The sequence below is a fragment of the Pocillopora damicornis genome, chromosome 8, assembly GCF_964200805.1.
Source record: "Pocillopora damicornis chromosome 8, jaPocDami1.2, whole genome shotgun sequence".
NCBI classification, from domain to species: domain Eukaryota; kingdom Metazoa; phylum Cnidaria; class Anthozoa; order Scleractinia; family Pocilloporidae; genus Pocillopora; species Pocillopora damicornis.
This window is the reverse complement of record NC_142677.1, coordinates 4,405,526-4,513,189: the sequence shown is the minus strand read 5'-3', so window position 1 is coordinate 4,513,189 and position 107,664 is coordinate 4,405,526. Positions and strand designations below refer to the sequence as shown.

General features: G+C 38.7%; 6 protein-coding genes, 6 long non-coding RNA genes and 3 pseudogenes across 30 annotated transcripts in view; 9 read left to right on the top strand and 6 right to left on the bottom strand.

Moving 5' to 3' along the window:
- Window positions 1-3,231: 3,231 nt before the first annotated feature.
- On the bottom strand, window positions 3,232-5,122 carry LOC149041060 (uncharacterized). The gene is made up of 3 exons (XM_089214328.1): window positions 4,908-5,122; window positions 4,485-4,666; window positions 3,232-3,681 (listed from the first exon to the last, which is right to left on the bottom strand). The coding sequence occupies exons 1-3, from the start codon at window positions 4,979-4,981 to the stop codon at window positions 3,545-3,547; spliced, it is 393 nt and encodes a 130-aa protein (XP_089070454.1). The 5' UTR covers window positions 4,982-5,122; the 3' UTR covers window positions 3,232-3,544.
- A 267-nt stretch (window positions 5,123-5,389) lies between these two features.
- Window positions 5,390-9,430, top strand: LOC149041059 (uncharacterized). Of its 2 annotated transcripts, XR_016189085.1 has the most exons (5): window positions 5,408-5,517; window positions 7,317-7,505; window positions 8,262-8,331; window positions 8,922-8,991; window positions 9,173-9,430. It is a non-coding gene; the product is annotated as an uncharacterized LOC149041059 (long non-coding RNA). The 2 variants fall into 2 exon arrangements; XR_016189084.1 differs by lacking the exon at window positions 7,317-7,505 and having other exon boundaries at window positions 5,390-5,517.
- Window positions 9,431-9,467: 37 nt separating this feature from the next.
- Window positions 9,468-33,825, top strand: LOC149041056 (arf-GAP with coiled-coil, ANK repeat and PH domain-containing protein 2-like; annotated as a pseudogene). Its single transcript, XR_016189061.1, has 8 exons — window positions 9,468-9,825; window positions 10,166-10,239; window positions 10,392-10,459; window positions 10,564-10,644; window positions 11,439-11,499; window positions 11,692-11,741; window positions 32,571-32,626; window positions 33,064-33,825. The product of XR_016189061.1 is annotated as an arf-GAP with coiled-coil, ANK repeat and PH domain-containing protein 2-like (transcript).
- LOC149041058 (uncharacterized) lies at window positions 12,169-22,174 on the bottom strand. The gene is made up of 2 exons (XR_016189099.1): window positions 22,053-22,174; window positions 12,169-12,260 (listed from the first exon to the last, which is right to left on the bottom strand). It is a non-coding gene; the product is annotated as an uncharacterized LOC149041058 (long non-coding RNA).
- LOC149041057 (uncharacterized) lies at window positions 26,403-26,849 on the top strand. The gene is made up of 2 exons (XR_016189098.1): window positions 26,403-26,527; window positions 26,660-26,849. It is a non-coding gene; the product is annotated as an uncharacterized LOC149041057 (long non-coding RNA).
- An 8,165-nt stretch (window positions 33,826-41,990) lies between the features above and the next one.
- Window positions 41,991-46,018, top strand: LOC149041055 (uncharacterized). Its single transcript, XM_089214242.1, has one exon. It carries the CDS (start codon window positions 42,091-42,093, stop codon window positions 45,889-45,891), a length of 3,801 nt encoding a protein of 1,266 aa, XP_089070368.1. The 5' UTR covers window positions 41,991-42,090; the 3' UTR covers window positions 45,892-46,018.
- A 1,382-nt stretch (window positions 46,019-47,400) lies between these two features.
- On the bottom strand, window positions 47,401-51,203 carry LOC149041054 (uncharacterized). Of its 2 annotated transcripts, XR_016189077.1 has the most exons (5): window positions 50,991-51,119; window positions 50,813-50,868; window positions 48,465-48,622; window positions 47,970-48,071; window positions 47,505-47,867 (listed from the first exon to the last, which is right to left on the bottom strand). It is a non-coding gene; the product is annotated as an uncharacterized LOC149041054 (long non-coding RNA). The 2 variants fall into 2 exon arrangements; XR_016189076.1 differs by having other exon boundaries at window positions 47,401-47,867; window positions 50,813-51,203.
- Window positions 51,204-51,238: 35 nt separating this feature from the next.
- Window positions 51,239-55,340, top strand: LOC149041053 (uncharacterized; annotated as a pseudogene). Its single transcript, XR_016189057.1, has 8 exons — window positions 51,239-51,536; window positions 51,629-51,700; window positions 52,002-52,080; window positions 52,364-52,480; window positions 52,720-53,254; window positions 53,769-53,843; window positions 54,074-54,262; window positions 55,205-55,340. The product of XR_016189057.1 is annotated as an uncharacterized LOC149041053 (transcript).
- Window positions 55,334-58,436, top strand: LOC113678686 (uncharacterized). 3 transcript variants are annotated; one of them, XR_016189067.1, is made up of 5 exons: window positions 55,334-55,642; window positions 55,905-55,962; window positions 56,051-56,178; window positions 56,532-56,679; window positions 57,098-58,436. XR_016189067.1 is itself a non-coding variant. In XM_089214332.1 (4 exons), the coding sequence occupies exons 1-3, from the start codon at window positions 55,452-55,454 to the stop codon at window positions 56,628-56,630; spliced, it is 348 nt and encodes a 115-aa protein (XP_089070458.1). In that variant the 5' UTR covers window positions 55,334-55,451; the 3' UTR covers window positions 56,631-56,679; window positions 57,098-57,684. The 3 variants fall into 3 exon arrangements, 1 of the variants encoding a protein (XP_089070458.1); XR_016189068.1 differs by lacking the exon at window positions 56,532-56,679; XM_089214332.1 differs by lacking the exon at window positions 56,051-56,178 and having other exon boundaries at window positions 57,098-57,684.
- Window positions 58,437-62,479: 4,043 nt separating this feature from the next.
- Window positions 62,480-71,422, bottom strand: LOC149041052 (delta-1-pyrroline-5-carboxylate dehydrogenase, mitochondrial-like; annotated as a pseudogene). The gene is made up of 16 exons (XR_016189054.1): window positions 71,372-71,422; window positions 71,109-71,180; window positions 70,373-70,538; window positions 69,308-69,404; window positions 68,671-68,721; window positions 67,871-67,893; window positions 67,719-67,766; window positions 67,184-67,284; window positions 66,368-66,415; window positions 65,905-65,949; window positions 65,725-65,810; window positions 64,741-64,807; window positions 64,556-64,624; window positions 63,841-63,893; window positions 63,631-63,749; window positions 62,480-63,077 (listed from the first exon to the last, which is right to left on the bottom strand). The product of XR_016189054.1 is annotated as a delta-1-pyrroline-5-carboxylate dehydrogenase, mitochondrial-like (transcript).
- Window positions 71,423-71,905: 483 nt separating this feature from the next.
- Window positions 71,906-75,799, top strand: LOC149041051 (uncharacterized). Its single transcript, XR_016189089.1, has 3 exons — window positions 71,906-72,054; window positions 74,040-74,164; window positions 75,691-75,799. It is a non-coding gene; the product is annotated as an uncharacterized LOC149041051 (long non-coding RNA).
- A 14,069-nt stretch (window positions 75,800-89,868) lies between these two features.
- LOC149041050 (uncharacterized) lies at window positions 89,869-91,856 on the bottom strand. The gene is made up of 3 exons (XM_089214302.1): window positions 91,715-91,856; window positions 91,293-91,474; window positions 89,869-90,633 (listed from the first exon to the last, which is right to left on the bottom strand). The coding sequence occupies exons 1-3, from the start codon at window positions 91,786-91,788 to the stop codon at window positions 90,263-90,265; spliced, it is 627 nt and encodes a 208-aa protein (XP_089070428.1). The 5' UTR covers window positions 91,789-91,856; the 3' UTR covers window positions 89,869-90,262.
- Window positions 91,857-92,366: 510 nt separating this feature from the next.
- On the top strand, window positions 92,367-98,570 carry LOC149041049 (arf-GAP with coiled-coil, ANK repeat and PH domain-containing protein 2-like). 9 transcript variants are annotated; one of them, XR_016189059.1, is made up of 11 exons: window positions 92,367-92,537; window positions 93,762-93,831; window positions 94,066-94,147; window positions 94,238-94,860; window positions 95,244-95,304; window positions 95,457-95,524; window positions 95,630-95,739; window positions 96,408-96,468; window positions 96,670-96,719; window positions 97,037-97,385; window positions 97,565-98,570. XR_016189059.1 is itself a non-coding variant. In XM_089214293.1 (11 exons), exons 4-11 carry the CDS (start codon window positions 94,447-94,449, stop codon window positions 97,901-97,903), a joined length of 765 nt encoding a protein of 254 aa, XP_089070419.1. In that variant the 5' UTR covers window positions 92,367-92,537; window positions 93,762-93,831; window positions 94,066-94,147; window positions 94,238-94,446; the 3' UTR covers window positions 97,904-98,570. The 9 variants fall into 9 exon arrangements, 8 of the variants coding, with proteins under 8 accessions (XP_089070419.1, XP_089070413.1, XP_089070414.1 ...); XM_089214293.1 differs by having other exon boundaries at window positions 94,238-94,701; window positions 97,037-97,092; window positions 97,800-98,570; XM_089214287.1 differs by having other exon boundaries at window positions 97,037-97,092; window positions 97,800-98,570.
- A 3,289-nt stretch (window positions 98,571-101,859) lies between these two features.
- LOC149041048 (uncharacterized) lies at window positions 101,860-105,645 on the top strand. Of its 2 annotated transcripts, XM_089214245.1 has the most exons (2): window positions 101,860-105,252; window positions 105,341-105,557. In XM_089214245.1, exons 1-2 carry the CDS (start codon window positions 101,971-101,973, stop codon window positions 105,416-105,418), a joined length of 3,360 nt encoding a protein of 1,119 aa, XP_089070371.1. In that variant the 5' UTR covers window positions 101,860-101,970; the 3' UTR covers window positions 105,419-105,557. The 2 variants fall into 2 exon arrangements, with proteins under 2 accessions (XP_089070371.1, XP_089070370.1); XM_089214244.1 differs by having other exon boundaries at window positions 101,860-105,645.
- Window positions 105,646-107,017: 1,372 nt separating this feature from the next.
- The window catches only part of LOC149041047 (uncharacterized), a 3,347-nt gene continuing 2,700 nt past the window's right edge, over window positions 107,018-107,664 (bottom strand). The window contains exons 3-4 of one of the 3 annotated variants that reach the window (XR_016189079.1): window positions 107,578-107,608; window positions 107,237-107,475 (exon numbers count right to left, since the gene is read on the bottom strand). This is a non-coding gene — a long non-coding RNA (uncharacterized LOC149041047). Of the gene's footprint in view, window positions 107,476-107,577 lie in introns of all 3 variants that reach the window. The other 2 variants (XR_016189078.1, XR_016189080.1) reach the window with 2 other exon arrangements.

The following is a 107,664-nucleotide window of genomic DNA, read 5'->3' as shown; positions in this document are numbered from 1 at the left end:
GGTTACTCTCTTCGACCTCCGCCTGACACGTCTACCGTCATATTCTCTGATGCAAGCGATGTCGCCTTTGGCGGGTTTTCAGCATCGTTAGACGGTATAACGGCCATCGGTATGTTCATGTTTGATGACCTCGGTCAAAGCTCTACTTTCCATGGGCTGAAAGCTATCTACTATGTGTTATTGTCCTTCGCGGGCCAGCTTACGCACCAGAGGGTAAAAGTTTTCACTGATAATCAGAGAGCTTCCAGAATAGTGTCCATAGGAAGTTCTAAAGCTCGCCTCTAGTTGGTTGCATTATCTTTATTCCAGTTTTGTTCTGCACGGGATATATCCCTCGAGTCGCAGTGGATTCCCAGATCGCTGAATGAGAAAGCTGATCAGCTCAGTAGGTTTTGCGACAAAGATGAATCCATCTGTTTTCCGGCTTGTGGATGCCAAGTGGGGTTCCCACACAATCGACCGTTTTGCAGCCTATGACAATGCTCAGCTTCCAAGATTTAACTCGAAGTTCGCTTCTCCTGGTTCTTGTGGGATGGACGCCTTGGTGTAAGACCGGAGTGGCGAGAACAATTATATTGGATTTGTCCCCCAGTCAGCCTCGTAGTCGATACCGTCCGTCATCTGACATCATGTGTTAGTCGTACAACCCTGATCATTGCAGAATGGCCCTCGTCGTATTTTTGGCCTTTTTTACGCCAGGGATGTCAGTTTAAGCCTTTCGTGGTAGAAGTTTTTGCCCTCCCGGCGATGAGCAACCTTTTCCTAGAAGGGCCAGGATAGAAGCAAAGTTATAAATCACATGCGTCAGTCTTTCGCGGCTGCCCAAAATTCAGAATGTTATAGCTTTACGCTTAGATTTTCAGTGAGTTTCTTTTCTATATCCGCGTAGCATGAGAGTGAGCCTTAATCGGCGTACATAATTTATTTTTTGACACATGTGTTTGGGCCTCTTTGGTCCGTGTTTTGGCCGAAGTTTGCCCATGCTTTTGGCCTGATTTGGCCTGTGGTTTTGGCCTGATTTGGCCTGTGTTTTTGGCCTGATTTGGCCTGTGTTTTTGGCCTGATTTGGCCGTATTCGTGGCTAGATTTGGCCCGTGATTATGGCCTGATTTTTCCCGTGATTTTGGCCCGATTTGGCCCGTATTTGTGGCCTGTTTGGCCCGTGATTTATGAAGAAATTGATCTTCTCAGCCCACGAAAAGCACCAGGCGAACAGGCTCTTTAGCATTCTGGAGGTGGTCGGGCTGTTCAGCGACACTCTTTGAATTATTGTGTGGCAATGAAAATTATATCAGAAGCGAAGTTGCCAATGAACCAAAAATCCTGAATAGCCCAAAGAGTAACAAGGCATCTAAGACTGCTGCGTCAGTTGAAATGCTTAACGGCCTCGAAAACCCCCACGGTGTTAGATTACCCAAGAAACTTTGCAAATGCAGCAAAAGATGGCTTAAAGGGGACAACCCGTTGGGCGGTGTACTATTTTACAAATCCAAATTCTTGGTATCCTTTACTGGAACGTGCCATGATCCTATCGGCCATACCAGCAATTCAACTGTTACCACCTCTACAGGTGGCAGTACAGAGCATATAGAAGATGAGGGACTTAAACATTTGTTGCAGCAGTGCGTCAGCGCTCTGTCAGACTGGAAACAACGGTGGCAATAGCTGGAACTTCCCCCTTTGTACCTCTATCAGAGAGAAATTTAGCCAGGCGAACCGGTCAGCCTCGAACGCTCTGACTTCGAGGAGCAGCAAGGAAACAGCAGAAAACAAGACGAATAGGAAGATGGAATATTATCGTACGATTCCCCGTGTGATGTTGGTGACATGGTGACATTCCATCTTTGGAACGAGAGGCTGATTTTTCCTGGGAGATGATAATCAGCTTCGAAAGAAGTATTTGCTTCAACTGCAGTGTAACGGCTGCCACGCCTTTGCCATCGGACATTGATTCGCTATAACTTTGATTCGTGTTAAACCGCAACAATGATGTTACTGTTTGTCCGTTAGGGACGTGATCTTTTAAGTTCCACCCGGAACCGCATTTTAGTTGGTTGTCTTGCTTTGGGCTAATGATAAGACGTGTTTACCGGAAGAGCGCCTTTTTGCCCACCTTATCTTGAGGTTCGTTTTGGTTAAACTCTTACAAGCGGGACTGTTATGCAAGTGCCTTTGTTCCTTTTCTTTGTGCTTGTCTAAATATCTAGTATTTTGGTAGTTTCGCCTAGTTTTTGCACAATTTTCCTTATCGCTCGTTTTCGCAACCATGTAACACGTGGCTTACGTTGTTCACGCTTCGTTAGAACGCTACACGTTTTTCCCACTTGGCTATTAGTTTTTGTTAGAGTTCGTTTTCAAGCAGTGTTCCTTTATCCTTTTTTTTAATTTAGCTCACCTTCTTCCTTACTGCGTTAAATAAAACGATTCAAGGCTTGTGCGCAAAATATATCCTCGCTTCATAGCGTGTCTTCATTTGCGAAACTCATAGTTGTCGTCGAAAAGTTGCTTCGCTTGTGTCGGCCGCTACAAGCAGAATTGTGTTCAATTAAGTCTTCTTTATCTTCCTTGTTATGAAACTATGGGATTGCCGTCATCTTTTGAGTTTTATGCACTTGTTGACATTGTTATTCGTTTCTTTGATACCGACCTGTCTGTGTTAATACGTTTGTCTGTGATCAAAGTTTAACGGAAGGAAGTCGTTACCGTGACTAGCGTACGTTATTCGGGAAAAACTATCAAAACTTCTAAAATAAATGATATCATCATCCTTGTTCGATATCATTAGCTTTGTTCGTCGTATGTTTGAGGCTAAGTCTCGCGAATATTTCTACTCTAGCAAATAGGTTTCCGTAACTACGCTAAGACATGATTTTAAAAAGCACATAGAACCTTTCGTGGACGACGTTTCCAAGTTCGGTATGCATAGTATTAAGTCTGGTGCCGCGTTCAACCGCGCTTACGGGCGTATTCCAGGCGACCTATTGGATATACACGCGGGGGGAAGTGTCCTTCTTCAAAGAGTTGATGTATTAAGCACACAGAACACATATCCAGCTTATTACAAAATGTAAATTTCTAGAATTTTCTAGAAAATTCTTTCATGCTCCTTAAAGTAGGGGTGATATAGATAATGTATCAATTTCCAGCTTTTTCTAGTATATTCCAGATTTTCAAGATTTTTTCAGCATTTATTCCAGGTTTTTCAGGTGTTTACTTCATGATGATTCACTCTGACTAATGACTATAATAACTTTTACTTGCCATTCAACCATTTCAACTAATTTATTAGATGTATAAAACAAGGCTAAGCCCGTAATTTACCATGAATATTACCAGGCTTTATGTTTGTAGAATTCACATGCCCAACAAAAACAAGAATCGTGTTTTTTTTTGCCAGCAATACCCTGAACAAATTTCTTTGAAATTCTATGAATTATCCAAAATATGTTACATATTAAAGTCTTTTCTTTGTTGCTATGACTGTCCTGAACTAAAATAACATTGTCTTTTTTGATAAAAAAAAACAAGGACAATAAAATGTTTCTCATAGCTCTCTCTGTTCTTGTCCTCTGCATTTGGCCTTGTTTTCTTTATTTGCTCTGGCCTTCTTTAGATCCAGGCCAAGGTCCTTTCTCACAGATGACCTTGTAGCTGCAGTGAATCCTTTCCTTAGCACAATACCTGTAAAAAGGAAAAAGCAAATGAAAGCAGTTTAAGTAAAAAGCATGTTACATTTGAAACTGTATAGTGAAAAACATATATTATATAAAGGAACTCTTGCTGAAAGAACTTAAATTATTTTTAATCACATGTTAATTACTCAATTTGTAATTGCTGAATTTAAACCAGTAAATAGATGCAGTCAGCTTACATGTGTGCATCCTTGTTGCCACCCAATTCAGATTATGTGGTGATTCATTGGGGAGGCTGCAATTGTTCTGTTTGTAGATACTCCCTTGCACTCTGTTCCATGTGACAAATGGCACAATCTATGAACTGCACCCTCCCAAATGAATCTTCAGGTGATTTTAATTGAGTGGCAAAAAGGCTGTAAACGCATACATGTAAGCTGGTTTGCCTATGTTATTTGAAGTGCAAATGTAATTGGAAATGTTGACCATTTCACAGCATGTAATATGACAGTATGTATGTGCAGTATTTTGACATGTGGCCATAACGGTGAGAACTTTTCTTTCAGCTTCTGTCAATGTCTGGTGCATATATTTTTTAAACAAAAGTCAAGGAAATGCTGCCAAGATCTGTGACACAAAACCACAAATTCTAATTAACCAAATTAAATGTTTTGAATTTAGCAAAGATATTTGGGTAACTATTAGCCAATTTCTAACAAAAGATGTTACTTTTATCAGGGAGACCGAGTTACATGCTTGAGAGACCAGGAGATCTATTCTGTATTTATGACAGTTAGCACATACAGGTGTATAGAAATTATTAGAGAAATACACCTTTAAAAATTAACTCACTTTCTAAAATGCTCCACCTTGATGGACTCAGGCCTGGTCTTGCTTCATAATCTTTGTTGCACTGAAAGCCAGTGACTGATGAATTCTGCAGTTCCTCACTTGAGAACAGCTGCCTTGCTAGTGCCTCCACAGCTGACTTTGCATCGTTAGCATCCTCTATTAACTTGACCAATGTCTCCTGACTATAGTTTTGACATGAAAAAGACATTAACAAGAGAGCATAGACATAAAGCTAAGAATGAAAAGAACGTTCAAAATCGAAAAACTTGTTTGAAGTCAAAATTCATAAGATTTATGTTTTAACGAGCATTGATGTGAAGACCAAACTAAGGAATTCGAAAGAAAACGAGTTTACCAAGCATTTGTTGCACTTCATAACGAAAATCAATGCAATTGAGAAAAATACTGGGTGTATAAACTCACCAAATACTGCAAGAATATGTCCCTGAAACAACATGGGTCTCTTTGTCACTGGATCCGTTCCTTGCAGTGAACATTCATCTCCTTCTCTCACATTGAAGGGATCACAAGCGATGATCTTCGAGGAACTCTGCGCTTCCACTCCCCACGATTCCCAGTCAACAACAACGTACTTGTACTTGAGCATTTTCGGAAATCAAAACTAAACAGAACTCAGCTGAACAGGTTGAGATTTCAAGTTAAAACGCACGCCAAGGACGATCACGGTAAAACACGGGGAGATTATGAATGTCACAGCGTGAACAGACGCTTCCGAATTCAAATCTGGCGGGACTTTTGCTTTGATCGTATCGAAAAGCTGCGGTCACTCCAAAGTCGGCGATAAATATCACAATCTGGGATGGGTCGAAAATAACCATGTTTGTATAGTGAATGCCGACGAATTTCACCGCTGGCCAGGTGATTGCTGAAACGACAGCTTTTCCGCGTTCGCTGTGGACTGTATCCTAAAGAAAATTACGTTCCTTTCTGACAACCTCAACAGTAGGTGTGTTGCAAGGGCTCCGAAATGCTGCGGTCATTGTCGATAAAGTTGTTTGTAATTAACAAAAAGGTGAGTCATTTACTTATTTATCATTGTACTTGTAGTGTTAAGTATCTTTCTGCAAAGTTTGCTCTTCATAACGTGAGGCCTGACAAAAGCAACCATTCTCAAGGTGTCAATGGTAGTCACAATGTGACTCACAATTGTTCATTCTTAAGAAAAATTTGGACTAAAACACAAACAGGAAGACAACAGAAACAATCTATTCTAGTTGTATCTTGTATTTTCATTGGTGTAAATGCCCTTATGCGATTTTCTTATTCAAAACTCAGCAGTGAACAGAATAGACTTTTTCACAATTCCCAGCGCCATATTGGACATGCAACCGCGCACACGTGAAAACCAGGCTGGGGTTGACTCGTATTAAATCTCTGTTAGCGCTTTGAGTGAAATTCGTACGTGGGCAGTAAAATTGTTCGATTTTTAAGGAAAATGGATTGTCCCTGCCGAAATCTCGATAAAGCTAATTTTTCTCCCAAAGAGAAGAGAAAGCAGCGTACCGCTTTTGGTTTTTCAAATACATTTTATGGTCTCAATGGTTTGCCTACGAGCTTTCACTTCTTCAAGTTTATGCACAGAGGCATGTATTTTTGCTAAGTATTTATCGTTCTATACTTATCTTATTCTCTGTGAATTATGGATGAGGGTAACTATCGTTTCAAATTTAGTAAAAAATTTTTTATTCCGGCAGTGAGTCAATAAGTTCAGTACTGCTCACCTGTTTACTACATGGTTTGCCTAAAACACTCCTAGCAGAGAAACTCTTGGAAAGTAATTGCTTTTAATAAAATAACCAAGACACCGCATCTTTCAAATTTTCACTTATTATGGCAGACCCAGAAAACTAGCACAAATTTGGTAGCAATTGTGACAAAAGCAGTTTTCAGTAGTTGTTTTTTTTGTTTTAAATGATAGCATAGTAATCCACTATGGATGCCACATGAAACTCTCAAGAAATATTTTGTGTGCTTTACGTATCAATCAATTTGATGCTTCAAATTGAAAAAAAAAAAGTGAGTTTCACCAACTAAAAGAGTTCTCAACACAAAGATGATCTATGACACTAAATTTTATTATTCACAAAACTGTCCTCATAATAAAAAGTTTGATAGAAATCTCGCAAAATTAGTTTCTCATACAATTCGATGGTCTGAAAGATTCTCTTTCAATCAAATCTTATGGTAACTGTGACTTACAGTATCAACTAAATATCTTGATTTGGATACATTTCTCAATCTTTTCAGTATCTTCTTTACATCTCAAAATTACATTATCATAACATTGGTTAACACAATGCAATAAGAACTAGTATAGCAAACTTTTGTGTCAGAAGGCCTCTGAGCGTTAAGGATGGGAATATCAATTCACTGAATGTTTATGGCTGACAACTTAAATGTGTGTAAAGGACTAGCATTGTTGAGATCAGTAGCAGAGAGGAAGCATTTCTGTTCTCTTCCTTTAACCCTTAAATACCCAAGATCTGATTGTTAATTCTCCCTTATAGTTGCTACACATTTACTTGTAAATAAGTTATGAGAATTTGATAAGTTTCAGTATTATCATTATCTGTTTGCTGGATAGTGTTTGGATATTTTAGGGAGAAGTTACATGAATCAGTCACTTTTGGGAGTTTTTAAATTCTCTAATATTTTGGTCTGATTCTTTCAATGCTGTCTTGCCACCTAATAAATTACTATGAGTCACGAACTGAAATGGTTTTCTATTTATCACGAACATAAGTTGTCCTGGGCCAGATGGGTATCAAAATATGACATCTGTCAGTTACAGTTTCCCTCTTGGGTTGATAGAAAGAAGGGTTATAATCAAGTGGTTCTGCAGGCTCTGTTGTATAGTTTCCCATAAGATACAATGTACAAATGGCAAACTAAAATACATCTTGGTAAAGAAAATGGGAACAACATCAATTGAAGAATTTGGTGCCACAACAAGTACCACATCAACAACAACAGCAATAACAAATCTCCTCTACCTAAAGGGCAACAGCCTTTTCCTTTCTTTTTAAGCTATACTGAACAGCTAGTGTGGTACTTCCCGTAATTCGTTCCTCTCAAAACAATGTGGCAATATTCTCTTGAAACAATGGGGTAATCATAAAGCTGAATGAAATTCACCTCGGGTAAGTTACTGAGATCGCTTGACCATCCGAGGGCTGAAATCCTTACCATAGTTGCTTTGTATTTGAAGTTGCTCTGGTTTTGTTCTAGGTCCTGGACATCTGTAAGAAGTTCTCAGTTTTTCCACTTCTTGATGGAAGGACGTGTCACATCAGCAAAGCATAAACTTTTGACACTAAGTTGGCTCTAATTCTGGCTGTTTATTTTGAATTAGATTTTAAGATCTCCCTGAGATCTTTTGCTTTGAGTTCCTGGATGTCATCTAATGATGAAATTTCCATTTTGTTGTATTAAAGAACCATTTTAAAGGGAAGAATTGCATTGAAAAGTGCATTAGAACGTGAAATGTCAGCAGATCAGCTGTTTGAAAGAACTACCGGGTCAACCCAGGCTCATTATCGTGTGTGAGCGGTTACTAATCCAATATAGCGCCAGGAACTGTAGAAAGTTCTATTTGTTAGAGTTCTTAATTGACTATGAGAAATTTATTTAAAACCAACAATGTTAATCATTGTCTAGATGACTGTATAATCAGAAAAATCTGCCAATAAATATTGAATGGTGGCTTTGCATAATGAAATAAAATCAGCATGTTGAGAATCCATTTTTCAATGACAGGTGACTTATAACTGTACATCAAGTGTACCTGCCCAAAACTGATTGATCTATTCAAGCCAATGATAGTTGTGTAAGTTTTACCACTTTTTAATCTATTATGTATGGCAAGCTGTAAGGTAAAGTACTTCTTTTCATTTTCATATTCAAGACTTAAAAATAAAATGAAACTGACTAAGCTGACAATTTCTCTTAGTTTTGCTAAATTTAAATTACTTGTTAACTATTTCTAGCTTATTCCAGTTTCCTGCAAGAAGTAAAGAGAGGAAAAGGTTGTCAATTTTTGGCAGCAGCTAAAGCCATTTCCAGCTTTTGAAAGAACTTAAAACTTGGAAAAACTGAGAAAATGTTTTCTTGAGAGAAGCTAGAATAGGATTTTGGAATAAAGCTGTCATATTCTTGAAATTTCTACAAACTTCCAGAAATTATCAGAAAGCTGGACATCATTATTAAAGCTACTTAGTTGTAGTCTGCTCATACAGTGTATGTTAAACTTAGTATAGTCTAATGGTGGGAGAGGTGAGTCGTGCCTGACCTGTCTCAGATTTCCTGCTCTTTTTTCTTTTAAAGCTTTTTGAGGACAGGTTTTTCTGGCCACTCTAGCATGCTCGCAAATTATTATGTCAATTCTTTATTTCAATTTGGTAATGCTTGTTTTTACAGGCGTTTGGGTGTCCATGTCTTTAAGGTTTGCTCATTGACTCCTGATTCATGGGAACCAAAGCAAGTCAAGGTAACATAAGATGCATACCTTTATTATTTGTAAGCACTGTTTTGGGTTTACAACTGTTGTACTGGACAATGCTCTGGCATAATTTTAAATGGGCTTGCATCTTAAAGTGATCAAGGCATAGTCTCTGACTTGGTGATGGAATATTTTTTGAAAAATAATTATCACATGATTTTTGTTAAAGGGGTTAAAGAGAGACTTGGATGAAGTTGAAATATATACAACACAAGTTTGTTTTCCTGGAAAACTTTCTAAAAAAACTGTCAAACTTTGGAAAAAGGGATCATTAGAAATCTTGTAAGATTGAAAGTTCACCATGAGGAAAGGGGTACACATTTGGCTGTTGAGAGAACAGACTCCAAAAAAAAGTAAACTTTTCTATAGGAAACTTGCCATGAAGTCAAAGTCAAAGATGGACAACTGAAAGAGTGCCCCTGTTGAAATACTCTCTGTGGATGTAACAAGTGAAGACTCTGAAAAGTAAGAACATGTTGCTTCAAATTTTCTCAGTGATGAGATTGCTAGCAGTGACTCACTTGATGAGGACAGACCGGGAACTAGTGCACCATCAACATCATGTCTAGACATTGAGAGGTGACGGGCAGCCTCCATTGGAGCAGCTATGTCTTCTGACAAGGGTAGAGATAGGGTTGGTTTATTTGATTCAACTATAAGAGAAGATGGTCTGACTCAGGAGGCAACCATTTGTGAAAGAGTGCAGAATAATGGCGATGGTGACCTGGAGAAAAGACTGAAGGAGGACAAAGAGAAAGCAATTGCCGTGTTGAAAAGAGTTCATCCCATAAGGGCATGCATCTTTAATTACCAAATAAAGAGGTCTGCACTATCTATTTATTTATTTGTTATTTCATTTTATGTTGTTTTTAATGTCCTGAGAGTTATTAAGTTGATACTTAGTGGTGATTATTCACCCTTTACACTCAAACATCAGCATGCATATTCTCCATACTGTTCTCTATACATTTAGTGACATGATGACAAGGAGAATTTGTTTAACATTTCAGTGCCTCTTTAGTTGGTGATCATGTCCTTTATTCTTGTGATCTTAATGTGTGATTCATGGGTGATACTGTAAGAAAAAAGTAGATGCTGGTCACTCTCAGGGGTCAACAGTTTAATGGTACATGACATTGCTTGTGGCTTGTTTTAATTGCAGGTTTTTGTTGCAGTTACTTTTCAAAGCAGCAGAATGGAAGAGTCTTCCTCTTATGGCTGCATCACTTGCAGAAGGTAGACAAGAACATGCTGCACTTATTGTTTATTTAATGGCTGCACAGACATTTCTGGAAAGTGATACTTACAGTAATCATACAAACTGTGTGTAACTTTCCACTTTCCTCAAAAATGTACAAGTCATGAAAGTATTTATGGAAAATTTTCAGGTGCCAAAGTGAATTGAGTAAATGAGGAAGATGAACAAAAAACAGCACTTCACCAGTCTGTCTTAGGGGTAGGTTTGACTCTTTCTGTTGACTGTGTTCTACTATGCTGAGTACTTGCAATTCCTTCAGGGAAGGGTCATCATGTAATGAAATTATTTTTTTCTTCCTCAAGGGATGGTTACCGGCTTAAATAAACCAGAAAGACGAGGGGAAGAGGTGCTCTTCATCATGCAGCACTTCTTGGGCAGACAGGGTGAGTTGATCAAAAAGAACATTCTATTAAAACCATTTTCTCTCTTACCTTCAATGTTCTCTGCAGTCATTGTGAGTGTATAAGAGAACTTTGCTTGTGTCTGTAAAGCAAAGCATTCTACTTCTTTTTCTTTCTCGCTTCAAGTTGTTATTATCAGTATATGAATATTGGTAAGGTTAAGACTTACAACCACATGTTTCAGTAAAAATTCCATAATTGTGTGTTCTTAAACTTTAACTTTAAAGTAAACTTATTTCTATTACCTTTCATGAGGGCTTTTATAAACCATGCAAAGTGACTTTCCCATTATTCATATTGTTAGGGTTTTTCTGGTTTTCAAAATGGTAGCCAACTTACAGATCAAAAGTCGTTTTATGTGACTTCTCTCACCTAGGAGATTGGAAAACACAATCATTTGTGGCCTGTGGCTATTTTTTTAGAACCATGTTTGTTATGACCTTCACTATTTCCTGCAGTCTTTGTGAGTCTATTAAGAACCTTGCTTGTTTCTGTAAGGCAAAGCATTTTATTTCTTTTTCTTTCTTGCTTCAAGTTGTTATTATCAATATATGAATATTGGTAAGTTTAAGACTTACAACCACATGTTCCAGTAAAAGTTCCATAACTGTGAGTACTTAAACCTAGTTCCTGTAGCTCTTAGCAACCAGTTCTTTCCTTAGCATAGTGTCTATCTCTAGAACACAATACAGTGGTGTGGCCAGGGCTTAAAACAGTTCACCCAGCTGTGGCATCATCTGTCATCACTTATATTAATACTGCTCCTTTATTTTCAGTCCTATCCTCTTGTTCCTGAAGCGAGGAGGTAACCAGCATGATGTTGATGAGAATGGAGAGGTGAGTGTGAACATAATGTGGTGATGCATGAAAAAAGCCCTTGGAGACAACCTCCCCTGAACTGCTAGACTTTCCTTCCAAATTTCCCTTGGAAAACAGAGGATGCAGTAGATGTTGCATGAAAGGTCACAAGTGGCTTTAAAAACAGTGCTCATGAAAGTTTCTTTGATCAATTTCTTTGATCAATTTCAGGACACTCTTACAATTGCACTAAAACAAACAAATGCAGATATTGTTACTCTGTAAGTATACAAATGCAATTTATAACAGTAGATGTTGTCTGATTATGATGCTGTTCCTAGGAACTGGTTTTTTATTTATCCTTCAAGAGGTGAATGAAAGAATCCCAAAAAATTGGAATTGGAATTCACACAGCAGTCTTTAGTCATTGTCTTCTTTTGGTAAAGAATCATTGTTAGGAATTGTAAATTTTATATCTTTTTTGGATGTCAGGTTATTACTGGGCTACCTGTGGTAGCCCAGTCATAAAATGCCTTTGTTTTTTTGTCGTCTTTTTTTTTTTACTGGGATACCTGTGGTAGCCCAGTCATAAAATGCCTTTGTTATTTTGTCTTTTTACTGGGATACCTGTGGTAGCCCAGTCATAAAATGCCTTTGTTTTTTTGTATTTTTACTGGGATACCTGTGGTAGCCCAGTCATAAAATGCCTTTGTTTTTTTTGTCTTTTTTTTTTTTACTGGGATACCTGTGGTAGCCCAGTCATAAAATGCCTTTGTTTTTTTGTCTTTTTACTGGGATACCTGTGGTAGCCCAGTCATAAAATGCCTTTGTTTTTTTGTCTTTTTTTTTTTTTTCCTCCGCCACAAAATGGAAAAATTGCGCAATAGTACCCAGAGTTCATTGGGCCCTCAACACCATGACAACTAACTGTGATCCAATGAGGGTGAAGATGTTCACATGCTGATCACGTGTTATCTTGATGATGATTGACGTTGTCATGCATGGACAGGTCCGGGTCACATGACGAGCACGAGATTTTCTTTTGTCGGTCGTTTCGTATTTCAACGTGTTTGGATTACGATCACCTGAAGCGTTATAGCGCAAACGCTCGAAATACTTACAGACGCATACACAAGTCGTATTGTTCGCGGCCACTCCACACTAAAAGATGTTATTGAGCGGTAATTTTGGACCGGATTGAGTCGCGAACTGTGTATCCGTTGTAGTTTCTGGTGATTTCTGCCGTTTTAAGCTTGCTTTACCATCACTGTTATTCACATCATCTACTTTTATTACGTTGGTAAAATCTGTACAGACATCACACAAACCAACTCGCGCACAAAATAAGAAGAGTATATTGAAGGCTTGAAATTATATTACGATCGATTTTCATCAAGAAATGGGCCAGGAATTTTCCACAATAGTGCAAATAATCGTGAAGGCTGATCGAGGAAAAGCGATTGCGTGACGCTCGGTAAGCTGTAAGATGACATATTATTATTTACCAGACGTAAAAACTCTTCAGATTCTCAGTCTGCATTTTGTACCCACTCTGCAGTCTCCAGTCTATATTTTGTATCCGGTCTGCTGTCTGCATTTTGTACTAACAAGTATCTGTGGCACCAATACAGTTTACTTTTGGTTACATTTATTCGCACAACACACATAATCTACCACTAAATACCTGTGTGTGAGGTAATTCGACATTTTCGTTCTTTTCCACGTTAATACTCTTCTTTCCTTTTGTAAGAATGTAGACCACAAGTAATCCACCCACCCTACAGAAAATAACTCTTGCATGCATATCATGCCTATGTTTTAAAATAGGTGTGTGCCCTTAGCCAGACTTGAGCTCACTATTTCAGTATACTAATCCGACACCCGTAGTATCACTACACTTGATTCCAAGGATCCAGTACCATCCAGGTATCCCAGTTACCCTGCTCACAGGGTCTAGTTTTTTTTTTTTTTCCTCCGCCACAAAATGGAAAAATTGCGCAATAGTACCCAGAGGTCATTGGGCCCTCAATACCATGACAACTAACTGTGATCCAATGAGGTGTTCACATACTGATCACGCGTGTTATCCCTCAACTCCATGACAACTAACTGTGATCCAATGAGGTGTTCACATGCTGATCACGCGTGTTATCTTGATGATGATTGACGTTGTCATGCACAGACAGGGCCGGGTCACATGACAAACACGAGATTTTGCTTATAAAACTCTTAGGTCAGTTGTTTTGTATTTCAACGTATTTGGATTGCGATCTTCTGGAGCATTATAGCACAAACGCGCAAAATACTTACAGACGCATATACAAGTCGTATTAATCGCGGCTAATCCACACTGAAAGATGTTATTGAGCGGTAATTTTGGAACGGATTGAGTCGCGAACGCTTGAAAGCCATGAAAGCCTTGAATGCCTTGTATGCTAAGTATGCCAATGTCTTAGCTGAAAAATGTTCACTTGTTGTAAAAAGCAAAATCTGAAATCTGAAACCAAACTGCATATACTCTATGCAATCTATTTATATATAACAACTTTATTTAAATAATAACATATAACATATTATTATTAAAAAAGGGTTATAGAACAACACTACTACCGTGAGACTGAAGAACATAGCTATAAGGGATGCAAACTGCTTGTGAAGAAAGACGACATGTTGGATTCACTTGATGGCAAGGAACGTAGCTACGATAACAGTACGAATGGTATTAATTTCACGATCAGAAAGGTGAATCTTACGTTTGTTTTCATTGTAGTTGTATGGATATTCTTTTTTAATAAATACGTGATCCAAAACCCTGTGTTTTTTTGTGTATAATGTTGTTATGTTAAATATTGTTTACGCAATTGTCTTGTCACAAGCGGCCCAAGCTCACGTCTCGAGAAAAAGCCAACGATTAATTCATGAACGCGTCACGCGTTGTGTGACTCGGTGTTAAGTTACGAGAGGAACTGCACGTTATAAGGAATAGTACAGGGAACGAAGTATGGTCGATTTACAACGATACATATTTCGAAATATGAACATTTTTCTCGTAAAGTCAATAAAAATTACTCATACCCTGTGTATCCGTTCTATTTTCTGGCGATTTCTGCCGTTTTAATCTTGCTTTACCATCACTGTTGTTCACATCATCTACTTTTATTACGTTGATAAAATCTGTACAGACATCACACCAACCAACTCGCGCGCAAAGTAATAAGACTATATTGAAGGCTTGAAATAATATTGCGATCGATTTTCATCAAGAAATGGGCCAGGAATATTCATCAATACTGCAAATAATCGTGAAGGCGGATCGCAGAAAAGCGATTGCGTGACGCTCGGTAAGCTGTAAGATGACATGTTATTATATACCTGACGTAAAAACTCTTCAGATTCTTAGTCTGCATTTTGTACCCACTCTGCAGTCTGCAGTCTATATTTTGTATCCGGTCTGCAGTCTGCTGTCTGCATTTTGTACTAACAGGTATCTGTGACACCAATACAGTTTATTTTTGGTTACATTTATTCGCAGAACACACGTAATCTACCACAAAATACCTGTGAGTGAGGTAATTTGACATTTTCGTTCTTTCCCACATTAATATTCTTCTCTCCTTTCGTAAGAATGTAGACATCACTCACAATGTTTCAAGTAATCCACCCACCCTACAAAAAAGTAACTCTTGCATGCATAGCATGCCTATGTTTTGAAATAGGTGTATGCCCTTGGCCAGACTTGAGTGCACTATTTCAGTATACTAGTCCGACACCCGTAGTATCACTACACTTGATTCCAAGGATCCAGTACCATCCAGGTATCCCAGTTACCCTGCTCACAGGGTCTAGTTACTGGGATACCTGTGGTAGCCCAGTCTTAAAATGCCTTTGTTTTTTTGTCGTTTTTTTTTTTTTTTCCTCCGCCACAAAATGGAAAAATTGCGCAATAGTACCCAGAGGTCATTGGGCCCTCAACACCATGACAACTAACTGTGATCCAATGAGGTGTTCACATGCTGATCACGCGTGCTATCTTGATGATGATTGACGTTGTAATGCACGGACAGGGCCGGGTCACATGACGAACACGAGATTTTTGCCCATAAAACTATTTTGTCAGTCGTTTTGTATTTCAATGTAATTTGATTACGATCATCTGGAGCATTATGGAGCAAACGCTCAAAATACTTATAGATGCATACACAAGTCGTATTGTTCGCGGCCAATCCACACAAAAAGATGTTATTGAGCGGTAACCGTGAGACTGAAGAACAAAATTCAAATGGATGCAAACTGCTTGTGAAGAAAGACGTCATGTTGGATTCACTTGATGCCAGGGAACGTAGCTACGATAACAGTGCGAATGGTATTAATTTCACGATCAGAAAGGTGAATCTTATGTTTGTTTTCATTGTAGTTGTATGGATATTCTTTTTTAATAAATACATGATTCAAAATCCCGTGTTTTTTGTGTATAATGTTATTATGTCAAGTATTGTTTACGCAATTGTCTTGTCACAGGCGACCCAAGGTCACCTTTCGAGAAAGAGCCAACGATTAATTCACGAACGCGTCACGCGTTGTGTGACTCAGAGTAAGTTATTCTAGGAACCGTTGAAAATTTGAACACGTTATCAGGAATAGTATAGGGAACGAAATATGGTCGATTTACAACGATAAGTATTTCGTAATATGAAGATTTTTCTCGTAAAATGAATAAAACTTACTCATACTCTGTGTATCCGTTGTAGTTTCTGGCGATTGTTGCCGTTTTAAGCTTGCTTTACCATCACTATTATTCACGTCATCTACTTTTATTACACTGGTAAAATCTGTACAGACATCACACCAACCAACTCGCGCGCAAAGTAAGAAGACTATGTTGAAGGCTTGAAATAATATTACGATCGATTTTCATCAAGAAATGGGCCAGGAATTTTCCACAATTGTGCAAATTATCGTGAAGGCTGATCGCGGAAAAGCGATTGCGTGACGCTCGGTAAGCTGTAAGATGACATGTTATTATATACCAGACGTAAAAACTCTTCAGATTCTCAGTCTGCATATTTTACCCACTCTGCAGTCTATATTTTGTATCCGGTCTGCAGTCTGCTGTCTACATTTTGTATTAACAGGTATCCGTGGCACAAATACAGTTTATTTTTGGTTACATTTATTCGTACAACACACATAATCTACCACAAAATACCTGTGTGTGAGGTAATTCGACATTTTCATTCTTTCCCGCGTTAATAATCTTCTTTCCTTTTGTAAGAACGTAGACCACTTACAATGTTTCAAGTAATCCAGCCACCCTAGAAAAAATAACTCTTGCATGCATAGCATGCCTATGTTTTGAGACAGGTGTATGCCCTTGGCCAGACTTAAGCTCACTATTTCAGTATACTAGTCCGACACGCGTAGTATCACTACACTTGATTCCACGGATCCAGTACCATCCAGGTATCCCAGTTACCCTGCTCACAGGGTCTAGTTTTTTTTTTTGTCCTCCGCCACAAAATGGAAAAATTGCGCAATAGTACCCAGTGGTCATTGCGCCCTCAACACCATGACAACTAACTGTGATCCAATGAGGGTGAAGGTGTTCACATGCTGATCACGTGTTATCTTGATGATGATTGACGTTGTCATGCACGGACAGGTCCGGGTCACATGACGAACACGAGATTTTTGCTTAGAAAACTCTTTTGTCGGTCGTTTTGTATTTCAACGTGTTCTGATTACGATCACCTGAAGCATTATAGCGCAAACGCTCGAAATACTTACAGACGCATACACAAGTCGTATTGTTCGCCGCCAATCCACACTAAAAGATGTTATTGAGCGGTAATTTTGGACCGGATTGAGTCGCGAACTGTGTATCCGTTGTAGTTTCTGGTGATTTCTGCTGTTTTAAGCTTGCTTTACCATCACTTATTCACATCATCTACTTTTGTTACGTTGATAAAATCTGTAGAGACATCACACAAACCAACTCGCGCACAAAGTAAGAAGAGTATATTGAAGGCTTGAAATTATATTACGATCGATTTTTATCAAGAAATGGGCCAGGAATTTTCCACAATAGTGCAAATAATCGTGAAGGCTGATCGAGGAAAAGCGATTGCCTGACGCTCGGTAAGCTGTAAGATGACATGTTATTATTTACCAGACGTAAAAACTCTTCAGATTCTCAGTCTGCATTTTGTACCCACTCTGCAGTCTCCAGTTTATATTTTGTATCCGGTCTGCTGACTGCATTTTGTACTAACAGGTATCTGTGGCACTAATACAGTTTATTTTTGGTTACATTTATTCGCAGAACACACATAATCTACCACAAAATACCTGTGTGTGAGGTAATTCGACATTTTCGTTCTTTTCCACGTTAATACTCTTCTGTCCTTTTGTAAGAATGTTGACCACCAGTAATCCACCCACCCTACAAAAAATAACTCTTGCATGCATAGCATGCCCATGTTTTGAAATAGGTGTATGCCCTTAGCCAGACTTGAGCTCACTATTTCAGTATACTAATCCGACACCCGTAGTATCACTACACTTGATTCCAAGGATCCAGTACCATCCAGGTATCCCAGTTACCCTGCTCACAGGGTCTAGTTACTGGGATACCTGTGGTAGCCCAGTCATAAAATGCCTTTGTTTTTTTGTCGTCTCTTTTTTTTTTTTTTTTTTTTTTTTTTTTCCCTCCGCCACAAAATGGAAAAATTGCGCAATAGTACCCAGAGGTCATTGGGTCCTCAAGACCATGACAACTAACTGCGATCCAATGAGGTGTTCACATACTGATCACGCGTGTTATCCCTCAACACCATGACAACTAACTGTGATCCAATGAGGTGTTCACATGCTGATCACGCGTGTTATCTTGATGATGATTGACGTTGTCATGCACAGACAGGGCCCGGGGTCACATGACAAACACGAGTTTTGCTTATAAAACTCTTAGGTCAGTTTTGTATTTCAACGTATTTGGATTGCGATTTCCTGGAGCATTATAGCGCAAACGCGCAAAATACTTACAGACGCATATACAAGTCGTATTAATCGCGGCTAATCCACACTGAAAGATGTTATTGAGCGGTAATTTCGGAACGGATTGAGTCGCGAACGCTTGAAAGCCATTAAAGCCTTGAATGCCTTGTATGCTAAGTATGCCAATGTCTTAGTTGAAAAACGTTCACTTGTTGTAAAAAGCAAAATCTGAAATCTGAAACCAAACTGCATATACTCTATGCAATCTATTGAACAACGCCACTACCGTGAGACTGAAGAACATATCTATATGGGATGCAAACTGCTTGTGAAGAAAGACGACATGTTGGATTCACTTGATGGCTAGGAACGTAGCTACGATAACAGTACGAATGGTATTAATTTCACGATCAGAAAGGTGAATCTTATGTTCGTTTTCATTGTAGTTGTATGGATATTCTTTTTTAATAAATACGTGATCCAAAACCCTGTGTTTTTTTGTGTATAATGTTGTTATGTTAAATATTGTTTACGCAATTGTCTTGTCACAAGCGGCCCAAGCTCACGTTTCGAGAAAAAGCCAACGATTAATTCATGAACGCGTCACGCGTTGTGTGACTCGGTGTTAAGTTACGAGAGGAACTGCACGTTATAAGGAATAGTACAGGGAACGAAGTACGGTCGATTTACAACGATACATATTTCGAAATATGAACATTTTTCTCGTAAAATCAATAAAACTTACTCATACCCTGTGTATCCGTTGTCTTTTCTGGCGATTTCTGCCGTTTTAAGCTTGCTTTACCATCACTGTTGTTCACATCATCTACTTTTATTACGTTGATAAAATCTGTACAGACATCACACCAACCAACTCGCGCGCAAAGTAAGAAGACTGTATTAAAGGCTTGAAATAATATTGCGATCGATTTTCATCAAGAAATGGGCCAGGAATATTCCACAATAGTGCAAATAATCGTGAAGGCGGATTGCAGAAAAGCGATTGCGTGACGCTCGGTAAGCTGTAAGATGGCATGTTATTATATACCAGACGTTAAAACTCTTCAGATTCTTAGTCTGCATTTTGTACCCACTCTGCAGTCTGCAGTCTATATTTTGTATCCGGTCTGCTGTCTGCATTTTGTACTAACAGGTATCCGTGGCACCAATACAGTTTATTTTTGGTTACATTTATTGCAAAACACACATAATCTACCACAAAATACCTGTGAGTGAGGTAATTCGACATTTTCGTTCTTTCTCACATAAATATTCTTCTCTCCTTTTGTAAGAATGTAGACATCACTCACAATGTTTCAAGTAATCCACCCACCCTTCAAAAAAGGAACTCTTGCACGCATAGCTTGCCTATGTTTTGAAATAGGTGTATACCCTTGGCCAGACTTGAGCGCACTATTTCAGTATACTAATCCGACACCCGTAGTATCACTACGCTTGATTCCAAGGATCCAGTACCATCCAGGTATCCCAGTTACCCTGCTCACAGGGTCTAGTTACTGGGATACCTGTGGTAGCCCAGTCATAAAATGCCTTTGTTTTTTTGTCTTTTTTTTTTTTTTCCTCCGCCACAAAATGGAAAAATTGCGCAATAGTACCCAGAGGTCATTGGGCCCTCAATACCATGACAACTAACTGTGATCCAATGAGGTGTTAACATACTGATCACGCGTGTTATCCCTCAACTCCATGACAACTAACTGTGATCCAATGAGGTGTTCACATGCTGATCACGCGTGTTAACTTGATGATGATTGACGTTGTCATGCACAGACAGGGCCGGGTCACATGACAAACACGAGATTTTGCTTATAAAACTCTTAGGTCAGTTGTTTTGTATTTCAACGTATTTGGATTGCGATCTTCTGGAGCATTATAGCACAAACGCGCAAAATACTTACAGACGCATATACAAGTCGTATTAATCGCGGCTAATCCACACTGAAAGATGTTATTGAGCGGTAATTTTGGAACGGATTGAGTCGCGAACGCTTGAAAGCCATGAAAGCCTTGAATGCCTTGTATGCTAAGTATGCCAATGTCTTAGTTGAAAAATGTTCACTTGTTGTAAAAAGCAAAATCTGAAATCTGAAACCAAACTGCATATACTCTATGCAATCTATTGCTGGTTTTCACGTGACGTCATTAAATTTCAGACTTCAGAACTATTGATCCTCCTGAGATTTTACTTTCATGATGTATTAGAGCAGCTAAAAACTAATATTGAGACAAATTTTCACTCCAAATGGGTTCTTGGTTTAGTGATAGACTACTCTTGAATTTCTAAGCTTTTGCGTGACGTGGCCTTTACATGACGAGCGAGAGAGCTGTTATGTTGGTTTAAAAGGTGACTTATTTAGGGAAATTCAGCTATCTGAACAGTTCTTGTATTAGAATAAAGTATTATTGTTACGTTTATGAGTTCTTAGAGAGATAAATTCACGCTTTTGTAGCAAAACTCAGTGACAGATGTTTCTGCTGGTTTCCGGCCGCCATGTTGGTGCCCATCTAGGTGGGCACCAGCATGGCGGCTCCATACAAATCTCTATAAATTTGCAGTCTGTCTGCAGTCTGCTGTCTGCATTTTGTACTAACAGGTATCTGTGACACCAATACAGTTTATTTTTGGTTACATTTATTCGCAGAACACACGTGTTGGCAACCGTCTGTCTCGGAAGACAATGGAAATCTGCACCTAAGAAGTAGAATCACTTCAAGCTGCACCGCCGGCTGTGGCTGTGAAGCCCAATACGGGAGCCGCAGACCCGCTGGCATTTTGTGCAGGTAAAGTCATTTGTGGGGGTTGGTTGAATGGGGGCAGACTGGAGCCTCTGTCGCCTGTGAGTCCTCTTCACCTCCCACTGGCTCTCCCTCTTCAACTCGGCTTGTTTGACGCCGACCTTGACAGTCGATCGCCAGAGTGTACGGTCGGCTGTTGCTGACTCAAGGTTTCCAGGGCTGATGCTGCAGGTCTTCAAGTCACGCTTGCAGACATCCTTGTAGCGCAGAGTTGGTCGTCCTGTTGGCCGCGTCCCTGTGGCGAGCTCACCGTACATGATGTCCTTTGGGATGCGTCCATCATCCATTCTGCATACATGGCCGAGCCAGCGCAGTCGCCTCTGGGTCAGCATGGCATACATGCTGGGTAGACCTGCCCGTGATAGGACCTCTGCATTTGTGATGCGGTCTTGCCAGGTGATGCCAAGGAGTCGTCTAAGGCAGCGCATGTGAAAGGCATTCAACCTGCGTTCTTGGAACACACGTAATCTACCACAAAATACCTGTGAGTGAGGTAATTTGAAATTTTCGTTCTTTCCCACATTAATATTCTTCTCTCCTTTTGTAAGAATGTAGACATCACTCACAATGTTTCAAGTAATCCACCCACCCTACAAAAAAGTAACTCTTGCATGCATACCATGCCTATGTTTTGAAATAAGTCTATGCCCTTGGCCAGACTTGAGCGCACTATTTCAGTATACTAGTCCGACACCCGTAGTATCACTACACTTGATTCCAAGGATCCAGTACCATCCAGGTATCCCAGTTACCCTGCTCACAGGGTCTAGTTACTGGGATACCTGTGGTAGCCCAGTCATAAAATGCCTTTGTTTTTTTGTCTTTTTTTTTACTGGGATACCTGTGGTAGCCCAGTCATAAAATGCCTTTGTTTTTTTGTCGTTTTTTTTTTTTTTCCTCCGCCACAAAATGGAAAAATTGCGCAATAGTACCCAGAGGTCATTGGGCCCTCAACACCATGACAACTAACTGTGATCCAATGAGGTGTTCACATACTGATCACGCGTGTTATCCCTCGACACCATGACAACTAACTGTGATCCAATGAGGTGTTCACATGCTGATCACGCGTGTTATCTTGATGATGATTGACGTTGTCATGCACAGACAGGGCCGGGTCACATGACGAACACGAGATTTTGCTCATGAAACTCTTTAGTCAGTTGTTTTGCATTTCAACGTATTTGGATTGCGATCTCCTGGAGCATTATAGCGCAAACGCGCAAAATACTTACAGACGCATATACAAGTCGTATTAATCGCGGCTAATCCACACTGAAAGATGTTATTGAGCGGTAATTTTGGAACGGATTGAGTCGCGAACGCTTGAAAGCCATGATGGCCTTGAATGCCTTGTATGCTAAGTATGCCAATGTCTTAGTTGAAAAACGTTCACTTGTTGTAAAAAGCAAAATCTGAAATCTGAAACCAAACTGCATATACTCTATGCAATCTATTGAACAACGCTACTACCGCGAGACTGAAGAACATAACTATATGGGATGCAAACTGCTTGTGAAGAAAGACGACATGTTGGATTCACTTGATGGCAAGGAACGTAGCTACGATAACAGTACGAATGGTATTAATTTCACGATCAGAAAGGTGAATCTTACGTTTGTTTTCATTGTAGTTGTATGGATATTCTTTTTTAATAAATACGTGATCCAAAACCCTGTGTTTTTTTGTGTATAATGTTGTTATGTTAAATATTGTTTACGCAATTGTCTTGTCACAAGCGGCCCAAGCTCACGTCTCGAGAAAAAGCCAACGATTAATTCATGAACGCGTCACGCGTTGTGTGACTCGGTGTTAAGTTACGAGAGGAACTGCACGTTATAAGGAATAGTACAGGGAACGAAGTATGGTCGATTTACAACGATACATATTTCGAAATATGAACATTTTTCTCGTAAAATCAATAAAACTTACTCATACCCTCTGTATCCGTTGTAATTTCTGGAGATTTATGCCGTTTTAAGCTTGCTTTACCATCACTGTTATTCACATCATCTACTTTTATTACGTTGATAAAATCTGTACAAACATCACACCAACCAACTCGCGCGCAAAGTAATAAGACTATATTGAAGGCTTGAAATAATATTGCGATCGATTTTCATCAGGAAATGGGCAAGGAATATTCCACAATAGTGCAAATAATCGTGAAGGCGGATTGCAGAAAAGCGATTGCGCGACGCTCGGTAAGCTGTAAGATGACATGTTATTATATACCAGACGTAAAAACTCTTCAGATTCTTAGTCTGCATTTTGTAGCCACTCTGCAGTTTGCAGTCTATATTTTGTATCCGGTCTGCAGTCTGCTGTCTGTATTTTGTACTAATAGGTATCCGTGGCACCAATACAGTTTATTTTTGGTTACATTTATTCGCAAAACACACATAATCTACCACAAAATACCTGTAAGTGAGGTAATTCGACATTTTTGTTCTTTCCCACATTAATATTCTTCTCTCCTTTTGTAAGAATGTAGACATCACTCAAAATGTTTCAAGTAATCAACCCACCCTACAAAAAAGTAACTCTTGCATGCATAGCATGCCTATGTTTTGAAATAGGTGTATGCTCTTGGCCAGACTTGAGCGCACTATTGCAGTATACTAGTCCGACACCCGTAGTATCACTACACTTGATTCCAAGAATCCAGTACCATCCAGGTATCCCAGTTACCCTGCTCACAGGGTCTAGTTTTTTTTTTTTTCCTCCGCCACAAAATGGAAAAATTGCGCAATAGTACCCAGAGGTCATTGGGCCCTCAACACCATGACAACTAACTGTGATCCAATGAGGTGTTCACATGCTCATCACGCATGTTATCTTGATGATGATTGACGTTGTCATGCACAGACAGGGCCGGGTCACATGACGAACACGAGATTTTGCTTATAAAACTCTTTGGTCAGTTGTCTTGTATTGCAACGTATTTATATTGCGGTCTCCTGGAGCATTATAGCGCAAACGCGCAAAATACTTACAGACGCATATACAAGTCGTAGTAATCGCGGCTAATCCACACTGAAAGATGTTATTGAGCGGTAATTTTGGAACGGATTGAGTCGCTAACGCTTGAAAGCTATGAAAGCCTTGAATGCCTTGTATGCTAAGTATGCCAATGTCTTCGTTGAAAAACGTTCACTTGTTGTAAAAAGCAAAATCTGAAATCTGAAACCAAACTGCATATACTCTATGCAATCTATTGAACAACGCTACTACCGTGACACTGAAGAACATAACTATATGGGATGCAAATTGCTTGTGAAGAAAGACGACATGTTGGATTCACTTGATGGCAAGGAACGTAGCTACCATAACAGTACGAATTTCACGATCAGAAAGGTGAATCTTATGTTTGTTTTCATTGTAGTTGTATGGATATTCTTTTTAATAAATACGTGATCCAAAACCCTGTGTTTTTTTGTGTATAATGTTGTTATGTTAAATATTGTTTACGCAATTGTCTTGTCACAAGCGGCCCAAGCTCACGTCTCGAGAAAAAGCCAACGCGTTAACGATTAATTCATGAACGCGTCACGCGTTGTGTGACTTGGTGTTAAGTTACGAGAAGAACTGTACGTTATAAGGAATAGTACAGGGAACGAAGTATGGCCGATTTACAACGATACATATTTCAAAATATGAACATTTCTCTCGTAAAATCAATATAACTTACTCATACCCTGTGTATCCGTTGTATTTTCTAGCAATTTCTGCCGTTTTAAGCTTGCTTTACCATAACTGTTGTTCACATCATCTACTTTTATTACGTTGATAAAATCTGTACAGACATCACATCAACCAACTCGCGCGCAAAGTAAGACGACTATATTGAAGGCTTGAAATAATATTGCGATCGATTTTCATCAAGAAATGGGCCAGGAATATTCCACAATAGTGCAAATAATCGTTAAGGCGGATTGCAGAAAAGCGATTGCGTGACGCTCGGTAAGCTGTAAGATGGCATGTTATTATATACCAGACGTAAAAACTCTTCAGATTCTTAGTCTGCATTTTGTACCCACTCTACAGTCTGCAGTCTATATTTTGTATCCGGTCTGCAGTCTGCTGTCTGCATTTTGTACTAATAGGTATTCGTGGCACCAATACAGTTTATTTTTAGTTACATTTATTCGCAAAACACACATAATCTACCACAAAATACCTGTAAGTGAGGTAATTCGACATTTTTGTTCTTTTCCACATTAATATTCTTCTCTCCTTTTGTAAGAATGTAGACATCACTCACAATGTTTCAAGTAATCCACCCACCCTACAAAAAAGGAACTCTTGCACGCATAGCATGCCTATGTTTTGAAATAGGTGTATGCCCTTGGCCAGACTTGAGCTCACTATTTCAGTGTACTAGTCCGACACCCGTAGTATCACTACACTTGATTCCAAGGATCCAGTATCATCCAGGTATCCCAGTTACCCTGCTCACAGGGTCTAGTTTTTTTTTTTTCCTCCGCCACAAAATGGAAAAATTGCGCAATAGTACCCAGTGGTCATTGGGCCCTCAACACCATGAGAACTAACTGTGATCCAATGAGGTGTTCACATGCTGATCACGCGTGTTATCCCTCAACACCATGACAACTAACTGTGATCCAATGAAGGTGTTCACATGCTGATCACGCGTGTTATCTCTCAACACCATGACAACTAACTGTGATCCAATGAAGGTGTTCACATGCTGATCACGCGTGTTATCTTGATAATGATTGACGTTGTCATGCAAGGACAGGGCCGGGTCACATGACGAGTCACGAGATTTTGCTTATAAAAATCTTTGGTCAGTTCTTTTGTAATTCAGCGTATTTGGATTGCGATCTCCTGAAGCATTATGGCGCAAACGCGCAAAATACTTACAGACGCATATACAAGTCGTATTAATCGCGGCTAATCCACACTGAAAGATGTTATTGAGCGGTAATTTTGGAACGGATTGAGTCGCGAACGCTTGAAAGCCATGAAAGCCTTGAATGCCTTGTAGGCTAAGTATGCCAATGTCTTAGTTGAAAAACGTCCACTTGTTGTAAAAAGCAAAATATGAAATCTGAAACCAAACTGCATATACTCTATGCAATCTATTGAACAGCACTACTACCGTGAGACTGAAGAACATAACTATAATGGGTGCAAACTGCTTGTGAAGAAAGACGACATGTTGGATTCACTTGATGGCAAGGAACGTAGCTACGATAACAGTACGAATGGTATTAATTTCACGATCAGAAAGGTGAATCTTATGTTTGTTTTCATTGTAGTTGCATGGATATTCTTTTCTAATAAATACGTGATCCAAAACCCTGTGTTTTTTGTGTATAATGTTATTATGTTAAATACTGTTTACGCAATTGTCTCGTCACAGGCAGCGCAAGCTCACGTCTCGAGAAAAAGATGAACGCGTCACGCGTTGTGTGACTCGGTGTTAAGTTACGAGAGGAACTGCACGTTATAAGGAATAGTATAGGGAACGAAGTATGGTCGATTTACAACGATACATATTTCGAAATATGAACATTTTTCTCGTAAAATCAATAAAACTTACTCATACCCTGTGGATCCGTTGTATTTTCTGACGATTTCTGCCGTTTTAAGCTTGCTTTACCATCACTGTTATTTACGTCATCTACTTTAATTACGTTGGTAAAATCTGTACAGACATCACACCAACCAACTCGCGCACAAAGTAAGAAGACTATATTGAAGGCTTGAAATAATATTGCGATCGATTTTCATCAAGAAATGGGCCAGGAATATTCCACAATAGTGCAAATAATCGTGAAGGCGGATCGCAGAAAAGCGATTGCGTGACGCTCGGTAAGCTGTAAGATGACATGTTATTATATACCAGACGTAAAAACTCTTCAGGTTCTTAGTCTGCATTTTGTATCCACTCTGCAGTCTGCAGTCTATATTTTGTATCCGGTCTGCAGTCTGCTGTCTGCATTTTGTAGTAACAGGTATCCGTGGCACCAATACAGTTTATTTTTGGTTATAATTTATTCGCAAAACACACATAATCTACCACAAAATACCTGTGAGTGAGGTAATTCGACATTTTCGTTCTTTCCCACATTAATATTCTTCTCTCCTTTGGTAAGAATGTAGACATCACTCACAATGTTTTAAGTAATCCACCCACCCTACTAAAAAGTAACTCTTGCATGCATAGCATGCCTATGTTTTGAAATAGGTGTATGCCCTTGGCCAGACTTGAGCGCGCTACTTCAGTATACTAGTCCGATACCCGTAGTATCGCTACACTTGATTCCAAGGATCCAGTACCATCCAGGTATCCCAGTTATCCTGCTTACAGGGTCTAGTTTTTTTTTTTTTTCCTCCGCCACAAAATGGAAAAATTGCGCAATAGTACCCAGAGGTCATTGGGCCCTCAATACCATGACAACTAACTGTGATCCAATGAGGTGTTCACATACTGATCACGCGTGTTATCCTTCAACTCCATGACAACTAACTGTGATCCAATGAGGTGTTCACATGCTGATCACGCGTGTTATCTTGATGATGATTGACGTTGTCATGCACAGACAGGGCCGGGTCACATGACAAACACGAGATTTTGCTTATAAAACTCTTAGGTCAGTTGTTTTGTATTTCAACGTATTTGGATTGCGATCTCCTGGAGCATTATAGCGCAAACGCGTAAAATACTTACAGACGCATATACAAGTCGTATTAATCGCGGCTAATCTACACTGAAAGATGTTATTGAGCGGTAATTTTGGAACGGATTGAGTCGCGAACGCTTGAAAGCCATGAAAGCCTTGAATGCCTTGTATGCTAAGTATGCCAATGTCTTAGCTGAAAAATGTTCACTTGTTGTAAAAAGCAAAATCTGAAATCTGAAACCAAACTGCGTATACTCTATGCAATCTATTGAACAACGCTACTACCGTGAGACTGAAGAACATAGCTATAAGGGATGCAAACTGCTTGTGAAGAAAGACGACATGTTGGATTCACTTGATGGCAAGGAACGTAGCTACGATAACAGTACGAATGGTATTAATTTCACGATCAGAAAGGTGAATCTTACGTTTGTTTTCATTGTAGTTGTATGGATATTCTTTTTTAATAAATACGTGATCCAAAACCCTGTGTTTTTTTGTGTATAATGTTGTTATGTTAAATATTGTTTACGCAATTGTCTTGTCACAAGCGGCCCAAGCTCACGTCTCGAGAAAAAGCCAACGATTAATTTATGAACACGTCACGCGTTGTGTGACTCGGTGTTAAGTTACGAGAGGAACTGCACGTTATAAGGAATAGTACAGGGAACGAAGTATGGTCGATTTACAACGATAGATATTTCGAAATATGAACATTTTTCTCGTAAAGTCAATAAAAATTACTCATACCCTGTGTATCCGTTGTATTTTCTGGCTATTTCTGCCGTTTTAATCTTGCTTTACCATCACTGTTGTTCACATCATCTACTTTTATTACGTTGATAAAATCTGTACAGACATCACACCAACCAACTCGCGAGCAAAGTAATAAGACTATATTGAAGGCTTGAAATAATATTGCGATCGATTTTCATCAAGAAATGGGCCAGGAATATTCATCAATACTGCAAATAATCGTGAAGGCGGATCGCAGAAAAGCGATTGCGTGACGCTCGGTAAGCTGTAAGATGACATGTTATTATATACCTGACGTAAAAACTCTTCAGATTCTTAGTCTGCATTTTGTGCCCACTCTGCAGTCTGCAGTCTATATTTTGTATCCGGTCTGCAGTCTGCTGTCTGCATTTTGTACTAACAAGTATCTGTGACACCAATACAGTTTATTTTTGGTTACATTTATTCGCAAAACACACGTAATCTACCACAAAATACCTGTGAGTGAGGTAATTTGACATTTTCGTTCTTTCCCACATTAATATTCTTCTCTCCTTTCGTAAGAATGTAGACATCACTCACAATGTTTCAAGTAATCCACCCACCCTACAAAAAAGTAACTCTTGCATGCATACCATGCCTATGTTTTGAAATAGGTGTATGCCCTTGGCCAGACTTGAGCGCACTATTTCAGTATACTAGTCCGACACCCGTAGTATCACTACACTTGATTCCAAGGATCCAGTACCATCCAGGTATCCCAGTTACCCTGCTCACAGGGTCTAGTTTTTTTTTACTGGGATACCTGTGGTAGCCCAGTCATAAAATGCCTTTGTTTTTTTGTCGTCTTTTTTTTTTTTTTTTTTTTTTTTTTCCTCCGCCACAAAATGGAAAAATTGCGCAATAGTACCCAGAGGTCATTGGGCCCTCAACACCATGACAACTAACTGCGATCCAATGAGGCGTTCACATACTGATCACGCGTGTTATCCCTCAACACCATGACAACTAACTGTGATCCAATGAGGTGTTCACATGCTGATCACGCGTGTTATCTTGATGATGATTGACGTTGTCATGCACAGACAGGGCCCGGGGTCACATGACGAACACGAGTTTTGGTTATAAAACTCTTTGGTCAGTTGTTTTGTATTTCAACGTATTTGGATTGCGATTTCCTGGAGCATTATAGCGCAAACGCGCAAAATACTTACAGACGCATATACAAGTCGTATTAATCGCGGCTAATCCACACTGAAAGATGTTATTGAGCGGTAATTTTGGAACGGATTGAGTCGCGAACGCTTGAAAGCCATTAAAGCCTTGAATGCCTTGTATGCTAAGTATGCCAATGTCTTAGTTGAAAAACGTTCACTTGTTGTAAAAAGCAAAATCTGAAATCTGAAACCAAACTGCATATACTCTATGCAATCTATTGAACAACGCTACTACCGTGAGACTGAAGAACATAACTATATGGGATGCAAACTGCTTGTGAAGAAAGACGACATGTTGGATTCACTTGATGGCAAGGAACGCAGCTACGATAACAGTACGAATGGTATTAATTTCACGATCAGAAAGGTGAATCTTATGTTCGTTTTCATTGTAGTTGTATGGATATTCTTTTTTAATAAATACGTGATCCAAAACCCTGTGTTTTTTTGTGTATAATGTTGTTATGTTAAATATTGTTTACGCAATTGTCTTGTCACAAGCGGCCCAAGCTCACGTTTCGAGAAAAAGCCAACGATTAATTCATGAACGCGTCACGCGTTGTGTGACTCGGTGTTAAGTTACGAGAGGAACTGCACGTTATAAGGAATAGTACAGGGAACGAAGTATGGTCGATTTACAACGATACATATTTCGAAATATGAACATTTTTCTCGTAAAATCAATAAAACTTACTCATACCCTGTGTATCCGTTGTATTTTCTGGCGATTTCTGCCGTTTTAAGCTTGCTTTACCATCACTGTTGTTCACATCATCTACTTTTATTACGTTGATAAAATCTGTACAGACATCACACCAACCAACTCGCGCGCAAAGTAAGAAGACTGTATTAAAGGCTTGAAATAATATTGCGATCGATTTTCATCGAGAAATGGGCCAGGAATATTCCACAATAGTGCAAATAATCGTGAAGGCGGATTGCAGAAAAGCGATTGCGTGACGCTCGGTAAGCTGTAAGATGGCATGTTATTATATACCAGACGTAAAAACTCTTCAGATTCTTAGTCTGCATTTTGTACTCACTCTGCAGTCTGCAGTCTATATTTTGTATCCGGTCTGCTGTCTGCATTTTGTACTAACAGGTATCCGTGGCACCAATACAGTTTATTTTTGGTTACATTTATTGCAAAACGCACATAATCTACCACAAAATACCTGTGAGTGAGGTAATTCGACATTTTCGTTCTTTCCCACATAAATATTCTTCTCTCCTTTTGTAAGAATGTAGACATCACTCACAATGTTTCAAGTAATCCACCCACCCTTCAAAAAAGGAATTCTTGCACGCATAGCATGCCTATGTTTTGAAATAGGTGTATACCCTTGGCCAGACTTGAGCGCACTATTTCAGTATACTAATCCGACACCCGTAGTATCACTACGCTTGATTCCAAGGATCCAGTACCATCCAGGTATCCCAGTTACCCTGCTCACAGGGTCTAGTTTTTTTTTTTCCTCCGCCACAAAATGGAAAAATTGCGCAATAGTACCCAGTAGTCATTGCGCCCTCAACACCATGACAACTAACTGTGATCCAATGAGGGTGAAGGTGTTCACATGCTGATCACGTGTTATCTTGATAATGATTGACGTTGTCATGCACAGACAGGTCCGGGTCACATGACGAACACGAGATTTTTGCTTAGAAAACTCTTTTGTCGATCGTTTTGTATTTCAACGTGTTCTGATTACGATCACCTGAAGCATTATAGCGCAAACGCTCGAAATACTTACAGACGCATACACAAGTCGTATTGTTCGCCGCCAATCCACACTAAAAGATGTTATTGAGTGGTAATTTTGGACCGGATTGAATCGCGAACTGTGTATCCGTTGAAGTTTCTGGTGATTTCTGCCGTTTTAAGCTTGCTTTACCATCACTGTTATTCACGTCATCTACTTTTATTACATTGGTAAAATCTGTACAGACATCACACAAACCAACTCGCGCGCAAAGTAAGAAGAGTATATTGAAGGCTTGAAATTATATTACGATCGATTTTCATCAAGAAATGGGCCAGGAATTTTTCACAATAGTGCAAATAATCGTGAAGGCTGATCGCGGAAAAGCGATTGCGTGACGCTCGGTAAGCTGTAAGATGACATCTTATTATATACCAGACGTAAAAACTCTTCAGATTCTTAGTCTGCATTTTGTACCCACTCTGCAGTCTATATTTTGTATCCGGTCTGCAGTCTGCTGTCTACATGTTGTACTAACAGGTATCCGTGGCACAAATACAGTTTATTTTTGGTTACATTTATTCGCACAACACACAATCTACCACAAAATACCTGTGTGTGAGGTAATTCGACATTTTCATTCTTTCCCGCGTTAATAATCTTCTTTCCTTTTGTAAGAATGTAGACTACTTACAATATTTCAAGTAATCCACCCACCCTAGAAAAAATAACTCTTGCATGCATAGCATGCCTATGTTTTGAGACAGGTGTATGCCCTTGGCCAGACTTGAGCTCACTTTTTCAGTATACTAGTCCGACACGCGTAGTATCACTACACTTGATTCCACGGATCCAGTACCATCCAGGTATCCCAGTTACCCTGCTCACAGGGTCTGGTTTTGGTATCTATTATGGTAAACATATAGCTACTTTTGGTCCATTTCTAACTTGTCAACATTTACTAGACAGTGAAAAATTAAATTGTGTTATAGGTTGAGACTGGCAAGACTAAATGAAGAAATGAGAGAAGATAATGAGATTGCCCAGGGTAAGATCTTTTAAAGAGTACTCCATCTATTTCTTTCTGATTTGTTTTCTTTGTCGTTGTTTTTGTTTTAATTATCAGTGAATTTAAGGAGTGGCAAGCAATGCAATCCAACCACGGCATTGTTCATCATGTTTGTCTACAACAAAAGTCCACTATCCCTGGATATTTCTGGGCAAGCAGTATGATAAAAAATATTACTCTACTTATCCATGATTATAATTAGTTGCAGAGGGAAATTACTCATCAATCACTCAAAGGGGTGTAAAGGGTCTAACAAGGAGAATTTGTAAAACCATGAAGAGCTTTGTTAGTTGCTGATCATTTCCTTGATTCTCGTGACTTGAACATTTGATTTAAGGGATAAATTGTAAAGAGAAATTAGAACCTTGTCACTGTCATGGATTAAAGGACTAACTGCTGTCATTTTTTTGTTTCAGGTGATGTTACATTCAATGATGTATTCAGAGATTTTTCTAATATGGCATCCAGAGATCCTGACAGGCTTAAACGCAATTTTGATGCAAGTGGACCAAGTAGACAGACACAACTGTGATAGCAAAATCAATTTGTTCCACCTTCAATTGAAAACAAATATTTGAGGTCACTTCACATCAAAATGTTTCATTGCTCAAAAATAAGCAAACAAATTCTCATTTCACTGAAGAAACCAATTTGAATATTCATTCTAGATTTAATCATACCACAAACACAAAAGGAGTACAATTATATATCCAATTCTTGTTTAGTTTTGTAGTAATTTGCACTAATCAGGAATTAATGTTGCACACTGACAATATTATTACCTGTCATGTAATGAAAGAAAACTGAACAGTACAAATTAGCATATTTTTTATTCATTAGGAATGTAAAATTTTCCCCATGATAATAACAGCATTGTTGAGAGGAGAGAATGGAATCTTGCACTGAAAAATTTGAGGAAAGAAAACATACTAGTAAATCATTCATTTAAAAAAAAGGAATGAAATTTGTAAATAAAATTTCCCCTATGACAACTGAATGGAAGGAAGGACATCAATGTTTAATGAAGAGTTGACTGTATGAATACTATGGTCAATGCTCAGTTATGAAAAATTGTACAGACTAACTAGTATTGAATTATTATTTAGTTGATTTTGACCAGATTTAGTGGTTTCCTCCATTAGATTGATGTTGATTTAAAAAATAAAAAACAAACTCATCTCTGCCTTTTTGTTTGAAGTCCCATCAGCTAATTTTTGTTTACCTTTTTACACCCTAACATCAGTATACATATTCTCCAAACTTTTTGTTATACATTTTCTGAGGGGCTGGCAAGGAGAATTTGTTTAACAAACAAGAGCTGCTTTATTTGGTGATAATTCTCTGTATTCTTGTGACCTCAATGTTTGATTCAGGGGTGATATTGTAAGGAGAAATTAGATCCCAGTCACTTTCAGGTTGGGGTATTGGGGTTTTCGGTTTTGGCTATTTTTAAGATTGGTTTTTCGGTCTTTGTGCCAGAAAACTTCGGTTTTTACTATTTGGGTCCCGTTTCTCTTCGATCTGAGCGGAAAACATGCGTCTCCACTGATCTCGAATAGCCGCAAAAAGCTCTGTATGCTCCACTTGTCACCACTGCATCGGATCGATCAGCGTTTTGATCACTAGGATGTGGACATTTAAGGCTGTTTTGCATGCGATTTTCGGTTTTGATCTAATTTTTTTTCGGTTGTGTGTTTTTAGTGATTGCGGTTGCTAATAGACCCCGATGCCCCCCTTCCTCAGCGGTTTAACAGGTTTAAGGGTGTGAATGAATTACGATTCTTGTCAACTTTTAACAATGCCACCCAAATATTTTAATTTCGATCCATTGTCAACTTGTCTCCAAGTCTGACAAGCAAATCAAAAGGTCCGCTTCAGGTTTCATTTATTCTCTTTTTTCGAAGAAGCCAAAATCAAACTCAAAGTAAGCGAAGATAGGAACTTTTGAAGTTGTAGTTGACGAAAACAAAGTATTTTAGAGACTTCGTAGAAAAAAAAGGTGCCAAGTGGAAAAAAAATCACTTCCAAAACTGTTTTGTTTTGTTTTCCATTTCAAACTGTGGTAATGTGGTTTGTTTATGACACCAAATGCTTAGCTCTATTAATTATGAATGCAGACAAAACTTGGTTTCTAATACTTTTATTTCAATTGTTTTAATTTGAAAACAAATTTCCCTGAAAACATACTCCACTTATCACATTCTTGTCAGAAACAAACCTAAATAAAACTTCAAGGATTGTCAACTGTCCATATCATTTTATAATTTATCATCTTTCAGGCTCTAGCGCAGCTCCCCAAGCTCCGACCATTTTGGTCGCCATTGCGAGACAACATTTGGCGACTGAAATTTCGACAAAAGTCGCCAATTGGCAACAAACAGATATAAAATAAAGAGGAGGACATGTTGAAAATTTACCCAACGAAAAAGAAAAAGGAATCTTTCGATTTCTTTACATTGATTTAAGTCAGTCAAATGTAAACTTAGCAGCATCATAACGTTGAAACGGTTAGATTTAAGTCGTTAAACTTCCCAATAGTGGCGCGTTATCGCGAAAAAGAAAATCTTGAAGTTGCGAGGGTACCGTCGAGGAATTTCCGATACAGTCCCTAAAAATTGTATAATAACATTAGCATAATAATAGCGATTGCCAAGTCACGCACACTATTTCCATCCTTTAGTCAACAAGTGTGAAATTGGTTCAACCTCAGCGAGGAGACCGAAGAGGAAGTGTTGGTTTTTGAGCGCTTTTAATACAGTCAGCAGGTGTTTCGGAAAACTGTTTCCAGCTACCTTAAACTAAAAAGACTTTAAGGAAAATGCTGTTTTTATTAAAAGAATTAATCGATGCGCGTTAATATTCCTATTTGTAAGAACGAGGTGTATAGCGATAGTGTGAACTTCATTATATGAGATCTATGATATTTTGGCTTGTGGGTGATACACTTTATTGGTGCTTGAATTCGCCTTTTTCGCAACTATAGAAAAAATGTGAAATTATTGTCCAGCAGATAAAAATCTTCGCGAAATTTAATTCCTTAAAGAACATTTAAATTACAGAAAAAATGATCTGAATTGTAAAAAAACAGCATTTACAAGATATGTATCGGCAAACACACAAATTTTATTAACTAGTCTTACTGGTAATTCAGTTTATTTTTTACCTTCTGTTGCGAAGTGTTGTCGTTAATTTGCAAAGATTCTCGCTATCATCTTCATCTGAATCGGCTAGATTGGTCAAACTCCTTCGAATATCTTTCGTCCAGTCGTCAAAAGTTACGACATTTTGGAAACTAAAATGAATTTGAAACGCTTAAATCGCGAATTTTAATTCCCTTCTTTTGTATTTGCCGGCCTTGTTTTGAGATCGCAAAAGTATAACCCCGCAAAATACCGTATCACCAAAATCATGTAATTAAGTTCTCGCCACATAAAGTACCACTGAGTAAGGGAGATGAACCGATCTTCTCAGATAAGTTGCAGTTGAAGTGATTGCCAAAAAGAAGCCTGAAATCCTGAGAAGGTTCAAACTCGGAGCGGGTCCCAATCCCGTCGAAGCCTAAATTTTTTTTTTCCTGCATCGTTTCTTCACTCTAAGTGCTTATTCTTATCCCTTAACTTTCGCAAAATATTGAAACTAAAAAACCCAACCAAACAAACAAATAAATGACGGGGTACTCTGCATCAATGTAAATCTCTAAAAAGCAGTACAATAGAGAACCTTTGACGCTGGAAACTAGACCCTGTGAGCAGGGTAACTGGGATACCTGGATGGTACTGGATCCGTGGAATCAAGTGTAGTGATACTACGCGTGTCGGACTAGTCTAGCGTGTCAACTTACAGCTTACCGAGCGTCACGCAATCGCTTTTCCGCGATCACCCTTCACGATTATTTGCACTATTGTGGAAAATTCCTGGCCCATTTCTTGATGAAAATCGATCGTAATATTATTTCAAGCCTTCAACATAGTTGGTTGGTGTGATGTCTGTACAGATTTTACCAATGTAATAAAAGTAGATGACGCGAATAATAGTGATGGTAAAGCAAGCTTAAAACGGCAACAATCGCCAGAAACTACAACGGATACACAGGGTTTGAATAAGTTTTATTGATTTTACGAGAAAAATCTTCATATTTCGAAATATTTATCGTTGTAAATCGACCATATTTCGTTCCCTATTCCTTATAACGTGTTCAAATTTTCAACGGTTCCTAGCATAACTTACTCTGAGTCACACAACGAGTGACGCGTTCGTGAATTAATCGTTGGCTCTTTCTCGAGACGTGACCTTGGGTCGCCTGTGACAAGACAATTGCGTAAACAATACTTAACATAAAAACATTATACACAAAAAACTCGGGATTTTGGATCATGTATTTATTAAAAAAGAATATCCATACAACTACAATGAGAAAAAACATAAGATTCACCTTTCTGATCGTGAAATTAATACCACTCGCACTGTTATCGTAGCTACGTTCCCTGGCATCAAGTGAATCCAACATGGCGTCTTTCTTCACAAGCAGTTTGCATCCATTTGAATTTTGTTCTTCAGTCTCACTGTAGTAGTGTTCTTCAATAGATTGCATAGAGTATATGCAGTTTGGTTTCAGATTTCAGATTTTGCTTTTTACAACGAGTTAACGTTTTCAACTAAGACATTGGCATACTTAGCATACAAGACATCCAATGCTTTCATGGCTTTCAAGCGTTCGCGATTCAGTCCGTTCCAAAATTACCGCTCAATAACACCTTTTTGTGTGGATTGGCCGCGAACAATACGACTTGTGTATGCGTCTATAAGTATTTTGAGCGTTTGCGCCATAATGTTCCAGATGATCGTAATCCAAACACATTGAAATACAAAACGACTGACAAAAGAGTTTTATGGGCAAAAATCTCGTGTTCGTCATGTGACCCGGCCCTGTTCGTGCATGACAACGTCAATCATCATCAAGATAGCACGCGTGATCAGCATGTGAACACCTCATTGGATCACAGTTAATTGTCATGGTGTTGAGGGCCCAATGACCTCTTGGTACTATTGCGCAATTTTTCCATTTTGTGGCGGAGGAAAAAAAAAAAAAAAAACTAGACCCTGTGAGCAGGGTAACTGGGATACCTGGATGGTACTGGATCCGTGGAATCAAGTGTAGTGATACTACGCGTGTCGGACTAGTATACTGAAATAGTGAGCTCAAGTCTGGCCAAGGGCATACACCTGTCTCAAAACATAGGCATGCTATGCATGCAAGAGTTATTTTTTCTAGGGTGGCTGGATTACTTGAAACATTGTAAGTGGTCTACGTTCTTACAAAAGGAAAGAAGATTATTAACGCGGGAAAGAATGAAAATGTCGAATTACCTCACACACAGGTATTTTGTGGTAGATTATGTGTGTTGTACGAATAAATGTAACCAAAAATAAACTGTATTTGTGCCACGGATACCTGTTAGTACAAAATGTAGACAGCAGACTGCAGACCGGATACAAAATATAGACTGCAGAGTGGGTAAAATATGCAGACTGAGAATCTGAAGAGTTTTTACGTCTGGTATATAATAACATGTCATCTTACAGCTTACCGAGCGTCACGCAATCGCTTTTCCGCGATCAGCCTTCACGATAATTTGCACAATTGTGGAAAATTCCTGGCCCATTTCTTGATGAAAATCGATCGTAATATTATTTCAAGCCTTCAACATAGTCTTCTTACTTTGCGCGCGAGTTGGTTGGTGTGATGTCTGTACAGATTTTACCAGTGTAATAAAAGTAGATGACGTGAATAATAGTGATGGTAAAGCAAGCTTAAAACGGCAACAATCGCCAGAAACTACAACGGATACACAGGGTATGAGTAATTTTTATTGATTTTACGAGAAAAATCTTCATATTTCGAAATACTTATCGTTGTAAATCGACCATATTTCGTTCCCTATACTATTCCTGATAACGTGTTCAAATTTTCAACGGTTCCTAGAATAACTTACTCTGAGTCACACAACGCGTGACGCGTTCGTGAATTAATCGTTGGCTCTTTCTCGAAACGTGACCTTGGGTCGCCTGTAACAAGACAATTGCGTAAACAATACTTGACATAATAACATTATACACAAAAAACACGGGATTTTGGATCATGTATTTATTAAAAAAGAATATCCATACAACTACAATGAAAACAAACATAAGATTCACCTTTCTGACCGTGAAATTAATACCATTCGCACTGTTATCGTAGCTACGTTCCCTGGCATCAAGTGAATCCAACATGGCGTCTTTCTTCACAAGCAGTTTGCATCCATTTGAATTTTGTTCTTCAGTCTCACGGTTACCGCTCAATAACATCTTTTTGTGTGGATTGGCCGCGAACAATACGACTTGTGTATGCATCTATAAGTATTTTGAGCGTTTGCCCCATAATGCTCCAGATGATCGTAATCCAATTACATTGAAATACAAAACGACTGACAAAATAGTTTTATGGGCAAAAATCTCGTGTTCGTCATGTGACCCGGCCCTGTTCGTGCATGACAACGTCAATCATCATCAAGATAGCACGCGTGATCAGCATGTGAACACCTCATTGGATCACAGTTAGTTGTCATGGTGTTGAGGGCCCAATGACCTCTGGATACTATTGCGCAATTTTTCCATTTTGTGGCGGAGGAAAAAAAAAAAACTAGACCCTGTGAGCAGGGTAACTGGGATACCTGGATGGTACTGGATCTTTGGAATCAAGTGTAATGATACTATGGGTGTCGGACTAGTATACTGAAATAGTGCGCTCAAGTCTGGCCAAGGGCATACACCTATTTCAAAACATAGGCATGCTATGCGTGCAAGAGTTCCTTTTTTGTAGGGTGGGTGGATTACTTGAAACATTGTGAGTGATGTCTACATTCTTACAAAAGGAGAGAAGAATATTAATGTGGGAAAGAACGAAAATGTCGAATTACCTCACTCACAGGTATTTTGTGCGAGATTAAGTGTGTTTTGCGAATAAATGTAAACAAAAATAAACTGTATTAGTGCCACGGATACCTGTTAGTACAAAATGCAGACAGCAGACTGCAGACCGGATACAAAATATAGACTGGAGACTGCAGAGTGGGTACAAAATGCAGACTAAGAATCTGAAGAGTTTTTACGTCTGGTATATAATAACATGTCATCTTACAGCTTACCGAGCGTCACGCAATCGCTTTTCTGCAATCCGCCTTCACGATTATTTGCACTATTGTGGAATATTCCTAGCCCATTTCTTGATGAAAATCGATCGCAATATAATTTCAAGCCTTCAACATAGTCTTCTTACTTTGCGCGCGAGTTGGTTGGTGTGATGTCTGTACAGATTTTATCAACGTAATAAAAGTAGATGATGTGAACAACAGTGATGGTAAAGCAAGCTTAAAACGGTAGAAATCGCTAGAAAATACAACGGATACACAGGGTATGAGTAAGTTTTATTGATTTTACGAGAAAAATGTTCATATTTCGAAATATGTATCGTTGTAAATCGACCATACTTCGTTCCCTGTACTATTCCTTATAACGTGCAGTTCCTCTCGTAACTTAACACCGAGTCACACAACGCGTGTCGAATTAATCGTTGGCTTTTTCTCGAGACGTGAGCTTGGGCCGCTTGTGACAAGACAATTGCGTAAACAATATTTAACATAACAACATTAAACACAAAAAAACATAGGGTTTTGGATCACGTATTTATTAAAAAAGAATATCCATACAACTACTATGAAAACAAACATAAGATTCACCTTTCTGATCGTGAAATTAATATCATTCGTACTGTTATCGTAGCTACGTTCCTTGCCATCAAGTGAATCCAACATGTCGTCTTTCTTCACAAGCAGTTTGCATCCATTATAGTTATGTTCTTCAGTCTCACGGTAGTAGCGTTGTTCAATAGATTGCATAGAGTATATGCAGTTTGGTTTCAGATTTCAGATTTTGCTTTTTACAACAAGTGAACGTTTTTCAACTAAGACATTGGCATACTTAGCATACAAGACATTCAAGGCATTCAAGGCTTTCATGGCTTTCAAGCGTTCGCGACTCAATCCGTTCCAAAATTACCGCTCAATAACATCTTTCAGTGTGGATTAGCCGCGATTAATACCACTTGTATATGCGTCTGTAAGTATTTTGCGCGTTTGCGCTACAATGCTCCAGGAGATCGCAATCCAAATACGTTGAAATGCAATACAACTGACCAAAGAGTTTCATGAGCAAAATCTCGTGTTCGTCATGTGACCCGGCCCTGTCTGTGCATGACAACGTCAATCATCATCAGGATAACACGCGTGATCAGCATGTGAACACCTCATTGGATCACAGTTAGTTGTCATGGTGTCGAGGGATAACACGCGTGATCAGTATGTGAACACCTCATTGGATCACAGTTAGTTGTCATGGTGTTGAGGGCCCAATGACCTCTGGGTACTATTGCGCAATTTTTCCATTTTGTGGCGGAGGAAAAAAAAAAAAAAAAAAAAAAGACGACAAAAAAACAAAGGCATTTTATGACTGGGCTACCACAGGTATCCCAGTAAAAAACGACAAAAAAACAAAGGCATTTTAAGACTGGGCTACCACAGGTATCCCAGTAAAAAAAAAAAAAGACGACAAAAAAACAAAGGCATTTTATGACTGGGCTACCACAGGTATCCCAGTAATGATCCGTAGTTTCATTTTCATACGGGAATGTCTCCTATGTCTTCACTTTTGTATCACAGTTGGCAGTCGCACAAGTCAATCGGGAAAAACGATCTTGAAAACTGGTGAGAAAAAAGAAAGTTGAACAACCAAGGCGTATTTAGAGGCGCTCGTAATTAGTTAGAAAATTACTTTGGCTTAGGTAGAGGGGGAAGGTGAAGGAGATTGTGCAGCGACGAGTCACATCTCTTCTGGTTACACTACTAAGCGTGCAATTTGCGTCAGAACGCAAAAGCCTTCGCCATACTTATGATTGTCTTTTTAAAGCCTCTATCAAAATAATTTCGGATTAATGACACTTTTAGCACGTGTCCATTTCAGTTTCCGAAAAAAGTCTAGAAATGCGTGCAGTAACAAAAACGGCGAAAGTTCGTCAAAATCGCTCTGACGAATTTGACTACAATTCGTCAAAATCGCCAAATCCATGAACAACCTCTCGGTTTGACAAAGTTTCGTCGAATCTGCCATTTCGGTCACCGCGTGCATTTCTGCACTTAAGTAGAGATATGTTGGCAGGTGAAAACAAACCATTGGCTAATTGACAGCTGTAACTTTGCCAAGAATTAAAATTGTAGCTCTTCCCATAGAGAGAAACTGTGATATCTGTAGCAATGACTGACCGGAAGTCACCATACTTTCATTATTTCAACTTACGACATAATGCGATTTTCATCTGATCGAAAACAGTGAGAATACAAACGCTAACAATGGATAATCTCAAGGAATTACTTAAACCAAAAACATTTAACACAGTTAGCCATGCCGCAGTTGTTATTTGGATCCTGATCGGTGTAATCTTCCTTGGCATTTTTGCAGACGCAGAAAACAGCGAATCCAGGTATGATTTCCGCTGTGGCGGGGCGAAGGGTGAAAACGTCGACCTTGTCCGTGGAAGATGTTTCGAGTTATACGAGAAGCAGTATAACAAACACGATGTTCCTATCTATGCCTTCGTGATCATGAATTTCTTCCTCATCGGAACTGTCTGTGCTATTTACTCCCAAATAGCGAGCCTCACAATCAATCAACTGTCGCCAAGCGCTCGTAACGGTGATCTCGAGGGGCAGTTGCGCGACCAAGGAAACGCACTTTCTAGTAAAAAGCTGTTTATCGCTTACTGCTGTCAACTTTTCGCAAGGATTGTTTTAGGAGTTCTCTTCATGGTTCTGCAAAAACAGTTTCTTTATCCTCGGGACTTCCCCCCTAACTTCCCTTGTTATCTAACCTCTGGAGGGAGTCAGCCAAGGAATTCTACAGGCGTCTGGCATGATTGTCATAATCAACGAGCAACTAAGAAAAACTCCTGGATGCGCGCTGTTCTTGTCGTGAACGGAATTTTTCTCTTTGGCATTCTGTTAGAAACCGTCTATATTTTGCTACGAGCCTGGAAAGAGGATAGTTTCATGAAAAATTTCAAGTTTCTAGAGGCTCACCTGAATCTGCCAAGCAAGTCTCAACAATTCCGAAAACCACCGCTTCAGGAATTCATCGAGAATACAAAGAAAATTATTAAAGAAGAGACAAATCAACCTCCCCAACTCCGGTCGCCTTTTTCAAGTACTCCCGGCGAAGGACGCCCAGCTAAACATTTGACTCTGGATCAGATTTACACAAACCTTGTCGTTGTTCCAGACATGGCTAATTATGACTTTACTGGAGACAGAAGGAAGAAACTCGAAGTCTACACCAAATCGGGTGGGGAAAACACAACACCAAAAGGGCCAGAGGACATTCTTAACCACGAAAACAAAAACGTTTTGATTGTTGGTCGTCCCGGAATCGGAAAGACACTTTGCTGTACCAAACTCCTCAGAGACTGGGCATTTAACAAAGTATTCCATGAATCATCTGATGTTAAAATCCATTTTGATGCTACTTTCTTCATCAAATTCAGAGCATTCAACGCGGCACCCGACCTTAGCCTCCGGGAACTGCTCACATCGTCAGAACATTCCCCCCCTGATCACATAGATGATGAAGTCTGGAATTACATCCTTGAGAACCCCCAAAGAGTTCTCCTGATTTTCGACGGAATCGATGAATTTAAACATAAGTCAAAGATCGGCGAGGAAAACTTCGAGCCTCAATTTAAAAACCGCGCAGACGAGAAGATGTTCTTGTATGCTCTATACGAGAAACTCGCGACTGGGAAACTTCTCAACGGAGCTGCCGTTTTGACAACCACAAGACCTACGGCTTTGTCATGCATCGAGCGTGTTAATTTCGACAAAGTCTTCGAGATCCTCGGCTTCTCATCCGAACAAGTCGAAGAGTACGTAACCAAATTTGCTGAGGAGGACAAGCATGCGGGCAAAACAATATGGCGACACATCGGCGGCAACAGGAACATTCTCTCTCTATGCTACATTCCTGCGAGTTGCTTCATCATTTGCTCAACTCTCTTTCAAATGGCGAAGTTCTACGGCTCTAAAAGTCTAAGTCTACCAACGAAATTAACAGATATTTACAAGAAAGCAGTGAAAATATTTTACTTAAGACACAACGAAGAATTCCGCGGCAAGAATTTCACTCGCGAAGATTTTGAATCAGATAATTTGCCCCCTAACGTGGAAAAGAAATTCGAGAAACTTGAAAAAATGGCATTTGAAGGAATTAAAGAAGGAAGGCTGGTCTTCGGGGGAAACGAAGTACGCGGATTGGAAGGCAGCGCTCTTTTTCACCGCTTACCCGACCGTGAAACTACCCCGCTAAAACGTGAACAACAATTCTGTTTCATTCATTTAACAATGCAAGAGTTTTTCGCTGCGAGGCACCTAGCAAACATGGATGAAACAGAACTGAGGAACTTTGTTTCTACGAACATCGCGGACGGCAAATGGCAGCTGGTTTTTCAGTTTCTAGCAGGACTAATGAACGAGAAAGAAAACCTACCGAGCGAAATCATCACAGACCTTCTTCCTGTGGAAACTGAAGAGAAAGAAAGCAAGTTGTACAACGAAGAGTGGACAGAGGATATGGAGCCAAGGAAAGTAACTTGTTGGCCGACTGAAGACAAAAGACATTTAGCAGTGACATTATTTAAATGCATTAACGAAAGTAGTGAGATGGAGGAAATAGTTCAGAGAAAACTACAACAAATTAACTTTAATTTTGCAAATTTTAATTTTTGTCAACTCACACCTGTTGATTGTGCTTCAGTAGTTACTGTAATTAAGAATGTTCAACAAATTTCACATTTAGGTTTGGCCTACAATAACTTTGGTCCATTAGGTTGTTTTGAAATTTGTAAGTTGTTAAAATGTAGTAAATCTCAACTGAGCTGGTTAGACCTCAAAGAAAATCAATTGACAGACGAAGGAGCAAAGTATTTAGCTGAAGCCATCAACAACAACAACTGTCAGCTACGCACGTTAATCCTCTACCGAAATAACATCTCAGACATTGGAGCACAGCACTTGGCTGAAGCCATCAACAACAACAACTGTCAGCTACGCACTTTAGAACTCTCAGCAAATAACATCTCAGACATTGGAGCACAGCACTTGGCTGAAGCCATCAACAACAACAACTGTCAGCTACGCACTTTAGAACTCTCACTAAATAACATCTCACACATTGGAGCACAGCACTTGGCTGAAGCTATCAACAACAACAACTGTCAGCTACGCATGTTAGACCTCCTACAAAATAACATCTCAGACATTGGAGCACAGCACTTGGCTGAAGCCATCAACAACAACAACTGTCAGCTACGCACGTTAGAACTCTCAGCAAATAACATCTCAGAAATTGGAGCACAGCACTTGGCTGAAGCCATCAACAACAACAACTGTCAGCTACGCACGTTAAAACTCTCACACAATAAGATCTCACACATTGGAGCACAGCACTTGGCTGAAGCCATCAACAACAACAACTGTCAGCTACGCACGTTAATCCTCAGAGGAAATAAAATCTCAGACATTGGAGCACAGCACTTGGCTGAAGCCATCAACAACAACAACTGTCAGCTACGCACGTTAGAACTCTCAGCAAATAACATCTCAGACATTGGAGCACAGCACTTGGCTGAAGCCATCAACAACAACAACTGTCAGCTACGCACGTTAAAACTCTCACACAATAACATCTCACACATTGGAGCACAGCACTTGGCTGAAGCTATCAACAACAACAACTGTCAGCTACGCACGTTAGAACTCTCAGCAAATAACATCTCAGACATTGGAGCACAGCACTTGGCTGAAGCCATCAACAACAACAACTGTCAGCTACGCACGTTAGAACTCTCAGCAAATAACATCTCAGACATTGGAGCACAGCACTTGGCTGAAGCCATCAACAACAACAACTGTCAGCTACGCACGTTAAAACTCTCACACAATAAGATCTCACACATTGGAGCACAGCACTTGGCTGAAGCCATCAACAACAACTGTCAGCTACGCACGTTACACCTCAGAGCAAATAACATCACAGAAGCAGGTAAACAACACGCAAAGAATTTACTTAGCAATAGTCAGTCTGACTGTCACCTTATTATCTAACATCACCAGTTCACAAATAATTGCTTAATCTGGAAAAAAAGTTAAATAATCACTTACAATTCAAAATGTGAGGTAACCAGCTCATTGACAATTACAACACAACCACTAAAATCGTGAATGAACGAAAGAAAATAAAGTTTGTGAAGCGCTCAGAGCACAGAGATTATTTGAACCGGATCGAAATGAAGAAGAATGAACCAATGAACATGTTTATTGAGAACAAAGGATGTCAAAGTGTCTTTTTTTGTAAACGAACCAATTAAGTGAAGTTAAAACACAAAACTTACTGCATAGAAAACAAACAAACCTCGGACCTCTCAGGAAACTTTATCATTTTATGATTGGTTTATTTCGATCTTAAATTTACTGCTTGCTTCTGTATGATTTGACCACTTTTGTCTGTCATAAGAAATAGTTTTCTGTTTAGTTTATTGAAGTTCTTTTAGAGATTATAGGCGGATCAGATGAGTAAATACGATACAGATCGCTTCCTAGGGTTGTTTTTTTTTTCTGTTTGTTTTTCTTTTCGATCAAAGCGATCCGGTTCGAGTAGTTTCATACTGTCTGCTGATGAAATTGTAAACAAATTGTAAATAAGGAAACCCACTACTTTTCAAAGACAAAAGACTTTATTGTAGGTTAGTGGTGTGAAACATTTATTACGTTACACAATTTTTTTAAGGTGTATGCAGTAGCTTTAAATATTGGAGTGTTTTTGCACATATTTTTTGCCTGTTACTATTATCATGATAAAATTAAAAACTCTGACAGTTGAGATTTCACTGACTAGTATTTGTAGATAAAAGTAAAACTCCTAAGTTTATCAGATGATTGTTGAATAAATCATGTAAACAGATTTATTATTTGTGTTGCTGTCAATTCGGCCCCTATGGTTAGACATATCAGACAGAGTAAAGAGCTTTACAATAAGTTTCAAAACAAAAAAATAATTGGACAAAGGAAGGCAATGAGGGTGGGGTGGGGGAAGGGGGGGTTGGTAAAGCCTTCTCAATATCACACGAAACTATAAATAATTTATCTGAGAAACATGATCAGCTAAAATAGAGGCTTTTTCCAGTAGTGCCTTCTCTTCAGCAGAGAGAGCACCCTTCTTAAAATCAACTATTGCCCTACCTTAGGTTGAAATACAAAATTATTCCAACCCTATTTTAAACCTAGACCAAAATTCCACACCCTGTCTTAAACCAGCAATAAAACATCTTTAAAAAATTAAATGAAAATAGCTTATTACCTCAAATAAATGCCCAACCAGATATTGAAAATTCTGGTCCAAATTTTCATCATACACAATCATGTTTAGTTTTTCATAATATGCATGTTTAGTTTGGAGAATTTGGTATTGGATCAACTAATAATCCCCTCCCCTAGCTGATATTTTCTTGAATCCCATCACTTGTCTGCTTGATATTGTATTGATATTGTAAGGAGAAATTCTGTCTTGGTCACTCATGGGAGTGAAGGCTTAAAGGGTTAACACACAATGAAAAATTGCTTGACCCTATATTTAATCAAGTTTCTTTCACAAGTTAACAAATATTCAATACCCTATTTACATGAACATGTAAATCTGTCAGCTACTGACAATTTTAATCTTTAGTATTCAAAACATTTATAACCATAATGCTTTCTGTTCTCTGAAGCTTATAACCCATTAACTTCCAAGGACTGATTGCTACTTCTCCCCTTCAGCTGCTATACATTTCATTGTAAATTAATTACAAGAATTTGAGGTTAGATCAAGATAAAAACTTGAAGGTATTCTCATTACCTTATGGATACAAAAAGGAGAAGCTACATGTTAATCACTTCAGGGAAGCAAAGGGTTAAGATGTGCACATCTGCAATTATTGTTAGGAGTTCTGTGTATCAATATAAACAAATTGCGCTTTAACTTGGGGTAGAAGAGCACAGAACATGTCATCACAATGGAATGTGCTGCACATCAAATTCATCACCTTAGAGAAAAATGTGTAAAAATATGTAATATGTCAATTAGCTTACTCACAAGCATATTGACTTGGTACATCTAGAAATATACAAATTAGTCTTTAACTTACATTTATCTCAGTAGTCTGGAAATGTGGAGTTCTGGAAATACACCAATAATTCTTTAGCTTAGTTGGATGTATCTTAAGTTGATAGTCTAGAAATGTGAAAATCTGGAAATAGTATAAGGATATGGTTTGAACTTTGGTTCTGAAAAAATTCAATTTTCTTTGTAGCCCACTGTCTTGCTTCCTCTACTTCATTCAGTAAAGAAAATCCTTAATCTATCAAACACCTTTGTTTTGCCCAATTTCCCAACAGAAACATACAAACAGACAAAAGTTCAAAGAGAGGGGGGGGGGAATAGAGGACCAAGGGGGGAGGGGTATGGCAAAGGTTCCAAAGGTGACAATGAAAACAAAAATGTTGACCCTGGTAAAATGAAGATCAACTGAACCAATACAACTCAATAGAAAAGGGCTTAGAAATAACAATTACCTCAGCATATATGGTTTGCCCTTTTTCTTGATATCACTTAAATGGCACAATTCACAAGTTTTCTTTACCTCTTGTTTGAACCATGTCAACAGATATGATGCATGCATGTGTTTTACTGAGCCTGAACCATAGCACTGAGTTTTAGGGGCTTGTTCCCCTGAAGAGTGATAAATACAGCAGATGCTCTGACTCAGACAGATCAGAATTTCCTGAAAATTCACATTTCCTGAAAAAGAGTAAAGATTCATTTTTTAATGATTTTTGAGTTATTAGCAAAAAATATTAAATATATGACCCTATGTTGGCATATCAAATGGTATTTATCTTGGATGGGTGCATTAGAGTATGTATCTTGCATAACCTGACTTCTGCATTAGGGTATGACTACTATCTCACACTAATCAGATCACAGCAATGAGGTATGCTTGCACCAATCAAAGTGTCACAGTATTGTCCCTCATGCCAATCGCATCATAAAATTAGGGTACTGTCATATGTTGCAATGGAATCAAACTAACATTGATAAACACCAAGAATAGCATTAACAAAGAATTATGAGCTCATCTACCCAGTGTAATAGTTAATTTCTTCTAAGAACTTCATTGCTATGACCTGTAGGAGGTTAGAAAGGTGATCAGGGAATTTTTTTCTACCATTTAGAAGTTAAAACATGTTTTGTGTAAAACTCCTTCACTTACAATGCACATGCCATTGGCTCAAGGCCTTTCATGAAATTATCACTAGAACTTTTGTTTTGGAAGGGCTTGTGTTTTGCTGACTGGGGTAAAAATTGTGCAAAGCATTTGCATAAAGCAGATTTGATCAATAATCTAGTTTTTGCCTTTTGATTGCTCTTTTTGCAAAAGCTGAAAAAATCACAAAGTTATATTTACTTTCTGTGTCAACTGTGATGTGGACTATCTGTTTTTTTGCTTTTAAAAGTTCTCCATGCTTCTGTCAGTCATCTTGTGTTTAAAAGGTATTTTCCTGATACAATTTCATGTTAACTTGTTGCTGTGAACTAGACTTTCTCAGATAATATGCCATTTTCCAGTAAACAACCTAAATTTTTACAACATAATCCCACTCCACTGAAAAAATTTCACATGGAACTAAATGCTACTGTTAGTCAATTTTCCATGCAGTTCTCATGTGCTAAGATATGATTTACCAATCAAATTCACTTTTAGCTGCCTAGGACTTCATCCCATCACATGTCAATTCCTTCTAGACAGCCTGCATCTTATCATGTATTCCACACAAATGGGGCAAAGTACAGATAGGCAATTACCAAATAAAGAGCCCATGTTGTTATGCTTTGAAATATGATACTTTTCTCACCACTTTTCTGCACTAATGTTGTTCATTTTTGCTAACTTTGCTCTCCATTTAACAATATGTTCATCAGAATCTTTCATAGGTAAATACTCTTTTTCTTTTACAAAAATACAAAAATCAGTTGCTTAGTTTCCCATTTTGACCCACCCATCAAAAAAAAAAAATACTCTTGCATGCATAGTATGCCTATGTTTTAAGTATGTCCTTGTCAGTAACTAATATCAACAGTGAAAGAGTATTTTTGGACAAAAATAAGGGGTGTTTCAGCTCAGGGACAGTACTTGAAGTGTTACCAAGTGAATAATTTTGCCTTTCACTATCCCTACCATTCAATGGGAGGCCCGTCTGACAAATTAAGAATTAAAACACAACTATCATACCTCATGGCTAACAAAGATAAATGCTATAAAGTGGCAACTATGGTATTCTGTATTTCCTTTCTTCGCATTTTCAATTTGTTTTTTTCTCTTTTTTCATTCTTCTTTGGTATTTTTCTTTAAGGAAACAAAAAATCTGACACTATTGGGCACTATGGTAAGACTAAACTCTTAAAGATTCCCTGCCTTTCTGTAGACATACCACCAAGCACATCTACTTCCCAGAGAAAACTGGAAAACTGAAATACTCCTAAACTCCACCAACTTGGGCAGGAGGTTGGTTAGGAAAAGGAACAGGGGGCTGGTTTCACTTTGGTATTCACAGGTGACTCATAATTCTCAAAAACTGTCTCACAATGTCATTTGGAAATCATGAAAAGAATAATTTACAGGCCTGTTAACAGCTTCATCATCTGGAAAATTAGCCTAATGCTCTTTGAAAAGTCTAAAGCTACTAACTACAGGGGAAGCAGAACTGGGAGCAGCAGAAGCTGAGGGAAACGTGCGGGGGGGGGGGGGTGGGTCAACAACTACACATTTCAACAAAACTATCATTCAAATGGAGTAAAATTATCACGTTCAACACGAACATACTGATCTACTGCGAAAAATAGAGTTAACTTTGATAATTCTTTCGGATATGCATTCAAAAATCAAGGTTGCTATGTTGAATTTGTACCAGATGAAAACATTTCACTCACTAAAAGCTGCAGACTCTTCCTCCGGCAGCTCCTCGTCGTCAACACCTTCTCCTTCCCTGAAATATGAACATGACGATGTTTGCGTTCCGCTTGTTCCTTGGAGTTAACTAATACAAAATAAAAGCCAGTCTATGACTTCACGTGCATCTGTTGTATAGTTAAGGGGAGCAAAACGCACAACTGTGAGAACGTTTGATGAGGCAGCTTTCACGTTCAAATCGATAACAATGTCAACATGCACAGGTGACACCCTGAAAAACATGATTCCGAAGAGCGATGGCCAGTGTCAGGGCTGAACCAAGACGAGTCACAAGAGATATGATTTAACGAGTGTCCCACGATAATTCGCCATTTTGAAACCGTGAGGGGCTTTGAGACGAAAATAACCACCAGCTACTGGTACACTTCATGATACATACACCAATCATTACAGTGGCCCCATCATTATGGCGGAAAGAATGCGTTTTAATTTTATCACATTTTGCAAAGGAGCAAGTATATTTTTCGGCGCTGACATTCATTCTTCCGTAGCTATTTTCTTTTGTTACAACGAGCATATCAGACTTTCCCGGAGAATCGTGATCGTGTGGTATTTTTGTATTTAATTTTTTTAATTCACACCGATCCATTTTCGATATTCCTTATTTTTTTAAGGAAGCCCAAAGTCACGAGGAGGATCCCCCAGCTACTGCTGGTCGTGCAAGAAAAAGAGAGTTCTTTTTTTGTAAGTTTTATATTTCACGTGTGGGAGCATGATTTTATTGTTCAGGTTGCAAGCTGTTGTATATGAGATTTTCATTTTCTATTTTCTTTCAGGTGGCGTTTGAGACAGACTCAAACAAGCGTAACCAGATGTTTAGACGGTACATGAAGTCTATGCAAACAAAAGTATTTCAGTGTTTCCTTTTTTTAATTTTATGCATATATATTTTTTTATATTTATTTATTTATTTGAATTTCCGAATATAATTTAACAAGACTTTAAATAAAAACTATTTTTTAAGCTCATGATATCGGGGTTGAAATTGTTTGTATCTACATCCCTAACAATGCAGTACCTCAGGATTTTTTTTTATTCTAAACTAGCCCTACCTTCCTTCCTTCCTTCCTTCCTTTCTGTCTGTCTGTCTGTCTGTCTGCTTGGCTTTCTTCCTCTATTTTTGCTTTATTTCTCTCTTTTTGCTTTTAGATGCAAGAATGGTTTGCTAGGACTAAGCTGTCAGCACTCTGCTTTGCATTTTGGAAAGGCCAGTTCTGGATTGCAACAGGTTTAATGCTTTGACAGTTTAAGGCACTGATTGATGTTATTTACAGCCCACAGAATATTTTAAGGTATGGAAGATATGGAACATTTTTCTGATTTCTCATTCACTTCTCTATACAAGAAATAATTATTTTAACTAGTTTAATTCATTAAATTCTGAGTGCATTTTAACATCATTTTGTTTTGCATCTGTTATAAGTACTTTATTTTGTTAGTCTAGTACTCACCTTTCTGCTTCCAGATTTTAATTTACAGTACAATACAGTTTGAATGTTTATTTCCTATAGTGCAACAAGTTCAAGCTCAAGAAATGGCAGCTGATGATGACATACCACCAGAAGACCCTGTGCAATTTAGAGTGGTAGACCTGAGGAAAATGGTTGTTAGGGAAGTCAAAAAAGATGGTAAAGAAATTTAAAAAAGCAAACTGGATAGATGGTTTGTTTTTCACAAATGGAAACAATTTTGGGGGTGATGTACTTAAAAGGCTATGCAATTTGTCTATTCTAATCATACAACTCACTAGTTTGTTTCTCTAAAGTGCTAATTGAATAGTAATGCAGTTGTTAAATGTAAAACTTTAAGCACCCACTGTCAATTTTCCCATAAATTTGCAGAATATATATGGTGTATTTTCATGTAGGGAGATCTGAGCCTGGATGGGGGAAAGAAGCATGCTGACCAGTTTGGTGGCCTGAAGAAGTTGAGTTCACAGAAGTAAATAAAAGCAGCAAGCGACCACATCTGGACAATTTAATTTCAGTAATGCATTCATACAGAAATTGGAATCAATGACAGCACCCTCAAGAGGTTGACATCACAGTAAATAGTTCTGCTCACAGTCCTGTGATTCCCATTCCTGTATCATCAGCACCAGCTTCTACTTTTATTTCAGATCCTCCCTCATCTGCCCCTGAAGTTTTTGCAAGCCCCATTTGCCCTCCTGCTCCTTCATCAACACCTGCTGTCACCACTTCCATTTGTGATTGTACCTTGGCTACTCCTGAAGGTCACATTTAACCTTCTCTTGTATTTGAGGACATTGTAAATAAGAAATTTGGGAGTGAATCAGTTTACTGCGGTAATATGTGGCAAATTCTCTACTGCAAACCTGCAGTAAACTGAATCAGATCCAAACATCAAAGATGCTGAGTATTCTAGGAAAACTGAATGAAGACGTAAGCTTCCTGTTATTAATTGAACTCCTTTTTGTTCATTACTTTTTTTGTGCATGTATGTGTGGCAAACAAATAAACAAACATACCATTTCATTTATTTATTTCACAATTTAATCTGGTCTAGGATGCAAGTATTTTGTTTTGAATTTACCATTCCTGAACATTTCTTTATGTCATTTCATCAGCTGTCAGCTTAAGTTTTAATAACAGTTGTTCAGGTAGAAGCTTGGTAAGGGGGCTATGTCCAAGCAGTTTGGTCCTACTAACTCCAAAAGGTGGATATTGTTTATTTAAGGGTCCACTAATGCCAGGCCAATTCCAGCTCTTTAGTGTGATGTTCAAAAAGTTTTTTTTTCAACTTGATGATTAGGGTTGGGACATTTAATGAGGAATCCATCATGAGGGCAAACATTCATGAGAGTTAATTAACAGCCTTTGACTATTAATATTAATGTTATTTTGTTTATCAATTTGTGATCTACCTATTAATGCAAAGTGTTTTTTCCTTTCCTAGACTGAAATCCATACAATCATAAAGCCCCAAATTGCAAGGGACATTTTAGGATGCATGGTCAGATTGCCTTGGGAGGTGAATTTAAGTTTATCTCCTCACCACCTGGAACATCTCCTGAAGATCTCTCTATGTCAGCTTATCAGCCGTAAGAATCAGCGCAGACTTCCTGAGCAGTAAAAAGTTCAGTAAAAGTTATTAACTTGGAACCATTATCATCATCATTATTATTGTTACTATTATCATTATTTTCATTTATAAATTTTATTGTATTGGTTGTTATTAACTTTATATTCTATTGCTTTTAGAGGTTTTCCAGCTATGTTGACCAGTCCATTTGTGAGCTTGGTCTGGAGCCATTCTCCTCAAGTGGGGATGGAAACTGCTTTTATAATTCACTATCCATACTCATGTCTGCACATGAAAGTGACGTTGAATTTTTTAGACCAGGTGTAGCAATGTATGGTCTTGCTCACTATGACCACATTGTTGATGAAGTAAGAACAATCAGTTATTTTTTGTTATGTTTGCTAAGCTTATTAGTGTACAATTTTAACATCCTTGTTTTATGTTTTAAGTGAACTTTAACAGAGGTTTACCTCTGGATCTCCTTTTCAAAGCTGAGACTGAGGCATGATAAATCAATCTTAAATTAATTTTTGGAAAATTTATTTATTAGTTCTTTCTTTAGGTGCTTGTTTATGTGGTTGCTTGTTATACAGAAATATTTTAATCCAGCTGTTAGAGAAATTTGCTACTTTGATATTCTCAGATTACTTAGCAAGCAATATAAGGTTGTGGTTTTTTTCGTTATCCTCTAAACACTAACTGCCATTCATGTCAATTCATTTCTTTTCATCAACTTCATTTGTGACATTAACTGCTTGCAAAACTCAAAATCCTTTGATCACTTTTGATAATTACACAATTATTTTTTGTGCACATGGTTTTCAATCATATTTGACAACTGTCCAATAAACTAATATTTGTAGTAGCTGGAGAGATAGCTTTATTAAAAATCCCATGGCAGCCTAATAAGGCTGAATTGCATGATTATTTACAATACAATACTGGCTAAAATTGTAGGAATAGTAGCCATCTCAGTGTCGTGTTAACCGTTCCTGTTGTTACTTATGACCCTCTCCTTAGAAGTAACTAAACTGCATTTTGAAAAATTATATTCCGTTCGCAATATAACTTTAAAAGGAGTTACTTTGTGCTTCTATCATATCTCTTTTTACAGAATGCGTGGCATTTTAGTGATAGAGGCGATGCTTTGTAGTGGGCAGCCAGTGTGAGCCTTTCACCAAACGAGGTTCAGGAAATTAAAGGCAAATCCATTCAGGAAATTGTCACAAAAAGTGTCCAAAGCCAAGTCTTCAGTGCCTTAAAAAATTTTGCTGATATTGGTAACTAACTTGTTACTTGTTCGTTTTAAGGACTGGCTCGTTTCTCCAGGCAAGTTGGCATTACAATACTGACATCCGCATTTTTTTAAAGAACTCTTACGGGCAACCTTTGCTGCCGGCTTTTTGAAGAAACCAATACAACAGCACTGCGAACTGTCTGGGGCTGTATGGTACCACACAAAACAAAGTCCTCCTTGTTGCTTCTAGCCAGTTACAGGACAAGGAAACACCTTCAACCACATATGCCTCCTTCTGCCGTGGAAGTGTGGTGCATTAGATGCTTTCTTGTGCGTTTTTCAGGCGAGGATTTAACACCCAACATTCAAGTCGCAATGAGATGGTGCAATGCCTTACCTGCTTTGAGTGCTACCACTGCGTTTGTTTGGGCATTTCTTTCGAAGAGGCCAAGGATTCCACCATAGTGGATTGTGGCTGCACGTTGCCCCACCCGTATCGGAGTTACGACATGTGAGTGTACAGTGGAATCCCTACTGTTCGAACCTCCTGATAACTCGAACCCTTGAGATGCTGTTTCCCTTCCCTCAGTCAAATATTGTAACTTTACCCCGATTCCTAAAGCTACCTTATTATTTGAACAAAGTTTTGTTTATCTTGAATGTCGGAAAAAATCTTGATTCCACTGTACTTTCTCTGCTGCTTTTTTGTTTTGGCTCGTTTGTAATGTTTTTAAACGTAGCGTTCTGTTCATTTTATCTATTATATTTTGTAGATCGGTGTACTCAAACCAAGGTAGCATTCTACGGTTTCTTGCGAAGGCATATTTGAAGGTTTGTACGTTAACGATACACTTATTATAAAGATTTTATCAAATCTAAATTACGGGTTAAAGTTTGTATTGCTTTCTTTCATTTTCAGACATTAACAACAGAACTCCTAATTAACAAAAGTATACATTAAGGTTGGCACTGAACACCAAACATCGTCTTTTGTCGCACAGAGACTTGATGAGGTTGGTAGCAACTGGACCCCTCGGAGGACACGCGGTAATTCCATCTGAAGGTTTAAAAATGTCTGAACAAAAAGAATTGCCATACTTAGAATCGCTTGTAGGACATCGACAATTACTGATTGTGTACAGGGACAAGTTGCTTTGCGACGTAATTTCGTTTTTTCAGTGTTCTTTAAAATATGATTGTTTAAATGCCATTATTCCGCATAACGCAAAAATAATATGCTCGCACGGCCTTAGTTTAGTTTAGTTTCGCGATTTTCGGCTATCATGGTACACAACATGCAGGCTGTTTAAAACTAACAAAAAAGTAAAGGGCCTTTGCGTTTTTTCGTTTTTTATCTAGTGCTTATTGACATTATGATCCTTTCGTTTTCAAACAAACAGGCCGAGCGCATGACAGCAGTTGCACTGCCTATCATGGCTTCACTTACGAAAGACCTTTCCCTACAGACCCGGCTCTTTATGTCTTCATGGTGTTGTTAGAAATTAACCAACATCACTTTAGTCATAAAGTTTCTTAAGTTTACAAAAGGTTGGTGGGTATGAAATGAGTGAATACCCAACAGATAGTGCAATGCTTGAGTCATTATTCAAACATATTTCAATTCTGACCATGTGATCGATTTTTGCGTACAAATCAGTCTTCATGGCGTTGTTAGAAACTAACACCGCTTGAGTGGTAAAGTTTCTCAAGTTTATGAAGCGTCTGTGAGTACGAAATGAGTACACAACAAACAAACAACTGATCAATTTGTTTTTAGAAACGAATAACGCTTCTAAAGTTGTCTCTTAAACATATCCCTATTGTGATGATCATCTTTACGATGTTCTCGCAAACAAACAGCACTTAAGTGCATGATAAAGATTTCTTACCTATATAGCCTATTTACACTGTGTAAGTCTGATCTTTTAAGTATTTGTTTCTTTAGACGACTTGTCTTTTTATTTAGGGCGACATGAATAAAATTTTGGGCGACACAACTCAGGTTCCAGGCTACAGACTTCAGAAGAGATGACTTCCGAGCGACTTGACCGGTTACTACTAGACGCTGCAGACTTTTCCCTCTTCAATATCTTCTCCTTCGTTAAAAATATAAAAACGACAATTTTTTCGTTCCGTTTGTTAATTGAAGTTAACAAAGACAAAAAGCATATTCAAAATCGCCGTTGCATCGCACATAATCAAAAAATACACTCCTCTATTACAACTAATCAGCTGATCGGATTACGCGTCACGTTCGCTTTTGCATCAAATTCATCGTTTAAAGGGTGCCCTTAGCGAAAATTATGGAATATTCTGGTCTCAGATACGAGTTTTTGAATACAACTTAAATAATACACGCGATGTCAAACGCAAAAAAGGCTACTGGAGGTAAATAACTTTGCTTTTCAAAACCACGTGTTCGCTGTCGGTCGTTTGCGAGGGCTTTAGCTAAGTTCTCACCTCGATTTCTTGCCGCCGATCTCGACTGTTTCCTTCACCACTGTCTATTCCTTCGACAGAGTATTTGGTAATAAATATAACCACTAGAACATCCTTAGCGGGAATAAGATGGACCCTAAATATCCCCAACGCCGATGTAATCAATCACAGCAGAGGCCTCCCAAGCTTATGTCTCGAGAAAAAAAGCGAATGATTTTAAACTTCATGAAAGCGTCACGCTTTCCCTAAGTTTTTCACTGGAAGTCAACAATATTATCCCATGTACAAATATCGCATTTATTTTGATCAATTTCATTCTTTTTATTTTTACGAGACAATTTTAAAGGTCACCCAAAACTGCTCAATTTGTCTCCTGTGGCCCCTATAATTAAGCTATAAATATCGAGCGCTGCCAAATCCTTATTTCCCAATCTAGAAAGCTGATTATTTTACATATTTAAGAATGACTTTATTTCAATACTTCAAAGGTGAAACGATTGCATTCTGTAAAATTTTGACCGAGTTATGAAACTTTAAACTAAAAGGCTCAAAGGTGCTGGAACAATTATGTGATGGAGTATCAAGATCGATGTTAATCATCATTTTGGCCTTTTTTTAACGAAATGAAAATACTTTTTAATTCCTATATGCAGATTAATTGCAATTATATTTTTATGACCATTTTCATTTTCTATGAGGCGCTAAAAAAGAGCCGTGTGTTTCTGTTTCACCTAATTAAATTACAGATTAATTTTGATAAAGAAATTCGACGGTAGTTACATTTCCTTTTAATACATGTACATCTCTTCAAAAACACACGAAATGTTTTTTGCTTAAAGCTTATTAAAGTGAAGACTTTTAACTTTTCTGTGTGGCATTTCTATTTTTTGCGAAAGAATATTTGGAAAACTTGTTTATTTCTTCCTAGTTCAATTAAAATCTGTCGGGAATAAAACGATCTGTCGGCAACATTTTCAGACAAATCCGAGGCAGTGTTTCTTGGGACGTTTACTTTGTTAGCACTAAAAATGCCTGCTGTCTCCCCAAATTGTTCTCTTTACGAAATACTGCAAAGTCGGTTCTAGTGGGGAGGAAGTAGAGCATGCTTTGTTCTCCGAGTGTAACGCAGATATATCCGCCCATTTGGCGAACTGCTACTTGTCAAAATACAGCGAAGTTACAGAAGCCAAGTTAATCATAGCGAGAGCGGGAATTCAGCATTTGCCGAGAAGTGAGCTCGAGGGAATGACCATCTGCCCGAGGCACAGACACTTACTAGGAAGATTCTAACGACTGCTTAAAGAAATCTTGCGCTTTTTTGGAATACCATTTAAATCAAGAGACAGGAAAAAAGACCTGATTGAGCAACTGATGTCCTTTGTATAGGTAATCACATGAGGCCAAGTACTATTAAGGATTAATTGCACGAGAGTTTTCAAAATTTTCCAAAATTGCCCGAGTCGCGAAGCGACGAGGGCAATTTGGAAAATTTTGAAAACTCAAGTGCAATTAATCCTTAATAGTACGGGGTCTCATGGGATTACTTGTTTATCAATAAAGGGCAAAATTTATACGAAGGAAAATCACGCGCGCAGTCTATTTTTATCTGGGAAGCAACGGATTAGCAATGCAACGGATTAGCCAATCGTTAACAGGTAATCATGCCCTCTCTTGATTACTAAAAATGCCCTCGATTAAGAAAAAATGCCCTCTCTCTCAACCAATCAGCGCTCAGTAATTTTGCCCTTTATTGATAAATATAAGAATGTCAGTGCTTTAATGAAGTGTGACACACGGGCCGTGGTTGAGATGACTGTCAGCATGGAGCCCTGGCAAACCAGTGATAGGGCATTTAGAGTGAGTTTGTTGAAGAGCAATGCGCACCGCCTCTAAGTAACCTGATGTACAGTTCTATATCGATGAATGAAAGTGCTTAAAGCATTGACATGTAATTAAACCCGAAAAATTATTTTAAAATTGGCGCCTGTTATTTTGTAGTCATGCCTTTAATGTCAAAACAAAAAATCATAAGCCTACCGTGACCGTGAATCATGTTGACCCTCACTCTATAGCATTTACGAGCATTTACAAAAGAGATTTTCTCTATTGGCTCCTCTAAATTTTCTCAATGATTTATGCCTTTAACTTAAATTACTAAATTCGCTCACCTACTTTTGGAAACGTTTATTAAATTAAATATACCAATTTCTATCGGTTACATAATTTCTCAATTTCTTCTGGGAGATTTTCATACTCTCGATGAGACATCATCATATCATGATTTAAATGCCGAACTAAATGTTTCTTTAATTTGAGTTCACCAGCCGTGAGACAATCTTTTAATGCTGGTATTGCGTGACTAGGCTAGTTCACGGCAGTCCACAGTCACGCTTGAAAATCTCCACGGCGTTAATCATGAGAACCAACTAGCTCACAATCTAAAAAACTTTCACAAATAGTAAGACGAAATTTTTCCCCAAGTACGGGTGAGTTATTTTCCCAAAGAAAAACGGCAAAAGAGGCCTGAAAAGATTATGCACAAGATAAAAACACTTGCGCGAAATGAACAACTTGGTTGTCAAAAAAAACTGGATTCCCCTAGCGCATTGTGTTCAAAGGAAATGGCTCTTGAAATTTTACGTAAAGCTGTCAAGAAAGGATACAACAGATGAGTTTCACATTTATAGGAACACTTCTTTGAACGGCTAAATGTTGTTACGGAAACTATTTTTGACACGTATTATAACACGAACGCATGAAGCTAATTTGCATGTGAAAAAATGGCCGAAACGATGACTTATATCGATCTTGATACTCCATCAGATAATCTTTGCGGCACCTTCAAGTACTTTAGGGCTGTTACGCTTTAGAAACCTGTCTGCAGGTCGGACCGCCTTATCGTTGGTTTCAATCAAGATGGCGAATATTTATGAAATTCGCCAAGCTCTCTACGGTGCAGGATGAGGAGTGCCCAAAAGTTTTATTATATGTTTAACTTTCTGTTTCTAAGTAATTTTGAGCTGCAATAGACTTGACTCTGGATCAGGTCCCACGTAAGAGGAAATAGCTTTCAACCGCATGTATCTCACTCCTCACGAATTTCAATGCTCACGATAAGGTATTTTGAAAGTTTCATAACTCGGTAAAAATTTTATAGAATGCAATCATTTTACCTTTAAAGTATTGAAATAAATTCATTCTTAAATATGTAAAATAATCAGCTTTCTAGATTGGGAAATAAGGATTTGGTAGCGCTCGATATTTATAGCTTAGTAATAGGGGTCACAGAAGGCAAATTGGGCAGTTTTGGGGTGACCTTTAAAATTGTCTCATAAAAAATAAAAATAATGAAAATGATCAAAATAAATGTGATATTTGTACATGGGATAGAATTTTCGACTTTCACTGAAAAACTTAGGGAAATCGGCGATCGGCCGAAATTTGCCTTATCCGTTCTTACGCGGACAGCCTCTTAAGTTGCGGGAGGAACCGTCGAACACGTTGTCAGGAATAGTGTGGGGGTGGAATATGATCGATTTACCACTTGAGATATTTTGAAATATGAACTTTTTACACGTAAAATTAATAAAACTTACTCCCATCTTGTCTTTTCGCGGTTATTTTAGGCGATTTTTGCCGTTTTAAGCTTGATTTGTTGTAACAAGAATATCTTACTCAGCAAATAATATTGAGATAACAGGTGTGCATTTAGAGCGTCGGTAACAGAATGGCTACGAACTCAGTCAAACTCACGACGTGGCTCCTGCTATTGTTACAGCTCACGCTTCTTTTCATTGACTTCTCTAAAGACAAACTACCTAGAGAAAAAGTTTGTTGTCTGAGCGGAGAAAACCGCTTTACCTGCAGAGGTGGGACGAGGAAATTTTGTGTGAATTTCACTGTATCGTCACTTACGAAAAAGGAACAAGATCTGCTCGTGTCCGCTACCTTGGGCAATTGTTAGATCAATTGGGTAGTTTAAGAAGGAAATCAACCGCGCACTTGAAACATTCGATTCCCACTCGGCAATCTTGTAAATCAGTTTTTATAGTTATTTTAATTTTTTACAAATGATTGTAATTAAAATACTATTAGTATAACTGAAGATTCTTAACCGAGTTTAAATAAAGATCTACTACTACTACTACTACTACTTCTACCTTCACATTCTTCCACTCCTCTGAGTAATAAACCTATTCCCACGTGACTGTACGAACTATTTGATGAGGCTGGTTAAAGCATTTGCTCTGACGAAGGGCCAACCCTCAAAACGTCAGCTTTGAAACTCTTTACGGTGGGAAATTTACGTTATCAACTCAGTTGATAATACCAAATTACCTTGTAATTCTATCCCACCGACGTGGCGACACAGTTTCTTTAGAAACCTACCCCTTTGTTTGACTGGTAAAAGTATGGTATGTTACCGTCGGAGAAACGCCTGCCTCAGGCCCCTTTCTGTACTACCGTTTCGTTTGAAAACGCATACTTCTTGATGGGTTTTTGCCGGTTATCCACACTAAACTACTCGGATCGTGTAGCGCTGGGAGAACCATATGTGATCGGTTGGCACTTTTAGAGCGCCTTTCGATTGAGTTGAAAACAGGTGAAGCGCGGGAAAACGCGAGTAATCAGGTCACGATTGGTTTTAGTTTTATATCTGATTGGTTGGGAGGATTGCACGAGTTTTCTGGACCAATCACAGAGCAGAGTTGAATAAAATTACCGGATTTTTTGTAAAAACTGAAATTGCCCTAGTCATTTTGATTGACAGGTTCTCCCCGGTTTTCACCTTAGAGCTTCGTTTTACAAATGAACACCTAAAACAGGTTACTTTGATGACAGTCCAACTTACTAATTATTTTTTTTCCTAATTAAAAAAGGTCTGGTTCCCAGAACACACTGACAACAATTGAAAACGATCATGTTTATTTTTGCACAAGGCCAGAAAAATAAATTAAATACCCCGTTATTTGGACTTCTATCTTAATTGAACGCTGGGAAATCTTCAAGGTGACATATTCAGTGGTTAAAATTAGATAATTGATTTATTTATTCGTTTTCCTCAAGACATTTGTTCTTGATAAGAAACCATGCACATTTTCACTACGTATGGCTTGATATCGATGCATCTTCTGTACAAAATTTTCCCAAAATTATTCAAATTAAATTTCAAGTAAATAGAGCAATCTCATTCCCAACGTTTTTGAAACGCTTGTTAAAAAATCGTTCATTTAAAACTGCAAATCATTTTCGATGATTTCTGGACAGTTTCCGAATTCTTCCTTACTTCCTTTACTGCATTCACTTCCGCCCTTAGCGAGAGCAGAAATTTGCTTTGAAACCATCGAATACATTCTGTTCTTCTCAGAAAATTACAGCACTGACTGAAGTAATTCATGATTGATGCGGATATTTGTAGTCATCGATTGGTACCACGGTTTCTTTAACACTTTGTGGTGAGACCCATCTCAAGATGTAATGAGAGCTGCCTGCCTTGTCATTTGTTCCTGGAATAAAGCCACTGGTTACCATGGGGACAAATCAAACACTTTACTACTATGAATAAAGGGGAAAGTTTCTAAAGAAACTGTGGTGCTGCCTCGGTGGGAGAGTATAGCAGGTAATTTAGTGTTAACAACTGAGTTGAAAACGTAAATTCGCCACCGTAAAGGGTAAAAAAGCTGACGAAGGGCTAACGCTCGAAACGTCAGCTTTTTTACCCTTTACGGTAGCGAATTTACGTTTTCAACTCAGTTGTTAACACTAAATTACCTATTTTACTACTATGAACGGCAAGCCACAAAGTGACCGCAGCGGTCAAAAGTCTACGCATGTGCAAACGCTAAAGCGACTACGAGGCGGTCCAAAATCTAGCTGTCAGGCAATCTCGAGCCCAGGATCATTTTAGCTCCTTGTCACCGATATGGTAGCCAGAAAGCAAGCTGTCTCGCAGGAATAATAAATCAAAACTATAAACAACCACACGAGCCAAGGAGTTATATCATTTTAAAAGTGTATAGGAATATCGAAAGGGATGAGATAGTGACGTGGAAAACTAACCTGAAAGACGCGCACCTCCAAAAGGTTGCTGACCCACAACAGATCCAGTTGATTTGTCGTTGATATAAAAGTTACCAGCTGCATCTTTCAGAATATCAGCTGCTTCTTGGATAAAATATCTGCAAGGTTTTTCATCCCAAAATACAAGAGTAAACGCACTTTCGGTTCACTAACATATCTAATTTCGACTCAAAGCAGATAAATACTAACCTGTCTTTTGCAAAAATGGACCCGGTCAGAGTAAATGGAGAAGTCTTGTCTACCTACGAGGCAGCAATAGTGAAATATCAAATCTAAAGCACAGGAACACTTCTGTATTTATTTCCTCCACAAGATGGTCACAGATTCAGACTCATTCAAGATGGTCGCAGATTCAGCGGATTTCGTTTGCGCGTCGTAAACCAAAACCAAATTAAAAACAGTGCCCATCAAAACAAACGAAAATAAAGCGATTTTCATTTGAGTGTCAAAAGTAATCGAAAATTTTCAATGACGTTGCTTTACTTCGAATTGTGATTGGTCCAGAAAACTCGCGCCACTCTCAACCAATCAGATACAAAACTAAAACCAATCACGACTTGGTCGCCTGCGTTTTTCCCACCCTTTAGACTATATGGTTGTTTTCACTTGCAGTCCTCATGAGCTCATAAAGGTATTTTCTCTTCTTCTGATAGGTCGTTGTTTTGAGTTAACGAAACTCAGTCGAAAACTGCTCCATCAGAACCCAGAGTATAAAAAAGTAAAACTGACAAAGGTGCCGGAAAACAATTAACCGGGTTTAAAATCGGTTTTAAATTTATCAGCTGATTGGTTGAGAGTCTGCCAATCACAAAGTGAAGTAAATTAAAAAAACCAATACAATGCTAAATAATTTTCAACAAACCGTTGACAACTACACTCCTATATTAGCTAACAGTGCTCTTACTAATTGAAGCGTCTCCTTGCATTTTTGGTCTGGGTATACGTATACGGTAAGAACAGGGCCGAAAATTTCCTGAAGAAGAAATTAGACAGAATCAAACAAAATTAAAAGAAATGAATGAGGCAGCAATCAGAACCGTACAATTTATAAATAGTAAAGAAGAAAACTTTTGACAGAAATGCGTTTACCTCGTTCATGAGTTTGTCATCGGGTTTCTTAGTCTCGATGATAGTTGGTTCAACAAAATAACCCACACTAAGGAAGAAGAAGAGAAGGATTTCAAATTACTTAAGAACACACTTTTCTAAAGGTATACGAAGTACAAGTTATACCTCGCAAATTTCATTATTGTTACTTCCACTTTTGTCGTGTATCGACTTCTAGAAGTGTCTGAAATCAGCGGATATCGTTACGAAAACGGACCCAGTTTTTGAAATCGGACCAAAACGTCTGAAAACCGATGTCCGAAACCAGTCAATACCGTCCAAGAACGGACGCAAGTGTCCGAAAGCGGACGAAAGTCTGCTATCTTTTTTGGCTGAAGTGTCCGAAGCCGAACGGTACTGTTCAAGAACAGACGCGATCTTCCGCAAACGGAAGCAAGTGTCCGAAACCAGATGGTATCGTCCAAAAACATACAATTTTCCGAAACCAGAAGCACAAAATATCTACTTCAGGAAGATATCGTCAGTTTGCGTTTACTTGCATCAGTTTCTGCATGTTTCCATGTGATCTGGGACTCCTGCGTCCTTTTTTCTAGCCCGCAGAACAAGCGTAATTTTGTGTGGCAGGCGGAGGCAAGTGCGTGGCGAGCGCGAAGTGCGAGTCGCGCGAGGGAAGAGCAATTCGCGCTCACCTCGCGCATGCCTCCGTTCGCCTACAAAACGGATGAAAATAAGCCCGTTCTGCAGGCTATAAAACGGGCGCAAGTGTCCGAAATCAGATGGAAACGGACGCAAGTTTGCGGAAACGGACGATGTCGTCCTGAAGTAGAACGGTACCCTCCGAAAATCAAATTGTAAATAATCGGTGTCATGCAGAGGAGGGTATGAACAAGAAATCACTGAGAAACTTAACATTTACTTAATTATCATAATGTACTATTATCCTAATAATAACACTATGAGCAGCGCACAGGAAACATCCTTCTGGTAAACTCAAGTCAATCTCACCTGTCATCGCACTTTCCTCCGGCAATAATACTGAGATCTGGGCTTTCTTTGGCATAATCGATGTACTCTTTTATTTTCTTGTACGACTGAAAAAAAAAAAGACAAAAAATCACTGGAATGTTAATCACAAACCTAGCTATGTACTTCCTCAGGATCACAAATTAGGTAAAAGGGTTTTACCTTGCCATCAATAACCGCTGATACAAAGGTATCATAATCCTCTGGCTGCAATGAGAGATAACATTTTAACAACTGGTTACAGCGCTTTTCGTTCAAGTGTCGTTAAAGCAAAACCAAAGTCATCACAACAATCAATTAGAACTAGGAAAAATAACACAAGAAGTCAATGAAAAGGCAAAGTAAATACGAGTAAATCGCTTATCAAAAGCGCAGACAAACGAGGGCAAAAAAGACGAGATCGGTGTTAGTTTCGAATCTGATCGTTTGAGAGAGTGGCACGAATTATGTGGACCACTCACAAAGCAAATTGAAGCAAAACCAATGCAATCCCAGATTACTTTCGACAAACATTTGAAAATTACTGTATGAAGCGTGACAATCAAGGCTTGTTAAAATTAAAGATTGTATCAGTGTACCCTAGATAAGATGTCGAGAAAACCTGTTATGTAGCAAGCTTACTTACCGAACCCATTTTCAGTTCTTTGTGTTTTTGAATAAGAAGTTCCTTAACCTAAAGTATGAAGAAAAAGGACTACTAGTAAAAACCAAAAAATCACAGATATATTAATTGTATTAGTAAGTAAGTAAAGACTTTATACGGGCCCAGGTGGCCCATGGGGCCGGTGTTTAACTCCGGTTTTCTTAGCATGAAGCGGCTAGGAGTATTGATACTCCCCCCTGGGTGGGATGCTAGTCCATCGCAGGGTTACCCCCAGCATATTTGCTGTTACCCATTTGTATACCTGGGTGAAGAGAAGCACTGTGAAAGTTTCTTGCCTAGGAACACAACACAATGACCCCGGCCAGGGCTCGAACCCTCACCACCCGATCCATAAGCCACCGCGCCTCCACACTATTAATTGCATTAATTGAAGTTAATTATTTAATTAAACTCATTTTCTAGGTCTGTACAGTAACCTACGGAGCCTCCTTTTTCCTCTCTAATCATAAATTGGGATGCAAAATAATCGGGGCCTTAATTTACAGTATGAGCGTTAACCTCAAGCTTGGGAGCATGAGGTATGTACCATTTGATGGAAATTTCTAACTAGGAATTCCATTCAAATGGCTAGCGCCCCATTATTTGAAAATCCTTCCTTCGCCTTATACAGACAGCACCTTATTACATAAACTTTTAAAACAATTTTATTTAGCGATTACAACATTCGTGGCGTTTATTGTTCAAGTTACCTTATTATGGCATTTTTTTAAAATAATGAGATTTGCGAGTTTATCCTGCCATGCAAATTTCAAACAATGAGGTAAATGGAAAGCTTACCTCTGCCCACTTGGATTCTGGAACATAAATTCTTGAACACGCGGAACATTTCTGACCACTATACCCATAAGATGCTCTAATGGTACAGTTAACCACCGTGTCTGAAATATTCAACGAGTTGAAAATTGAATTAGTATTTTTAAAAAACTTTTTCAGAGTACAGAGTTGATCATTTAAAAGTTCCACGTAAAATGTCCTCCTTGATTTAACGAAAGGAAAACGGGTGTGCGCGAGGCTTGCATGAATAAGGAGGATTTACCCTCCTAATGGTATTCTGAAGACTTTCAGAAAACTATTAATATCTTTAAGGAGTTAAACTCTTCGATAGAACATACTCAAGACTGTAAGGCTGATTTATACTGACGCCGCTGTGGTTATGCCGCTTGTTCGACGTATGTGCGGCAAGTTACGAACTGAGTTTCCTCTTTTCGGATTTATGGCCCCTAGGCGAAGCCCTCGAGCCATACGGAGTGCTGCTATTTCATTAGTTAGTTACTATTAGCAATTATGAAACTCAAACTCAAACAAACTTTACCTATGTCAGCAGACTCGTGTAAAAAGTGGAAATTCTATCCTCCACATTCTGCAACCACATACACAAGATAAAAAAAAAGGTTAAAGAGTTTTAATCTTCATATTAAGAACCTTTTCAAAAACACCCTGCTTCAAAACTGAGATTTCACAAACCTCCAATTAATCTTGGGAAGGTTCTGCAAACAAAATAACAAGTAAATTAACAGTTTTTAGTAACTTCCAAGGCTGGGTTCTAGATCTAATTATATATGCCTACCAACCTCACTGGTTGGTAGGCAAAATGGTTCCTCCAAAATCATGGCTTTCCCAAACTTTTTATACAATCTTGAATTCTCAAGATACTGTATGTGATCAATGCTGTTTGAAAATAGCAGGATGATTGTACCTCAGAAAATCACTAAAAAGCAAACACCTTTTTGATTTTTCCTTTATTATCTGAACAAGATTAAGGCTAGTGGTTTTCAACCTGCTTGAAACAATGTTTCCAAGTTTTCTGAGCCATTTAACACTCTCTCTCAAACAGTGCCAAAACATTTTCAACCAAAAGGGAGAAGTTATGTAAAGAAAGGAAACTATCAATACTAAAGGGACATAGTTTCATTTAACCCTTTAACCTCTAAGAGTGACCAGCATCTAATTTCTCCTTAAAGCACACCTCTGAATCAAATGTAACGGTGACAAGAATAAAGGAAATGATCAACAACTGAAGAAGCTCATGATTGTTAAACAAATTCTCCTTGTCAGCTCCTTAGGAAATGTATAGGGGAATATCACGGAGAATATGTATACTGATGCGACAGTGTAAAGAGTTAAAACATCAAATTCTTTGAGTCAAAATTACACAAAAAGAATGGCAGACTGAGCGGAGTGTTGATTGAGTGTGGATAAAGTATTTTTAGACCTTAGAACTGAAATGGTTAACAATAATGTATGAGCTGGCATGGTTGGCTTACCTGTATATATCAATGTTCTCTGCAACATTTTTCCAAATGTGTCTAAATGTTCTGAAGAAATAAACCAAAGTGATCACAATAGTTTACACAGTGAAGAGATGGAAAATTAGCCTGCAGTGCAGGTGTCTTATTAGGGTGAATTAACGTTAAGAAGCATGCAATCGTTTGTTCAACTGGCCATGTTTGATTTGGATTTAGAGTCAACCATGGGGAGAGGGGATGAGGAGAGGCAAAAATATTCACTCCCCCACCCCACCCCTCTCCTCATTTTTTTACTGCTGCTCACCCCCAAGGTACAAATTTCTTTCTCTCCCCAGCCTTCTGTTGCCATTAAAATTAAAGATGACAGTCATAATTTTGCTAAGAAAATTCTGAGCACTTGCTTCCCAAATTACACCTGCCCTGCAGGCTCATGGAAAATTAGCAGCATTTCTTTATGCATACATTTTAAATCAATTGTAAATAGACTATGTATAATTTACTTGAGGAAAAGTTGAAAAATTATTCAATCAATATAAAAATTGCTCATACTTGGTAGCCAGCTGCTGATTGCAAGGTGAGCCCACAATTCTCTTTTTCTCAGAGAGGAAAAAGGGGGGCAAATGACACAGGAAGGAGATAGGGTTCTGTGACTTACTCAACGCTGCCAGTAAAGTTAATTCCTGCTAAATGAGGTGATGCTGTTATCACATCTCCAAATGTCTTGCCAGATGATGGAATAAAGTTCACAACACCTGCCAAGAAAATAGTAAATAATCATTGATAGATCACACCAACAGCTCTGAGGATTTATGTTCATTTATCACTAATCAACTGAGAAAACACTAGATCATTTCCAGCAACAACAGCACAGGAAACAAAATGTATGCCCTGTATTTATAGTAAGTTGGTCTCTGTACAGTCTCCTCTGAGGATCATAGAATTTGATTTTCTGAGAGAGAATGGTTATGAAAAGATAGGGTGTTGTTTTAAATTACAAAACCTGAGTGGAAGTCATTGTGTGAGTCAAGCTCCTTATTGACATCACATAATGACTGCAGAGCTGTCATAAAAAAGTTTCAATGTTTTTTGCACCCCAGCAAGTTACCAACCTCTAAAAAACTCAACCCTGACAATTGTGCAAACATACAATTTACTCCTTTGATTTGTATTTACAAGTCTTCATGTGCCTACAATTAGCGTGAGTGCTACTATAAGTGGGTTGTGTGTTTGACCTAAAACTATTATATAAGCATTCACAAATTACTTATTACCTTATAGGATTGTGAATAGGACAAATTTACTGTTACAGAATAGATAAATTTACAATATCATATAGGGATTTTGAGGTACAAATTTAACGATTGACAAAGGATATAACATGTTGTGTCAAGGGTTATAGTGGGTCACAGTCTTTATCCCTTTTGAGTGATAACTAAATTGTCTTGCAAAAAAAAACTTCTTTGTCTAGCAGGCAGGTAATGATGATTATGGAGTTTATCAACTCAATAATCAAAGCAATATTTTATTTTGTTCTGCAACAAAATTCTCACTACTAGCCAACAAAGAAATGTATGGCAATGAGTGGGGAGGATTTCTAGCTTAGTACATTTCTCAAGAGTGAAGAGGTTAATGACAGCCTTGGTCTCTAACCACTATTTGATTCTAGACTAGCATTATTTTCAACCGCATATAAGTAAACAATAAAAAAAAGATTCATTACCATCAGGAACACCAGCCTCTTGGAAGATTTTGTACACCAGGTAACTGGCCAACATTGTTGTTAAGGCAGGTTTCCAGAGAACAACATTGCCCACAATTGCTGGGGTACCAGCTAAGTTTCCACCAATAGCAGTGAAGTTAAAAGGTGAAATAGCAGCAACAAAACCCTGGGGGTGGCAGGGGTAAATATATACATGTTAATTGATGGTTTAACAAATAACAAAGGCGGATAACTCAAAGTACCATTCAATACAGTCATTTTGTTACCCTACTTTCCACCAGTACTTTTGCCCTGTTTTTCAGTGTACTAATGTACATAAAAAAATTATGCACGTCTGACTGGCTGGAAATGAGTGCACTCTCAAATAGTGTGCATGCTGCCAAAATTTACATTATTTTGTCTTGACTCTCTGTGATGTTTTTTCATGTTTATTATTAACAAGTAAAAACATGATTTCTCGTGCAATTTAGCATTGTAAGCACTTTTTCAATGTTTCAAAGATTGCAATTTGCACTTGCCCTGGGGGCTCATGCAATTTTGTCGTCTTCAAAAAATGTATTTGTGCTTATTAAAACCAAATGGCACCCAAAATCATGTTATTACCTATACTAATAACATGATAATCTAATTTTATGTATTTTGATGCCCTTATAAAATAAAATGGCATAGTGGTGGAAAGACAACAAAATGTATTTTAAATTTTTATTTAATATTTTAATAACACTGGATGAGTTACCTCCAGACCTCTGTATTTGAGTTGGTTGATTGCCCCTCTAGATTGGTGAAGCTCTACACCATCACGCAGTTCCTGCAACCACATCCACATAAATTTGTGACTTGAAAAGTGTCTCTTACTGAATATCCATTGTGACTTCAATTCTGAGATAAAAATTTGACTTGCAACTTCAAATCCTTCTAGGCAAGTTGAAGAGTACAATCATGTAAACTGGATTAAATTGAAAGCCATCACAGAAAAATCTATAATTTAGATATATTCACAGTCATATATTCATCAGAATAAATGTACACATTTGAGGCAAAGCAATGAATAAAACCTGATTAGAAACAAAACAAATCATGTACTGGTACTGTTCACTGAGTCCATGAACTTGAATGTTAGGCCACATTCAATAGCCTATTGCTTCAAAGGTGCCCACCCTCTAATAAGCACCCTACCCTAAATAAGTACCCACCCCCCTTGGCCAAAATGTAAACCAGGCACCCCTCACAAATAAACAACCCCTCCTCCCTCCCTTTCTTAAATAGTAAGGATACAAAGAAAACCTGTTTCTCTTGCCACTTTATGTACAACTTTTTACACTTCTACTACAGAAAAATTAGTATAGGAGATAAGTTTCTTCTCCATTCCAGTTCTTTCCATCTCCTTGTGCCTGCAGAGTTCCTTTATGTGCATCATCCGTTCTTTTAGTTAGTGGTTTAGTTCTGGTTCATTTTTAAGTCTTTTGTTAGTTAATGATTACCACAGTAAGTTTGTTATCTCCGATCAAATTCCCACTTAAATGCACGTGTAGAGATTTTATTTCAATCGTCGCTGCTAGTCATGGCTGCTAAATCATCACTGCTAAATCATCACTGCTAAATCGTCACTGCTAGATAATCGCTACAAGCTATGTGCTACCGTTCGCTGCAAGCAATTTACTACCGTTAGGAGCTAGACCAAAGTAAGTTTTAATTTCTTTTACATTTACTTTGTTTACCATTTGTATGTATTATTGGTATAGTTTTCGTATTTTTTTTCCGTGCAATCGCTTCCTTTTTAGTTAGGTTAATTGTTACATTTAGCAACACATTTTTCTTAGATTAGTTTCTGTTGGTTTTCTTTTAGTTCGAACCACACGCACGCAACCTTAACCGCTACTCTCATCAAGCAAATTTTGTCTTAGCGCTATCATCTAAAAACAATAAAGATCACCGTGTGCATCCGAATTTACCGCTCGTTCTCTTTGGTAACCTTTCGAGGTTACACTTCGGACATTAATTAATCCTCGTTGGGAGTGAATAATACTTTCCGTCTGCTTTTAAAGAAAACAATGTCGCGACAGTCCTTGCCAAACTAAATCTCCTTTATCAGTACGCAAATGAAAATGTTTCGATAAAGCCTCTCTCTTTAGTTTGCATCACCTCTATTTTAACTACCATTCACTTGCTCAAAAATTATTCAGTTTATGGTAGATCTTGCGGTAATCACAGCCCTAATTCATTTGGGTTCTTCAGGAAAGAATTTCGTTAAGTTTAAGGAAAAAAATTTAAAATGTTATTCACCAGCTTAGGTCGGTCCGTATTGGGAAAAACTGTGCCCTCTGTCTTGAGTACTGCCCTCAGCCTATAGCCTCTGGCGGTACTCAAGACCTCGGGCACAGCTTTTCCTAATACGGACCTCCCGGCTGGCGAATAACATCAAAATCCATTCGATAGCGTTATTCACCCTTTGAACGAGTGGGCCCTCATCTGTGACATCTTTCCATGTACGTTACCCTACCTTGAAAGGGGGTCGTCTTTCACCACCTTCACCAGACCTGCCCCAAAAAGGCCTTCCCCAATGAGGCCTTCCAAATGGGAATCCAGGAGGGTCCTGCCAGTACAACTGGTAAAAGCAGTGATAAGCTGGTGTGAACAAAAACAACCCTATCAATGGATCTCAAGCCCTTCATACTAATAAGGCATTTTTCTCTTGTTTACAGGGAATATTCCAATGTCCAAGAAGTAACTTTACCTTTCAAAACCCCTTCCATGGTACTCATAAATGAGAGTTAGTTTCATTCAAGCTATAATGAATAACACTTTAGGTAAACTTTTCACTTTTTATGGAGATGCTTGTGGTGTAAAAGAGCCATGGGTATTTAAATCCTTTTAACCCTATAACTCTCATGAGTGACCAAGACAGAATTTCTCCTTACAATATCAATACAATATCAAGCAGAAGAGTGATGGGAATAAAGAATAGTATCAGCTGGAGGATCATTACTTGATCCAATACCAAAGTCTCCAAAATCATATTACAATAATTGTATGGCAGACAGTAAGGAGAATTGCTAATGAGATCTTGGGAGTGAAGAGTTAATGATTTCATGTCAGGAGACTCTTGATCTTAGAAAATGTTGGTGTATTTCTACTTTATATTGGTCACCTTTGTACCTCTTGTTCATTAGATAAATTTATGTAAGTCAAATAAAAAAATGGAATTTGGTAACAAAAGAAATTTCGGATCAATATCAGTATCTGGGCAACTGCCCACCTACCCCTCCCCTAACTCAATAACAAGTTAGGGTTAATGTTGGGTTAGGGGAAGGGTAGGTGGGTAGTTGCCCAGATACTGATATTGATCCGAAATTTTATTGAAATATCCAAAAACCACACCCTAAATAGGGGACCCTCTCCTCCCCCCTAGAAGACCTCTTAGCTACACCCCTATTCCCGCGAAGTATTTGTTGGACTATCAAAATATCTGCGTTACGAAGTTGAGCAGATCTTTGTTTCTGCAAGTTCTGAATGGAATTCTGTGTTCATTAGTGAGTGTTTCAGCGTGTCTCTTAAGTGTTAAGTTATTTGAATAGCGCTATAAAAGTGTTGAGTAATTGAGTGTTTGTCCTTCGGGTCTGTGAACGCATCCGCATAAGCTGTTAATTTTAATTCGTTTGTGTTATAGTGTGGAGAGTTTGGTCATTTAAGCGCCTTCTGCTCAAGCTCAAAGTCCGCCGATTCAGCGAGAAGCACTTCTCATCGGGGATGACTGGCTTTTGGTTAGTGTCGGATGATCATCGTCATTTGCAGGTTGGTTATGACTTTCCTTGTTTTTTTTTTTTCTTGGAAATTTTTACGAGTTCAATATTCGGAACAACAGCTGAGGTGTGAAAGGCTGTTTCAATTCTGCCATGGGTTTTGGAAAACTACTTTAAATGCGCCTGAGTTTGTTTTAGATGGTGTTCGGCGGGGGTTCAGACTCCCTTTTGCGGAGTATCTGCCCCTGTGTTTGTTGCCCAATAACAAATCAGCCTCAGCTCATGGCTGCATCGTTGAACACAGCGTCCCTATATTCTGTGTTAACCCCTTAACAGTAGCAGAGGGTAAAAAAGCTGCGCTTAGCAATTGATTCAAGACACGTAAACAATTGTCTGGTCAAATTTAAGTTCAAGTATAAAGATCATCCCTCTTTGTCTCAAGTCCCAGAGGAAGGCCACTGGTGTCTTACATGGGGCTTTAAATCGGGGTATCACCACGTGGATATCTGTTCAGAGCATCAAGCGTTTCTCGGCTTTGCGTGGTCAATCGATGGCGTGCTCAAATATTTCACCTTTACATTTTTGCCTTTCGGCCTTAGTAGCGCTAGTTATTGTTTCACCAAATTATAGCGCCTCTTATTGAAGCGCTAGTTTTTCATGGAGCATACTAGTTTTGTGTATCTTGACGACAGTTTTGGAAGTCAATAGTGTTATCAATGACCCATTGCGTATTCCCAACATTGTAAATAAGTATTTCTCATCTGTTGGTAATAACTTAGCAACCAAACTGCCTCAAGCTGAGCATCCTTATATGGACTATCTCCGTAACTCCAAATCACCTGACACCTCATTCTTCTTCAAACCTGTTACTCCACATGAAGTGAAGCTTGAAATTTTATCCATACCGAACAATAAGTCATCTGGCCTTTACTCTTGTTCTGCACAACTTCTTAAACGCTCTTGTGACATAATATCCCCTGTCCTAGCAAATTTTCTCAACAAGTCTGTCAGTCTGGGGGCATACCCCTCTAAACTGAAAATGTCCAAAGTTATACCCGCCTACAAAGCTGACGATGAAACAGATGCCTTCAATTATAGACCGATTTCATTACTGTAAAACTTCAACAGGATTTTAGAGAAAATTATGTACAACAGAATGAAAGTTTTCATACAAAAACACCTACTATTATCTTCATCCCAATACGGTTTTCGCAAACTCAACTGAACATGCTATACTTGACATGGTGGAATCCATCCGTACCAATATGGATAAAAGGCTTTTTTCTTGTGGGGTGTTCATCGACCTTAAGAAAGCTTTTGACACGGTGGACCATAAAATATTACTTGATAAACTCAAATATTACGGCCTTCGAGGAATTGACAATCAGTGGTTTTCCTCATATTTAACAAATCGTACTCAAACAACTGAGATTAACTCTTTTATTTCGGATAAAGAAGTAGTTAGCTGTGGTGTTACCCAAGGGTCCGTTCCAGGGCCACTCCTCTTTTTGCCATGTTTGCTATATGTCAATGATATTCAATATTGCTCCAGGAAACTTAAATTTTTTCTTTTGGCAGATGTCCTTTACTCTCACGAAAATCTCAAGACATTGGAATTAATTGTAAATATTGAATTGAACAACCTATTCGATTGGCTAACCGTAAATAAACTTTTACTTAACAGAAAGCAATCAAACTTTGTTATTTTTCGCCCATAGCAAAAAAGACTTAATTACCTGCTACAAGTTAATATTTTTGAAAATGAAGAAAATAAGAATATTACCCTTGAACATAAGAATTGCATGAAATATCTTGGGTTATTGATTGATGAAAATCTAAGTTGGAAAAACCATATCTATACCCTTACAACAAAAATAAGTAATACTGTCGGTCTTATTGCGAAGTTAAGACATATTGCTCCTAATCGAACTCTTCTTGATATTTATAGGTCCCTCATTGCACCTAATATAACGTATGGATTAACTTCTTGGGGAACTGCATCTAGGCCTTTTTAAATAACATTCTTGTCCTTCAAAAACGTTTACTCCGTCTTATTCACTTTGCTCCAGTAAGGGAGCATGCATACCACTTTTCTTGAAAGCAAAGCTTCCACCGCTAGATTTCCAATATTATGGAAAAATTTCTTATTTAAAGTACGACATCAATACTAGTTCTGCACCGATTAATATTTCGATTTTGTTTTCTAAAATTACCAGCGTTCACTCTTACGGCACACGTTCATCAACGTCTGAGCATTTTTATACTAAAAAATCTGCACTTAATGTTCAAAGTAAGGCCTTTTCACGTGTTGGCGTTAAAATCTGGAATGGGATACCAACTAGTCTCAAAAACTCATTCAAGAACTCTTTTAAAAAATCCATTCCAACAAGATTAATCGAAATTCTAGAAACTGAAAACTCCTATGTCGACACAGATACTCCAATTAATAAGATGAAAGATTAATTACTAACTGTAATTATGTTTAGTCTGTAGTTTTCCTATTTACATATTATCCTAATACCTAGATGTATTAACGTGTGGCACTTTCGATTTGAGCTTAATTGACCATCATAGACCTGGTCTATGTTGTCAGCAGGTCACACTGTCAGAGGACTTTCCCTATAACCGTCGAAAGACGCACTATTGAGAATTACGATCCCGAACGATTTTGCGATGACTTGCATTCGACTCCATTTGACGTCGCATATATATTTGAGGACATTGACGACATCCACTGGGCTTAGAGTTACTTGTTATCTAGCGTTCTTGACAACCACTCACCTATTAAACGTAAAACAGCAAATCGTGAGCACGTGTCATTTATGAGTTACTGAGTTACTTGAGGCAATTAGGAGACGCAACAAATTAAAGCGCCTTTGCAACGAGTCTAAGCGCCGGCTAGATTGGGACAGATACAAGACCCAGCGAAACCTCACATCTTCATTGAGACGTAAGGCTGTATCCAACTATTTTCGTACCACCGCCTCAAACGCCACAGGCAATCCCAAGAAATTTTGACAAACGTTCAAGTCTTTCATGCACTCAAAGAAAAACATCAGCCAGGATTTCATTCATCTTAAAGAGGGTGGGAGTCTTATTGTCAATAAACTGGAAGTAGCACAAATTTTTATTGCACACTTTTCATCCTTTTTGAAGGATAACGATAATGATGGGCATTACAATGATAACCCCCCGTTTTACCTGTCATCCAAGCATCTCGGCTACACAGACACACTGCTCTGCGAGAGAGGCTTTTCAGTTCCGCTCTGTAAGTTCATGCACCTAAAGTCGAAAATATACTTAAGTCGCTTGATCCACAAAAGGCAACTGGTTATGATAAGATACCGCCATGAACATTGCGGGATGGTGCTGATGCTCTTGCCTATCCGCTATCTGTTCTTATCAACAAGATCATTGATCTCCGACATCTGTGCCGGCTGCTCGGAAGCTTGCCGAAATCTGCCCCATCTCCAAAAAGGACAATCCTCACAATAAATCGAACTATCGGCCAGTGTCGATTCTAGTTACACTGGACAAAGCTTTTGAGAATTGCCTTGCACGCCAACTCTCTGATTATTTTAGATCGATATTGTCACCGTTCCTGTTTGCGAATAGATGGGGTTACAGCTGTGAGGCGGTACATCTACGGTTGATTGAGGACTGGAGGAATGCTCTTGACAAGAAATGTTTTGTTGGCGCAGTTTCTATGGATCTGAGTAAAGCTTTTGATATGATATCGCACGACCTCCTCCTTGCCAAGCTGGCTGCCTATGGTGTTTCTCCACCTAGCCTGGTCCTCGTACACAGTTACCTTAGAGGCAGGTCCCAGCGTGTGAGGATAGAAGATGTTACTTCAGATGTTGTTGTTTTCTCTAAGGGTGTACCCCAGGGATCGGTTTTAGGGCCCCTCCTTTTTAATATTTTTCTTAACGATCTGTTCTCTCATATTAATCGTGCTAATTTTTCCAACTATGCTGTTGATAACCAAATTTCGCGATTGTTAGGTGGCTAAGTCCGTAATCAATGGCGATCTCGCTGTCGCTGTCGCTGTCGCAAGTCGTCGGTTTGATGATAACAAGCTAGTGCTCAATCCCGAGAAATGCAAGTGTATTATTCTTCCAAAAGCTATCCTAGTCACGTGATCTTTCCGGGTTCCAATCGTAGACCATTTAGATCTTTTAGGTGTAACTATCGGTAACTCGCTAAATTTTAGCAAACACATTGCCAAGATTACTAAGAAAGTTGGAAAGTAGTTAGATGTTTTGACCAGACTTAAGAACATGCTATCAATTTCCTTGAAAATGTGCCTCTACAACTCGTACGTAATGTCTTACTTCACTTACTGTTCTGCTATTTGGCTCAACTGTAATGAGTCATATAATCAGAAGCTGGAAAGGCTTAATGCGAGAGCGTTAAGGTGTGTCTACAACAAACGGGTGCCCCTTTACGGCAATGATGAGTGCAGTTTAACTTTGTCTAATCGTCGACTACAGGACATTGCTACATCGATTTTTAAAGCTGTAAACGGCATGTTACCGGAATATAAGCGACTTGTTTGGCGTAGGAAATAATGTGGAAAACTTAAAAGGCACCAATAAGCTCGTCGTCCCACGTAAGAATACTACAACCTTTGGCTTAAAATCTACATTTTTTATTGGTGCCAAAGAGTGGAATTCTTTACTAGATGAACTACGCTCAACGACAATTCTTAAGGAATTTAGGAATGCTGTAAGAGAGCTACATTTGCAATGTACAGTCTATTAAGATCTTTTCACTGTTATAATTCTTAAGAGTTAAGATTGTTTACTTATCTTAAGTAGTTGGAAAGTTAGTCATCAGCCTCATTAACCCGAGTTGAAATAAAATTACGTACTTCCTTACTTATTTCGCAGGTCTTTTTGTTAACGAAGAAAAGTCCCATTAGCAACCTATGCAGATAGGCGAATGGCTGGGTTTTGTAATCAACACCAATACTATGACTTTTTAAATTCCAGAGAAGAAGGTGCTCAAAAATCTTCTGAGCACCGCAATCACGGACGAGTCGTCTTCGTATCGCGAATTTGCCAGAATAGCGGGCTCCATAATTTCGCTTTCCTTAGCAGTGGGTCCTATTTCGCGTCTTTTCACCAGACAAATGTACCTAGCGATCGAGTCTCGATCACGATGGGATGACACCTTTCGTTTCCCTGCAGCACTTTTGAAAGAGTTGAAATTCTGATATTCGAACATCGGTTCATTTTAATGGTTACTCTCTTCGACCTCCGCCTGACACGTCCACCGTCCTATTCTCTGATGCAAGCGATGTCGCCTTTGGCGGGTTTTCAGCATCGTTAGACGGTTTAGCGGCCACCGGTATGTTCACGTTTGATGACCTCGGTCAAAGCTCTACTTTCCATGAGCTGAAAGCTATCTACTATGTGTTATTGTCCTTCGCAGGCCAGCTTACACACCAGAGGGTAGAAGTTTTCTCTGATAATCAGAGAGCTTCCAGAATAGTGTCCATAGGTAGTTCTAAAGCTCGCCTCTAGTTGGTTACATTATCTTTATTTCAGTTTTGTTCTGCACGGGATATATCCCTCGAATCATAGTGGATTCCCAGATGGCTGAATGAGAAAGCTGATCAGCTCAGTAGGTTTTGCGATAAAGATGAATCCATCTGTTTTCCGGCTAGTGGCTGCCGAGCGGGGTCCCCACACAATCGACCGTTTTGCAACCTAGGACAATGATCCAAGATTTAACTCGAAGTTCGCTTCTCCTGGTTCCAGTGGGGTGAACGCCTTGGTGCAAGACTGGAGTGGTGAGAACAATTATATTGGATTTGTCCTCCAGTCAGGCTCGTGGTGGATTCCGTCCGTCATCTGACATCAAATGTTAGTCGCACAACCCTGATCATTGCAGAATGGCCCTCGTCGTATTTTTGGCCTTTTTTACGCCAGGGATGTCAGTTTAAGCCTATTGTGGTAGAAGTTTTTGCCCTCCCGGCGATGAGCAACCTTTTGCTAGAAGGGCCAGGACAGAAGCAAATTTATAATCACATGCGTCAGTCTTTCGCGGCTGCCCAAAATTCAGAATGTTACAGCTTTACGTTTAGATTTTCAGCGAGTTTCTTTTCTATATCCGCGTAGCATAGCATACCTTAATTGGCGTGCATAATTTATTTTTTGCGTTTTTTGACACATGTGTTTGGGCCTCTTTGGTCCGTGTTTTTGGCCGGAGTTCGTCCATGCTTTTGGCCTGATTTGGCCTGTGTTTTTGGCCTGATTTCGCCGTATTTGTGGCTAGATTTGGCTCGTGATTATGGCCTGATTTTTCCCGTGATTTTGGCCCTATTTGGCCCCTACTTGTGGCCTGTTTGGCCCGTAATTTTAGGCTGATTTGGCCGAAGATCAAGTTGTTTGAGTGTTTGGGGGGATTTTTTCCCTTTTCGGTGGCAATGAAAATTATATCAGAAGCGAAGTTGCCAATTAACCAAAAATCCTCAATGGTCCAAAGGGTAACAAGGCATCTAAGACTGATGCGTCAGTTGAAATGCTTAACGGCCTCGAAAACTCCCACGGTGTTAGATTACCCAAGAAACTTTGCAAATGCAGCAAAAGATGGCTTAAAGGGGACAACCCGTTGGGCGGTGTACTATTTTAAAAATCCAAATTCTTGGTATCCTTTACTTGAGACGGGAAAAAACGGTGGCAATAGCTGGAACTCCCCCTTTGTACCTCTATCAGAGAGAAATTTAGCCAGGCGAACCGGTCAGCCTCGAACACTCTGACTTCGAGGAGCAGCAAGGAAACAGCAGAAAACAAGACGAATAGGAAGATGGAATATTATCGTACGATTCCCCGTGTGATGATGGTTACATGGTGACATTCCATCTTTGGAACGAGAGGCTGATTTTTACCTGGGAAGATGAAAATCAGCTTCGAAAGAAGTATTTGCTTCCACTGCAGTGTAACGGCTGCCACGCCTTTGCCACCGGACATTGATTCGCTTTAACTTTGATTCGTGTTAAACCGCAACAATGATGTTACTGTTACCGGAACTGCATTTTAGTTGGTTGTCTTGCTTTGGGCTAATGATAAGACGTGTTTACCGGAAGAGCGCCTTTTTGCCCACCTTATCTTGAAGTTCGTTTTGGTTAAACTCTTACAAGCGGGACTGTTATGCAAGTGCCTTTGTTCCTTTTCTTTGTGCTTGTCTAAATATCTAGTATTTTGGTAGTTTCGCCTAGTTTTTACACAATTTTCCTTATCGCTCGTTTTCGCAACCTTGTAACACGTGGCTTACGTTGTTCACGCTTCGTTAGAACGCTACACGTTTTTCCCTCTTGGCTATTAGTTTTTGTTAGAGTTCGTTTTCAAGCGGTTTTCCTTTATCCTTTTTTTAAATTGAGCTCACCTTTTTCCTTACTACGTTAAATAAAACGATTTTGTGCGCAAAATATATCCTCGCTTCATAGTGTCTTCATTTGCGAAACTCGTAGTTGTCGTCGAAATGTTGCTTCGCTTCTGTCGTTGGCTACAAGCAGAATTGTGTTCAATTAAGTCTTCTTTATCTCCCTTGTTATGAAACTATGGGATTGCCGTCATCTTTTGTGTTTTATGCACTTATTGACATTGTTCTTTGTTTCTTTGATACCGACCTGTATGTATTAATTCGTTTGTCTGTGATCGAAGTTTAACAGAAGGAAGTCGTTACCGTGACTAGCGTATGTTATTCGGGCAAAACTTTGAAAACTTCTAAAATAAACGATATCATTACCCTTGTTCGTCGTATGGTTGAGGCTAAGTCTCGCGAATATTTCCACTCTAGCAAATAAGTTTCCGTAACTACGCTAAGAGATAATTTTACAAAGCACATAGAACCTTTCGTGGACGATGTTTCCACGTTCGGTATGCATAGTATTAAGTCTGGTGCCGCCTCCAACCCCGCTTACGGACGTATTCCAGGCGACCTATTGGATATACACGCGGGGTGGAAGTGTCCTTTAAAGAGTAGGTGTATTAAGCACACAGAACACAGATGGTGGCTGTTTAAATGTGTCAAAAGTACTTTTGCTGTAATTTAATTCTTACATACATACATACATACACTTTATTGAGCGTCCCTAAAAAGGGCTTTTTAGCATCAATATTAAAAAGAAAATTAAATAGATAAATGAATGAATTAATTGCATCCCTAATTGATAAAAAACTATGTAAAAATATCTACAAGGATAACTAAATGAATAATTAATCATATCACTAATTGATAAAAATACTATGTAAAAACTATCTACTAGGATAACTAAATGATAACTATATACAATGATTATCATCTAACCTAGTTCATGTCACAAGTCAGGTCTTTGATTAAACGTCATCATCATCATCAATCTTTATTTATACACGAAATCATATCATTTTACATGGTCTTCCTAGGAATCGTATTTAAGTTATACTAAAATATTTTAAGAACTATTGACTATAATGTTAAACATACAAAAACAGAAACAAAAACTTATATCATGAGTAACAAGGAGCTATTTACTATAATGTTAAAAATACAAAAACTTATATCATGAATAATAAGAGTTACAATGGTGTATCAGAGAAATCTTTCCCATGAAACGAAGTTTTAAAAACATTCAAACTAGGCAGTTTTTTAATCTCAGAAGGAATCCTATTCCACAGAACAGATCCTCTGTAGTGTAGGCTCCCTTTTGCAGACTCAGTTCTGGGTCTGGGGACATAATAATTTAGCTCAGAATTTCTAAGATTGTGTGAGTGTACATTTGAGGTGTTGGTAAAGATCCGCCTCAGATACGATGGGGAAAGATTATTATGTATTTTATACATTGTCACAGCCAACTGTTTAATTCTTACATGTTCTAGCCTTTCCAAGCCAAGCTCATTCAACAAAACACTTGAGCGAACATCATAGTTAGAAAAGGTTAGAATTCTAGCAGCCCTATTCTGCAGCTTTTGAAGATTGTCTGCTAGTCCCTTATTGATATTACCCCATACGGCACTACAGTAATTAAAATATGGCATCACCAGTGCATTATACATATTCACTCTAGTATCAAGTGGTATAAAATTACTTACATGTCTCAAGATAGCAATACCAGCGGATATTTTCTTTGAAATGATATGAATGTGTGGGCGCCAGCTTAAAGATTCATCAATTTGAACTCCAAGGGTTTTATGTTCAATTACTCTTTCTAAGGGAGTGTTATTGACTTTGATTGTGAAGTCACTATTTATTTGGGATAACTTAAATTGGCTCCCTATAAGCATGTATTTAGTCTTCTTCACATTTAAAGTTAATTTGTTTGCTGACAGCCATGACTGGATTAAATTCATATCATAATTCATTTTATATTCAAGGACCCATGGGTCTTCTGCAGATGTGGTAAGGGTAGTATCATCTGCATACAATCTGGGTTTTGAAAACAAATCACATGAAGGGAGATCATTAATATAAATAGTGAATAAGAGAGGACCTAAAATAGACCCCTGTGGAATGCCACATGTTATATTACAGAAATCAGATTGAGCTCCATCAATGAACGTTTGTTGCTTTCGATCAGATAGATAGGACTGGAACCAGTTTAGAGATTGAGAACTGACCCCATAGAGTTTAAGCTTTCCCAGAAGGATAGCATGATCCATGGTATTAAAAGCTTTTTTCAAGTCTAGGAATATCACCCCATTTAAGAGACTGTTGTCAATATTCCATAGCCATTCATTCGTAGCCTCAAGTAAAGCTGTTTCAGTAGAAAACATAGGTCTGAAGCCATCTTAAAAGCTTTAGTATTTGTTATTTCCTTTAGGTCTTTGCTTAAGCTATTCCATATTTTCACGCCACGATAATAAAAGGCGCGTTGACCAGCAGTGATTCTACAATGTGGAATATTGAGGCTGTTTCTATATCTGTCACGATTCTGTGTGAACTCAAAAGGGTTGTTTATTGTGCGAACTTGACTGCCGCCACGTGTGTATTCGTTGTCTCCTAAGTCTTCTAAATATAAAGATGTTTGTCGGCCCAGTGGCGTGACCGTGTAACGCAATATCACGACATCTTCCCCTTTTTACAAAGTTTATCTTCAAAAGTTAATTAATACTTAATGTTCGGTTTCGATCACTGTTCAAATCACATAAAATCGATAAAACATTGTTCTTCATTGAAATCATAAAAAGATAGAAACAGAACCCAACAACTATTTAGCGGCTCAATCATTCAATGTTCAGTTCATATGGTAATCCTGATGCCACAAAGGCGGTCGACGTCTGCGTTCTGATCGACGAGTTTCAATCCTTTGTGGCTCAAGCTCAGTTCCCATCTCATTTTCAGGTGGCATTCTCTCTGTTTTGGTCTCGCCATGGAACTCCGGTGGAGGAGGTCCTGGCTCTGTCAGATTTGGCGCCGGTTTGAGGGTAGACTCGGGCGGAGTTAGTTCTACCAGACTCATAGGTGGTGCTGTTTCCGGGGTCAGGCGCAGTTGCCGACGGTTGCGTCGGTATCGCCTGCCGCAAACTTCAACTTCATAAGACCTGTTCCCCAAGGCTTTCATGCAGGTCCCCAGACTCCATTCCTCCCTTCCGGGAAGCCGCATCCTGATGGCCTGTCCACACTTTAGTGCCTCTAAAGGGCGAAACTTTTTGTTGCATTGTTGAGCTTGTCTTTTCTTGCGCTCAGCTAATTTGGTGGCTGTTTCCTGGTGTGATGGCTGCCGCAGGAGCGTTTCATGGGTTGGTAAGAAAGTGCGTGTGCGGCGTCCCATCAGTCTCTGTACGGGTGATGTTCCTAGACCCTCTGTTGGGGTGTTGCGCCAATCAAGAAGGGCTAACAGCGGGTCTTGCCCATCCGCTTTCGCTTTCGTCATCAAGTTCTTGCAGGTCTTCACGGCATTCTCGGCGCGGCCATTTGACTGGGGGTAACGGGGGCTCGAAGTTCTATGTTCAAACTGCCATTCTCTCACGAATGCACTGAACACCGATGACGTAAACTGAGGTCCGTTGTCGGTAATAAGCACGTCTGGTATCCCATGGCGGGCGAATTGTACTTTACACGCAGCTATCACGCTAGCAGATGTGGCCACCTTAACCTCCTGGACTTCAAAGAACCCACTCCAGTAGTCGACTAGGACAAAGAAATGTTGTTGCCCAAGGTCAAAAAAAATCGGCACCTAGCATCGACCAGGGACGCGACGGGATCGGATACGGTTGCAATTCCTCGCGGCACTGATCTGGCTGGTACGACTGGCAGATTGAGCATTTGGAAACAAAGTCCTTTACTTCCGAATTCATGAGGGGCCAATAGAGGACCTCCCTAGCGCGACGTAAACACCCTTCGATTCCAATATGTGATCGGTGAATTTGCTTCAACATTTCTTTTCTCAGGGAAGGGGGTACCAGCAATCGCTCCCCCAGGAATACTAGTCCCTTGTCTTCTATAAGCTCACTTCGTTTGTCATAGTAAGGCGTCAGCTCAGGGGTACAGGACTTCCTTGACACTGGCCATTCACCCTTGATTGCTCCGATTAGCTTTTGCATCACTGGGTCCCTGGCAATCTCGTTTCTGAATTCAGCGAGCCTGTATGGTGCAATCGAGAGGTTTTCTGAATGATCTATCTCGGCAAGTGTACAGATCAGACTTGTATCGTGCTTGGAGGCTTCGGTGGTGTTGCGGTATGCTCGACTCAGTGCATCTGATACCCACATAAGTTCCCCTTTTTTATACTGCACATCCAGGGAGTAATTCTGAAGGGCCATCAGCATTCTCTGGAGTCTCTTTGGTGAGTTGTGTATTGGCTTGGTAAAAACTGCCCTTAGTGGTTCGTGGTCAGACTCGATGTGTACAACTTCGCGTCCCAGTATGTATTGATTGAACTTGTCGGTTGACCACACTATGGCGAGGAGCTCTTTCTCGATTTGAGCGTAACGCGTTTCGGTGTCGGTCAGAGCTCGCGAGGCAAAGGCAACGGGCTGACCCTTTTGCATCAGTACTGCACCTAGACCCGTTATGCTGGCATCGCATTGGATTGTCACTTCTTCAGTAACATCATAGTATTTCAGTACCGGGGCCTTGGCCAAGTATTCTTTGACTGTGGTAAATGCTTTCTCATGCTGTGCAAGCCAACACCACTCGACGTCCTTGTCCTCAAGCCTTCGCAAAGGTTCTGTCATGTCGGACAGGAGTGGCAAGAATTTGGCCAGATAATTGACCATCCCCAAAAACCTCTTCAGGCCTTTCACATCAGTCGGCGGTGGCATATCCAAAATAGCTTCAACTTTGGCTGGGTCTGCCTTTAGACCATCAGGAGTCAAGAGGTGGCCCATGAAACGCACTTCGGTTTGAGATCTTTTCAGCTTGAGTTTGTTGAGCTTGAGGTTCCACTCCCGGCATTTCTTGAAGAACGCACGTTCGTTCTTTTCAAGGCTCGAGTTGACCTCTGCGTCAGTTTCGCCAAATCCAGCGATGAGGAAGTCGTCAGCGATAACTTCAACTCCTTCTAAATTTTCTACGAATTCATGCATGCGTCGCTGCCAAACTTCAGGCGCACTTGAGATACCAAAAGGCATGCGGGCCCATCTATAACGCCCAAAAGGCGTATTGAACGTTGTCAGGAAACTAGAAGCATCGTCTAAGAGGATTTGGTGGAAACCATCCTTGGCGTCACAAAGAGTAAATTTCTTGGCACCTGTTAAGCGGGAGGCCACTTCATCGATAGTCGGCAACTGGTAATGCTCTCGCCGAATGGCACGATTTAAATCTCTCGGGTCAATACAGATGCGTACTTTGTTTGGCTTCACTATGGCCAACATGCTGGATACCCACTGCGTCGGTTCTGTTACTGGAATAATAACTTTACGATCAACAAGTTCGTCCAGCTTGTTTTTGATGCATGGACGCAAGGCTACTGGCACTCGCCTCGGTGCGTGGACAACTGGTTGCGCCTGTTCGTCTATGGCTATTTTGTATGTTCCCGGTAGGGCCCCTAATCCGTCGAATACGTCCTCATACTCTTCGAGCAAGGAGGCTTTGGGACACTTGACGTGTAATGCTAGGACGTCACAATTATGCAAACTCACAAAGCCAAGATTGAGGCTGGTGTTCAAAGATAAAATCGGTTGATAGTCTCCGTCTAAGATGTTAAACTCCATTGACCTCCGCTGTCCACGGGACCACACAGGCAGGGTAGCTTTACCAGCAATTTTGCGGCGATCCCCTGTGTACGAGACTATTTCCTTTTGGCATGGTTTGAGGCGATGAAGGAGGGTGTCCCCAGTGATTTGCTTGTATAATTGGGCCGGGAGAATGTCGCACTGCGACCCAGTATCTATTTGAAACTGGACTTCTGTCTTGGGATCTGGCCCATAAATGTGGAGTTTGACCACTGCCAATTTTTCCTGGCCTTTGCTCTTACTAGTAGTAGCACCAATGTAGTAGGGGTCGTTTCCCATGTCGACGGCTTCGTGGACCGCCGAAACTCTACTTTTCACTCCTCGGGGATTAGCGCGACATTTATTCGCAAAATGATTCATACTCCCACAGTTAAAACATGTTCTTCCATACGCGGGACAATGACGTCCATGCACCATTCCGCAATTTCCACATTCTTTAGACGGTCTTCTAAATGCTTGTGACTTAAGTTGTCGTTCTTCTTCAGGTTTTTCTGCCGATCCCGCCTTCCGTAACGCATGAACTGCAGTGTCTCCTCCAGCCATTAGCTTTACTTGCTGTTGGGTCTGTTCTGACGACTTAATAATGTCAACTGCTTGTAGGAGAGATAAATCATTCAAACGGAGAAGTCTCTCGCGGACGCGATCATCCCGTATGCCTAGCACGAGGCGGTCACGCAAAATTTCATCTGGTGTGATTGTATCGTGTGCACAGTTTTTTGCGATCGTTCGAAGCTCCGTAAGATACGTCGAGATGTTTTCGCCTGGTTCCTGGTTTCGATTGTTGAACCTATAGCGTTCATATATGACCTGTGTCCTAGGAATGCAGAATTCGTCGAACTTCTTCAGGACTTGTGAAATGTCGTCTGCGTTTTCGTCTTCGTTCCAAATAAAGGTATCGTGGGCTCTGACGCCATCCTCGCCTATAATGCTTAGTAATGTCGACACACGAACTATGCCCTCTTGTTTATATACACCAGTAGCGATTTCGTAGCGCTGCCACGCTGCTTTCCACGATTTCCATGCGGTGGCTAAATTGTCGTCAAAATTAAGCGCTTTCGGCGGGGGCAAATTTGACGGGGGAATAAAAACTTGAGTCGGCGCTGGTGGCACAACTATGGATGCTTCAGCTGCTTCTGTCATCTTTAGGGGTGAACAGATCCCACTCCTGACACCATGTCACGATTCTGTGTGAACTCAAAAGGGTTGTTTATTGTGCGAACTTGACTGCCGCCACGTGTGTATTCGTTGTCTCCTAAGTCTTCTAAATATAAAGATGTTTGTCGGCCCAGTGGCGTGACCGTGTAACGCAATATCACGACAATATCTTGTCTGCCTGTTGTGAACAGTAGCTTGAGTTGAAAATTTGTCCGACAAGTAGCTAAGTGATAGTCCTTGAAGACATTTATGCATCATAACTGCATCATTGACCATAAGTCTTTGTTTGACATTTAGCCATCGAAGTGATCTCAGACCTGCAGAGATATAGTCATATTTGCGAAGCCCTAAGATAATCCTGGCTGCAAAATTTTGAACAAGCTGGAGCTTATGGATGTTTATCGCCGAAGTGTTGCTCCAAACTGAGGAGCAATAAAAAAGCCTGCTGAAAACAAAACTATTAATAATCAACGAAAGCGTTTCCTTATCAAATAAATGCTTAATTCTATCGATCTGGATCAGTTTGTTCATACAACTAGCAACCGTTGTACATATGTGTTCATTATAGGAGAGGTACTGATCTAGAACACTCCAAGATCCTTTGCTACAGGTGTTGGTAATATTGGTTTACCACAAAGTACTTTTGTAAAGTCAAGTAATCGTTGTAGCAATTACAGCACGCCTACCACAAGAAGTTTGGTTTTATCTGGATTCATAAGCAGTGAATTGTGACAGCACCACCAACAAATTTCTCTTAAATCGGGGTTAACTGCGGAGACTGTGTCACGTAACTCATTAGTTTTAAATTTCAAGGAAAGTTGAGTTTGACAGAGTTTAGGCACAGTTAACAAATCATTTACGTACACAGGGAACAGGAAGGGGCAAGGAATGTACCCCTGTGGAACGCCATAATCAACTAGAAGAGACTGCGAGACTACATTCCCGATACGAACGTGCTTCCTCTGAGGTAGCTTTTGAACCATGCTAATGCTGATGGTGACACACCAAGGCTGCGAAGTTTCAGCAGTAACATCGTTCACGTCCCTTGCAAAATAAGACATGAATATTCTTGTTATTTCTAGAAAATTTCAAGAAATTTCTAGAATTTGCCAGTTTTCTCTCCGGAAAATTCTAGACCATTCTAGAATGTTAATGAAACATGCTAATCAAGGTAGAATCTGCCAGAATTTGCCAGCTTATTCCAGAAATCACAAAATAGGATAAAATCAGGTTTTTTCCAGCTTATTACAAAATGTAGATTTCTAGAGTTTTCTAGAAAATTCTTTCATGCTCCTTAAAGAAGCCGTGATATGGATAATGTATCAATTTCCAGCTTTTTCTAGCATTTTCTAGATTTTAAATTTTTTTTCAACATTTAGTCCAGCTTTTTCAGGTGTTAATTTCATGATGATTCACTCTGACTAATGACTATAATAACTTTTACTTGCAACTAATTTATTAGATGTATCAAACAAGACCAAGACTGTAATCTACCATGAATCTTAACAGGCTTTTTGTTTGTAGCATCCACATGCCCAACAAAAACAAGAATAGTGCTTTTTTTTTTTGCCAGCAATACCCTGAACAAATTTATTTGAAATTCTATACAGTAAAAATGAATTATCCAAAATATATGTTACATAAAGTCTTTTCTTTGTTGCTATGCATGTCCTGAACTGAAAAAAAATTGTCTTTTTTGATAAAAAAAAACATGCAGAATAAAATGTTTCCTAGAGCTTTCTCTGTTCTTGTCCTCTGCATTTGGCCTTGTTTTCTTTATTTGCTCTGGCCTTGTTTTCTTTATTTGCTCTGGCCTTGTTTTCTTTATTTGCTCAGGCCTTGTTTTCTATATTTGCTCTGGCCTTGTTTTCTTTATTTGCTCTGGCCTTGTTTTCTCTATTTGCTCTGGCCTTGTTTTCTTTATTTGCTCTGGCCTTGTTTTCTTTATTTGCTCTGGCCTTGTTTTCTTTATCTGCTCTGGCCTTGTTTTCTTTATTTGCTCTGGCCTTGTTTTCTTTATCTGCTCTGGCCTTTTTTTCTTTATTTGCTCTGGCCTTGTTTTCTCTATTTGCTCTGGCCTTTTTTTCTTTATTTGCTCTGGCCTTGTTTTCTTTATTTGCTCTGGCCTTCTTTAGAACCAGGCCAAGTTTCTTTCTCACAGATGACCTTGTAGCTGCAGTGAATCCTTTCCTTAGCACAATACCTGTAAAAAGGAAAAAGTAAATGCAAGCAGTTTAAGTAAAAAGCATGTTACATTTGAAACTGTATAGTGAAAAACATAAATTATACAGGGGAACTCTTCCTGAAAGAACTTGAATTATTTTTAATCATATGTTCATTACTGAATTTTTAATTGCTGAATTTAAACCAGTAGATAGATGCAGTCAGCTTACATGTGTGCATCCTTGTTGCCACCTAATTCATATTATGTGCTGATTCATTCAGGAGGCTGCAATTGTTCTGTTTGTAGATACTCCCTTGCACTCCATTCCACGCGCCAAATGGCACAATCTATGAGCTGCACCCTCCCAAATGAATCTTCAGGTAATTTCAATTGAGTGGCAAAAAGGCTGTAAACACATACATGTAAGCTGGTTTGCCTATGTTATTTGAAGTGCAAATGTAGTTGGAAATGTTGACCATTTGACAGCATGTAGTATGACAGTATGTATGTGCAGTATTTTGACATGTGACCATAATGATCAGAACTTTTCTTTCAGCTTCCATCAATGTGTAATGCATATATTTTTTAAACAAAAGTCAAGGAAATGCACCCAAGACCTGTGACACAAAACCAAAAACAGTGAGCACATATAGGTGTATATAAATAATTAAAGAAATACAACTTTAAAATTAACTCACTTTCTAAAATGCTCCACCTTGATGGACTCAGGCCTGGTCTTGCTTCATAATCTTTATTGCACTGAAAGCCAGCGACTGATGAATTCTGCAGTTCCTCACTTGAGAACAGCTGCCTTGCTAGTGCCTCCACAGCTGACTTTGCATCGGTAGCATCCTTTATTAACTTGACCAATGTCTCCTGACTATAGTTTTGACATGAAAAAGATATTAACGAGAGAGCATAGACATAAAGCTAAGAATGAAAAGAACCGTCAAAATCGAAAACCTGTTTGAAGTCAAAATTCTTGAGATTTATGTTTTAACGAGCAGTGATGTGAAGATCAAACCAAGGAATTCGAAAGAAAACGGGTTTACCAAGTATTTGTAGCACTTCAAAACGAAAATCAATGTAATTGAGAAGAATACTGGGTGTATAAACTCACCAAATACTGCAAGAACATGTCCCTGAAACAACATGGGTCTCTTTGTCGCTGGATCTGTTCCTTGCAGTGAACATTTATCTCCTTCTCTCACATTGAAGGGATCACGAACGATGATCTTCGAGGAACTCTGCGCCTACACTCCCCACGATCCTCAGTCAACAACAACGTACCTGTGCTTTGGCATTTTCGGAAATCAAACCTAAACAGAACTCAGTTGAACAGGACGAGACTGAAAGTTAAAACGGACGCCAAGGACGATCACGGTAAAACACGTGGAGATATGAATGTCACACCGCGAACAGACGCTTCCAAATTCAAATCTGGTGGGACTTTTGCTTTGATCGTATTGAAAAGCTGTGGTCACTTCAAAGTCGGCGATAAATATCACAATCTGGCGTGGTTCGAAAATAAACACATGTGAAATTCTTCAGGGGCAAGGTTTGCCAGATGGTTATTCTTCTTGTTCGCTTCGCGCCCATTCTGTCCAAGCATCACTCTTCCTTGCAAAGTTAATAAAAAAAATCCGTAACAAAGTCCTCCGCTACAAAGTAAAGGATGCTCTGGACACACTTCGCATTTTTTGTGAAGCAAGCGGTCGTTGCAACCACAACTGCCGATCCGCCATGTTTGTTTACCAAATGCCGATGAATTTCACCGCTGACCAGTTGATCGCTGCAACGACGGCTCTCATGTACACGATCGCTGTGGACTGTATCCTTGAGGAAATCATTCACCTTTCTGGCAACCCAAACAATTAGTGTGTTGCTAGGGCTCCGAATTGCTGTGATCATTGTCGATAATGTTGTTTGTAATGAACAAAAAAGTGAGTCATTTACTTATTTATCATTGTACTTGTAGTGTTAAGTATCTCTCTGCAAAGTTGGCTCTTCATAACGTGAGGCCTCACAAAAGCAACCATTCTCAAGGTGTCAATGGTAGTCACAATGTGACTCTCAATTGTTCATTCTCAAGAAAAATTTGGACTAAACACAAACAGGAAGATAACAGAAACAATCTATTCTAGCTGTATCTTGTATTTTCATTAGTGTAAATGCCCTTATGCAAATTTCTTATTCAAAACTCTGCGGTGAACAGAATTTGTCGGAGTTCTTAATTGATTAAGAGAAACTTGTTTAAAACCAACAATGTTAGTCACTGATTAGATGACTGTATAATCAGACAAATCTGCTAATAAATATTGAATAGTGGCTTTGCATTATGAAAAAAAATCAGCATGTTGAGAATCCATTTTTCAATGACAGGTGACTTATAACTGTACATCAAGTGTACCTGCCCAAAACGGATTAATCTAATTACTCAGGGTTTCCAGAAACATTATTGTAAATATCAAATCACTGATCACCGCTACTAACAAAAAAGAAAAGATCCCACTGATCTTGAAAAGGTAGATCTAGAATTTAAAAAAAAAAAAAGAGCCAATGATAGTTATGTAAAGTTTTACTACTTTGAATCTTTTATGTATGGCAAGCTGTAAGGTAAAGTACATCTTTTCATTTTCTTATTCAAGACTTTAAAATAAAATGAAACTGACTAAGCTGACAATTTCTCTCAGTTTTGCTTAATGTAAATTAGTTGTTAACTATTTCTAGCTTATTCCAGTTTCCTGCAAGAAATATAGACTGGAAAAAGCTATTAATTTCTGGCAGCAGCTAATGCATGTGTTAAATTCCAGCTATTTCCAGCTTTTGAAAGAACTTAAAACTTGGAAAATGTTTTCTTGAAAGAAGCTAGAATAGGATTCTGGAATAAAGCTGTCATATTCTAGAAATTTCTAGAAACTTCCAGAAATTATTAGAAAGCTGGACATCGTTCTTATAGCTACTTAGTGGTAGTCTGCTTATACAATGTATGTCAATTGTAGTATAGTCTAATGGTGGGAAATGCGAGTTGTGCTTGGCCTGTCTCAGATTTTCTGCTCTATTTTCTTTTAGAGCTTTCTGAGGACAGGTTTTTCTGGCCACTCTGGCATGCTTGCAAATTATTTTTTCAATTCTTTATTTCGATTTGGTAATGCTTGTTTTAACAGGAGTTTGGATGTACATGTCTTTAAAGTTTGCTCATTGACTCCTGATGCATAGGAACCAGAGCAAGTCAAGGTAACATAAGATGCATACTTTTATTATTTGTAAGCACTATGTTTTGAGTTTGCAACTGTTGTACTGGACAATGCTCTGGCATAATTTTAAATGGGCTTGCATCTTAAAGTGATCAAGGCATAGTCTCTGACTTGGTGATGGAATATTTTTAATTTTAGAGAAAAGGTACAGGTAAAATAGAACTAAATGAATGTTGTGTAGTAATTTTAGGTTTTGTTTTTAAGTTAATGACAGAATCGGGAAATGAATTAGTCAACAGAATTCTTGAAGCAAAAGTCAACTCGCATACAAATAAACCAACTCCTCAAAGTAGCAGGTACTGTTTGTTGTTTTAAATATTAATTCCTAAATTTTTTTAGTTTATAACATTTTTTGAAAAATAATTATCACATGATTTTTGTTGAAGGGGTGAAAGTGAGACTTGGATGATGATTAAAATATGTACAACACAAGTTTGTTTCCTTGGAAACCTTTCTTAAAAACTGTCAAACTTTGGACAAAGGGATCATTAGAAATCTTGCAAGAATGAAAGTTCACCACGAGGAAAGGTGCACACATTTGGCCTTTGAGAGAACAGACTCTGAAAAAGGTAAACTTTTCTAAAGGAAACTTGCCATGAAGTCAAAGTCAAAGATGGACAACCGAAAGAGTGCCCCTGTTGAAATGCTCTCTGTGGATGTAACAAGTGAAGACTCTGAAAAGTTAGAACATGTTGCTTCAAATTTTCTTAGTGATGAGATTGCTAGCAGTGACTCACATGATGAGGACAGGCCAAGAACTAGTGCACCATCAACATCATGTCAAGACATTGAGAGGTGGTGGGCAGCCTCCATCGGAGCAGCTATGTCTTCTTACAAGGGTAGAGATAGGGTAAGTTCATTTGATTCAACCAGAAGTGAAGATGGTCTGACTTGCAAGGCAACCATTTGTGAAAGAGTGCAGAATAATGGCGATGGTGACCTGGAAAAAAGACTACAGGAGGACAAAGAGAAAGTGATTGCTGTGTTGAAAAGAGTTCATCTCAGTAGGGTATGTATCTTTAATTACCAAATAAAGAGGTCTGCACTATCTATTTATTTATTTGTTATGTCATTATATGCTGTTTTGTAATGTCCTGAGAGTTATTAAGTTGATACTTAGTGGTGATTATTGACCCTTTACACTCAAACATCAGCATGCATATTCTCCATACTGTTCTCTATACATTTAGTGACATGATGACAAGGAGAATTTGTTTAACAATTTAGTGCCTCTTTAGTTGGTGATCATGTCCTTTATTCTTGTGATCTTAATGTGTGATTCATGGGTGATACTGTAAGAAAAAAGTAGATGCTGGTCACTCTCAGGGGTCAACAGTTTAATGGTACATGACATTGCTTGTGGCTTGTTTTAATTGTGGATTTTTGTTGCAGTTACTTTTTAAAGCAGCAGAATGGAAGAGTCTTCCTCTTATGGCTGCATCACTTGCAGAAGGTAGACAAGAACATGCTGCACTTATTGTTTATTTAATGGCTGCACAGACATTTCTGGAAAGTGATACTTACAGTAATCACACAAACTGTGTGTAACTTTCCACTTTCCTCAAAAATGTACAAGTCATGAAAGTATTTATGGAAAATTTTCAGGTGCCAAAGTGAACTGGATAAATGAGGAAGATGAACAAAAAACAGCACTTCACCAGTCTGTCTTAGGGGTAGGTTTGACTCTTTCTCTTGACGGTGGTTTGCTATGCTGAGTACTTGCAATTCCTTCATGGAAAGGTCATCATGTAATGAAATTATTCTTTTTCTTCCTCAAGGGATCATTACCAGCTTGTGAGTTCCTTTTACAAAATGGAGCTAAAATAAACCAGAAAGACAAGAGGGGAAGAGGTGCACTTCATCATGCAGCACTTCTTGGGCAGACAGGGTGAGTTGATCAAAAATAACATTCTATTAAAACCATTTTCTCTCTTACCATCACTGTTTTCTGCAGTCATTGTGAGTGTATTGAGAACCTTGCTTGTGTCTGTAAGGCAAAGAATTTAACTTCTTTTTCTTTCTTGCTTCAAGTTGTTATTATCAGTATATGAATATTGGTAAGGTTAAGACTTACAACCACATGTTTCAGTAAAAGTTCCATAACTGTGTATTTAAACCTAGTTCCTGTAGGCTTCTCTCACCTAGAAGATTGGAAAACACAATCATATGTCAATGTGGCCTGTGACTATTTTGTTAGAACAATTTTTGTTCTGACCTTCACTGTTTCCTGCAGTCTTTGTGAGTCTATTAAGAACCTTGCTTGTTTCTGTAAGGCAAAGCATTTTATTTCTTTTTCTTTCTTGCTTCAAGTTGTTATTATCAATACATATGAATATTGGTAAGTTTAAGACTTAAACCACATGTGCCAGTAAAAGTTCCATACCTGTGTGTTATTAAACCTAGTTCCTGTAGCTCTTAGCAACCAGTTCTTTCCTTAGCATAGTGTCTTTCTCTAGAACACAATACAGTGGTGTGGCCAGGGCTTAAAACAGTTTACCCAGCTGTGGCATCATCTATCTGTCATCACCTATATTAATACTGCTCCTTTATTTTCAGTCCTATCCTCTTGTTTGTAAAGCGAGGAGGTAACCAGCATGATCTTGATGAGAATGGAGAGGTGAGTGTGAACATAATGTGGTGATGCATGAAAAAAGCCCTTGGAGACAACCTCCCATGAACTGCTAGACTTTCCTTCCAAATTAATCTGTATTCCCTTGGAAAACAGAGGAAGCAGTAGATGTTGCATGAAAGGTCACAAGTGGCTTTAAAAACAGTGCTCATGAAAGTTTCTTTGATCAATTTCTTTGGTTAATTTCAGGAGCCTCTTACAATTGCACTAAAACTAACAATTGCAGATATTGTTACTCTGTAAGTATACAAATACAATATAACAGTAGATGTTGTCTGATTATGATGCTGTTCCTAGGAACTGGTTTTTTTATTTATCCTTCAAGAGGTGAATGAAAGAATCCCAAAAAATTGGAATTGGAATTCACACAGCAGTCTTTAGTCATTGTCTTCTTTTGTTAAAGAATCATTGTTAGGAATTGTAAATTTTATATCTACACCTTGTTTTTGGATGTCAGGTTATTTTGGTATCTATTATGGTAAACATATAGCTACTTTTGGTCCATTTCTAACTTGTCAACATTTACTAGACAGTGTAAAATTAAATTGTGTTATAGGTTGAGACTGGCAAGACTGAATGAAGAAATAAGAGAAGATAATGAGATTGCCCAGGGTAAGATCTTTTAAAGAGTACTCCATCTATTTCTTTCTGATTTGTTTTGTTTGTTGTTGTTTTTGTTTTAATTATCAGTGAATTTAAGGAGTGGCAAGCAATGCAATCCAACCACGGCATTGTTCATCATGTTTGTCTACAACAAAAGTCCACTATCCCTGGATATCTCTGGGCAAGCAGTATGATGAAAAATATTATGATACCATAAATCAAATGCACTCTACTTATGTAATCCATGATTATAATTAGTTGCAGAGGGAAATTACTCATCAATCACTCAAAGGGGTGTAAAGGTGAACCCTTTACACCCCTTTGAGTGATTGATGAGTAATTTCCCTCTGCAACTAATTATAATCATATAATATATAATTACAATTATAAAAAATATATATAAATATATAATTATTATTATATAAATATATAATTATAATAATAATAAATATATAATTATAATTATAATCATATAATAAAGGTGAACCCTTTACACCCCAACATCATTATGCATATTCTCCATACTGTTCTCTATACATTTCCAAGGGTCTAACAAGGAGAATTTGTAAAATCATGAAGAACTTTGTTAGTTGCTGATCATTTCCTTCATTCTCGTGACTTGAACATTTGATTTAAGGGATAGATTGTAAAGAGAAATTAGAACCTTGTCACTGTCATGGATTAAAGGACTAACTGCTGTCATTTTTTTGTTTCAGGTGATGTTACATTCAATGATGTATTCAGAGATTTTTCTAATATGGCATCCAGAGATCTTGACAGGCTTAAATGCAATTTTGATGCAAGTGGACCAACCAAGTAGACAGACACAACTGTGATAACAAAATCAATTTGTTCCACCTTCAATGGAAAACAAATATTTGAGGTCACTTCACATCAAAATGTTTCATTGCTCAAAAATAAGCACACAAATTCTCATTTCACTGAAGAAACCAATTTGAATATTCATTCTAGATTTAATCATACCACAAACACAAAAGGAGTAAAATATTATTTCCAATTTATGTTTAGTTTTGTAGTAATTTGCACTAATCAGGTATTAATGTTTCACACTGACAATATTACTACCTGTCATGTGATGAAAAAAAACTGAAAAGTACAAATTAGCATATTTTTTATTCATTAGGAATGTAAAATTTTCCCCATGATAATAACAGCATCTTTTAGAGGAGAGAATGGAATCTCGCACTGAAAAATTTGAAGAAAGAAAACATATTAGTAAATCATTAATTTAAAAAAAAGGAATGAAATTTGTAAATAAAATTTCCCCTATGACAACTGAATGGAAGGAAGGACATCAATGTTTAATGAAGAGTTGACTGTATGAATACTATGGTCAATGCTCAGTTATGAAAAATTGTACAGACTAACTAGTATTGAATCATTATTTAGTTGATTTTGACCAGATTTAGTGGTTTCCTCCATTAGATTGATGTTGATTTAAAAAATAAAAAAACAAACTGATCTCTGCCTTTTTGTTTGAAGTCCCATCAGCTAATTTTTGTTTACCTTTTTACTCCCTAACATCAGTATACATATTCTCCAAACTTTTTGTCATACATTTTCTGAGGGGCTGGTAAGGAGAATTTGTTTAACAAACAAGAGCTGATTTATTTGGTGATAATTCCTTGTATTCTTGTGACCTCAATGTTTGATTCAGGTGTGATATTGTAAGGAGAAATTAGATCTTAGTCACTTTCAGGTGGGGTATTGGGGTTTTCGGTTTTGCGGTTTTTGCTATTTTTAAGATTGGTTTTTCGGTCTTTGTGCCGGAAAACTTCGGTTTTTACTATTTGGGTACCGTTTCTCTTCGATCTGAGCGGAAAATATGCGTCTCCACTGATCTCGAGTAGCCGCAAAAAGCTCTGTATGCTCCACTTGTCACCACTGCATCGGATCGATCAGCGTTTTGATCACTAGGATGTGGAAATTTAAGGCTCTTTTGCATGCGATTTTCGGTTTTGATCTAATTTTTTTGCGATTGTGTGTTTTTAGTGATTACGGTTGCTAATAGACACCGATGCCCTCCTTCCTCAGCGGTTTAACAGGTTTAAGGGTGTGCATGAATTACGATTCTTGTCAACTTTTAACAATGTCACCCAAATATTTTAATTTCGATCCATTGTCAACTTGTCTCCCAGTCTGACAAGCAAATCAAAAGGTCCGCTTCAGGTTTCATTTACTCTCCTCTTTCCAAGAAGCCAAAATCAAACTCGAAGGAAGCGAAGATAGAAACTTTTGAAGTTGTAGTTGACGCAAACAAAGTATTTAGAGACTTCAGAGAAAAACAAGGTGCCAAGTAGAAAAAAAAGCACTTCCAAAACTGTTTTGTTTTGTTTTCCATTTCAAACTGTGGTAATGTGGTTTGTTTATGACACCAAATGCTTAGCTCTATTAATTATGAATGCAGACAAAACTTGGTATCTAATACTTTTATTTCAATTGTTTTAATTTGAAAACAAATTTCCCTGAAAACATACTCCACTTATAACATTCGTGTCAGAAACAAACCTAAATAAAACTTCAAGGATTGTCAACTGTCCATATCATTTTATAATTTATCATCTTTCAGGCTCTAGCGCAGCTCCCCAAGCTCCGACCATTTTGGTCGCCATTGCGAGACAACATCTGGCGGCTGAAATTTCGACAAAAGTCGCCAATTGGCAACAAACAGATATAAAACAAAGAGGAGGACATGTTGAAAATTTACCCAACGAAAAAGGAAAAGGAATCTTTCGATTTCTTTACATTGATTTAAGTCAGTCAAATGTAAACTTAGCAGTATCATAACGTTGAAACGGTTAGATTTAAGTCGTTAAACTTCCCAACAGTGGCGCGTTATCGCAAAAAAGAAAATCTTGAAGTTGCGAGGATACCGATCGAGGAATTTCCGACACATTCCCTAAAAATTGTATAATAACATTAGCCTAATAATAGCGATTGTCAAGTCACGCACACTATTTCCATCCTTTAGTCAACAATTGTGAAATTGGTTCAACCTCAGCGAGGAGACCGAAGAGGAAGTGTTGGTTTTTGAGCGCTTTCAATACAGTCAGTAGGTGTTTCGGAAAACTCTTTTCAGCTACCTTAAACTAAAAAGACTTTAAGGACAATGCTGTTTTTATCAAAATAATTAATCGATGCGCGTAAATATTCCTATTTGTAAGAACGAGGTGTATAGCGATAGTGTGAACTTCATGATATGAGATCTATGATATTTTGGCTTGAGGGTGATACCCTTTATTGGTGCTTGAATTCGCCTTTTTCGCAACCGTAGAAAAAATGTGAAATTATTGTCCAGCGGATAAAAATCCTCGCGAAATTTAATTCCTTATAGAACATTTAAATTACAGAAAAAATGATCTGAAATGTAAAAAAACAACATATACAAGATATGTATCGGCAAACACAAATTTTATTAACTGGTCTTACTGGTAATTCAGTTTATTTTTTACCTTCTGTTGCGAGGTGTTGTCTTTAATTTGCAAAGATTCTCGCTATCATCTTCATCTGAATCGGCTAGATTGGTCAAACTCATTCGAATATCTTTCGTCCAGTCGTCAAAAGTTACGACATTTTGGAAACTAAAATGAATTTGAAACGCTTGAATCGCGAATTTTCATTCCCTTCTTTTGTATTGCCGGCCTTGTTTTGAGATCGTAAAAGTATAACCCCGCAAAATACCGTATCACCAAAATCATGTTATTAAGTTCTCGCCACATAAAGTACCACTGAGTAACGGAGATGAACCGATCTTCTCAGATAAGTTGCAGTTGAAGTGATTGCCAAAAAGAAGCCTGAAATGCTGAGAAGGTTCAAACTCGGAGCGGGTCCGAATCCCGTCGAAGCCTAAATTTTTTTTTTCCTACATCGTTTCTTCACTCTAAGTGCTTATTCTTATCCCTTAACTTTCGCAAAAAAATTGAAACTAAAAAAACCAACCAAACAAACAAATAAATGACGGGGAACTCTGCATCAATGTAAATCTCTTAAAAGCAGTACAATAGAGAACCTTTGACGCTGGAAATGATCCGTGGTTTCATTTTCATACGGGAATGTCTCTTATGTCTTCACTTTTGTATCACAGTTGGCAGTCGCACAAGTCAATCGATCTTGAAAACTGGTGAGAAAAATGAAAGTCGAACAACCAAGGCGTGATTAGAGACGCTCGTAACTAGTCAGAAAATTACTTTGGCTTAGGTACAGGGGGAAGGTGAAGGAGATTGTGCAGCGACGAGTCACATCTTTTTTGGTTACACTACTAAGCGTGCAATTTGCCTCAGAAAGTAAAAGCCTTCGCCATACTTGTGATTGTCTTTTTAAAGCCTCTATCAAAATAATTTCGGATTAATGACACTTACAGCACCTGTCCATTTCAGTTTCCGAAAAAAAGTCTAGAAATGCATGCAATGTCTAGAAAAGTCTAGAAAAGTCTAGAAATGCAAAAACGGCGAAAATTCGTCAAAATCATGAAATCCGCCAAGCTGATTTCGCTCTGACGAATTTGACTACAATTCGTCAAAATCGTCAAATGAACAACCACTCGGTTTGAAAAAGTTTCGTTAAATCTGCCATTTCGGTCACCGCGTGCATTTCTACACTTAAGTAAAGATATGTTCAGGGAATTTCCTCTCTCCTTTTCCCATATCAGCTTCCTGAGTAGTCGAGAAAAGATGGCAGGTGAAAACAAACCATTGGTTAGTTGACAGCTGTAACTTTGCCAAGAACTACAATTGTAGCTCTTATCATAAAGAAACTGTGAAATCTGTAGCAATGACTGACCGGAAGTCACCATACTTTCATTATTTCAACTCACGACATGATGCGATTTTCATCTGATCGAAAACAGTGAGAATACAAACGCTAACAATGGATAATCTCAAGGAATTACTTAAACCAAAAACGTTTAACACAGTTAGCCATGCCGCAGTCGTTGTTTGGATCCTGATCGGTGTAATCTTCCTTGGCATTTTTGCAGACGCAGAACACAGCGAATCCAGGTATGATTTCCGCTGTGGCGGGGCGAAGAGTGAAAACATCGACCTTGTCCGTGGAAGATGTTTCGAGTTATACGAGAAGCAGTATAACAAACGCGATGTTCCTATCTATGCCTTTGTGATCATGAACTTTTTCTTCATCGGAACTGTCTGTGCTATATACTCCCAAATAGCGAGCCGTACAGTCGATCAACTGTCGCCAAGCGCTCGTAACGATGATCTCGAGAGGCAGTTGCGCGACCAAGGAAACGCACTTTCTAGTAAAAAGCTGTTTATCGCTTACTGCTGTCAACTTTTCGCAAGGATTGTTTTAGGAGTTTTCTTCATGGTTCTTCAACAGTTACTTTATCCTCTGGACTTCCCCCCCAACTTTCCTTGTTATCTAACCTCTGGAGGGAGTCAGCCAAGGAATTCTACTGGCGTCTGGCATGAGTGTCATAATCAACGAGCAACTAAGAAAAACTCCTGGATGCACGCTGTTCTTGTCGTGAACGGAATTTTTCTCTTTGGCATTCTATTAGAAACCGTCTATATTTTGTTACGAGCGCGAAAAGAGGATAGTTTCATGGAAAATTTCAAGTTTCTAGAGGCTCACCTGAATCTGCCAAGCAAGTTTAAACAATTCCGAAAACCACCGCTTCAGGAATTCATCGAGAATACAAAGAAAATTATTAAACAAGAGACAAATCAACCTCCCCAACTCCGGTCGCCTTTTTCAAGTACTCCCGGCGAAGGACGCCCAGCTAAACATTTGACTCTTGATCAGATTTACACAAACCTTGTCGTTGTTCCAGACATGGCTAATTATGACTTTAACGGAGACAGACGGCAGAAACTCGAAGTCTATACCAGATCGGGTGGGGAAAACACAACGCCAAGAGGGCCGGATGACATTCTTAACCACGAAAACAAAAACGTTTTGATTGTTGGTCGTCCCGGAATCGGAAAGACACTTTGCTGTACCAAACTCCTCAGAGACTGGGCATTTAACAAAGTATTCCATGAATCATCTGATGATAAAATTCATTTTGATGCTGCTTTCTTCATCAAATTCAGAGCATTCAACGCGGCAACCGACCTTAGCCTCCGGGAACTGCTCACATCGTCAGAACATTCCCCCTCAGATCACATAGATGATGAAGTCTGGAATTACATCCTTGAGAACCCCCAAAGAGTTCTCCTAATTTTCGACGGAATCGATGAATTTAAACATAAGTCAAAGATCGGCGAGGAAAACTTCGAGCCTCAATTTAAAAACCGCGTAGACGAGAAGATGCCCTTGTATGCTCTATACGAGAAACTCGCGACTGGGAAACTTCTCAACGGAGCTGCCGTTTTGACAACCACAAGACCTACGGCTTTGTCATGCATCGAGCGTGTTAATTTCGACAAAGTCTTCGAGATCCTCGGCTTCTCATCCGAACAAGTCGAAGAGTACGTAACCAAATTTGCTGAGGAGGACAAGCATGCGGGCAAAACAATATGGCGACACATCGGCGGCAACAGGAACATTCTCTCTCTATGCTACATTCCTGCGAGTTGCTTCATCATTTGCTCAAGTCTCTTTCAAATGGCGAAGTTCTACGGTTCTAAAAATCTAAGTCTACCAACGAAATTAACAGATATTTACAAGAAGGCAGTGAAAATATTTTACTTAAGACACAACGAAGAATTCCGCGGCAAGAATTTCACTCGCGAAGATTTTGAATCAGATAATTTGCCCCCTAACGTGGAAAAGAAATTCGAGAAACTTGAAAAAATGGCATTTGAAGGAATTAGAGAAGGAAGGCTGGTCTTCGGGGGAAACGAAGTATTGGAAGGATTGGAAGGCAGCGCTCTTTTTCACCGCTTACCCGACCGTGAAACTACCCCGCTAAAACGTGAACAACAATTCTGTTTCATTCATTTAACAATGCAAGAGTTTTTCGCTGCGAGGCACCTAGCAAACATGGATGAAACAGAACTGAGGAACTTTGTTTCTACGAACATCGCGGACGGCAAATGGCAGCTGGTTTTTCAGTTTCTAGCAGGACTAATGAACGAGAAAGAAAACCTACCGAGCGAAATCATCACAGACCTTCTTCCTGTGGAAACTAAAGAGGAAGAAAACGAGTGGTACGACGAAGAGTTGACAGAGGATATGGAGCCAAGGAAACTAACTTGTTGGCCGACTGAAGACAAAAAACATTTAGCAGTGACATTATTTAAATGCATTAACGAAAATAGTGAGATGGAGGAAAAAGTTCAGAGAAAACTACAACAAATTAACTTTAATTTGGTAAATTTTAATGTTTGTCAACTCACACCTGTTGATTGTGCTTCAGTAGTTACTGCAATTAAGAATGTTCAACAAATTTCACATTTAGATTTGGCCTTCAATAACTTTGGTCCATTAGGTTGTTTTGAAATTTGTAAGTTGTTAAAATGTAGTAAATCTCAACTGAGCTGGTTAAACCTCGGAGGAAATCAATTGACAGACGAAGCAGCAAAGTATTTAGCTGAAGCCATCAACAACAACAACTGTCAGCTACGCACGTTAGACCTCACAGCAAATAACATCTCAGACATTGGAGCACAGCACTTGGCTGAAGCCATCAACAACAACTGTCAGCTACGCACGTTAATCCTCACAAGAAATAACATCTCACACATTGGAGCACAGCACTTGGCTGAAGCCATCAACAACAACAACTGTCAGCTACGCACGTTAATCCTCCCAGCAAATAACATCTCAGACATTGGAGCACAGCACTTGGCTGAAGCCATCAACAACAACAACTGTCAGCTACGCACGTTAAACTTCGCAGCAAATAACATCTCAGACATTGGAGCACAGCACTTGGCTGAAGCCATCAACAACAACAACTGTCAGCTACGCACGTTAATCCTCGCAACAAATAACATCTCAGACATTGGAGCACAGCACTTGGCTGAAGCCATCAACAACAACAACTGTCAGCTACACACGTTATACCTCTCAGCAAATAACATCTCACACATTGGAGCACAGCACTTGGCTGAAGCCATCAACAACAACAACTGTCAGCTACGCACGTTACACCTCATACACAATAACATCTCAGACATTGGAGCACAGCACTTGGCTGAAGCCATCAACAATAACAACTGTCAGCTACACACGTTATACCTCTCAGTAAATAACATCTCAGACATTGGAGCACAGCACTTGGCTGAAGCCATCAACAACAACAACTGTCAGCTACATACGTTATACCTCACAGCAAATAACATCTCAGACATTGGAGCACAGCACTTGGCTGAAGCCATCAACAACAACAACTGTCAGCTACACACGTTAGACCTCACAGCAAATAACATCACAAAAGCAGGTAAACAACACGCAAAGAATTTACTTAGCAATAGTCAGTCTAACTGTCGCCTTATTATCTAACATCGCCAGTTCACAAATAATTGTGAAATCTGGAAAAAAAATTAAATAATCACTTACAGTTCAAAATGTGAGGTAACCAGCTCAGTGACAATTACAACACAACCAATAATATCGTGAATGAACGAAAGAAAACAAAGTTTGTGAAGCGCTCAGAGCAGAGAGATTATTTGAACCGGATCGAAATGAAGAAAAATGAACCAATGAACATGTTTATTGAGAACAAAGGATGTCAAAGTGTCTTTTTTTGTAAACGAACCAATTACATTGAAGTTAAAACGCAAAACTTACTGCATAGAAAACAAAAAAACTTCGGACCTCTCAGGAAACTTTATCATTTTATGATTGGTTTATTTAGATCCTAAATTTACTGCATGCTTTAGTATGATTTGATCATTTATGTCTCTCACAAGAAATAGTTTTCCGGTTAGTTTATTGAAGTTTTTTTGGAGATTATAGGCGGATCAGATGAGTAAATACGATACAGATCACTTGCAAGGATAAAAGTTTTCTTTTTTTTTTAAAGTCTGTTTTTCTTTTTTTAGTTTGTTTTTCTTTTCGATCAAAGCGATCCGGTTCGAGTAATTTCATACTGTTAACAAATTGTAAATAAGGAAACCGATTACTTTTCAAAGACAAAATACTTTATTGTAGGTTAGTGGTGTACGACATATTACGTTACACAATTTTTTAAGGTGTATGCAGTAGCTTTAAATATTGGAGTGTTTTTGCACATATTTTTTGCCTGTTACTATTACAATGATAAAATGAAAAACTTTGACAGTTGAGATTTCACTGACTAGTATTTGTAGATAAGAGCAGAACTCCTAAGTTTATCAGATGATTGTTGAATAAATCATGTAAGCAGATTTATTCTTCGTGTTGCTGTTGGTTAGACATATCAGACAGAGTAAAGAGCTTTACAATAAGTTTCGAAACAAAAAAAATAATTGGACAAAGGAAGGCGATGAGGGTGGGGTGGGGGAAGGGGGGGCCGGTAAAGCCTTCTCAATATCACACGAAACTATAAATAATTTATCTGAGAAACATGATCAGCTAAAATAGAGGCTTTTTCCAGTAGTGCCTTCTCTTCAGCAGAGAGAGCACCCTTCTTAAAATCAACTATTGCCCTACCTTAGGTTGAAATACAAAATTATTCCAACCCTATTTTAAACCTAGACCAAAATTCCACACCCTGTCTTAAACCAGCAATAAAACATCTTTAAAAAATTAAATGAAAATAGCTTATTACCTCAAATAAATGCCCAACCAGATATTGAAAATTCTGGTCCAAATTTTCATCATACACAATCATGTTTAGTTTTTCATAATATGCATGTTTAGTTTGGAGAATTCGGTATTGGATCAACTAATAATCCCCTCCCCTAGCTGATATTTTCTCGAATCCCATCACTTGTCTGCTTGATATTGTATTGATATTGTAAGGAGAAATTCTGTCTTGGTCACTCATGGGAGTAAAAGGCTTAAAGGGTTAACACACAATAAAAAATTGCTTGACCCTATTTTTAATCAAGTTTCTTTCACAAGTTAACAAATATTCAATACCTGAACACGTGAATCTGTCAGCTACTGACAATTTTAATCTTTAGTATTCAAAACATTTATAACCATAATGCTTTTTGTTCTCTGAAGCTTATAACCCATTAACTTCCAAGGACTGATTGCTACTTCTCCCCTTCAGCTGCTATACATCTCATTGTAAATTAATTACAAGAATTTGAGGTTAGATCAAGATAAAAACTTGAAGGTATTCTCATTACCTTATGGATACAAAAAGGAGAAGCTACATGTTAATCACTTCAGGGAAGTAAAGGGTTAAGATGTGTACATCTGCAATTATTGTTAGGAGTTCTGTGTCTCAATATAAACAAATTGGGCTTTAACTTGGGGTAGAAGAGCACAGAACATGTCATCACAATGGAATGTGCTGCACATCAAATTCATCACCTTAGAGAAAAATGTGTAAAAATATGTAATATGTCAATTAGCTTACTCAAAAGCATATTAACTTGGTACATCTAGAAATATACAAATTAGTCTTTAACTTACATTTATCTCAGTAGTCTGGAAATGTGGAATTCTGGAAATATACCAATAATTCTTTAGCTTAGTTGGATGTATTTTAAGTTGGTAGTC

Bases quoted from the DNA above. Each gene is read 5' to 3' on its own strand.
- LOC149041060 (XM_089214328.1), bottom strand. From the start codon at position 4,981: ATGTTCACTGCAAGGAACGGATCCAGTGACAAAGAGACCCATGTTGTT. The intron at 4,667-4,907 runs GTGAGTTTATAC...TCAAAACTATAG, and splicing joins ACATATTCTTGCAGTATTTG to TCAGGAGACATTGGTCAAGT. The intron at 3,682-4,484 runs GTGAGTTAATTT...TCCTTTTTACAG, and splicing joins AAGGTGGAGCATTTTAGAAA to GTATTGTGCTAAGGAAAGGA.
- LOC149041055 (XM_089214242.1), top strand. From the start codon at position 42,091: ATGGATAATCTCAAGGAATTACTTAAACCAAAAACATTTAACACAGTT.
- LOC113678686 (XM_089214332.1), top strand. From the start codon at position 55,452: ATGCTTTCTTGTGCGTTTTTCAGGCGAGGATTTAACACCCAACATTCA. The intron at 55,643-55,904 runs GTGAGTGTACAG...TATATTTTGTAG, and splicing joins CCGTATCGGAGTTACGACAT to ATCGGTGTACTCAAACCAAG. The intron at 55,963-56,531 runs GTTTGTACGTTA...TCAAACAAACAG, and splicing joins TTGCGAAGGCATATTTGAAG to GCCGAGCGCATGACAGCAGT.
- LOC149041050 (XM_089214302.1), bottom strand. From the start codon at position 91,788: ATGTTCACTGCAAGGAACAGATCCAGCGACAAAGAGACCCATGTTGTT. The intron at 91,475-91,714 runs GTGAGTTTATAC...TCAAAACTATAG, and splicing joins ACATGTTCTTGCAGTATTTG to TCAGGAGACATTGGTCAAGT. The intron at 90,634-91,292 runs GTGAGTTAATTT...TCCTTTTTACAG, and splicing joins AAGGTGGAGCATTTTAGAAA to GTATTGTGCTAAGGAAAGGA.
- LOC149041049 (XM_089214286.1), top strand. From the start codon at position 94,447: ATGAAGTCAAAGTCAAAGATGGACAACCGAAAGAGTGCCCCTGTTGAA. The intron at 94,861-95,243 runs GTATGTATCTTT...TTTTTGTTGCAG, and splicing joins AAAGAGTTCATCTCAGTAGG to TTACTTTTTAAAGCAGCAGA. The intron at 96,720-97,036 runs GTAAGTATACAA...ATTGTGTTATAG, and splicing joins ATTGCAGATATTGTTACTCT to GTTGAGACTGGCAAGACTGA.
- LOC149041048 (XM_089214244.1), top strand. From the start codon at position 101,971: ATGGATAATCTCAAGGAATTACTTAAACCAAAAACGTTTAACACAGTT.